Source organism: Urocampus carinirostris, chromosome 4, assembly GCF_059441175.1.
Source record: "Urocampus carinirostris isolate Australia breed hairy pipefish chromosome 4, RoL_Ucar_1.0, whole genome shotgun sequence".
NCBI classification, from domain to species: domain Eukaryota; kingdom Metazoa; phylum Chordata; class Actinopteri; order Syngnathiformes; family Syngnathidae; genus Urocampus; species Urocampus carinirostris.
Window position 1 is genome coordinate 20,665,592 of NC_142352.1, and position 125,627 is coordinate 20,791,218.

The following is a 125,627-nucleotide window of genomic DNA, read 5'->3' on the forward strand; positions in this document are numbered from 1 at the left end:
TTGAGCAAGTACAGCCTGGCAGTGCCCATCCCTCTGCAGACGGGTCTTTTGAAATAGGGGTTTGCTCCTGCACACCAAACGGATGGTTACCAGTAACAGTAGAAGCCTTCTGATCTGACTCGGATAGAGCTCTTACATCCTATGTGCGCTTTTCAGTGTAAAGCCATCATCCTGCTCATCTTTAAAATACATGACCTGGTCGTTTGGTTTCAAGTGACCCAATAATTTGGGTCCTATATTTAAAACACAAAACAAAAAAATGCAAAAATTAAGATGTTGTGTTTTTAACACTTATACCGAACACTCCGAAAAGGTAGTACAGTAATTCTTTTTTTACGAGAGCACTCAAAATATTTCAGCTCATATTGCCACATTGTTGCATGAGTACAGGCCTGGGCATTCTTAACTTGCAGGCATAGGTATCTGTTGCAGATTTTGCACAAGATCACATGAGAATGTTGTGGTTGCTTGGTATTTTCCACTGTGTTGCTTTACTGACTTTACGGATGTTACATAAGTTGTATGCGTGAGCGCGTGTGTCTAATTTGACTGCAAGAGGAAACTCCCTCTTTGTCAAACCTCTACCTTTTTTTTGTTTTTATGATATGCATAGAAACCCGTTGCCCTTTTTGTCTTCTGCAGTGAGCTATGATTCTCTTCTAGAGTGCCAAAGGGCGCCAGTGGAAAAAACCCAAATGATGAAACAAGTTTGAAATGCGACACTTCATGACGTTTGCGAGGTGCCAGCCAATCGAATGGGATGGGAGCAGATGGCATTGAGGAGGCAGCAAGAATTTCTTGTTGCGCTGATGAGGAGAATGCACATTCGCCCGCGAGTGCGGCTTATTGACGTTTGTCCGGGACGCTTGCACAAAGGCAAACATGGCTACCAGGTGGGGAATCTGCAGCGCTGGCAAGATCAGTCATGACTTCATGGTGGCAATGAAAACGCTTCCGGCTGAAGATCACAAGGTACGGCACACCTCAGGCACCTGCCGCCAAATGAGAGTTTGGCGTTATGCCTGATTGCTTGTTTAACACTAAGTGGAAGTTTATTGTCTCTGTGCAACATTCATAACTTTTAATATGCATTGGAGCAGTCTCAATTTTGCAGGATGGTTGTTTGAAGGCCTCCAACATAGTACCAAAGATTTAAAGGACTGTAAGTATTCTTTATCCCCGGGATGGCCAAGCTACGGCCCAGGGGGTCAACAAGAGGGAGCTGATATGAGTTTCCCCCAAAAACCAAAAACTTTGTGAAATGCTAGGCAAAAAAAAAAGAAAAATTGGGCGTTTTGGTCACATTGAGTCTCTGTAGTTTGTATCCTTGCTTGTTCTTTGTAGCACTTGTTACACTACACAGTGATATTTAGTGGTCATTTTTTACACTGTCTCTTAACAAAAACATTTTGTACCATGATTTTAGAGGAAAAACGATCTACCGTGATAAAGACAAAGCTTATTTTGGGTATACATTCTTATTTCACCAGAATTGTTTTTTTTATATTTTTGAATTGGGGAAAAAATACTCTTAGAATCTAAAAGTAATTCTCACGACCACTTAAAATGTTATTGTTCTTAGATTTTTCTTTTTTTTTTAATTCTTAAAAACAGTTCCGTCAGTGGTCATCTTCACCAAGTCACAGACTCACACCCATTTGTAAGCATGAGTCTGTACAGTTTATAAAATTATTTGATTCAAAGTATTGTTTTACTGATTGCGTCTTTAGGGTTGCAGAACACTATTTCATTTTTTACTGATGTCGAAACAGGCCGTCAGTTAAAAATGTCACCCCAAAAAACAAAACAAAAGTAAAATAAATTACTTGATGACAATACACACAAAAATAAAAGGTTATATTAATCAGTTGAGTCAGTCAGTGCTATTTGCTCAGGTTTGATTGTGGTAACGGGAAAACGAGATACTGTATACCCTATAAAACATTCAGTGCCAATCACGGGTATGGACGCCACACCATAATTTTGCTTCAAACTCAATTTACTTGGACTGCTGGAGCGAAGGTCTGGGTGAGATTGCGCTAAATTAGGTTTTTCACAAGAAAGGTCTGCTAAAAACATTCCACAATTCTTAAATATACATATATATTTAGGAAAAAAATCTACACAAATAAAATATAATTAGTCAGGACCAGAACGGAAACAGGATCCAATTGCATAATGTTCACCACAAGTTTTATTGAAGGAAAGAGGAAGGGCTGCGCCCACAATCCGGTGATCGCTGGACGTGGGAAGCAAGTCGCTCTCGTACTCTGATTGTGATCCGAACACTGAAGTGGATCTTCCATTGTGAGCGATGGCGGTGTCGGGGATGGATAAACTGGTCGGTAGCTGGGACTGGGAGAGCAAGGCGTGGTCAGGGTCGGAAACTAGTCGTAAGGCAGGGCGGAAGAGTAGACGTAGTCTGGAACAAAAATGGGTCGTAAGCTGGGACGGGAGCGCAGACGTGGTCGGGATCAAAACAGGTCATGGCCGGAGACAAACGGGAGCAAAAACGAGACAGGTTGGAGTCAGGATCGAAAGAGGCTTGCCTTGTATACACAGAGGTTCACAGACGGACTGACAACAGGGGATAGATAGGACTGGGTTTGAATAGGGAATGGGAGCCAATCAGAGCCCGCCGCGGTTGGCGCCAATATAGCAGGCACAGGTGATTCACATCGGTAATCATGACATAATTATCAATTGATAATAAATGAATGTAAAGATTCGCGTTTTACATTTATTCCCAACTTTCATAAAAAGGCGGGGGCCTCAAACTATCATTAAGACCCCAACTTACCCCAATGAAGGGACAGCTTATATTATTTGACTTCTAGATGTCACTGTGTTGAGTAGTGCAACTGCAAACGTGTGTTAAAAAACACAAGAAAGAATTCAAACTATGAGCCTCAAATGGACCAAACCGCATCAGTTTTCTTCATTGTTTTGCTGTGAAGCTCCATGCAGGAGGGGCGTTTGACATTAGGGACCTTTTTTCACAGAATCAAGTGCAATTTCACAGAGAGAGTGTTTTGTTAGCCTCTATATAGCATATAACACAGACAAGAGCATTCAGTATGAGGTGTTGACACGGAGTAGAGCAGACCCTCATGTGACCCCTGGAAAAAATATTTAACACGGACGAGGAGACCGGAGAAGAGAGACTGGGGTGAAGAGACAAACAAACGTTTTCTCCCAAACTTGAAAGCTAGGACGAGGAAAGATGCCGAAGTGCACATAGGCTTCCCTGCAAGGAGGCGGGGTGCTTGCTATGTTATGTGCTATGTGCTTGCTATGTTATAAATGCATGAAGCCAAATAAATTAAGCTGTCACACGTGACAGAAAATAATTGAGAAGCACTGCTTTAAAAGAACATGTGTTTAATAAATCACCTTTTAGTCATTAAAAAAACAATATTGATTTAAATAATAAGCAAAAATAAGAGGACTATTAAACACGCAATATTTAAAAGAATGAAAGTCAAAAAAATGTGTATTTATTTTATACAACATGAGTCTCACCTGGAATGGGCTGACATTATAGACCCTTTCATAGCCTACATCACAGTTCGAAAGCTGTAGGCACAAGAATACTCTGTGCTAGTCAACACACTGAAGAAACCACGCTTTCGGTTTTGCTAGATATCTCAGATCATTTCTGGGGCCTATTTGTTACTGTTACGACAATCCTTGGCCAGGATAGAGCGCACATTTTCAGTAATATGGACCTAAAACTTGAGTAATGTCTGAAAGGTCAGACTGAAATCACATCACTGTTTTGATAGTTTGCTTATTGTGGTCACGTAATGTTGCCACAGGTAAATAAGTGAATTGATGAAAAAGAAAATTAATAAATGTTACATGATCTTTTAAGTTCAAACATATAAAATCAAAGTTAAATAAGGCCTTATTTTTAGAATAATGAATTTGATGCCTTTTTAAGAACTTTCAAGGATCCGGGGGAACCCTGAATATCCGCCTGTTTTGGAGCTGGTTGACATGTTGTGTTAACGGGATTTACCATTTGGAAAGTCTTGTGTTCCTTCAATGACATCACAGCTTTAGAGGAAATGAGCCATTTGGCTCAGATTCGAGGAGCATTACACAATCTGTGGCTAATTGGAAATAAAAATAAATAACTATGTTTACGAATACCTTTAAAGACCTTTTGAACTTTACCGACAGGCTGTAGCTGTGGCCGCCCGCAGCTTAACTGACGCCAAAAAGTTCGCCAAGACACACAACATCCCTCAAGCTTACGGCAGCTACGAGGAACTGGCCAAAGATCCCAACATCGGTCAGCGTCCGAACCGTCTAGTCTATTTCGTGGTTAGCTTGCATGCTATCCAATGACTCGTCTGTGTTTGCAGATGTGGTGTACATCGGCACCATCCAGACCAACCACCTGAGCTCCTGTTTGCTTTTCCTGAACGCCAAGAAGCCCGTCCTTTGTGAAAAGTCTTTGGGTATGACAACGAAGGAGGTGAAGGAGATCCTAGCTTGTGCTAAGAAGAACAATGTCTTCTTCATGGAGGTAATTGTAAAGCAAGGGATCATAGAAAAGTGCATTTTTTAAATAAATACATGTAGGTTGAGAAATTTGCATCTAAGTGTATCCAAAAACAAAAAAACTGACTTTTTTGCGCCCATTTTTTGATGTACTCCCTTAGGTTTTTTCCCCACCTTTTTTCTTTTTGTCTCCCCCATTTTTCCTTTACATCACTTTTCTTTTTTTTCAATTTTTTTTCTTTTTTCTATTTTTCTTATTTCTCCGAAAAAAGGCTAGGTAAAAAAGTGAGAATAAAAATGCTTTGTTTTGGATAATGTGAGTCTCCGTAGTTTATATTCTTCCGTGTGTTTTCTAGCACTTACAGTAAGTTACATTACAAAATACCCCTTTAAGCATCCTAATATCAAATATGTCGACAAATATTTGCAGGGTCCCTCTACTGGTAAATTAAATAATTACTGAATTAAATGTTCAAAATATATGTTGCTGTTTCTTTAAAGCCCTAATGTGTAATACTTGACTGCTAAAGGACACTGTATTGTCTAACGCGAACAAAAAGCAGTGCCACAGAACACAGCATAGTAGCAAGTTGCCAGACATACATGGCGGAAACCTTAGGTAGGGATTCCACTATGTAAGAGAAATACAAATTGATCGACCCATGATTTTTGTTTTGTTTTTATAAAAACCAAGCTCAATAGCCCGGCGTCGCCAGGCATGGCGTTGCCAGGCTTTTTACTGGAACGAGGTTGTTAGGGCAGTGGTTTGTTGAGATATAGGCAGGGAGCCACCAGGGAGTGCCGAAGAGCAGAATGACCGCATGCAGCTCCGGACCGCTTGTACATGAGAACAAATGTTTATCAATTTTGTAGGTATTTGATGGGGTGTTTGATACTAAACCTCGCCTAAGACACTTCCCGAGGCAAGAAGTACTACTGCCTAAATTTTCACAAAAATCGGTTCAGCTGTGTCGAAGCCTACAAGCCACATATGAACACAAATACACAGGCAGAATTTAGTCTTATAACATTGGTATCATGGTTAAGGTATTTTTGCCTAGTATTCAAATCAACGTTTTTTTTATTAATGAAGAAAAGTGTTTTCATACCTCGAGGAGGCACTAAATATTACAACCTGTACATTTAAATCCAAAGAAAATATTGAAAATTTATAGTATATCCACTTTTAAATATTAAACACAACAGTGTTTTGAGGATCTTGTGTTCAGCCTTCTATTTAAATTATTTTTTTCCCACTTGAATCTGCCCTTCATTAAAAAAATGACTTGAATCACTACTGCCACGTGTGGAGGTAAAGTAAAACTGCATGCTTGCTTTTGGCACTGGATGGCAACAATGACAGTGTGGAAAGTTTCAAATGAAATTTACTGTGAAACAACAGCCACAGGCTGGTAACTCGTGAACAACTATGATCTCACGCTTATGATTAGGAACAATTTAAAATGCTAACCGACCTAAAGTGACTTTTAGTTTCCCTACTTTTTCAGTAGAAGTTATCAAATATATTATTTAGCAGATTACACTATTGCATGTGTTTTTTTTCTTCAGGAAAGAACAGTGCTTCACAAATTTTATTTGTTTTCAGTGATTAAACTATTTGAAATTCATTGGCTCATTAGCAGTGCCAGTAAAGGAAATACAAGTTAATCTTCCATTTTTCATCTCAAACGAAACTGAGTACTATTTATTATTTAGTGGTAAAAGAACACAACTTCATTCACAACATTAGTTTGAATATAAAGCAAAAACCCCTAAACTATCGTATAAAGATGACTCTATTTCTAAAATACTTGTATGTCGAAAAATGTGTATTTATTCTTACACAACCATACCCAAGATCTGAAGCCCTTACCTAAATATAAAATCTTGAGGTCAGTGCGGCCCACTTCTACTGATTGATTTATTCTCGTTTTAATGCTAATTTTTGGGAAAAACATGTAATTAATTACTTACTTATTCGCCGAATGATTATTGTATTTTTTTATTAAAGAGTTATTTTTTTCTTGCTATTTCTAATACTGCTTATCTTTTAAACTTTATTTTAATTAGTGGAAAAAAAGGATATTTGGAAGCAGTGGAATGCTTTTATATTTTCTCTTGGAAAACCCGATTGGCTCAACCTCACCAAGACCCTAGCTCCGACGGCCCCCTAGAAAGTAAACTGTGAGACCCCTGACCTAGATGGAGCTGACATGATTGCTGCCACCGTGTATCCCCAAAAAACAAAAACCCTTGTGAACGGCTGTGCGAAAAATGAGTAGAAAATGATGCTGTTTGGTCACATTGAGTCTCTGTAGTTTGCATGCTTTCTCATACTTTGCAGCACTCATTTTAGTTGACCTACACAATGCAGCGACCTGTAGTGGTCAAATACTACACAGAGGCCCCATAAAATAGGTTAGGAGTGAATTAGTATCCAAAAAGTACACATACTGTACTTGTATAAATCCTGTAACTCCATGCATCCTATCCAGGCTATTTGGGCCCGGTTCTTCCCGGCCTACCGAGAGCTCCGAAAGCTGATCGCCCAGGGAGCAATCGGCGATGTGAGGATGGTCCGGTCCGAGTTTGGCCTTTCCGTGCTGCCTCTGCCTAGGCTGGAGCACAAGGAACTCGGAGGAGGAGCGTTGCTGGACATTGGCATCTACCCGCTGCAGTTCTCCATCATGGTGTACGGAGAGAGGCCAGAGAGCATCACAACCCAGGGAGTCATCCTGGATACTGGTAATAATATATATATACACGATAAATAAGAGACTACAAGCCGCTACTTTACTTTGCCGTTTACAAAACTATGCGGCTGGTTGCGAGGATGTCGGTGGCGATCTGGATTCGTGCCGGGCCTTTACCGCGGAACGGTGCCCATCTGGGCCCTCAGCAGGTTCCTAGCAGCTGGCTTAGAACTGGTGCAGACCAGGGAAACAGACTATTAAATCAAAACAAAAATTGGCAAGGGACCTCGAGGGTGATGAAACGATGTGATTTCTACCCCACTCTCTGCTCTGAATTTAAAAGTAAAATAGTTCAATGAAGCGTGGGTAAAAAGTGATTTGCCTCATTATCTAATTTTCATAGATGAATGGACGAAATTCCCACTGTCCCTTTGGAGTAAGCTGCGATCTGGCAAAATCTGCGGGGAAATGTCTAGTACAGAAAAGTAGCACATTATTAAATATATGTTAACGATAACCAACCAAGTTCAAAGAGCCCTTATGCTTTATTTCCACTCCGCCTGTCTGCTTTGATTTTACATTTAGCAGAGCTGTTAAGGTTGGAACACATTAGGTTTGAGGAATGGGGTTTAGGGGCAGTTCTGGAGTGTCAAAATAATTGTTTTTATTGATAGTGCAGCATGAAAACGTAAAAAGTAAGGAGGCCTTATTCAAGTACAGTCCAAACGCCAAACCAAACCAAGAAAGATGAAGAGTGTTTCACCACGTTGAAGAAATGCACAAACTTGCATCATGAATGAGCCAAGGCTGCAATCACAACTTTAAACCAGGAGATGGCGGCAGAGATTAACAAAGTTCCAAATTCTGTACCATTCCGTCAATCAAATAGCGCAGAAGTCAATATTACTTACCTATATTCTCACAATTATGTTGTGATTGTACAGGCTACTGAATTTTAGTCGGTCCATCAAATTTAGTTTTGAGAGTTTTATCGCAGTCTTGCGTATGTAATTTTCAAATTTACACGGCAAGGCGAATGGGTGGTTAGCACGCAGCCCCACAGTGCAGAAGTTCAGGGTTCAAGTCCAGCTACCACAGCCTCCCTGTGTGGAGTTTGCATGTTCTCCTCCAGGCACTCTGGTTTCCTCCCATATTCCAAAAACATGCATGTCAGGTTAATTGGCCGGTGTGAATGAGCGAGTGAGTTTCCTTGCTACTGACTAGCAAGCAGTTCAGGGTGTCCCCTGCCCACTGCCCGAAGATAGCTGGGATGGGCTCCAGGAACCCCGTGACCCTACTGAGGATAAGCGGTGCAGATGATGGATGGATGCCTGCTGCGCTAGTTGATCAAGATTGACAGCTGTGGACACATTCCAAAAACAAGTGCCTTAACTGTGGCACAGTGTGTTACATTTCTGAACCAGACATTTCCCTGCTGATTTTTTTCTTTTTTTTTTATGTAAAAATGGACGTGAATGAGTTCACTTTTATGGCCGTCTAATCCTGTGGCTTAATCTCTCTTGCGGTTCGTACAAAATTAAAGTTGAGGTCCTTCCTTATATTTGTGCATGAGGCTTTTAGGTGTGCTGCGTAGTTTTATTATATTACATTTTAAAGTATCTCCTTTACAAATGCAAATGTACTTTTCAGGAGTGGATGAGACCTTGATTGTAACGCTCAAGTTCTCCAAAAACAGGATGGCCGTGTTCATCAGCTCTTCTGGCGTGCATCTTGAAAATAGTGCCATCGTCGTAGGCACCAAGGGATCAATCCGGGTAATACAACAAAGACTGGCCTTGTGACAATATGCCCGCAAGTCCTCCCTCAGGGCTCTTTTCATTCCTCATATGCCAAACGAGGCCATGTTGTACTTCAGGAAATAATTACGTTAAACAGGTTTTGTAATCTTTTTTTTTTTTTTACTTTCTTGTGATTCGGCTTCCTCACACTCGTTTGCCCAGTTCCCGACACACATGTGGTGTCCTGAAGTCATGGTGGTCAACGGCAACGAGACCAAATACCCTCTCCCGGAGCCTCCCCTGCCCCTCAACTTTGTGCACAGCACGGGCTTGCGTTACGAGGCTGAGGAAGTCCGACAGTGTTTGCTTAAAGGTACTGCTGCAGCGACATTGAGTTCTGTGCTCTTGCTCGAAAGAAGTTTCATTTTCATTGTTCTGCATCGCTCATCATAAATGTCCATAATTCTTTTGTAATCATTGCACAGATACACATTTCATTGTGCCCTGTTTAAGCGTACCATGCACCTGTCCACTTGGGTGCAACCCATAGGAGACGATAACGCTTCACAAGACAGTACAAACCAATGCCAGCTTCGGTTAATCACGAAGGAGGAAGAAATGCTAGGGAAAATTGAAGCCATCAGAGAGCGTGTCAGTGTCTTGTTGTGAAACATGGAAACAATTTCAAGATCTTTAACCAAATTTAAGCACTTTTCAAACATTGAAAACACAACATTCAAATTCAAGCATTTTCAAGGATTTCAAGCTCTCGTACAAACCCTGCAAATTGCTGCGAGCGAGTGCCTAGTAAAGGCTTTTTATGCCATTCTGTCGACCAAAACTGAACTACACTTTGTGTGGCAGAGAGCCATTATCTCTATTTGAATATTAGTTTGAGCAAGGACCAACAGATCACACTTTTGTTGGGCTCCCTTTTTCATCACTGCCTTATATTATCCCCAAATCATAGCCATGATCCATTATCCCCATTTAGATAGATAGATAGATATAGATAGATAGATAGATAGATACTTTATTCATCCCCTAAGGGAAATTCACATTTCCAGCAGCATCCCTGAGCTGAGAACAGTACAATAATAAAGCCAAAAGAATACAATATACAAATACCCAGTGTGACGTGCAAATGCCCACTTTAGCATTTTTTCTTCCTGGAAAAAATAATTCTTTCAAATCCCATATTGCTGCAAGCAGGTACCTCCAGAAGGCAATATTTTGGGAGGCTCTGTTCTGGCGTGCCATTTTTTGCACACATAAAATTAATTGCACTTTTTTGGCCACGATCCATTATCTCTAGGCAACGTTTTCTGAGAACGGGGGCCAAGAAAGAAAATATTGGTGGCGGCGCTTTTTATGATGTACTTCCCTAATATTCTTAAGAGTACGCTACACTCTGCAAAAAAAAATAAATTCTTGCTCGTTCGGCAGATTCATTTGCTCATAATGTAATATTTACCAACATTTGACTTTACTAAACTGTATATAAAATTAGGTAGATAATAAAAATTAAAAACATATTTTAATGTTGCTCACTTTTACATATAGTTTTCTTTCTTGAAAATAAATGCTTAAAACAAGAATATTCAAAATGGTAGTAAAATGATAAAATACTACTTAAAATGAGTAGAATTATATGAAATAAACTAAGGTGAATATTTTGGCCATTTTCAATATTCATGTTTTAAGAATTTAGTATTTTTAAGGAAAGAAATGTACTAATCTTGCTAAGATGAGTAAACTTCCTCCCTGAAAAACAATCTTAAAACAAGCATGTTAAGAAAAGAATAATTCTTAAAGCAATAATATTTAAAAAAGGCCAACATTATAGACCTTAGTGTATTTAATATGATTTGCCTTTAAGTATTATTTTATTTTTACAGTGGGTGGATCCCTAAACCTCTAGGGTGTTCGGGGCACCATTTCCTGTGGTGTGTCTTGGGAAAGTACAGCCTGGTGGCGCCCATCCCACTCCAGGTCAACAAACGTTTTCACCCGGTCTTGAACCGGGGACTAGCTAAATAATGTGCCTGTAGAACAAGACAATTTCCCCTTTTAGATATTAATTTACTACATATTTTTTTAACTTTCTAAGAGGACCCTTGTCATGTAGCATTAAAAACTGAAGTGAATACAAGGCCTTTCTCTCCTGGTGCCAACTAGAAGAGCTGAGACCAGATGACACAATTGCTAAAAAAACAAAACAAAACAAAAAAAACATAACACAATGCATTGCGCAACGTAACTGCAATCCCTGTCATTCCAGAAGAACTACATACACCAACTCATTGAGCACATTTTTTCTTCTTTTTAAATTGAAAAAATGCTTAATAGAGAACAGTTGTTGCATCAGTCAATTAGAAAAAAAAATCTTTAAGGTTGGGGTGTGTCATTTTAGGTGTCTAAAAAAGTCGGATATTTTCTCTATTAAGCATGTGTTCACAACAGGGTTCATTCACCTTTTTCAATGGCTAAATTCCAGCACTTTTAAGAACTTTCTAGGCATTTTTTTCTATCTGTCCGTTAAAAGAAGACCCAGAAAGGTAAAAAAAAAAAAAAAAAAAAGGGTTTATTTGAGCGTGTCTAAATAATAGACGTACTTGCACATGCATCATGAACCAGCTAAGGCTGCAATAATGACTTTAAACCAGGAATGGCAGCAGAGAGTTAAAATGTTAAATATTCCATACAAGTCCTTAAAAACAATGTTTTTTGTTTGTGACTGAAACTTTTTGCCGATTGGACACTCTTATCCGCATGTGCGTCAATATCGCTATTCACCTTTAGCCATGTGACATATGTCTTTTCTCCTCTGCAGGGATGAAGGAGTGCCCAATCATGTCTCACGCAGACTCTCTGATGCTGGCTGAAGTCAAGGAAGAAATTCTAAAACAAGTCGGAGTTGTGTATGACTGACATTTCACAATTTGTAAAGCTTTATTTTTTGGGGTGTAAATGTCTTACTTTTAAGATCAACTGTGCCTTGATTTTTTTTCTTTGTTACCTCTGAAAAGAAAGGGTTAAAATAAAGCACAAACAAAAATATGAGTTAAGGTACTACTAGCCTTTTTATTGATGAAATCCAGTCTGGTGACAACAACCAGCTACACATGACCTGATCTAGCATGTATACAACGGCGACCAAAACAAAAAAAGGTATCAAAGATTCTCACTTTTGTTCCATGTCATCTGACGAGGCTGATGTCACGATCCCGCTCAAAGTGCCATTTCCATTTTTTAAGTGACATCTTAGATATCAACTACACGTGAAAGGTTACACGACACACCCAACTTAAATACAGTAAAACGGCTCCCACAAGGGACATCTATATTCTCTATAATGAGATAAACTAGGATTATGATATCCCAAATAAATCAGTATACATAATAGTCAAGTACAGGGACACCAACAGTGGGGCGTAAGATAAGGAGTGATACACAGTGCGCTGCAAAATAATTGAAAAATACAAGTTAATCTGCAAAACAAATAGAATCTTACCCCATTGGGATACATGTTTGCTTATTTTAGGTATATTTCTGTTGAGTTGTTTTTCCTCAAAACAAGAATATTGAAAGATCATCCTAAAAACAAGCAGTCCTGCTTATTTTAATTGAATATTTATTCTACCGGAACAAGTTTTGATGTTTTTAAACGAGAAAGATTACCTTTAAACTAAGTACATTTTTTAAGTAAAGGCAGCTTGCAGAAATTTGTGCAAATTTTACTGTTTTTCTTCTAGATTTAAAGGCATTTCAGCTCGTTTCTTGGGTAAAATATAAAGTATTAAACTTGAAAAGTGAAATGTTGTCTTCTTTTGCCTATTCTAAATATTTTCTTATTTTGGTTGAAGAAAAAAACCTAAAGATGAGCGCAAATATCGAGTGTAGTTTTTGACATTCTTTAAGAAACTACATAAAATATCTTAAAATTGGAAAAAAATAGACTTTCTATGAGTTAAATGTCCTGCCATTGGCTTACATTATAAAAAATAAATTCTTATCCCATTGGCAGACAGATTTCTTTCTATGCATAACTTTTCTTGATTTAATCCATTTGGTCTTTTTGGGTGTGGCCAAAAGTATGCAAATGTCTTCCTCATCAAATGTTGGATATTTTTTGCACAGTTTACAATTTTTTTCCAACCAAAATTAAAAACATATTTGAAATGAGCTTTGCTTTTTTTTAAAGTATACATTCTCAAATGCTACTTAAAAAATGGTTGTATAATCCCTAAACAAGCAAACTATTCTAGCAATAGGGTAGTATTTCATATTTTGCATTGCACAAATGTATTTTTTTTCGCAGTGTGAAAGCAAAGACGACACTTCGTCTGCACAGCAATAACACAACGATCTGTTTTGGGTGGCGCTTCTTTGTTCGCTTAATCAGCTGCGGAGTTTCTCATTTGCTTGTGTTGCCGCGGCGGTGCCCAAACAAGAATTGCAACGCGCATGCAGAGATCCGCCGATCAAATAACAGGATTGCTTTTATAACAAGCATCTCGAGAGAATAAATACAGCAGCTTGTGGCATGTGATTTTACGCCTGAAAACTGGTTTCTTTGCATGAAAGGAATGGACGCCGTGGGTGCAAATTCAATAATCGGGCCCCAAAGGAATCATCATTATGCAGTTTTGGTCTTTTGATTGTATAGCCAATAATTCTTAGTAGTTTGTGGAACGGGTGCAGTGAAAGAACAGTGGAGTGTTATACGAAGAACAGGAAGCGATGGAGTGGACTTGGTGGTCTTTTGGTTGCTCAGGCAACCAGAACCACACGCATGGTGTTGGTGTAACCGGAGCCAGGACGCCAGCCGGTCAGGACGATGACCACGTCGCCCTCCTTGAAGAAACCTCTCACTTTGCCTGTAGGGGAAACGGAAACAAAAACAGAAAATGAGAGACTTCTTGTGACTGCGTTAGAACTTTGGCAAGGGCGCCGCGTGCTGATAGTTTTGGGTACTGCATGTCAACAACTAAAATTTGTGCATCTTGAGCGGTCCGTTTGGCGAGTTTACAATTCTGAAGGACACGAGCGTCGAAGGACAGTGAAACTTAATAAGGTTGAGAAAAAAATAGATTATAAAACCGAAAAAATTGCCCGTTTCTATGTTGGACTGTCTGCCCAATACTACAGAAAATGCACATTGCAAAAAAGAAATTGTTCCCCAGTAAACAAAACATTAAAAAAAAATTTTTTTATCTAAAATACACTTCAAACAATACATCAATAAAATGAGCTAAATTAGCTTATCTGGTGGTTACAAGATTGTTCTACTCCTTGCTTTTTTCCCTTAACGAAGTAGAAAATATATTTAATCCAACAAAATGATCATCTGCTAAATAAAGTAATGTAGCTTGTTTTAAGATGTTCTCTTTAATCGGAGAAACAAAATATGACGTAACAAAAACTCTACTTCAAATAAGCAATGGCATAAGTTTTTTTGCAGTACATGCTTCCCAACTTTCATTACACTGAAAAGAAAATAGAAATCGTAGCCGATTTCCAGTATTCTGTTCATCTTTGAGTACAATGTTTCCTAAATTCAAACATGTTATCCTGTTTCCTGAATAAAATAAGGTCATTCATGAAATAAGTTAAATGGTTTGTAGATCATTTTGCTTATTTTATAAAATGCGTAGAATAGAACACATTATTTTTAGATATTTATCCCTCTAAAAAATAATGTTCACCGTTCATGTATCCCTCAACCACCTGGGTTTTATAGGGGTAGCACTTATTGTGGTGCGTCCTGGGCAAGTACAGCCTGGGGGCGTCCATCCCGCTCCAGGAATGTATACTAAATAAAGGCAAAAACAAGCTTCCATCTTTTAGAAACAAGTTTTTCCTTATTTTCATAAAATTCCTGAACTTAGATTTTCAAACAAAAAAAGCAAAATCTAGGGTCAAAGGGTAAAAATGTAATTTTTGGAGTGTATTTTATATTTGTTGGAGATAATTATTTTCACATTTAACGTCAATTTATGTTCAACTTCTATACCCACAAATCCTTTAGAATTAGAATGAATATTGTTGCTTTAAAAAAAAAGGACCAATATCCAATTTTGGGAATTTTAACTTTCCTGTCTTTTTAAAATATTAATGTAAATTGGGTCATGTTGTACAAAACATGGTTGATAACGGGTTATTTAATTTAAAACAATGAAGTCTTTCAGCTCAAAACCCCCAAAATGGATTCGTAAACTTTCCACAAAAGGAAAAAAAGAAATGACAAAAAAATGTGGTTCATTTTTTTCAAATGACAGCAACAATGTTACATCTTACGTGGCTGTAGGAGAACAAAATAACCTTTAAACAGAAAATAAATGAATGTGAAGTTTTACCCATATCCATGGCAAAGTTAACACGCATGTCGACATCCTCGGCCCAGACGTCATGAGCAGGAGTTGTGTAAAGGACGGGAAAGATCCCGCGGTACAAGTGAGCTTGGCGAGCGGTTTGAGCGTTACGGGTCACGGCCAAGATGGGGGCGCGGGGCCTGTATCTGGAGATAAGGTGAGCAGACCTGGGGTAGAAGAAAAATAAATACAAAAAATTAGCTGTGTGGAATTGTACACTGGATTTTTGACTCTTGTATTTTAATCATCACACCTTGCAGAGGTCGCGTTTACCTGACGCTAGCATGTAATTCTGTTTTAATTTGTGGATCTATGGTTATTGTTACAGTCGTATACTCAGTCCAGAAGGACAGAAACTCGAGATAAGTTTGCATGTCACTTTAAATTCTCTCCAAAGCCCAGAAAATGCACTTTTCTTGCGAAACCGAAAACCGCATCTAAATTGCAATACCTATCAAAAAAAAAAAAAAAAAATCTGAATTATTTTTTTGCACCCAAAGTCGTGCAACCCTAAGGTGTACTCACTTTTGTGACGTTATGTGGATTACAAGCTTTCTGAATTTACCTGATGTGTTTTTATATTCAATTTCATAATGTTTCCAAGATTTTGGAATACCCTGTATTTTCAGTACCAATCCACTGGCTACTCTGGTGGTTTAAGGATGTGCTCAACGTTGGAGACCCCTGGTGTGGTGCAACCAGAAATTGAGTGCATGAAAGCAAAAGGAAGATGACAAACTACGGCGACTGATTTTTCTACCAGCCTTTCACGTAGTTTTTAGAGGTACTCTTTGCAGCAAGAGGACGAACAATCATGTCAGCTCTCTCTAGGTGAGCCTCATTTGAAAAAAAATACATTCTTAACCTTCTAGTGTTTTAATTTAAAAATAATGTGATAGGTCATGCATTTTGGCTCATTATTCACATCAATATATACAAATTTAAGCAATTTTTTTCCACTAGGAAGTGCTATATAATGCACAATGTCTCTTTGAAGGGGTTCGTTGCTACATTTTCATTGAACGGCAGAGCCTCAGTTTTCATGCTACCTGGCGGTTCAGTTTCAGATTCACTTTGAAGTGGATTTTTAGGTTGGAAGATTTCAGATTAGGAATTTAAACCAAAATCATGTTCCATATTCTTTAACATCTAGCATGTTGAGCAAGGAGTAGTAACGTTGGAGGGCAAAACTGGAAAAATAAATGAACTAATTAGTTAGTCAACTTCTGTGTTGAAGCAATTAATTAATTGCAGTTGGTCTGGTAATGTATCATTAATATAAAAATGAGACAGTGATGCCCAAAATGAGGAACAGCAAGTCTCACTGGCTGCTCTGGGTGAATATTTGAAACACAAGCTTCATTCCCATGACACATTAAGTACATGAACAGATATGAGAAAGAACTTTAGTGTCATACATTCAAAATAATACAAAATCATGCTAAGCTGATAACAACAACCGTGCAATGGAAAAGTTGCATTTAATAGTACAAGAGGATTACAGTGGTACCTCTTCATACGAGTTTATTTCGTTCTGAATCGTGCTCGTAGCTTGATATTTTTCCACATATGGAATAATTAAAAACTAATTTGACCATTCCCAACCTACCAAAAGCATCAAAGTGAACCCAAAGTAGTCTTCCCGATCTTTAAAAACACATTCAGATAGTTACTAAACGATATAAATACAGTAATAAGATAAAAAAAATATATGAACAGAATAAAATCCGAGTTTATTATGGGCTCTTACCCATGGAGGCAGTCACCAAGGTTTAGAATAGAAGAATAGAATAGAATATACCTTTATTGTCATTGTTACAAAATGGGTTAGCATATTGTGACAACGAAATTGGGCAAATTGCGTGTGGTACGGAGGAATAGACTAAAAGAGATTGCATAACCGTCAACTTATTTGTGTTACCCAGATTTAATGTTTTTTTTTTTTTTAATCATTTAAAATTGTAAATGGCGCATTAAATTTTTTTTATAAAAAAAAAAAAAAAAAAACACAAAAAAAGACCGATCTCGTCTTGCCCATTTCTGTTCTAATCCAGATAGTCTCGGCCACTTTAAGCAGACGACAATGCTGTCATAGATTGCTTATATTTTTGCGATATTGTACATCATCAGTCTTACTGTGAGTAAATAGGTACCACGTTATGTCAGTTTTGTTTTTGATTAATAAAGAGGATTTGCAATCATTAATACTGGGAGCAATTGGCTGAGGTTGACTAGGTATAAGCTTGAGAGACTGTTGATCGAAAGCACTTATTGTACACTTAAAGTTACTGTAAACGGATGTACACACAAACTCAGCTCTGTGGCCTTGGGGGTAGGGCGCATAGATGGATACATACATGAAAAACTTAAAGCACTACTTTCTTTTTGCCTCTTTGCATGCGCACACAAGCTGATGTTGGTGGTAAGCAGATACGGGCGATGCGTGGTCTCTAGTGGTAGCCTCTGGGACTGCTCGAGAAAGATTTTTTTTTTGTATAGCGAGCAAGATTTTTGGTGCGAATAATACTTGTGTTTACAAGTGCAGGTATAAAAAAGTACCACTGTATATGTCACAAATAATCCAAAGTGAAATTGTTAATTGCTGTCTTTTCTTGCCTACATCACCATGCATTTAAAAATCACCTTATTTCTCTCTCACACGCGCACACACACATACACACAACACACGATATAAACAGAAAGCCCACTACTTACTTACCCTATCAGACAAATTGCACCCTTATGTCTTACCTCCCGGTCTTGGTGAGAACAATAATGGCGCTAGCACAGCATTTGAAAGATGACTCCACGGCTCCAACAGCCGCCACCTCGGACGGGTCCCTGGTCAAGTTTGAGTGACGTCTCAATTCCTCAAAAAGCTGCCTGTGGAAAGTGGCTGCCTCGGCCTCGCGGGCGATCTAAGCCAGCATCATGGCGGAAGGGGGACGAATTGGGGAAGGATTCGGGGTTACATTCTATCACACACGCTACATCACTCGCACAACGGGGAAAGGCTTGAAATCACAACACTGTTGGCTGATGTTCTCTTAGTTGTGTTTGAAAAGATCTTTTTGTAAAAAAAAAAAAAAGGGGGGGGGGGGCATTCGAGGCGTTCTTAAAAAGTTGAAAGTGAAAGATTGTTGATATTATGTACAGTCTTTTTGCCCCCTGCCCGAATTCTGTTACTTTTGCATACTTTTTACTCACAAAAGGTTTCAGATCAAACCAATTTTGAAATCATGCAGAGACAACCCAAGGAAATAAAAAATGCTGTATTGAAATGTTGATTTCATTTAGTAAGTGTAAAAGAAAATCTGGGCGTATCTGGCCCTATAAGAAAATATAATTGCTCTCATTGTTAAATAACAAAGTAGCTGTGACTAACCACAGTTTTGGGAGCTGTTAGTTCAATTCTATAGGCCACACCGAACATTCATTGCCACCACCTGGGTTGAAATCACTAAAATCGAATCTTTTAGACAAAGTGAAGTAGTCTACAAAATCTCAGGGACACAATTCACATGCCACGATTCAAAGACATTCAGGAAGTAATTAGAAAAAAAAAAAAAAAGAAGTGTATTAGTATGGACAAAGTATCAAAGCCATTTCCGAGGCTGTAAGGCTCCAGCGAACCACTGTCAAGCCATTATCCAAAACTAGATATAACTGGGAATTGTGGCAAACCATCCTAGAAGTGGTCTCACCAACTAAGATTACTCCAAAAATGTGAGGGCGGCACACCCAGGGGGTTAAAAAGGAACCTCGAAAAACATCCAAAGAATTGCAGGCCTCACCGTCCTCAGAAAAGGTCAGCATTCATGACTCCGCATAAGAAAAACACTGGCCAAAAATGGCCTTGATGTAAGAGTTCCCAGGTGAGAACCACAGCTGTCATTATCTACATTCACCAGCTATCTTAGATGAAAACTTCCTCATCCCTGTTTGGACTTCTTGAATAACTTTACTTATTTCCGATGTGGAATGTTGACTATGTTTTGTGTATTGTTACCCAAAGCAACATCTTTTGCAGCTTGGTCATCTTGGAAGGGGGATTACCCCTTACCTCTTATGTGGCCTAATCTCAAAGTTTGATAATTTCCTTGTGTTGAGTTTTTCCTTCCCTGCATGCGGGTTTAGGATCAGGGGATGTTGTTATTGTGGATTGTGCAGTACTTTGAGACATTTTGTGATTAAGGGCAGCACAAATAAAGGTGACTGGACTACAAAAAGAAATTCGCCTAAACTATTAGGACGAGGAAAAGACAAGTCAGTTGGCCATTACTTCTTATTTTATGATAACTATGTCAGAATTTCCAGTTTATTCATATCTAATAAAAAACAAATGTAAATCATCAGCAGTGTTTAATTTCCCCTACACATTTTCTCCCAACTGATTAAAAATAAACAGCAAATGAGTCCTGATTCAAACAAATGCTTCAGCTCGATTTGTCCAATAATAACATCATTAGCTTGTGGAAAGTGGAAGTAGACTTAACATTGCGAAAAGGGATGTCAATATGGAAAAACAGCCAACAGATTTGCAAATGTGATTGCCAGCTTCTCCCAGGTTTTCATCAGTCCCTTTCTGGCCCTACACTTTCCTCTCAAGCCGACATGAACGCCGCAAGATACGGGGCGGGGGGGACAACGGCCCTACCTTCCGGAACCCGTCAGCACAATGATAGCTGAGGCTAAGCTCTTAAAGGAGGCCTCCACTGCACCAATGGCGATTGCCTCAGCGGGGTCTTTGCAGTGCGGTGTGGACCGGCGCAGATCCTCAAACACCTGACGGTGAAACATGGCTGCCTCGGCTTCGCGTGCAATCTGGCGAGCCGTTGAGTGTGCGATGTGGCAAGCGAAATGAAAACCACCACCGTACACAGTAAGGATGATGAGGGATAGAGGAATTTAAAAAAAATAGAAAACAAACAAATGGAAATGAGTACAGTTAGGGGGAGAGAGACGGTAGACAATTATTAAAACAAAATGCTTGGACCACAACCTTGACTTTTTACCAAAGAAATTAATAAAATATCTTACCCCATTGGCAGAAAAACGTTGCTTTTTTGAGTGCCTTTTAAAAAAAAAAAAAAAATCAAGATACCTTGACTTTTCCTCCTTGGTTTAATGTAAAAGCCGACTTAAAATGGACACTGGGTAATATTTGACATCTAGATGTTACTGCATTGTTTAGTGCAACTGATAAAGCACAAGAAATAATACAAACTACGGCATCAAAAGTGTCCAAACTGCACAATTTTTCTTGTTATAATTCTACTCCCGGCCAAGGTTTTTGCATTAAGATGGCGGATACATTTCTCAACATACGTGTATTTAAAACTGCATGTTTATATGCTGGTTAATGTATTTTTGCTTATTATTAAAACCAGTGGCTTTTTTTACCACTAGAGGGCACTAAATAATACACAATTAGCCATTACAATAGGCTAGTCTCATTTCTTATAAATTAAGGAAAGTATCTACTATCTGATAGATAAAATAAAGAATTAAGATGTAATACCATAAAAGTATGCTTAAAATAAGCAAAACTTTCTTCCAATGGGTTAAGAATTTATCGTTATAGGATTTTTCCAAAGTATAGATGCACACAAGCAGAACTTGCGAGAAACATTTCAAAGGCAGAAAAAAAGACCACAGCTTGAAAGCTGACCAACTTTTAAAAAGGCATGCACAATAAAAGAAAATGCTGCACCAGAATTAAAATGATAAATGGTTCAGTCATTAATCCTGACTGGCATTTGTCCAGAAATCTACAAGTGCGAGTATTTCAAGCAATTGATTTGAAAGCAGTAAGAGTGCATGCAAGGAAGTAAAGCCAATGCAATGTGCTTTACAAAGTGCTCACAGAAATCAGAGGCGAAGCAATTGTCTTTGTTATCACAATTGATTTGGGACAGACTCGCCGAGTATTTGCGATTTTGAACTGTGGGAGAAAGCTGAAATATCTCAGAGAAAAGCCAATTATGGCAGAGAAAATGAAAACCCAGGTCACAGCTGAGAACTGGACTGAGAACCAAAGAGTTGAGAAGTAGAGAGGGCAACCAGTTTTCCACTGGCCAGTATTAATGTTAATATAGTATATCTTGGATGCAAATTCACATGCAAGCAGAGTTTTAATCAGCTTCTTAAAGCAAAGAAACCCTCAATTCCGAATAAATTTGGTCAAGTTTAAAATTGAGTAGACTAACCAAAATAGGTCGTAGATTTAAAACAAGTTCCAATTAGTAAATGCTAATTCACCCTTTTGAATTCAATTTTAAAGCTCATACTCCACTGACGTTTTGTTTCAAATCCATTGTCAATCATGTGATTAAACATGCTAAATAACGACTATGCCTTTCCCTATTGTTGACACAATCATGCGAGAGTCAATTCGAATTAGTACAAGGAGTTAATTGTTAATACAAAGGGATTGTCTGAGTGCAATTCTTAACGGTTGAAACTGACCATGTGTTGCGTGCGCACAGCCTCCAGAGGGTAATCCCCTTTCGCAGTCTCGCCGCTCAGCATAATGCAGTCAGCTCCATCCAGTACGGCATTGGCCACGTCGCTGCCCTCAGCACGGGTGGGTCGAGGCTTCTTGATCATGCTCTCCAGCATCTGAACACAGATCATTAAAACATGTTAACATATTGAAAATAAGGGTTGCTGATTAGTCGACAAAAAAATGCTAATAGAAGTAGTCGACAACTGTCGCCGGGCATATGTTTCCAGCAAAGTGAGGACTCGTCTGATTCCAGTCTCAACTGAGAGTTGCTCATGAAAAAAAAGCATCTGTCTCGTATAGTATACAGAATAGACAGCATCAACATCAAGTATGCGCACCAAGTTTGGGAGCATTTAAGCCTGGACACGGCAAATAAAAAGACTAGTTGATAAGTTTGCAAAGCAGACCTTGCCGATCATGGCGGTTCTTGTTGATGCACGAACATTTAAAGAGAACAGTGGGACAGTTGGGTTGAACAGTGTCTGACTCGGCTTGGTCAGATTCAAGCCAATACAGTTTTGATGAAATGGATTGTACATTTTATGCATGTAATGAGTCTTTGACAATGTGATTATCAACATTTTGGAATTAAAATAAATTTCCTAGTTATTTAGAATATAGTATCAGCATTGTCACACTTACACCACTGCACATCATTGCTGCGGTCTGGCTCATCCCTGAAGTGCGGGACAACACTGTACACCAAAAAACAGCAACCAGCTACTATGCTGTATTTGAGTCAGATCAGGAAGCTTCTCTTGCTACTGATAACCATGAAAAACCAGTGCTATCTGTTTCATGCAGGGGGGAAAAACCCTTCCCCCCAAAAAGACCCGGAGAGGGATGGGCACCACCAGGCCGTACTTGCCGAAGACATACTACAGGAGGTGGTGCCCCGACGACCCTAACGGTTAAGAGATCCATAAACCGTGATATCGCGCCATAAAATAGCTTTTATGGACAGTGGATGACAAACATTCAAAATAAATGATTCAGTCCGAAGAACAAACATCAGTTGTTGAGACCGTTTGATTTCAAACTGTTGAGAATCCTTAGGTTATTTTGTTGAAGACTTTGCAGTTGACCACTGAACTAGTTACATTTGTTTGATTTTCTACTATTAATGAGCCCGTTCTTGGTTTACAGGGTTAACAAAAGATTACTTAATTTCTTATTAATTATTTATTTGCCTGCCCATAAAAAATGAACAGAGATTTATGGATTTATGTCTCTAAGGACTTGAGTGTGTGCCCAATTGATTTTAAACAGTTATTTTTGTACGAATCAGAGGTATGTTCAATAAATGCTAAATGGACTGCCATGTATGCATGGCTGCCTATCAAGGGCATTAGGGGGTTAGTGTCTTGCCCTGGTACACTTTGACATTTAAGTCAGAGGAGCCAGCGATCGAACCTGCAAACTCTTGGTCCCAATATGTCCGCTCTACCTCCTTTCATTATCATTGTGTTTAATATCAGTTGCCACATAATGAAATCAACTTCATGCTAAATTAAAAAAAAAATACATCTATCTGATAATTTGATCAATCGTTACAACTTACAATCATTAGTGACGAGCGCACTATTAAATAGTTGTTAGTTGTGCCACTTGAGAAAATAATGTATTGTTACAGCTAAGAACAATCGTACTTAATAGCAGAACTAAACCGAAAACCACTCTGCCGAAAAAGTGAAACATCTCCAGAAGACACACAAAAAAGGCAAATTTGAAGTACATTTCTTATTATGTTAAAGTATTTAAATAAAGAACATAAAAAAGTCCTCAATGGTAAATTTAAATGTAATCGAGCAAATTTGAGACAGTTTTCATCTAGATAGTAAAAAATACTCAAAATATGCAAATAAATGATCTCGTGTAAAATCAGATGGATTTCAAACTTTCTTAATCTAAGTATAATATATTTTTTACGAAAAATTGAAAATGTCTTTAAATGAGACACATCATAATTAGCAAATGTTGTGCCAATGAGGTAAGATTGTTTTTTTTTTTGCGGTACAATATTTACTCAATAAATAAATACACAAATAAGAATAAATAGTTGTGGCCTTTTTTTGGAAATTGTCTAGACACAGCTAATCCACGTTGAGGAGATTCCGACTGAACATCACACACAACGCGTTAATGAATTGAAGTGTTAGCATACAAATATTAGCCAAAAGTGGCTTCCAAAAAAGGGACACACAGAGAAAATGTCTGTTTGGTAGAAGTTTTTCATAGCTCACAGTTTTATGGCGCTCGTCTTCCTTCCCTTGTGTGCGAAATGAAAAACAAGCAACCGTGTAGTGTACAAAAAAAAATCCAGCTATGAAAGAATCATGTGAAAGACATAGCAGTTTTTGCGTCATCAACAAATCTTTTTTCGGTTTTATTTCCCTTTCATTGGAAACCCAAAATGCGAAAGCATTCAATGCATATTGATTGAACTGGTATTAAAGCCAGACCTGAGTGGCGCAGGTGATCGGCTTGCCAGCTCTGTTGCATCGGCCAATCATCATCTTTTGGGCGACGAATACTTTTTCGGTGGGGATCTCAATACCAAGGTCACCACGGGCAACCATGATGCCATCGCTAGCTTCCATAATCTCATCAAATCTACAGAGAAATAAAAGGTAGTTACACAAAGATGTCAGCAGGTGACATAGTCTTTCCTGGATGCAGTGTCGGGTGAAGCCACAAGGATGCAATACAGTGCCGTGAAGAGTATTTGCCCCCTTTCTGATGCCAGTGTTTTTTGCATATTCAGCATAAACAAAGGTTTTAGATCATCAAACCAATTTTAATATCACTGAGAGACATCCCAAGGAAATTTAAGATGTAGTTTGGAAATGTTGATTCCATCTTTTAAGGCACAAAAAAAAAAAAAAAAAATCAAAACCAATCTATCCCTACGTGGAAAGTAATTGCCCCCTGGAACTAACACAGGGTGACTACAGCTTGAGACAGGCTAACTTCAAGACTTTAATGCCCTTTGAAATCAATTTTAAGACCAAATCGACCCAAAAAAATAAATAAATAAATAAAATAAGAAAGTACAATTTAAACAAACAAAACAATAAAAATTCTTGCACAAAATATCATTGTGCCTGGTATACATTACCTGGCACAGCTTTGAGCCATGGTTAAAAATGTTAATCGGACAGCCAATTCTCAAAGGTTTTCCACTTTCCCATGGTCCAAAATAAATGTCTCTATCCGAAGTTGCTATTGTGTATTGTGGAGAGACCAAAGACCTGCGCCTGCTCTGAAAGGCTCGACTGAAACCAAATCACCATTTTGATAGTTCCGTTATTCTGGTCTTGCGACGTTGCCACAAAAGTTAATTAGTGAATTATCAAAAACACAATTGACAAGATCGTTTTTGTTCAATTAAGATTTAAGACATTGTAATGCCAACTAAGGCCTTAATTTGGGAGTAATTAATTCAAAGCCTTTTCACACTTTATAGGTCCAAGGGAACCCTATAATAGCAAGTTGGGCCACCCTTTGGCAGCGATAACTGAAATAAAACCTTGAGGATAATTAGTAATGAGTCGTTCACAACGCTGTGGAGGAATGTCTGCCTTCCTTTAAATCAGCCATATTGGAAGGTTTACTAGCATGAACTGCCCAGTTAAGACCACACCACAGCATTTCAATCGGATTTAAATCTGGACTTTACTTGGCCACTCCAGAACCTTCATTTTTTTGAGCCATTCAGAGGTGGACTTGCTGGTGTGTTATGGATAGTTGTCCTGCTCCATGAACAGAGAGCGCTTGAGTTTGAGGGCACGAACTGGATGATCTCCTTCAGGATCTTCTGGTAAACACCAGAATTCCTCATTCCATCAACTACAGCAAGTTGTCCTGGCCTTGAGTCAACAAAGTAGCCCTAGACCATCACATCTTATCTTATCTTATTTTTTTCGTCAAATACTATGCCATTTTCACACCAGATGCGGGCTGCACACCTTCAAAAAAAGGTGCATTTCAGACTCAACAGTCAACACAATTATTTCCCCTAAAGTTTTGAGGATAATAAAGATGCTTTTGGGCAAAAGAGAGACAACCCTTTGTGTTCTTTTTGTGACAGCAGTGTTTTTCACCTGGGAATTGTGAGGGTCAAATAGAGTTCCCGATTGTTTGATCTTACATTACACAGTCCAGCGTTTTTCCGTCCTACATGCTCACATTTCTTGTGTAAATATTGTGTAAATTATAACCTTATCTTCTTTATCCTCACCCGATAAATGTGACACTGGAGTGCCACGCCCAATTTCATTGTCACAATATGTTCAACCAATTTTGTAACAATGATAATAAAGGTATATTCGATTCTATTCTTTTCTAACAGATCAAAATCAAGTGACATCTTGCTTCAAAAACAGGTGGTGGAATTCAAGCTTGGGTGTCGTCTGTAGAATTGATCTCAGCTTTCCCAAAACTGTGGTTGGTCACATTTACTTTTTGATTTACCAAGGTTGGAGGATTTTTCACATAGGGCCAAAAAGGCACAGATGTCTACCTTAATACATGGAATCAACATGTGAATTTCCCTGCGGGGATGAATAAGGTATCTATCTATCTATTTCAAAACTGCATTTTGTATTTCCTTGAGTTGGGTGTTTGATGGTCTGAAACTTCCAAGTGACAAATATGCAAAAAACAGAATTCAGAAAGGGGGCTAATACTTGTTCACGGCACTGTATGTCCACGACGTGCTCATCCGATTTAACATCTCTGTATTTATAAACACAGCCATGCCGCAACATAAGCCACACACCTGCGCACACCCTCGTGGTTCTCCAGCTTGCTGATTATTTTGATGTTCTTGCCCTTCTCGCCCAGCACAGCCCTGACTGCGTTCACGTCGGCGGCCTTTCGGATGAAGGAGGCAAAAACCATGTCGACACCCTGCTCTAAGCCAAACATCAGGTCCTGGATATCCTTTTCAGAAACGGCCGGGAGGTCTACAGCAGCCCCTGGCAGGTTGACGCCCTTCTTGCTGCCAAGGGTGCCTCCGTTCTCGATCTCGCACATGAGAAAGTCAGGCCCTGCACCACAAACAATATGCTGTATTGAACAAAGGGTGATAAAAGATAGCCGTCTAAGAGCTAAATGTATCATGATATAAAAAGGTTATCCTAACCACACAGACATCTTGTATAATTTGGCATCTCTTAGTGGCCCAAAAAATTTCCAAACTATAAGCTCCAAATGACTATGAGTCGCACCCAATACCTTTTTTAAACGGAATAAAAAAATATTTTGCACACAGATAAAAAAAATTGCTGCAATAGGTAAAAATACATGATCATATAAACATGCATTTTTTTTTTTAAATCCACGTAGGGCAATAAATATATTTTACATAACATGAGGCTCATCTTGCTGCTAAGGCTACCCATACAAACCAAGAACCTTGTAAAAGACAGGGAAAAAATAAAAATAAAATTAGTATGGTTTGGTCATTTTTTTCTTCTTGTGCTCTGTAGCACTACACTATTCATCAACATCTATAATTCAAATATTACAGTGTCCCTTTAAATAAGTGTTATAGGGTCAGTTAGCAATTTGTAGTCCAAGCAAAAAGTGAATCACATGAAGATGTAAAAACAGAAAAAAAAAAAAAAAAAAAAACGGTAGGTGCGCCCATATTTTAAGCCAGCATTAGTATTCAGAACTTTTCCGGATATTAGCGTAAGCTAATTCCTTGTTGACATTTTGATCAATTACAAGAAAATTCCGAACAGGGTTTGTACACCTTTTTATGGCCAAATTCAAGCACCTTTTCAAAAAAGTTTCTAAGCTCACCCAGGACCATTAGAAGAAATCCGGTGTAAATCATGTTTCTTGCGGAGCCAAATATATATCTGCGATTTACATTTGCGATTTTAAATCTTGCTTGTGCATCTATTATAATTTATTTGTTTTTGAGACAAATTTCTCCCCATATAGGTGTTTTATTACAAATAGAAGTTATTTCTGTTACAATATACCACCAGGAAACAATACAGTTCTATTATTGGTACACAAGACTTGCACTAACACACATTTCATAGTGTCATGTTTAGTTGTAGCGTGCACCTGTACTCTTGGGCCCCAACCGTGAGGGGCGATTAAGCTTCATAAGACAATACCATACAAATAAATGCCAGCTGTTGTTGATCACGGGAAAGAAGTAATGGAATGGCGAAGTATAGCTACCAGAGAGCCGTGTTGGCTTCAATTTTAAGCAGACTTGTTGTGACACATGGCAACATGTCAAGCATTTACAAGCACTTTTTAATCCTTAAAATTAAACATAAAATCCAAGCATTTTCAAGGATATCATGCACCCATACGAACCCTATACGAATTTGACATATTTTATTTCATACATTTTTTCTAAACCGATATGCTACTGCTTTTTTCTTTGTACTTGTTGACTATTCTTACTAGTTTGAAAATTGAGCTTGAACATCATTAATTAAATAACATAATTAAAAAAAAAAAAGAATATAAATATTCAAGATTATTTGAGTTTATCAATTATTTAAGGTCAAAGACCTCAGGCCTATTATGTACTGGAGTGTTTAGATATATATTGACATTATTTCCACTCAAACATTTTCAGTTTACAATTGAACAAATCTTACCGATCTCCTTAACCTGCAGCGATATGAGTCCGTCGTCAATGTAAATGTTGCTGCCGGGTTCGACTACTTTGGTGATGTTCTTGTAGTCAAGCCACAAGATCTCTTCGCTGCATTTCTCCATGTAGCCGTCATCCAAAGTGATCTTGATCATGTTGCCCTTCTTCAGCTCCACTTCAGCTGTGCCACTCTATTGAACCACACATGCACCTTTATGCCACTTCCAGTTAAATTCCATAAAAACATGGTAAGGGGGCGATGTACTCACTCCCTGAATGAGGCCAGTTCTGATCTCTGGTCCCTTGGTATCCAGTGCAATTCCAATTGGTCGGTATTGGATGCTACCTGGCTCAAAACTCTCGCATGCTTCACGTACGTTCTTGATGGTCTGAGCATGATACTATGGTGAAAGAATAAAATAAAAATTCAACCCCCAAAAAATTTAATGTCTCGAAAAATAATTATTTAATATGCAGACAAAGAATCAGCAATCTAAAAAATATTGCATGAGTAATTACCCTGCCACAATGCAGTCAATTACCTTTTTCTACCACACCCAAACGACTGCAGGAAAAAAAGGGCTTAATCTTTTGTATATGACAACTGCCTAGCTGGTTTCTGGGGACTGTTAATGCTGAATGAATACTAGCCAACACCTAGTAAGGCTTAGAACATTTTTTTGGTTGCTTATATAATCAATAATACAAAAGGTAAAAATCATCCAATAGAAGGGGTTATTAGGGTAAAACCTAGATACATTTTTCTATAAAAAAAGAGAACAGCATCATGTGCAACAGTGTAATAACCTCAATTACGTTTTTGTAGCATGCCTAAAACGCAAATGTGTCCACAAACTTGTCTAACAACCAGGTCACAAAATTATAATATGGGTCCAAAACAAAGTTAAATAATTATTTTTAATTTGACACACCCTTGGCACAATACTTTGCCTAAAAAAATATCAAGAATTAGTAGAGTAAACAGTTTCCAGTTCTAATGCATAACAATTACCGGTAAATATGTATATTTAATAACAATTAAAGAACTTAAAAATCTTAATTTCTGTTCATTTCGGTCAACTAATATCTATTAAGGTGTTATTTCTAAAATATTAAATGGCACTAGACTGACAACCATGCTCTGATTATGTGTGGTTCACAATCAATGATAATGCATTTAAATTTCCCCAATGCTTTTAAAAAAGCACTTGTGCAAAACAAACATTAACAACGGTTTGTATATTCCAAAAGTGACTCTTACCCAAAATGTTACGATTCAGCAAATTTTTAATATGTTGATTTTTAAAATGACAAATCCATCATTTTCATTCATTTAAATGAAGTGCCCTGGTTGAGACGGTTTAACTTATGGCCTCTAATGTACGACCCTTTATCTTTTGAGGTTGTTGACAATTTTCAGGTGCAGCTGTGACCTTGCAAAAGAACTGGTCTATGCACATTTACCAAACACAGCTTTCATTACTAAGATATTGAAAAGCCCTGAGATACTGAAAAACCATGACGGTTCATAAGCAAAAAATGCTAATAATGCAAAAAGCAAATATTGCAAAAGAAAAAGGCACACTCAAGCAATAAGGATCTACCAAGGTTTAACGAGACAGTTTTTGCGGAAGTTGGCCTCCCCCCTTGCTGGTTTCAAACATATTAAAGAGGAAGTCACAAAACGGCTCACCTCGTGTGTGCCGTGCGAAAAGTTCAAGCGGGCAATATTCATTCCAGACTTGATCATTTCCTTCAGTATGTCCACCGAGCGGGAGGCTGGCCCTGTAGACAAAAAAAAAAAGGATTCAAGTCCCGGTAAATGAAGTAACAAAAACAAAATGATGGTTATAAATGAGCACAAAAAAAGGATTTTTGTACAAGCTGCTTGTTACTCAACCCCTTTTATAAAGTAATAGATCGCCAACATGGACCGACCGATGGTGCAGATGATGCCTGTGTTGCGAGCCGTGGTGGGTTTTGAGTCGATGTCCAGCAGGCACATGTGTTCCAGGAAGGTGTCAGCCATGGCAGCGTTGAGCTGCTGCGTCTGGATGAAGGCAGAGCCCATGTCGACAATCTTTGGCTGAGGCATGGCGATTATTTGGGAGTCTGGACAGACACTGGAGGAAAAAAACAATTACAATTCAAACACCGAGCTTTTAATTTGCAAAATGATGCTGCAAATCTCAAAAGAAAAAAAAAACATTACGAACGAAAATGTTTCATAAATTATATGTCAGTCACTTAATACACTATTAAATTACGTGCCATTATCATACCATAACCCAGTCAGTTTTTAAAACTAGATAAGAGAAACGAGGAATGAATCATTCCATTCATACGGAATCTCACGACACACCATTCTTGAAAAATACCAGTGTACTCTGAAAAGTTGCCTGCCCCATTTTTCTCACTTTGAAACACAATAAGACAACTCATCGCAAAAAAACCCACTGCTGCAAAGTACTAAGGATTAAAAAACAGAATATATAACAGAACAACATTTTAAAATTAGGTTAATTATAAATCTACTTACGTTTATTGCATGTATATGACATCGCTGTTTTGCATCTGCAATCAGTATGTACCTGTATTTCATTCAAGCAATCTTTGCGTTGCGTCATCTGCTACAGGCCACGTGAACTCCACTTTTCGCGTTGCTTTTAATGTACGTTTCAGTTTTGTAACGTCATAAATGTTGTTAGCTTCTTTTGAATCTTTCTTCTGGGGCTGGGGTTTTGGCTTGATTACTAAACACGTATTCATTTTTCTTGTGTTCTGTGCGTCTACTTTGGAAAATGATATACAAATGCACGACCTTTTGACGCTCGGGAAAGCCAGGAAGCACAAAGTTATTCGATGCAGTCTTCTGATCGGCTGCAGAGTATGCAAATTGATGAACAAACCGAAATTCCAAAATTTCCAAACCGATTTCGAAGATTTCGAAATCAGAATAAGGCAAACGTTTGTTTTGAAAAAAAAAAATCTTTGACTTTTTTTTTTTCCCCCCCTTGAAAAAGTTGTCGGCCACCTGGGCGGAGACGTTTTGTTAGTTGTATGACCGACGTAAAAGATGCACGCCCCGGGCAGACGTTATTTCAGACACTGATAAGACAATATATATTTTTTTTTTAATCAATATAGCAAAAGTAATTATTGCAAATAAAAACAAAAGTAAAATTCACTGTGCGACTGCACATCGTTTTTTTTTTTTTTTTTTTTTTTTAAGATCAGTGGCTTGCATTAAACCGTTAAGGAAACCGAGTCATTTGAAAATATCCAAGACGAGAACAAACAAAAAAACAAATGCATGTTTCCGTAAACTGTGACAAACCAAAGATTAAGAATGGGGTAGAAATGTGAATCATTCATTGTATTTAAAAAGAGGTTCAAAAGTTTATTATTACAAAAGAGACAAAACATGGTTTCCTGATGAAATGAACTGGGATTAGTCCGTTCCGAGGCCTCCAAATGCGACCAAACCCCCATTAAATCAACTGCCCTGTTGGTACACTGGTCTTGATTCAATGTTCATAAATATAAACACATAATCTAAATAATACAAAAATAAGAAATGCAACTTATGAAGTTACTGAACAGTGAACAGCTTTATTAACCAACAAGAGTTCAAACAACAACCACAACAGCCGGATAAAATGATAAAATGTAAAAAGTCAGTGAAAATGTAATCCACTTGGCATGCTTTTCCACTCACTATGCCGCTGGACGCATTAAATAGCGATCCAGCGATTGTCGAGTCTGTCTGGAACGCAGAATGTTTTAAAAATGTCTGAAACCTTTTTTCATTAAATTGTTCCATTGCCTATCTGGCCTTATCAGGATGTCTTTGTTATTTTAAGAAAAACTGCAGTTTTCCCCAGGAAGTGAACGCATCCTTAATTTCTTCCAGTGGATAACGGCTCCTCTCCATCAAGAGGCCAAGTTCACACTGCAGGGTTTTTTTTAAACCGTTTTTGCACAAATGTATCCGATTTGTTACAGTCCGTCTGAAAGGCACAGGTCAGATTTTTTACACAGCGGACCCAGGCCACTTTCATATGCAGACCTAAATATTTGATCTTTTGGAATGCGACTGCTGTGAGAACATTTGAATGCATTCGTGCGACCTGCACTGCGACTGCCACCTGTTTTTCAGGGCCGACCTTGCGGCCACCGTTTCACAAAACGCCACAGGCAAAATCCTGATTCTCTTCTTAAAATGATTAAGTTGTACATTTGCCATTTCTGTTAATACAATAACTTTAAAATAGCTAGATACACTACACCGTTAACATCCAGGAGTACTTCCGCTAACACTGTGTGTATTGCGCGTGACATCATGTGTCCTCTTCTGCCGATGAAGGACATCCATGGTGTTTACACATGAGATCACATACAAGTCACATTTAGTTTGAAATAAACCATCTCGAAAAAACATCTGATTTTAACCCAACAAAAAAATCGGAATAGAGTGTTAAACTTTGCAGCGTGAACCTAGCCTGAGTGCAGCTTATGCAGCACCTCTGAGTGCTTCATTAATTGACTAAACCATTTGGCAATTTAATGCAATGGGGTTAAGGGTCTCATCTAATTCATGAAGCACGCAGGACACTGTTGGTAAGTACCTGCACGGACCTTAACGTCACGGACTTCGAAATACTGGAAAACTCCTCGTATAACAAGGAAGATTTTAGTCGGATGTGAACTTCAGATACTGAAACATTCGTAAGATGGGGGCGATCGTAAGCAGAGGTACCACTGTATTTGTTCAATAAACCAATATTTGGACTGCCTAACCAATCTGAAAATAAATGTTCATATCATGAAATGCATGAAATCTGGTTCCAGGGTTGCTATTTGTAAGAGTCTTTGCCCATTCACCCACAAAAGAGGTTGTACAATCTACAGCCTCTTGAGTAAAGAAATGATGCTCTGTTGCAACATCTTGAAAGTATGACTAAAGCTTTAAAGCAATCTACTAAAAAAGTCAGCATGGACGTTGGGAAATCAGGCAAAACTGCAAATTAAGTAGACTAAAAATGGTCTTGCCATTTATGTCAAATGTCAATAAATGCTCTCACACTTGGCCTGCTTTTGCTAGTGAGATGCCATGATTTTTATTTCAAATTCTCAGTAGTGGTACAGCATGACAAAAAAACTGAAAAGATCAGTAGCAAGGATATCATAAATGGCATTTTCTTTTTAAATATTTCAAATTATGTTAGACAAGTAGCTCACTATCATGCCCAGTTACACATTGTATAAGCAATTTAGATCAGAGGTGGGCAAGTATTTGGAGTTGCGGACCGAAATTTGGTTAAAAAATTCTTTTGAAATTTATAAATAAATAGACATGTTATATTACTTCATATATATATACATATTATATTGATCAAATTGTTTTTATATACGCACAATTAATAATCATCTAAAATAATACATGCATGGAGTGGGCACACATTTTCAAGATCCACTATAGACCAGACTCTACGTTTATGATGCACTCTACTCTGTTCACCAACAGGAACCCCTCACTGTGTTGCCAATGGCAACATTTCACTATGAACCCATTGACCGGGCTGAGATCACAAAGCTTTCCACAGGCAGATTATTTAAAAAGGTTTCAACTGATGCTCAATACATGCAAAATACACAAAGGGGATAATTAATAACCAATTTAATGCCCTCAACAGCACTGAACTTTTTTTTAAAAAATGGATTATCGTTCCCTTTTTTTAAATGTTCAGGTTACATAATATATAATGGGACTAAGCAGTTTGACTACATCTGATTTCGAAAAACATCCTGGTGGGGATTCCATGGTGCTATACGATCACCCTCCATCGTGCATGCTGAACTGATGATGTAACAGTGGCGTGAATGGACTATAGAGTGGTTGAGGGGAGTTGTACGTGCTTGCAGTCACATCCTGCTTCTCTGCAGCAGTGGAAGAAGGCAGCGGCAGAAGAAGCTGAATCACAGGGAACCCCCGTAATGCCCATTTTTCATAGCGTTTTATTGTATGCACGTCGACGACAACCTGTATGCCATCAAAAACACCCCCTGCTGGCAACAACAACTAATGGAATAAATAATGACTCATAAATCATAAAACTAAATTGCTTACTATTTCTATTACTAGTTAATCGTCAGATACCTTTCAGTTCAGAAAGACTCCAAATGCTTAAAATTTCTGATTCTCAACAAAAAATGTTCGCCCAATTTCTAAAGAAGCCAATTTAGCCTCGTGCTAAATCAAAAGCTTTGCTTAAGTTGGCAAAAAGGTTATCAACACAGCCCAGAAAAACATCGGTTGCCTTCTGCCAAGTCTGAAGGTCAGTGTCGGCTCGTGATATCACGAAAAAGCCAATTACATTAAGGAATCTCTCCCCCCGGCCACCACCTTTATGGCAAACGATTAATGGTCCTTACAAGTAGAGGTTCATAAACAATTATTTCCCCTGGGCCATTTCTACCCTAAACATGACCAAAGACTGAAAAAATAAAAATAAAAACATTATTATATTTTATATATATATATATATATATATATATATATATATAGGGTTAGAAGAAAATAATAAACCAAGAAAAGGGAAGTTAAAAGCTCGGGAAAAAAAAAAGAATAAAAAGGAAAAATAGGAATAAGCAAGAAATAAAATAAATCTAACAAAAAAGGGAAAATGAAAAAGAAACAAAAATTAAAGAAAAAATAATAATTTAAAAGCTGGAAGAAACAAAAATGCGGGAAAAAAAGTAAAAAACAAAAGAAAAATGCAAAATTTCTATATTCAAAAAAGTAAAGGAAAAAAAGACATGTTTTGAGGGTCCCTTTGTTCAGTGTAACTAATCATACAAACAAAATAAATTAATACTTTTTGAAAAATACATTATTTTGCCAAATAACATTTTTTGTCACACAGACAAAGTTTAAACTCATTAATTTTTTTTAGTACAAAGAAACTTGAAAATGGAACCTCTGTGTGACACAACAAAATGTCTCTTAAACATTTTGCCTTCTCAGTGCAAAAACAAAGAAACTACAAAATACAATAATGAACTTTACATTTTTAAATACGTTTATTGTGAAAAACATCACAGAAAAACACTGGTGAGCAATACATTTTGGGGGGGTAATAATGGTTGTGCCACAGCATGCATTTAATATATACCCACTCATTGACCAGTTTTGGAATCTCTTTAAGAGATTATTTGGGGGATCCATGTTTGCTCTACTTTGTAAAACAAAGATTAACAATTTTGCTTGTCTTTTATGATTAATAATGAACAAACCTATTAACTTTGATTAAATATCACGTATTTAGGTCTTCTCCAATCCGGTTAAATCATTGTTCTAATTTGAAATAAGTTGAAATTGAAATGAAAAGATGTTATTTCATCCGATTAATGGATACAATAAACAAGATAGAACAATTTATTCAATATTAGTTTGGTGCAGCCCTAATCCAAACATTTAGATTTGATTAATCTCTACAAGACTATGTTTTGCCACTGTGGCGTGTGTCAAAGCCTGTTACAGAACAAACAATCTGCAGCTGGAATTCTTATGAGTAAGCATATGCCATTCAATAGAAACGGCACACTGCACATATCCCTGAACTGTGAGGTCAGGTGCACCAACAGCAGTTTTTGGAGCTGATTAAAACATACGACAAAATGACAAATGGCCCTGTAAGTGTTATAGGAATAAAAAAACTTTACATATATGATGGAAATAGATAGCCCTATGTGGGAGTCATGTCAGTTCCCAACCTCTCCTTCACTTACAGTTAGCAGTCACCCTGACACAGATGAGTCTAATTTAAGACCCGGCTGCTAATAATCCCTCGGAATCCTTTTCTAACCAGCTCCAACTAGCACCAAACTCGCTCTTTTAAAAGTTCTCGGTCAAATGACCTTCTCTTTTTCCAAACACGCACTGCTTTATCAATTTCCTGATAACTGCTGAAGTACAATCACATGCAGCAATACTGCAAACAGGGCATCGTGACATTTTAAACAGTGACACAATTGCGACACATCCAAGAGGGCTGCAATCATCCACTCCATTCACCACATACCCCCAGGTGACTTTTCTCCTCTTGGGAAGGTAAAAGCACGCCACTGCTGCTGACCTCCAAAGGAACCCAAATGTGTTGGTAACTCCACTACACGACGATAGCAACCTACACCATGCAGAAGTAGGCTTGACGTGATCCCTGCACAACACTTGGAGGAGCTCAAGAGAAACTAATCCTTTCGATGATGATGAGGAGGATGACGGGTAGAGAGAGCGCCAGCATTGGACGGGAAATCGCCATGATGCCACGCTAAAGCCATACATGAGATGTCTGCCACGCGAGTGCAGTAGTTACAATGTCACCAGCAGTCTTGGTCATGCAACACCCGGGGCCTAAAAACAGGCCATGCTAATAATAACATGCAGCGCAGAGAGTGTTTACAAATCTAGGGCTGCAACTTCGGGGAAAAAAAAAAACAATTAAATTATTAAAAGCATTGGCAACTCATTACATCATCAATTCATCGTGTCCCGCGATTTACGTGTCACTCATATAATCAAATGCAAATAAGAGTGGAGATGTAGGGACAAACTTGTAATACCACTTTGGTCCGGCAGAAGGCTCCATGAGTCTGTTTATAAAAAGATTATTTTACATGTTTCAAGGTTGTAGCATACATTTCTATACATTCTGGTTTATTGTTGAGCTTTTTGATAAATATTTTGATTTATCGTTTTACACTATAGAATATATCGTATTTTCGGCACTATAAGGCGCACCTAAAAGCCTTTATTTTTTTCCAAAAACTGACCATGCGCCTTATAATACAGTGCACCTTATATATGGATCAATATTAAGTCGCAAAGTCTTGCAACTAAGGCAAGCAGCTGCCGACTAGATTTTCCCCCGAAGGCGAAGTCGTCCACGGTGTATGCTGGCGTTTCATTTCCCAGCCAATGTGTCAATCATCATTTGAATCGATCACTATTGGCTAAAGTTATTCGGAGGTAAAGGAGGCAGATCCTTTTTATCATTTACAGGCTCGCATAGGCTAAAGGGGCAAAACAAAGCCTGCAATTGGCCGAAAAAGATGAATGTGAATAGCATGTTTGGTTGTCTACGGCATAAAGAGAACATGTATTACTATTCTGTATTTGTAAATATTTTACTCTCCTGGATTTACTACACTCACGGATATAAGAGGACCATGGTTGCACATTATTATTGAACGCAACGACTTCGGTGAGGTACTCCGGCTATATATTTTCCCAGTATCTTGTTTCAGAGTGATCTCGATGTTTCTGTGATGGGTCTTTGTTTAAATTAAACTCAATTCCAAGTGTTTATTGTCATATGCACGGTAAAGTTGCGAGCGAAAAAGAAAATAGAAACTAAGGAATGGTTGGCATTTCTTGAATCCCAAGACTCTAACCTTCCGAATTATATTTGGAACGATGCATTTGAGTGACATCGTACGGACACTGTTTCCGTATGTGTCTGAGACACGTATTGGCTTCTTTGCAAGCTTTCGGAATGTTAAGGGGGTAATAAGTTTGGCTGAACTATCTGACTGTTTTGTCGACGTTCCCATTGTAGCGCCTTATAATCCGGTGCGCCTTATGTAAAGAAGATATAGGACCAAAAAACTATTTTTTGGGGGTGCGCCCTATAACCCGGTGCGCCCTATAGTGCGGAAGATACGGTACTGTTGTTCTGTGAACCTTTTTTCTACCTGTCCAAAACTTTAAAATTTAAATGAGGAAATTAAATGTCATTTTTTTTTTTTTAAAAACCCTTCTCGTGTTAGTGTTCAGGAAACACCCCCTATGTTAGTGGGTTGGTTGCAAGTCTTAAATCAGCTGTAAAATAAAAACTTTTTTCCCATATTTCTTAATTACCGGACCATAAGTCGCTACTTTTCCCCCAAACTTTCAACCCTGCGGCTTATTCAGAGAGGCGGCCAATTTATGTAATTTTTCTAACGTCCGCCAGTGGCGCTCGAGTACAAAAGGTAAGATTTAGACCGGTGGAATATATGCGCTGAGGAAGACTGCAACTTCTTGGCTTGACTAGCAGCGAGAAATCTTTCACTAAAACTGGCTGCATGCGAAAGGCAACTTTTTCGCAAGTCTGCCAGTGGATCCTGACAGCATCAAAAAAATCCACCATCACCAACGGGTTCCGAAAAGGCAGTCTGCTGTGCGTGACGGAGAGGAGGGCACAGAATCAGGAGTGGATGAAAGTTCCAACGACAGTGACGGCGCGAGTCCGGCTGCGGGAGCGTGGGACGACGTTTATATGACAAAGTTTCTTTCCGACACTGAGGAAGACGACTTTGATGGGTTCAGTACTAAGGAGGAAGATGAGAACGGTTTACCGTGATTTTTACAAGTACGGTATGTTTTTTTAACAGACCCGTTTACTGTGTTGCGAGTGTGTTGCTACCATTAACTGGCTGGATGAAAGTTATATTATTATTATTAAAGCTTTGAAAACTCTCTCGGTGTACCGTCTTTCTTTGTAAAAATGTGTAAGCATGTATATATAATAATATATATTTGCAACAGTATATTTTTGTAATGTATTTATTTGTATTTATTTTGGACACTTATTCTGATTTGTTTATTAAAAAGAAGGAGCGTAACAAACGCGGGCTGACGGGAAGTGGGGACCGGTGAAGGTGAATGTTTGTGGACACCGCGGGCAATAGTGGATATATATTTTTCCCACCCATACCTTTGGAAAAATACACTTTTTTCTTTGGATTACTTTCAACAGGACCCGGACTCTGCCGGTCTGCATCAAACCTTAAGTACCGGTATCATTTTCCGTTCAGTTTGCCGGCTGTGATTTTTGGACTGTGTAGTTTAATGAAGGATAATCAGTTACAATCGCAGGACTTAAAGTCGGGTCTGGGTTAATTTTGTGTTTGTGTTACATTTTTTTAATGTGGGCGCATGCGGCTTATATACAGGTGCGGCTTGTGTAAGTACAAAATCGGTTTTCCTCTTGAAATGTGGTGGGTGCGGCTTATGATCAGGTGCGCTCTATAGTCCGGAATTTACAGTACCTCACCCATGACAATATGTTTTTCCCATTTTTGTTGAGGTCTCCGGCCTATTGCATTGCCATTTTACCCCTCAATTTCCATTTTGAACCCATTTAAAATGAACCTCAAAAGAATTATATAAATAAATTATAATGTTATTTTGTTACCTGACTATTATTTAAGGGTATTACAAGACAACAGCTAAAATATATTTTTTCAATATTAATATAAATCATTAAAAAAAAAAATCTCGAGTATTGGGTTCTGTTTCGACCAACAGATATTACTTCAGAACAAGGGGAAAATTTCTTTTTTTCCAGCAATAGAACTTTAATACAAATATTAAAAGGAAAAGCACACCTAGTCAAAACACAAAATATTAATTTGCAGGACAAATAAAACAGCAGCCAAGAAAGACCAAGATTGATTCCTTTTCACCTCCCAAGAAATTAATAAAAATAGAACAAATGTCTCTGTGTGCAATTTGTATGTGACAAGATGCATGTCTGGGTTAAAAAAAAATGGGACATTTTTAGTAGTATCAGATAAATTACTTGCAATTTATGCACAATATGTCTAGTACACTTATTATTTCAGTTTTGGCGGTAAGTATAATCTTATTTTTATAGCTGGGTTGAAACCCACCCTAACAATACAAATCTAACGATTTCCATTAGAGCACTTTTATATTGTAGTGATTTTTTAATAAATTGATTTAGTTAAAATAAACACTCCTGAAAAAGATAAGAAGCATTTATGCAATAAACAAATTTATGTGGATATTAAATGCTTTTAAAATCCATAACAGGTCGGTGGCAAACCTAACACAAGAGGGTTAAAATCTAATACAGCAATTATTCTGAAAAAAATTAAATAGATAATAGACTGATTCATCAGTTATCAAAATATCTGTTAGTTGCAGCCCTTTATAAATCCATTTACGCAAGTTTGGCACAAACTACATGAAACTATATTTTACTTGAGTGTTAAAATTATTTCAAATCATTTATTTCTGTCTACCCTTACGATACCAACGATATTACGATAACACTGTACGTAACATCCCACATGCCGACATTTCTTGTGTAAATACCATGTAAATTATAACTATAGCCTTATCCCCCTTGTTTTATAACCTTATCTTCTCTGTTCCTTTATCTTCTTGGCTCATACCTCACTGTGAATGTGTAAAACTGGAGTGTCATGCCCAATTTCGTTGTCACAATATGTTAACCCATTTTGTAACAATGACAATAAAGGTATATTCTATTCTAAATCTTTGCAACAATATTTTTATGTATGCAATAAACCGTTTATAAAATAAGTATGCTCGGTAGGTATTATAATTAAAAAAAATTGAAGCTTCCAGATTAAAATGAGATGTGATGTTTTTGCCACATTGCTCAGCCCCATTCCAGGTTAGCATTGACATTCTTAATTCTAGTCATACGCATCATACATTTGAGATATCAATAGTAAAAGCTAAACCTTTCTGAAGAATATTTGTTGCAGTCATTTAATCTCAGAATGATAAATATGGTTTCTGTTCGTTTCAGGAATAGACCGAGCACCTAGATTGAAATTGAAATAAAACAAAGCCTCCTTACAACAAAGACAGTTAGTTCTTTGTTCCTTTATCTCTTTGTTTCCTTAAAATTTTGTTGTCACAGCATATCCCGTGTTGTAACAATGACAATAAAGGCATATTCTATTCTATATTCAGACAGAAATAAAATTAATTATTGGTTGGGAGTTTCGTTTGGACCCAGTGACCTATGTATTAGGAATTTTGCCAGAAGAATTATTGACTGGTCAACATAAATATGCACTAAAGGTTATGCTCCTGGTAGCAAAGGAAATGATCACAGTTTCCTGGTTGAAACCAAAATCTTCTGACATAAAACAATGGAGAGACAAATTAAAGCAAATGTACATTATGGAGAAAAAAAAAATCACTGCAAGACTTCAACTGAAACGACTAGATCAATTTTTACTTGATGACGCGTTAACTTTTATTTTATGTCTTTTATTAATGTTTTTTCTTTTGTCATTTATGGGTACGTCAATTGTATACATTTTTTGTTTTTGTTGCTGTATGATGGATGACCCAACCCTCTGTCAAAGTGTGTGTGAGAAATATAAAGTTAGATATCTGAAATTTTGGAATAAATCGGAATACTGTATTTGTGTGGCTGGTATTAAACAAAGATTGGATATCCATATTAGATATGAACACTGTTATTAAAAGTAACTTTTTAAAATCCATATTCCTTGACACAGTGAAGTCCGCAAGGGTCTATTGGCTCAGAGTCTGGTTAGTTCGCCCTCGTTAGCAAATTGGAAAAGTTGCAAATGTATTTAACTAGTCTGCAAAAGGCCGTAAATTAGCAGTTGAACACCACAAAACTAAAACTGAAGGAAGCCAGGCCGAAGGAAGTAGAGCCTTTATCTAAAGTCAGCCAGAAAAAAGCTCTACTTCCTTCGTCAACTCAAATCATTCCGTCAATCCATTCTAGTCAATTTTTATCGTGCCATCATTGAATCCGTTTTAACTAGGTCAATCACAGTTTGGTTTGGTCGCGTCAATCAGAAAGAATTGTTAAAGATGGAATCAGTAGTGAGGACGGCAGAGGAAATAATGGGTACTGGCCTCCCATCCCTTCAACGTATCTACATCGAGCGAACTAGAAAACGGACAGTAAAAATTATAGACGATCCCAGTCACCCTGCTCGCAGGTACTTTGATTACCTGCCGTCAGGTCACGGTCTTCGCTCCATTGCAAGCAAGACTACACGTCTTAAAGAGAGTTTTTACCCTTCTGCTATTCGTATGTTGAAAGGGAATTGATTTAGGTTATTATGTATAGTATTATTATTATGCCAACGGCGTTCCTCCGACCTATTCTACTCTAGTCTTGTTTTTTTTTTTTATATATTCTTACTTTTTAAACTATTCCATATAATTATCTTGTATTATACACTACAATATCTTTTTTAATCTATTCTTTTAATCTATTATACAGTATTATCATTATTGAGAGTTTGCGTGTCAAATGATTTCTTGTATGTATCATGTTTATGGTTTATACTGGCTGAATAAATAAATACACTACAATACAATAAACCAGAAAACGCAGTTGCAGCTGGACAAGTTGGTTGGATAAACAATTTGCTGTTGGGACAAGTGAAATGTCCTGGGCCAATTTTGGTGTCTGTGTTCTTCGTATTTTGACACATGTTGCAAGTAAAAACTTCAGGCAGAGGAATTTTATAGGTGACGAACACAAAAAAAAAAATAGAGCCGACAACATTGAATACAATTCACTGCAGTCTGTAAGCAGTACTGCTTCAATTAAGATAAAGAATTGTAGTTTAATTAATTCTCAGGGAATTAACAGTCATTCTCATGACTACTGTTGACAAGTTGTCAAACTTAAAATAGATTTGGGGAAGGGATACTTCCTCTTAAAAAAACAGGTTAGTTTTGACAGCACGTGTTCCAACAAAATAATTACCTCATTAATGAAATAAGAAATTCAACAGACCTCATACATTATATGTATATAGTAAATAATTTTAAATAACTATTAAAGGTATACCTTTCAAAATGAAACTATTCCCTTAAGAACTTCTCCCACATTTTTTGTAATCATGCCACTGTCTGATTGAAATAGTAGCTCTTATTTGTCCAGGAGACTAGATAGAGATAGATAGATACTTTATTCATCCCCGAAGGGAAATTCACATTTCCAGCAGCATCCCTGAGCTGAGAACAATACTAGACAACACCAAGTCTCCCTTCTGAATACTAACCCTGTTATATTTTTATTGATATAGTGCTTTGAAGCATGCACAATTGACACAATACTAACAAACTATGATAATTGCTTTGAACTGGTTAGAGAGAATGTAGTAGATTGTGTCTTGTCCACATAGATGAGAATTTTAGAACATTTGAACGGGAAATATTATCTTGCAATTTGTATTATAAGGCTACCATTAAAAAAAAAAAAAACACGGGTGGGAATTCCCCCCCCCCAAAAAAAGGGGTTCTTGGGTTACTAAGAGTTAAAATTCTAAAAAAAATCCCATAGATGGTGGTTGTGGGTGTTTTCTGTAAAAAAAAAAAAAAGGCAACTTTTCTTTGACTGTGTGGTTTTATGTCTGTGATGATCTTGACTGAATATACTGGGAATAAACTACAGTTTAGAGACCACACATGACGGATGTATTCTTTTACAGTGATCAAGACATGAGGAGCCGTTAAACAGTTTTTATAAGGGTAATTTAAAATTAGACTATTCAATGGCAACAAGCTCCTATCAGCTTTACCCAACATGTTATTAGATGTGAAATGATATATCCTATATATTTGCATTGACCATAAAGGCCCCCCATGTTTTTCAGACACTATTTACTGTCAACAAAAATGCCTTTCCTATGTAGTTGCTGAATCATTTTCACAGAACCTCTGTGCTTTAAAAAGTACATAAAAGCTACATATTGAAGACCTTACGTTGGGTGCACTTCAGCACAAAGACCTTCCTCCACTATTGCGCTGCAGTCTTGGCCGTCCTCAGGAGACATTTTTGAGCGAATTGAAATCAGTTTAACTTTAAACTGAAATAAGAGCAAGGGTGGTTATCTAGGATAATACTGCATGTGAGAAAACTCAGTGCCGGATGGACAAAAGGTTACTAACGCACATTTGATGCATCAAAACTCAAGTTCGCATGACTGCGTCATATTGTCTCTTTACGCAGGACTTGGCAGTAAACCAACCAACCAGAGATCGAGATACACTGAGGCCGCGCCTACTCCAGGAAGCATCAGCAAGCCAGACTCCAACAGGAAGAATGCTGCATACAAACTGGCGGTTCGTTTTCTTGATGAATTTTACATCGTCTGAAACACCTTTTGTAAGAATAGAGATAGCTTGTGTAGCACCCAACTCGGTATCTTCTTGTCAAAAATCTAAAGACAGTACGACACGCAGCAATGTCAAGATGGCTGAAAAGTTCCTCACGCTCGTTCACTTCAACACGAACTGCAATGAGAATCTGTTAAAATACGCCATTCAAAAACGCATATTTTAACCGCCTGAATTGGTATTTCCCACACACATTTGGACGGGTCACAGGGAGAAGCAACCGCGATGCAGTATAGGCACAACGTGAAGAAAATTCAGTGGCAAAAAGCAATCAAAGGCTAAAATGAAGTAGGCAAATTACGGAGAGTCACTTGAACGCACCTTTTCTCGTGATGTGAAGCTTGTAGTGACGTAACAGTACACCTAAATGCAGCTCAAGGTGATCTCTGCGCTCTTTCCTCAGCGGGTGAACTATTTCGCCGTGATGCTGTGTTTATATCCCTCCGAGGCTTAAAACGCTCACAGCCCACATAAACGAACACCCATAAAGTATTCCACTACATTCATCGTTTCACTAAACATGTATAGTCGATCCTTTTCGCATATGTGTCGCTTGTCAGGTTAATCACCAGGAAATCAAAAATAAGACGTATCAATTGTAGCACGCGGAAGGATACAGTGGCAGATGGCTGCAAAGAGACTCTTGAGTGGTGTTTAGCCAATCAGAACACGGCATTTAACCAGCATACAGAAGCAGCACCCGGGTCTAAACATGTGAGTCATTGTGGCGAGTAGGAGCAAGTTCCCAGAGAATAGGCTGTCTTACTTATTTTGGTGAAGTATTTATTGTGGAGAAACAAGCCAACGATAATGGTGGTTTTCTTTTTTTTAAATATGTACACGACTTGATGACACAAATACGCCTTGTTCAGGGAAGGTTATACAAGAAAGCAGCGAGATTTGTTTCAATAACCTGGTGCAATGGCGTCATCTAGTGTTTGAAATTTTGACTTGCAGGTACGATATCCACCGATCATTCAAAATGAGTGCTTTATGAAACCAGTTGTCGTCACCATTTAAATTGTAATCACTAAAACCATTGATTATCAGAAACTGTAATACATCCATTTTTCCATCCATTATATGTACGGCTTATCTCCAGTCGGGTCGTGGGGGTGCTGGAGCCCATCCCTGCTATATTCAGGCAGTGGACAGGGGACTCAGGGACAGACAACTCACTCGCTCATTCAGACCCTAGGGACAATTCAGACCGGACAAATAACCTGACATGCATGTTTATTGGAAAGTGGACGGAAACCAGAGTGCACAGAGGAAACCAACGTAAGCACGGGGAGAACATGCAAACTCCACATAGGAAGGCCTGTAGCTGGATTTGAACCCATGACCTTAGAACTCAGCTGCGGTGCAACCAAACATGTTCCCAATGCAGATTAAATTATTTCAATATACACACACACACACACACACATATATATATATATATATATATATATATATATATATATGTATTTTTTTATTGCATTAAACGTGATTGAAAATGTAAATTACAATGCTTAAAATAACATAAATTCACTTTTTAACATGCTTGGATAGAGGCCGGACTGTCAAGACCAGAACAGAGACAGAATGCACTTGCGTTGCGTTTCTCACAAGTTTTATTGGAAGAAAGAGAAACGGTTACGCCCACGATCCGGTGGTTGCTTGACGCGGGAAGCAGGTCGCTCTGAACGCAGAAGTGGATCTTCCGTGGTGAGCAGTGTCGGGAACGCAGAAGTGGATCTTCCGTGGTGAGCGGTGTCGGCAACGGAAAAACGGGTCAGTAGCCGGGACAGGAGAGCCAAACGTGGTCAGAGTCGTAATTATAACGTTTTTTTTTTTGGTTTGTTTGTTTCATCCATCCATTATCTACACCGCTTATCGTCAGTAGGGTCGCGGGGGTGCTTGAGCCCATCCCAGCTATCTTCAGGCAGTGGGCAGGGACACCCTGAACCGGTTTCCAGCCAGTCGCAGGGCACACAGAGACAGACAACTCACTCGCTCATTCACACCTAGGGATAATTTGGCCTGGCCAAATAACCTGGCATGCATGTGTTTTAGACTGTGGGACAAAACCGGAGTGCCAGGAGAAACGTACACAAGCACGGGGAGAACGTGCAAATCCCGCACAGGAAGTTTGGCAGCTGGGTTCGATCCCATGACCTCAGAACTGTGCTGCAGATGAGCTAACCACTCTCACGCCGTGCCGCCCGGCAATAAACAATACCTAACCATAGTAATCCATCTAAAGCAGGGGTCTCCAACGCAGGGCCTGCGGGTACTAGGTATCCCCTTAAAAACACCTGAGTAGCTCACAGACAGGTTCCAAAGTAGCTCACCAGTGATGGATCATTGAGATTTTTCCAAGATATTTGATTTTGAAGTGAGATGTTTTAGTGGTTGACTTAACTTCTAGTAATTACAACTTGGTGAAAACATAATAACCAAAGAGTAATAATATACATTGTTATTTTAGTGGATCATTGCGATTTTTCCAAGATATTTGATTTTGAAGTGAGATGTTTTAGTAGTTGACTTAACTTCTAGTAATTACAACTTGGTGAAAACATAATAACCAAAGAGTAATAATATACATTGTCATTTTAGAAATGTATTAAAAATGGTAGCTCTTTTTAGTAACAAAGACAACCCAGCTTCAAAAAGCTGAGTGACCCCTGATCTGAAGTGTGACTGAAATGTAAAACAACGTGTTGAGATTTACATGAAAATTGTAATTGTTTAAAGAGATTGCTTCTTAATGAAAGCATACAAAATATGAAATATTGTGTAAACAGGCCATTTACTCAGCAGTCATTACAGTAAAATACTGTACACCACATCATTTGGGAGTTGCGGTTTGCAATTTATCTTTTCAATACAGCAGACAACTCTCAAATTTAATCCCTTCAGTGTTGGTGTGAGTCTACAACAGACACTACAAAATAACAAGGGTAAAGACAGATGATCCCAAAAGCCTTTTTGCCTTTGTTTACAATATATACAGTGGGTCAGTGCAACCTTGATTGTTCATGATCATCATTTCAATGGTGTTGTCTGAATGCATTTGGAGGAAACAAATTAAGAAAAGCGGTTTTTGTTTGAATTTTACGTAATAAAAAATTAAAATAAACGTTGCTAGTAATAACTTTTTTTCTTTAATTCTTTTACAATAATTTTTCCAAATGTGATACTCTGTGAGATGTAGGTGAAGTTTATACAAATGAATACAATTGTAATTTCTTAAAATCTTTTTTGTACACAATACATTTAGACTTTGAGGACACTTAATACATCTGTGATTGAAAATGGAAATGTATCGAAAAAAATATATATCAAGTGTCATCAACTTTTTTGAAGCTCATAGCTGCTATTTGTTACTGTTTGGTACAGTGGCTACCGTTTAGATGACATATTACTCAGCTATTATTAAGTTCTTACCATGTTATTACCAGGTTGTTATTATAAGAAGTGAAGTCAACCACTAAGACATCATATCAGTTAGAAATCACATTTACTAAAAAACCGCAATGACTCATTACTGATGAGCTATTTTTAAGAACCTGTCGGCAGGCTTCTCAGGTGTTCTTATGGGGGCTACCTGGTGCCACTTTGGAGACCCCTGAGATAAATGAACAATTTTCGTATTAAAAAAAGGATAGACAGTAGGGTATTACTGTTTTTTACAACACGAGCAGTAATAGTAATAAGTCCTTTCTCAAGGTTTCTCCTTTTTCCTCACGCTGAGGTTTTTGAGTTGTTCCCTGCCCGGTTTAAGATCAGGTAATTGTGCAATTGTGTAATTGTAATCCTGTGCAGTCCTTTGAGACATTTTTTGTGATTATGGGCTATATAAATAAATGTGACTTGACTTGACTTAATAAAGAAACACAAAGTTAAATAACAGATTCTTATTGATTTCTATTACGAAAAATATTAAAATGTCTCATTCATCACTTGGTTAATGGTTGAGATAATCACCAAAATAAACCCTTTCTGTTTTTTGATTAAATAACTAATTCAACAGAACCTATATATAACATATATTTATATATATTTAATAATTTGACAGGGTGTATCGGTATCTGTTCATTCTTTTAACAAAGATTCAGCTTTCAAGTTATTCCAAAACAGATTCATTTTTCAATCAGGCACATAATGTGTAGTGTTCCTCCCGACAATTTTACAAATATGTTGCAAAATATTCCGTGTGCTGGGGGACTTAAGAAATTTAGTCTCAAAGTAGACCTCATTGGCTTATTTTCTCAAGAGAAGTGACGTCATTGAAGGAACACAACACGTTCAACATGGCGTATGCCATTAACACAACACGTGAGGCAGCTCTGAAACTGACAGTGATTGTAAGGAACAGCCATTGCGCACTGACCATTTCTTCTAGGAGAAATTTTAACTTTGCTCACCCTGTTGCTGGGTGCCTTGTGGCTATTTTTTCAGAGTCGCATGCTTCGACCTTCAAAAGCTGAGTAGGTTAAGGTTACCTGCTGTCCTTACAGCGTGCGTTTCTTATTTGCCTTCTCCTTTTAGGTAGGTGATAGTGGCTTTTCATTTGTGTTGTTCGCCATGTGTGTCACGGTTGGTATGATTTTGCTCGGCAAGCTCCCCATTGACGTTGGGGCTGCCAAAGGCTTTCCTGTTTTGTTGGCTCTTTGTTGGTGCTCGTTGGTTGCTCACTGTGTGTTGTTTGGCCGGCAAGTCTAGTGTTAGCTTCTGTTTTGATGGGTCCCTTGGATTATTCCTCGGTGGCTTCGTCTTAATCGCCGCAGCCCTTGCCATTGCCCTGGTTGCAGATTTCCGTGTGTTATGTTTGCCAGTTAGCCCCTTTTTGTCTTCTTGCTCTTTGTTGTACCATTACTGCATCCACATGCAATACAACGCCTAGGCATTCTCCACAAAAACTACCAAAACTTAATTTTAAACACTCTTATCCTTTGACTGATTAAGAAATAAATCAATATGGCGACTGGCTTGCAGCGGTGCTGCTGTTCCTCCAAAGACGTCACAGCTAAGGAGGACAAGGACAAGAATACTGTCTTTAAAATACATTTTCTCGGAAAATAATTGGAAATTACTATTGTAGTATATCAAGATTTAGTGCAAAACATGTACTCATTTCTCACATTTTGCATGTCTAAGAATTTGTGATTACCTTTAAGGACTGAGCCAACAGCAGAAGCTATTGGATAGTTGCCTGCCCTTTTGATGCAACCTCCTGCATATGTTTCACAAAGCCTTGACTTCCATCTTTGATCAATCCTGGTCTTCTTGCACTTTGCATGCCTTGAATTTGTTTTGTGTTTCAGATTTTTTTCATATTTGTACCTAATATTTACAAATATTGTGACAAAAAATTCCATCCACAAAATAAGCCCTTCAAACCTTATTGGCAGAACATATTTTGCATTTTGAGAATTTGGGAATACCTTAAATACATATCCAATGTTTATTAACAAAGGAAGGTAAACAGCATTACATTAGGGCTCCACACTGCAGATTCATCATAGTGCATGCTAACTACTTCATTAATGTTTATGGATGACATAAATGCCCTCAACGGCATCGACATGATTACTCATCAGCAGACAGTGACTAATGACATGCGCACAAGCATCACCTCACCATCTTCTACCTTAAAGAGAGAGAGAAAGAAAGCGAAAGAGAGCACCCTCCCTTCCGTGCAGCAGCAGTGCAGTCAGCTGCAGGTCACATGACTTGGCTGTCTGCTCTCACTGAGCATGCTCCAAACCCTTTAGTGTTGTCAGGCAAAATACACGAGACGGCAGTCAGATAGGTGAGAGCTGCGCTTGATAAAATAGATGAGTTGTTTCATGTGAGCTTATTGTCGTCTGTGCTTACAGGCGGAAGAGGCTGAGGCGAGGACAGCATCCTGCGTCTCCATCCTCTCTGAAGGTAAACATGGAGGAGAGGGAGGGAACGTACAAGGCATGTAGAGGGGGGAGGGGGTAATGCGCTTGACTGAATTTTGTGCTAAATAATCATCGCAAGGAGAAATGAGGATCGATGGTGCTCTGTTGGTATGTGGCACCGAGAAGTCTATAGAAATGGAGGTGCGGATGCGGGGGTAGCGTGGCAGGATGCTGTGTGCATTTGAAAGAGTGGAAGAGATTATTTCACATTCAGGACATGGCAAGGTAGAATTCTGTTTTGAGGAAGTGAGGTAGCGGACAAAGACAAAGCCTGTGGATTGATGCCATCATATGGGCTTCGTATTTTTTATTGTGATGCCCTGCATATGCCGAGTGCAACACTAAATCCCTCTGTGTTTTTTTTTTTGTGAATTATTAAACTGCTTTTGGGTTGCTGTGAACAGGGTATGTTAAGGTAGCATTTATTTTTGAACTCAGTGAACCCGAAAACATAATTCATGGCTGTTTTGTTGTCAGTACATGTCAGCTTTGTCATTAGAGCGGAACCTTTACCAACATAATTTGATGGATAATTTTTATCTGATTGATTTCCAAAACAGCAGACATAGGACAACAGTAATTATTAGTTTTAATTTGAAAATGTCACCTTCAGAAAAATACTCGGGGTAAAATAGTGTCGGTTTAGATTTATTTTTAATGTTTTAAACTATTTTATCTAGTTTTTCTTGTAGAATAAAAACATTGATACTCCAAATAATTAAACAGGTGTTATCCAGCAGATGGTGGATCATTTTTTTAAATTTTCAGTATTTTCTTCTAATTTAATTAGAATTGATTTTCTAAAATGAGCAAAATTATCACCTGGTGTATTAGACTATTTTGCCTGTATTAAGACTCTGGTTGGCTGTTATAGGCCTGCTTTTTTAATGATTTTTAGATAAGTGAGTCAATGAAGATATTTAAAATAAGATAAAACAACAAAGATTATACTTAAAATAAGCATTTGTATGCATTTTCAGGAAAAATCTTTTATTCATTAAGGTGGTGATCAACTATCTGTTAAAGAATTCATTTTTGCTAATTTTAGGATTACGTGTTTAGGAGAAAAACAAGATAAAATATCCTGAAATAAATAATAATAATTAAAATTACGTAAGCTAAAGTTACTGCCAATTGCGTAAGAACACATTCATGAAAAGGCACTTTTTAATTGTCTGTTTTTGTACTGTTTTATAGTTATGAGTATTTTTTACATACTTCTCTACGATACTGTGATTTTTTATATATCTAGGTTTTTCATTTTTACTGTCATGCTGTGATCTGCCCCTAAAACTGTGCACAACTCTTGATATTTATCATCCTTTCTCACATCTGTTCTTTGTGGCTCGTATGCCTAGCAAGGATGTGACAGCAAAAACTAACTTTAAGTTCATTTTTTATCTCAATTCAGTTATGCATGTCTTTATTTTCTAATGGAATTAACATTAATAATAACCATGATGTAATAGTATCAGAATTGTCTTTGTTGTGATTGATAATGTAGTGAACATTGTATACAACAAGATTGGAGGTGGCACTCCAGGATAAACGTGATAAAATACCTGAAAATGAAACATACTATTAAAATCATGCTAGGATGAAGAGGCAAATATTTACAAGGTAGTACTTGTAGACTTGCCTAAGTTCTAAGTGCATCAGATCAATAGTGTAATGACATTAGCAGCAACATATTTCCAAAATAAATGTCTATCGATAAAATATGAATACACATTTTTCTATACATAGGCTTATGATTATTTGATTGTTCTTAACTCCTGTTCAGAGCAACAAGAGTTAATAATCATATCTGCTTGCATGCCTTTTACTGCGAGAATTCAAAAGCAATAATCAAGAATCAATTGCGGGCAACACAACAAAGCGATGAATAGATGAATAATTATGCACATACTGAAACATTGCATTGATAAACATCCATGCCGGCATATAGAGAAATGCCTATGTTTACCGATGGGCTGACAGAAGCACAACTATTTTTACAACAAGTCTATTAAGACCATCCTGAATATTTTTGTTGTTTGTCCTGCGGATAGACACAATGTAGTACAAAGCCAACCAGAGTGCTGAACATCCAGCACTATTCTCCCACGCACACTCTCCACAGTGATTAATGCCACTCTGAAAAGGAGGCAGAGATGGCTGTTGCTAGGAGACAGCAGCAAGGTGGAGCGCAGACAGTTTAAAGGAGAGTTTGCTGACAAAGTGTGTAATCTTGGGAGGTGGCCTATTTGAGTTTCCATGGACATTGTGTTATGGATTTGTCCTACCTCTGTCTGTCTGTTTGTTGTAGCAAGGTGTGCAAGACAAACTGGCTTCCTTCCGTCCCAGCTGCAATGTTTGGCTCTTGGCCTGAACTGTCTGAGTGAGCCCTGAGATTAGCCGAACTGATGGTAAGCTAGTTAGCACCTTTTTTGATAGCATTATCTGCTTGGCCAAATTTGCTTCTTCTGTGTGTCAGGTCATAAGCACGTTGAGTTGACCAGGGGTGCTCATTAAGTAAGTTGCGATCTACTAGTTGATGGCAGAGGTAGTAGTGGTACTGTAAATCGCGAGAGAGCGTACTCAGTGTATTGTATTTGTGGAAAACACTGTAATCTAATAGTCAAATGCAGCATGTAAGCATGAACGTTAACTTTGCTCACGCTGCAGTAACAAATTGGAGAACACATTTTGTCGATGAAAGGTGTAATTCATTACAATTGCAAATGTTTTTAAAACGGTATTGATTTATTAATTATGATTTAATAAGTATTTAAGGATTAAGAGTTCAAATGAAATGTAATATTAATGTATTGTAAAATTATTATCAAACTGCCCTACAAATCAAAGGAAAAGTGGTAATTTACTATTTAAGTACATGTAGCAATTTTGATTATGAACCAAAAATGTAAGCATTGTATTTGCCTAGTTTGAATACATGCTATTTTATCTTTTCCGATTAATTGACATGCGCTAGAGCAGTAGTGTTACTTATTTCTTGCAAGAGTATCATGTGAGAAAAACATTGTCAACAAAAAAAAGACTAATTAAGTCGCTGAGTTGCCACTTATTACAATTTGACTATTGTATTACACATTTTTAAATTTTGATTCAACACATTTTGTGAGCGTTCAATTCCTCTAAATGGGACGTTTTTTTTCCAAATGCAATTTTTTTTGAAGTATGAAGAACATTTTGACACGGTCATTTTGAAAGTAGCTCGCATGCTGAAAAAGTATGAGTACCCCTGGGATAAACTATTTATAAAACTAGAGCTCAGAAGATTTTTTGGGGATTCTGATAACAAAAGAACAGTTATTTTTATCTACTTTGTGAAATATTTTCTGTTAACTAGGTTGTCTAAGAATACAGCCATGTTTCAAAGCTTGGAAGCAGATAAATAGTGAAGTGTGATGAAAGGGCGCAGTAGCCAACGTTTGCCGTTTGAATTCACACAAGCGTTTCTCTACAATACCCACAGGACATCAAAGGCCAGTGTTGGACCGACGAGGAATCCGACGGGGAGAACGAGCCGGAGCAGTTCCTGTACGGAATCCAGGTACGGAGGCGGGTGTTCAGTCTTTAACGATGCTTTTGGGACGTATTTAACCTTGTCGTGCCAAATGGAACGTTTTGTGAAGAGGTTTGTTGTATAAATCTGTGCAAGAGAGAGTCCTTAGATAAAGTTTTGTGAAGGTGTAAGCAGTAAAAAGGGGAAGGTAATTAGAACAGCATTTTATGGGATATCTGGGTTATAAAGTACAGATTCTTGCCGAAGATCGAGTTAGAAAGAACTTTTTTGTCATTGAGGTGAAATGTTATTTTTTCCCAGTAGTAATAAAATTGTTACACCCATCTCAATTGAGGGTCATTCATTAGATAAACCCGTTTTAAAAAAAAAACGCAGTCACTGTGCGTGCTGAGAAAGCACTTTCTCACTTGAGGTGTACTGACGATATTGCACACTATTTACATCCTACTATATGCGTATCTTATATTTTTGAAAAATCACACATGTTTTTTTTCATAGCCTGCTAAAACTCTCAGTTCTTCTCAGGCAATGAACAAAGCAAACAATGGGATACCTTTTTTAGATGTACGATGGTGTGGCTCACATTGAAGGGAACAGTTACAGTTTGGGGCTTAAGTACATATTTTTAAGAAAGTACAATAACTTTTTTTAATAGGTGATGTAACTAGTCTACGGTGACAATGATGAGCTTCAACCTTTAATCTAAATGATTATTTTAATATTTTGGGATGGGAAACATGAGTTTTTGCCATAATTAGCAATATCAAAACGTAAAAGACTTGCAATAATTCAGTTGATTTGTAATGAATACAGAATGCATGAAACATCTGTTTGTTTTTTTAATTGCAGTAGAGAAAATAAAGAACTTTATCAGAATATCCCAATTTTCTGAGAGTGTCCTGTATATGTGTTTTCGTACTGTTTTATGTGCACAAAACAAGTGATCAGATATATCGCCCCAATTTTACCAGAGTTTTGATATAAGAAAACAACAACATTTCAGAAGAGGATAGTTTGTCTGAGCTCAGATATACTGATATGGTTTGTGTGTTTTTCTTTTTAAATATTCTTCGTTCAGCATTAACTTTTGGAAGTAAATATTAAATGATACTGGCTATTATCTGTGCAGGGTTTTTTAGCTGTCACCTGTGGACACAAAGCATTTTCCCATTCCTCAGTATCCATATTTCACTGGAACTTTGTGATCCCAATCTGTGTTATCATCCAAGACCTGTAATTGAAATGTAAATCCAGTCCTGGAGCTGAAAACAAGTTTGCCGAGAACATAAAAGTAGAGGGTAGAAGATAAGGATGAAGGACTGCAAAATGTCATCGCAAGCTGAGGTGATCAAGAGTCTAACTACCTGTCTACCTTGCGAGAAATGCTGACTTTTATCTCTGTTTTTTCAAAGCCCAAAGAACTAGAATTTTATGGAAGATAACCATACTCTTGAAGTATTTTTAGCACTTCAAACCTTGACAAAAGTGGACTGCTTAGAGTCATGCAGTGTCATTGTACGTATGTACTTGAGCCTTGTTAGAAAATAATAGGTAACTAGGAACCAGAACAAATGGCCATAGTTGCAGCCACACATGAGCCATTTTTAGGGATAAAGTGGGGCCGATAAGAGGCTGCGCCTCTGACAGGAATGAAAAAAATGATTTGCTGTACTGTCTTGCCCATGCCTGGCTAGATATGCGCCGTGGGACAAACACTCCCTGCCCACTCTGGCAAAGCCTGCCACCATTACAAGAGCCTTACATGCATTGTTCCCTTGTTAATTGCTCACATTGCCTGTAGCAAAAACTGTCCTTGCTTTACCCGTTCATTTTTTCAAGTATACATATAATGACACTTCTCCCATGTTTATTTGCTGCATAACTGATGACAAAGTAAATGTTTGTGACAGGGGAGTTGCGCCGCAGACCTCTACCGCCATCCTCAACTTGATGCAGACATTGAGGCAGTAAAAGACATCTATACTGACAGTGCTGTCTTCGTCAGGTACTCGCATGGCAGCACACACAAACTGCTAAAAAATTGGCCACAAAACAGAAAACACTGCCAAAACAATGGTTATGCCTGCTTGATGAAATATAAATGTCAATGTAAATGGTCTGCATTTTTATAGAGCTTTTCAAGTCACTGAAGGCCTCCCAAAGCGCTTTACAATGTGCTTTGCACTTACCCATTCACACACACTCACACACCGATAGCAGCGTCAGCCATGCAAGGCAACTAACTGCTTATTGGAGGCATTACGGATCCAGTGTCTTGTCCATGGACACTTCGACATATAACACGGACGAACTGGGAATAGAACCTGCATTGGAATTTAAATCACAATAAAGACTAAGCCTTTCATTGGCAGCCATTTAACTTACTCGAAAATTATAAACAGTGAATTAAAAATAAATGTTTTCTTTCCTATCCCTTCATATAAGAGGTAAGATTGCGCCTAATAAATACAGCCCGACCCGACCCCGCCCGCAAGTATTAAAACCCAATCCTACCCTAAACCCAACTTATTAACTTGATTAACAGGACCGCGCCTGAAGCAAACCCCAAATTTAATATTTTTGTCGGGCAGCTGTGAGACCAATTAACTTGATTTTGTAGGACCAGCCCGAAAAAGACTGAAATTGCACATTTTATTTGGAGGACGTTTCAAAACTTTCCGTCAAGTTTTAGCATCACTTCATCCCATTGTATTTTGGGCAGAAAAAAAACATAAGATTTCTCGTGGTTAAAATAATGAATAATGAAATTGCTATTTCCACACTCCGAAAATGAAAACTCTAAGGAAATGATCGAAGAGCAAAAGCACAAACTAGATAATAAATAAAGAATACAATTCTTTATTTTAATGATTTGTATCGAAACACACACAAAAACAACCTGCTTTAAGAAGCGTTGAAACAAAATTAATTAGAACCTGTTCAGGAACATCCATTATCCTCAGTAGGGCAACGGGGTACCTGAGCCCATCCCAGCTGTCTTCAGGCAGTGGGCAGGGGACACCTTGAACTAGATGTTAGCCAGTCGCAGGGTTAACCTGACATGCATGTCCTTGGAATTTGAGAGGAAACCGGAGGAAACCCCACGCAAGCACGGGGAGAACATGCAAACTCCGCACAGAAAGGCTGGTAGTTAGATTTGAACCCATGACCTCAGAACTCTGCCACAGACGCGCCAACCACTTAGCTGTCATGCCGCCCTTTCAGGAATGTGTTTTAAGAATAAAACAAATCACACTAACAAAGTACAAGCCTGCTCTAAAGAGTAATTTAACATAAAAATCAAACAAAGAAGATAGATAGAAAACCACATGACTAATTTAAATAAATAAGAACAAAAATATCGTGACCACTATTAAAAAGTGTAATTTTATGTAAAAAATCAACAAAAAGCTAAATAGAATACAACGTTACTCATTTAAATAAAAAAGAACAAAAATAACGTGTTAAGACCTCTAATCTTGCTAACCTTTTTAGGAGGTGATACATAATTTTAAGTTCTTCTTTTTCAATTCTTTGTAAGAAACTAAATTTATATTTAATTTTTTTGCAGCGTATGTTACAAAATTATACATTTTACCCCCATTTATAACTCTTATTCTTGTTTTAAGTGCATTTTTTTAATTTTTGGCAAAATTTGATTGATACTTTTTGGTTTTCAATGTTTATCTATCGTAGAAAAATAAACTTAAAACAAGTAAAACTAGCTCTCATCTGCAAGATTAAAAACATGAGCTTATTTTAAACTAAAAATCGTTCCTTTTTTTTTAGAAGAAAAACAGTGAAATATTTTGATATTGTAAAATGTAGAAATTTGAGCAACATTTTTGTCAGTAGGGTAAGGTGTTTTGTTTTTCAGAGTACAAAATTAAATACATAATTGAAAATAAAACACATGAGCAAAAATACCATCTACTAGATAAGAATATTTTGTTTGGTTTAGGAAATACAAGTTTCATATCTTAAATTGAGAAATTGATACCTAAAATAAGCAAATGATTCTACAACATGTTTTTATTTATGTGTCATTCATCAGGGAGTATGGCATCATTGACGACGTCGAAATCGATCTTCACATTAATATTGGCTTCCTCGATGTGAGTAATCCTTTTGCATTGCTACCACTCTTGTGCACCTCAAGTGAACCTAATATATGATGCACCTTATAGTCCCAGTTTATACATGTGAAGAGCAGTGCCCTAATTAGCAGACTAATCTTGTGTATATGTGCATGTGCGTGTGTGTTCGACTCAGGAGGAGGTTGCGACAGCTTGGAAAGTAATCAGAACAGAGCCCATTATTCTGAGACTCCGCTTTTCTCTTTCCCAGTACCTCGATGGGCCCGGTGAGTAGGGATGTTGATGTTGACACTTTTTAGCAATTTGTGCCATACGCTGAGCAAAGGAGGTGAGTAGTACGCGTGCAGCATGAGGAGTCAGTGGATGCTTTGAAAAAAATCTCTGTGAGTGCCCTCTGTCATAATGGTCGTCATCTTCTTGCAGAGCCAACTGTCGATGTGTTCCAGCCTTCCAATAAAGAAGGATTCAGCCTTGGCTTGCAACTCAAAAAGTGATTTTTCTTTGTACTTGTATTTTCACATAATATATTACTTTGTATTATTGCAAAATATATTGCTACCAGAACTATAATCAAATTGAAATGTAATGGAAAATATTTATTCCTGCCAGTTAATCGCATGTTCAAAACCCTTGGGGGCCTTTTTGTTTTTAATTGACAGAATCCTCAGCACATTTACGTCTCAGCAGTGGAAGCAGCTCAGTAATGAGTTTCTCAAGGCCCAGCAGGAGAAGAGGCACAGCTGGTTCAAAGCGGGCGGAACCATCAAAAAGTTCCGCGCCGGGCTCAGCATCTTCTCCCCAATCCCAAAGTAATTATCTGCTACCTCTAGAATAAGATTTTTGCATTTTAGGCTCTTGAGTGATCCAGTGTTTCAAAGTCATGACTGAGGGGATTTCCTTTAATGATAATTTTAATGCACTTTGATTGCATGAGCTGTAAGCTTCAGGATGTTCCGAATTAACATAATAAATATATATCCATACCTACCTACCTACCTACCTACACTGTTATATAATTCACGATTGCGTATATGGCTGATAGGCCTCTGGAAGTGTCTTTAACTAGGTTTTGTGTCAAGGCACCCCCAATAAATACCAACAGAATCTATAAAAATTTGCTTTCGACACCAAGCGGCTCTGGAGCTTCATGCTGCGACGTAGCTTTTCGTCACGCTCTAGTGTCTACCTGGCTCTTTTTGTAAGATTTTGTTGTACACTATAATATTTTTTGAGCAGGCCCCCGGAATTTCCATGCAACAACTACTGTAGCATTGTTTTCTAGAAGTAAACAAAAATCTCTATAAAGGATATTTTTTTTCTTGTGATCAAGGTCTCCTAGCTTCCCCTTGATTCAAGACACAGTCCTAAAAGGGAAGCTGAGCGTCCCTGAACTCCGTGTGACCCGCCTCATGAATCGTTCCATCTCATGCACCATGAAGAACCCAAAAGGGGAGCTCTTCAGCTATCCACCAAACAGCCAAGTGAGTGTGTGAACTCTTGCATTCTCCATTTGTCATCGTCGGTATCATATAATTGATTGTAGAAAGGCTTTTATTTGCATGGCGAGGGGAGAGTGTGGAGCAAAATTTTTCTCAAGATTATATAAAATTCCACAACTATGTGTGATGCTTGGATGTCTATGAATTGCTTTCAGTTGAATTTAGAAATGAAAAAAAAAAAGTTAATATTTAACCCCAGAACAACATATGGTTCTCTGAAGCTTGAAAATAATAATTTAATAAATATTTTCAAGATTTTATTTTTAAAATAAAAAGTACACTATCTTTGTACATTTAATTCAAACCCAGCGTTCATTGTTCTCTTATTTTATATATCACAGATGTTCTTTATCCTATCCTCAAAGTGACTGCTGACTCGTACTGTTACCCATAATGCTACCCATAATGTTATTTCTTCACTTCATCAGACCGTGGCAGTCCCAGCAGCCAGGGCCCCAGCGCAAATCACCACGAGGCAGCTGATTGAATTGTTTTTCTCGTCCCAGGCTGGCGGACACTGCAAGACCATTCCCACACTGGAATATGGCTTCTTAGTGCAGGTGCCATACAAACTCCTCACATCCTAGAAGTTGTATGGTCAAAAATAACCTATTTAAGATTAAGCGCGGACTGACTTGGTTTAATCTGACCTAACTTTCTCGGTTGTTTTGAAGAAAATAAAGTTGGTTGGAAAAAAAAACCCCAATACAAAAACCTATTTCTTGACAAATAAAACTGTTTTATTGAAAAAAACAAAACAAAAAAACAAACAAAAAAATAAATATATATATATATATATATATATATATATATATATATATATATATATATATATATATATTAGTCAAAATTGTAGAAAACAACTTCCAAAATGGAAACATTTTATTCAAAGATGTGAAAAACAGTTGATCGTGTTGTAAAAAAAAACAACCCAAAATGTTTTATGTTGTCTAGAAAAACTCAAATAATGGAATCCTTCCATACAAAACAACCTATAGTGTTGGATTAAATTTATCCGAATAAGAATTCGGTCCAATTTTTAACCCATTTTGAATTCATTTTACTTATAGGTTTTCATAATTGAACAAGTAGTTACTCTACTACCTGTCTAACGCTCAGTGACATATTGATATCTTAACTCTAAATTAGGGAGTATTGAGCAAAAAGACAATCTCTTTTCGCTTGTGTGTGCTTGTTTGTGTTCTCTCGACCCCAGATCATGAAATACTCCGAGCAGAGGATTCCCACGCTCAATGAATACTGTGTGGTCTGTGACGAGCAGCATGTCTTTCAAAATGGATCAATGCTTAAGGTATCAAAATACACTCTCACAAGATACCTACAAACTTTCTTTTAATCATCTGCTAGCGTTAGACGCTAGATTTTTTATTTAAAGTCCACCAACAGGGGATGGAAGCCATGATTCTGGAAAGGAAAAGCTGTTTCTTTCGTGATGGTTTTGTCACCATATAGTTCTTTGTTTTATGACAGTTTAAAATGATACAGCAGAAAAGAAGATATTTTGCTGTGTCATGATGCAGACTTTTACTTTAAGTTTTCTAAAAGCTGTGTAGTTCTGGCAACCTAACCTGAAAATGTCAGAGTAAAATGACATTGACAAAGTGACTGTAAAGATCAGGACCTGGATAACATTGATAAATCACCCCCCTCAACATCAATAACATCTGAATTCCTTCCCATCAACTCCAGCAAACCGCATTCACGATGAGGGTAAGAGACTCCCAACACTTAGAAAAGCGTAGAATTGGGTTAGGGCCACAATCAGGTCGGGAGCGCCCAAGTAACGTTTTCTGTCCTATATTGACCAACTGGAAGCAATTATGAAAGTGAATGAACCAATTATGTTTAATTTGTTGCTGTGGAGCATACATTTCAAAAGAGGGCGATGCAGGACAGAGGCAGAAAATGGGGTTGAGGGAAAGATGAGGAACAATGAACAGGAATGAAACACAGTACTCATTGGCATACTTGTTTCTTTCCATTTAAATAAACATGCAGTTGAAACACTGCAGTTTCCTGTTGTAAGTCGTTCCAATGTCACTATTCTTAAGTGAATCAGATAAAAAAAAGTAAAAAAAAAACGAAAAAGAAATGAACAACTGCAGGATATTTAATGTCACTAAAGGTTCCCAATTTGTAGTAGTATAATTGTCTTGCCCTCACTAAAGTGGAAGGAGGAGGAGAAAGATAAATTCGTTGGACCTTAAATGGACCTTAAATTCAACACAATCCTCTAACCGGAAAAAAAAAACTATGATGATTTTCGTGAACCTTGGTTCTTCTATAGGCAAGACCACACAAATTTAACTGAAATTAAGAAAAAGAAAAACAAGCCTAAAGGATGTGAGTGGTACAATGGAGGACCTGAAGCACTAGGTTATTAGCTATGTTATTAAGTTATCAGTTACTCCGGGGTAGAAAGCTTGGTGTGCAGTGTAGATATGCCAAGACAAAATTTTAAGTGCCACACTGTAATGTCTCTTTAAATGCATGAGTGGACTAACATGAATAAATCACACATTGAGTGTAAGGAGCGAATCGAACTTAATAGTTTTAACATGCTTTGTCATTTTCAAGACTTGTCTTGTAACTGTGATAAACAAATGCCCTCTGTTATGATTTTGTTTGTAGCCGGCTGTGTGCACAAGGGAGCTGTGTGTCTTCTCCTTCTCCACACTGGGTGTGATGTCAGGGGCTGCAGATGAAGTGGCCACCGGAGCAGAGGTTATGAGAGCACATAGTTATTTCCTATTCGTGGATGTTTATACGACACAGAGCTAAGGAATTATTTGTGGATGCTGTTTTTACCCGAAGTTCTGCATCCTCCATGTGAAATTGAGAAAAAAAATGCATACAGGATTTGATCTAAGCATAGATGTTAACGTCCAAGAGAATAACAGTAATGATATTACCTTTTCATTTCCTCCAGGTAGTAGATCTCCTGGTGGCAATGTGCCGAGCTGCACTCGAGTCCCCACGCAAGAGTATAATCTTTGAGCCCTATCCCTCCGTCGTGGACCCCAATGATCCCAAGACTTTGGCTTTCAACCCAAAGGTCAGCATCCCTTTTAGTGCTTTTAAATAAATACTACATTTCAAATACATACATTTCCAAGAGCGCGATAAACAATTCATAAATCAAAAGATTTGATGCTCTCCTGAAATTTTCTTGACAACGTTTTTTTTTTCATATTGTGATAAGCAGATAATGTATTGATTGCTGATGTTTGCATCTTTTCCCCCTTTTTCAAACATGCAAATTCTTCTGGGCTTCACCAATGAATACAGAAGAAAAATTATGAGAGGCTGCAAAAAGCATTGGACAGCGTCATGTCTATACGGGAAATGACGCAGGTACATGAAGCAGATGACTGCATAATGTCAAAAACGATTAAAATAAGCCCTTTGATACATTACGGCTCTTGCAATTGCTTCTATTTTCGGTGTAGAGTTTAATTGCTGAACACAAGGCAATGCGTGCTTTTTCCAGGGCTCGTATTTGGAAATCAAGAAGCAGATGGACAAACTGGACCCTCTGGCCCATCCCTTGCTACAATGGTGGGTAGAGAGAATATTTTATGATTATTAGAAGCATTTTCCCTCACCAGTTAAAAAGCTTTTGAGTTTGCTTGGGAACATTGCAGACGGACACATTAAATGAATGGAAACCCAAAACATTTTTAGATACTGTGTGTTTAACAGTAGAACATAAAATTTGCCGTGCCATAACTAAATATTTAAACAACAACTGAATATTATAAAAAATATTGACAACTGTATTTATAATTGATTAATTGTTGAGATAGTGTTTAAATTATGAAAATGTTTACAGCTTCTTTTTTTTGGGAAAACACAATTTTGTTTTTTCTTTTACTTTGGGAATAATGTTCAACTTTTTCCACTTTGACACAGAGCTGGCCGGATCAGTAAATGAATAATACTTATCATAAATCTATTTTTACTATATTAGTATATTGATTTTTTTTTCTGTTTTATACCATGTAGATTGAATAGAATTCTTTTGTTTAGCCAAATATTTAACAAGAGTAATTGTTGCAACCCTACAGTCAACAAAGATACAGAACAAATATATAATAAGACAAAAAAAAAGCATAAAATGACAAGAAATAACTGCAGATTGTGCCATCAGATTCTCATAACAAAGATCTGTCGCATGGAATATATACGCAACACTTCATTGCATGGTAGTAAAACAGTACATTGACATTGATCGTCCTGCATTGATTGTTTTCCTTGTTTTTTTTTTTTTTGCAGGATTATTTCCAGTAACAGATCCCACATTGTCAAGTTGCCTCTTACTAGGGTAGAAAATCTAAAACACCCCCCTATTCTCTATTATTAAACACATTTGATCTTGTGTTCTCAAGGTTTTAACATTTTTTTTTAATCCCCTTGGCTTCCTCTTTCATACGTCGACGTCGTCATGCTAGCAACTGAAATTCATGCACACCTCCCACCAGTTCCTGCTGCTAAGCAGTCCTCCAGCCAAGGAGGCTCGTTTCCGCACTGCCAAAAAGCTTTATGGCAGCACCTTTGCCTTTCAGTGAGTCTTTGTGTTGCTGTACGATCAGTGACATCCTGTGCAACCATTTGTGTAGTATTACGTAACAACATTATGACATGCCAGTAGGCCATAGTCTACTCTAGTAAGATTTGGATGGAATCATAATGAAAGCTACAATTCAGCAGGAGAAATGTTTTGTGGATGTTTAAATGAAAGAAAGAGTCATGGTAAGATTAAAATTTGAAGCACAGTATTTGACAGTTAGTGTTTCCCTCATTCTACGCCTTCACACTAAACCAATATAGTGTTTTCCCTAAAACTCCTTATTTGATAAACACCCCTGAACTTTTTACACATGTGTCTTTACATCACAAACAGTTGTTTAACATCCAGTTTTGTGGTATACTAAAAAGAAAACTATAGAGCACAAATCAAAACACCTTTTAAATATATTCCCACTATTGTCCAAAGAGTTGAACAAAATGCATTCCTCCGACAGATAGGTTTAAAAAAAAAAAACACGGTGTGTGCTTCCTCCAACTCATAGCTTACAATCAATACTCTCCGCATTTAATTACTTACTAAACTCAATATGGCTCCAACAACACCCACAACACAGTATTAAAGTAAGCTGATCTAAATATAAAGCTAGTCATATGCATATGCTTGCATGTGACAATCAACCAATCTGATTGCATCCCCTATCTATTTTTAATAATAATACAAATATAAAGATTTCTTTACAGTAAGGGTCTACAATTTTTTTTATTTTTTCGTTAAGGGCCGATTTTCAGTTGAATAACAAATCAATAGATGAATACTAGGAAGGATAGAATTTATGCAGTCACTGTAAAACGGGCAAAGAAAATCCTTTTGCACAACATCAACATACCGGAGCTGGGCCTGAAATTTAACATCTACTGAGTTAAGTATTTCTACACATAGCGCAAGGTGTCTTTATTTGCTCAACTTTTGAAAGCACCATTATCCATTAGTAGTTATTTTTCTACAAATACTGTACAGCTAAATAATAATGAATTATACACAACTTTAAGGAGTCTTTCACTAAAAGGATGCATGTGGTCACCGATTCTATATGGAATAGTGCTACTTATTTTATATTATTTTTTCTAGAAATCTGCACAAACTGTTATAAACTAGTTACCACCTAGTTTAAGGTTATTGTTTCTTCCAAGTAGCACCTAAAATAAGTGTAAAAAGTGAAATAAATGACTTGCATTTGAATTTCATACATTTCCTGTTTTCTGTCATCCCCCATCACTTGCTCTAGTGGTTCCCACATAGAGAACTGGCATTCTGTTCTGAGAAATGGACTAGTTAACGCCTCTTACACCAAACTGCAGGTATGTCAAACCTTGCAGATTGTCCCCTCGGACCTTTAGCCTGCTTTGTGAAAGAGCAGGCTATCTGTCCGGCTGATTCATTTTTGCAGTTGATAGATGCCAGCTTCCCTTTATTGGCTGTTTGCCGCTTACATTTCAGCCAGCAGTGTGTACTGACAGAGTATCCTCCAAAGCTGTGATGTGCTTCAGCGAATGCCACCATTTTTGTGGCATTCGATGATGCCAGCTAGGAGGCTGTCTGTGCACGCTCTTGGGGTGAACCACTTAGAGCATGGTGTTGGTTAGGTCTGACGTTTTCCAGATGGAACGGATAACTGGACCGGTAGTGAGTAAAGAATTTTCATTGAGCTTCCATCAGAGGAGGTCAGTGACTAAAACCCAAAGTAAATGATTCAACAAAACACAAAAAGTATGTTTTCCGATTCAGCTTACTGATTCAGATTTCTTGTGTGTGTGTGTTTTCTGTAATATAAGAGCAATATCACTACGTGCATCGTTGAATCCAATGGCAACAAATATGTGTACTTTTTTGATTGAACTCATTTCACTGACTTAAGAGATGAATTCTGCAGTGCATAAAAAGCTGCTCCAAAAAATGGGACGTGCTTCAAAGTCATCTCCAGAGGATTAGTTATAAACCTAAATGTGTTTTACTTTTTCACATACCGTAAATTCCGGACTACAAGCCGCTACTTTTTTCCCCATCCCTGCGGCTTATTCAGTGATGCGGCCAATTTATGTAATTTTTCCAACAGCCGCCAGCGGCTCTCGAGTTCAAAGCACATGACACAGCTTACAAGCTAAGCGCAATCGAGCAGTCCGATAAAGAAGGAAACAGAGCTACTGCACGCAAACTTTACCTTGCGAGCGTGTTGCTAGCGTGTTTTTGAATAAGGGAGCGTGGGACGAAGTCTATATGACAGTCTCTTTCCCATACTAAAGGAGGAGAACTTTGATGACGTCAGTTATAGGGAGGAAGATGAGAACAGTTTACCGTGATTTCTACATGTAAGGTATGTTTTTTTAACAGACCCGTTAACTGTATTGCGAGCGTGTTGTTAGTAGCGTTTTGCTACCCTTGGGATAGAAGTTATAATACTATTATAAAGCTTTGAAAACTCTCTCGGTGTACGGTCTTTCTTTGTAAATATGTGTAACCATCTATAACTTGTTTTTGCAACTGTATATCTTTGTAATGTATTTATTTGTATTAATTTTGGACACTTATTCTGATAAGTCTTGCACTGACCAATTAAAAAGAAGGGGCGTAACAGACGCGGGGGATGACGGGAAGTGGGGACCGGTAAAGGTGAGTGTTTGTGGACATGGCAGTGGATATATAGTTTTCCCACCCTTACCTTTGAAAATATACACTTTTTTTTTCCTTGGATTACTTTTAACGGGACCCGGACTCTGCAGGTCTGCATCAAATATTAACTACCCGTATCATTTTCCGTTATTTTACGGCTGTGGTTTTTAAACTGCATACTTTATGTTTAGTTAAAAATGCGGGACTCAAAGTAGGGTTTGGGTTAATTTTGTGGTTGTATTACATGTTTTAATGTGGGCGCATGCGGCTTATATACATGTGCGGCTTGTGTAAGTACAAATGCAGTTATCCTCTTAAAATGTGGTGGGTGCGGCTTATAATCAGGTGCGCTCTATAGTCCGGAATTTACGGTACATTAAATGGTCACATTGCCACTGTATTTACAGTATGTGGCTTGTGACGAAATTCGAAATTGTTTGAGCTCAAGGATTTCTATATTGGTTCTTTGCTTATAAATGTATCTTTCCCTCTCACTGCTCTTTCCAAACCAAGCTGCATGGTGCAGCATATGGCAAGGGAATCTATCTCAGTCCCATCTCCAGCATATCCTTTGGTTATTCAGGTAAGGAATGACTCAATGTAATTATGTTACCTTTTATGTCATGACCTGTTCAACGGACGCCAAATCTAACCTTGAGCTCGAAATTGAGATACTCTAAGATGGAAAACAATGAGATCTTATTCCTAGTACTACAGATTTGAGTTAGTTAAATTAAATTGGTATAATTTTACTTGGCTCATCTGCGCTCAAAAAATACAGCGTTAATGAAGGCCTGATTTGTGAAGTCACAATGGCTATAGGGAAGGCTTTTAATATGACCGTGTTTTATATGGTACACTATGGCAAATTTGGTCACATGACTGGATGAATGAGGAAATGAAATATTGCATTGGGCTAAAAAGGGATAGAGTAACAACTTGGAAGTTTGTTGACTTAGACCTGTAATAAAGCAGGTTTGTTTCATATACAATGTTACTTCGGTAACTCCGAGGTCTCAAGTTACGTCTCTTTGTGGAAGTTACCCATCTCTCTCTGGTTTGAGTTACCTCTGCTCAGTGACTCAGCATTCCCCACATTTCAGGTTTAACATACTCAAGGTTTTCATGAAACTTGCTTTCTGAAAAGGATCCCTAAGCTTTGGATTGACAACATAGTCCTCTGGTTTTGTGTTGACATCTTGCCTTCTTGTGTATTTGTAATTTTCTAAATAGCATTGGCTTTTGTAACAAAGCATGCACAACACCATTAAAGTAAAGGTCATGTTTTGTTTTCAGGAATGGGGAAGGGCCAACACCGCATGCCCACTAAAAACGAACTGGTGCAGCGCTACAACCGCATGAATACAATACCACAGGTAAGAGATTGAGTTTTACTAAAAATAATCACAACACTGTTCAATATGTCACTCCTTTGCCATTTCAAGCAAAGTCGTCCGATCCAATCGAGATTCCTGCAAAGTCGAAATTTGAACTGCATTGCACTTTGTGAAGGTAAACCCAAAAATAATGACACAGGAGGGTTGACTATGGTTCATGTTTCACATTCTTTTTCTTCTTAAACAGTGATTACATCCAAGGATCTGCAGAAGCACGGCAACATTTGGGTGTGTCCTGTATCGGACCACGTCTGTACTCGCTTCTTTTTCGTGTGAGTCACGATTCCAGCAGCCTCAGAGTCAATTTTCAGGCACAGTCCAAAGAAAGTTGATTCAGGGCTATGCAACACATTTAATTATTCTATTGTTTCAGTATTCCCCCCAAAAAATCAACATTTTGAAAATAATTGCTAAACCGTAAAGCCGACGGGAAGGGATATTCAAGTTTTATTTAAAAGACTTAATGCTAGTGCTAAATATTAACAATACATATTATGCGGGATAGGAATCTAATAAAACTAATTGAATTCAGCAATTATTGTTTTAAAAAAATTGCACTAGATGTATTTTTTTCAATAACAAAACCTATTTAAATAAAAGTGGGTCTGAGTAGGGTTTATTTTTTGAAATCGATTACAATTGTAATCATCCCGACGAAGTTATAACATTGAGATTTTATTTTGAGAAAGTAGCAAGCGATTAAAAAAATAAATTAATTTGGATTAACAGTGGACTGGTCCACAACTTAGATTTTTTTGACTCAACTGCATATTTTTACCGCTACCCAAAAAAAACATTTTTTTTAGTACAAAATTGGGTTTACTTGTAAGAAAAAGGGCATTCTTTTAAAACAGCCCCCTTAAAACTGGTTTGTTCAATCAGGTCAAGTCAAGTCATGTTTATTAGTATAGCCCTTAATTACTAAGAGTCTCAAAGGGCTGCACAGACCACAGATTATTGCAAACCACAGACTATTATGACACCATCCCCTGATCTAAAACCTACATGAGGGCAAGGAAAAACTCAAAAACCTCAACATGAGGAAAATGAAGAAACCTTGAAGGGACCGCACATGAGGTAATCCCTCTTCCAGGATAACCAGGCTGCAATGGATGTTGCAATAACATATAATACACATCTATTGTCAACATAAAATATAGGTTATTCATATGCTATATAATATAAGTGTGTTTTAAGCCTAGATTCAAACAGTTCCTTTGAGGTTGCAGATCCAATCTCAGGGGGATGAGCACTTTGGCCCGGATGGAGAACGCTCTCCAACAGGCGGATCTCCTCTTGGCTCTTGGGATCACTAGTAGACCAGCATTTTCAGAGCAAAGGCTCCGGACCGGAACATAAGGCGAAATTAAATTTGAAAGAAATGAGGGAGCAAGTCCATGCATGATTTTGTATACTACCAACAGAACCTTAAAATCACATCTTAAGCTAACAGGCAGCCAATGCAGGTTAGCTAAAATAGAGGGTAATGTGATCAGACTTTCTTGTTTTAGTTAAAAGCCTTGCTGTAGCATTTTGTACCAGCTGAAGGCTCTTGATTTTGGACTTCAGGAGACGGGAGAGTAGTGCATTACAGTAATCGAGACGGAAGGTGACAAACGCGTGAATTATAATCTCCGCATCCAACTGAGACAGCATAGGGCAAATTTTAGTAATGTTACGAAGATGGAAAAAAGCGGTTCTAGTAATATTCTTAACTTGTGTTTGAAAGGACAGATTGGGGTCAAATATGACACCTAAATTTTTGACTCAGTCACTCTGGGTGATATTACTTTTGTCAATGTTCAAAACAGTTTTTGAGAACAAGTCACGGCATTTAGATGGACCAATAACTAACATTTAGGTCTTTTGTCCTAAAAAAAAACGAAATTACGTCATTACGCACAAATTATGTAATCGTGTTTAAAAGCAACAAAAAACACGTTTTTTTTTTTTAACATAACAACAACCCCCCCAGAATGCAAATAAAAAATACCCAACTTCCACTTATATGATGCTTTTTTTCTATTTGTTAACAATTATTTTCTTTGGAACCGGCTGAAACATTGGTTCAGATCATGAAGCAAAAACATTATTGAATTAAATGGATCGATCTATTTTAAACACGATTTTTTAAATTTGTTTTCCTGTCCCTTAATTTATTTCCCTGGGAATAAATGTTTTGTTTTTTGGTGTTGTTCTTGTTTTTTTTGTGTTTTCAGGTACGAAGATGGCCAGGTTGGAGACGCCAACATCAACACACAAGAGCCCAAGGTGCAAAAGGAAATCATGCGCGTGATCGGGACCTAGATCTGCGTCTCCAGGCACTTGATGTAAAGTAGAAGCAAGCAGAAATAAAACATAAACAAAACAAGCAAGTGAATGTTTTCAAGGAGGCGAGTTAAACTTCGAGGGACATTGTTTGTGTTTGTTTCCGTCAGACGAGCTTGCTCTCTTGCCGGGACACTTTTAACTGTAAACATGCTTACTGTATGGAATACTAAGTTGCCAGCATGGATTTTCCACAGTTACAGCTTATTCTCCTTTGCTGTTTATGTACTTCATCCCACCAATATGTTTTCATTTTATATCCACGGTTATATGTATAATGATTACTACATTTGTTGTTGGGTCATCTGAAAAGGATGTAAATGGACATTGGAGTTTATCCCCTTGTGGTTCCTATGATGCAAAACATTTAATATTATACATGAGTTTTGACGTTTTATAATTGATATATTTTCAGAACGCCACATCAGGCACTTAATCGGAAATAGTGGGTTCTTATGAAACTTGGAAAAATGATCATCTTTTTCGGGGGGCGGGGATTGATCGTTTGAGTAATGGCATCTATTACGTCTGTACAATTGTTATCTAAAGGGCAAGCACAGTTCCATCATTTTGTCCAAGGACAATGGAATTCATTTGGCAGAATTAAATGAAGGTGGCTCTGAAATATTCACTAAAAGCACTTTGACGAAATGAGATTTATTGATAGTGTTATTATTTTGCCATAATAAATCCTTACCGCCAAACATTCACTGCAAGGGAAATGTCCTCAATACGAAAGTGAATAAGAAGTTTCTCTTCCAGATTTGTTTTTCTCAGCTACTTGGCATTGGAGTTTTTTTTTTTTTTTTCTAAAGCAGATAAATCAAAATATACATTTATATGAGGGTGTACCAATTGCAATTTTCTGGCCATTCACGGGTACCAAGAAAAAACAGACATGCCAATTCGCTGTTTTGGACAATTTAAATAACATCCATCCATCCATCCATTATCTGCACCGCTTATCCTCAGTAGGGTCGCGGGGGTGCTGGAGCTCATCCCAGCTATCCTCGGGCAGGTGACACCCTGACCTGGTTGCCAGCCAGTCACAGGGCACACAGAGATAGACAACTCACTTGCTCATTCACACCCAGGGACAATTTGGACCGGCCAATTAACCTGACATGCATGTTTTTGGAATGTGGGAGGAAACCAGAGTCCCCGGAGGAAACCCACACAAGCACGGGGAGAACATGCAAACTCCACACAGGAGGTTCGATCTCATGACCTCAGAACTGTGCCGCACACACGCTAACCACTGCGCCGCCTTGCTGCCCCAATTTAAATAACATGACCCGCCCAAATCCACATTCTACAAGCCGATTGACTATAAAATGAACTATTTCTGAAGACATAATTGTTTTAGTGGTAAACATAGTCAAGTCATGTTTATTTGTATAGCCCTTAATCACAAGGAGTCTCAAAGGGCTGCACAGACTACTGCAAACTACAGACTATTATTACACCATCCCCTGATCTAAAACCTACATGAGGGCAAGGAAAAACTCAAAAACCTCAACATGAGGAAAATGAAGAAATCTTGAGAACCGTACATGAGATAATCCCCCTTCCAAAATCCTTTTAATCATCTCTACAGACGAAGACAGTGTGTGACCCAAGGACATTAATAAGAAGGATGAGATTGGCATTTTTATTATTCAAATCTTCTTTTTTATAAGGTATCAGCCAATCTTGATCCCTCCAAAATTGAGGAAATCCGGGCCAACACATAAGCTTACCAATGAATTGCTTTATTTTATGTTTTGTAGACCCGCCAACCTTTTACAAAACAATTGTTTCACCAACATTATGTCTTTTCAGGACTCTAAAAACCTTTTTAGTCAAAGGAAATTTCTGCTAACTGTTACAAGTTTTTTTTTACAGGAAAAAAAGACCAGATTTTGAACCAGAACAGCACCTTAGAATAAACCTCCCCCAAAATTGAGGAAATCAAGGCCTATAATGGATAAATCGGTTCACTTTCATTGATTGTATGTTTTTATAGACTTTCCTTTATTTTACAGAATACATTAGTTTCACCATATGATGTCTTTTCAGGACTCGAACAATATTTATTGTTTAAGTAAATGTCTGCTAATTGTTACAAGATTTTTTTTCAGGAAAAAACAGAATGACCAGATTTTTAACCAGAACAGGACTTTAAAATTAACTTATACGTGTTAAACCCCCTGACATAAGAGTACCTGGGACACATATCAGTGATATAGGACCTGATGTAGATATTCTGAGATATCAATTATCAATGTATTCTCGTCATCGTATGGGATACTGCACTTAACCAGTGGTCTTGCCTCAAAACGGAGTCAAAAGGAAATATAAATGCATTTGGAGACTGTATTATTCTCAACTTTTTAGAGAAGGGCTGTGAATATGGACGGAATAGCGATGAACTGATGTCAGTTTTTATTTATCTGGTCTGGCTGGGGGGCAAATTTGAACATTTTCTCTTGTCTTTGGTGTAAAAAACAAGGTGTTCAAAAAGATTAAAGTCAGTCATGTAAAGTGGCATTAAAAAAAATAAAACCTTGATTTTGCACAATTTTTATAAACTCCTGTTATTTTGTTTGCATAGCATGGTTGGTTGGTTGGTTGGCTGGCTGGATCCCTTAACTAATAGGGTCGTACGGGGACCTCATCCTGTGGTGTGTCTTGGGCAAGTAAAGCCCGGGGGCGCCCATTCATCTCCAGGCTAACAAAGGTTGCCAGCGCAGTACAAAAGCATAACCGACATAGAGCATATTTCAGCAGCAGGGGGCGCTCCACCAGCATAGGAAAACAAACGAAACTGCTTACCTGTTGGCGTGAACTTTATTGAAGGAGCGTGTGTTTTTCATTTGTTTATTCTTTAAAATGGTAAAATGTTAAATGGTCTGCATTTGTAAGCTAAGAATACAAGGAATTGCTGGAGAACTGGATATTTCAACCTGTGTGGTTGTAGGACGACATAACTGACGAGCCTGCGTTTTTGAGTTACGCTGTCTTTTCCTTCAGCACTCCAAGATGGCGCCATAACACAAGATCAAGGTAGTGATATATCTTAAACTGAGTGTAAAATATTTGTATTTTGGGGATGGGATTAAATCGACCTTCTTCGTGAGTGATATGATAAGGGATGAGTGGGGATGCATGTTTTCAAATGAAATAATCATTAATTATTCTTTGAAGATAAATGTAAGATAAAAAATACGACCCCCATTGCTTGTCATTAATATTTCGCGAAATAGTTTGTATAATAATTTATAGTGCAATGACAGGTTGAATTGTTTACATTTTTGAAGTGGGTACAATTGCATTGGTAACACTATAACAAGTACACGTATTTTACCAATAATTATACATAACAAGGACAATTGTATCACAGACTCTTTGATAAATATAAGAATTATACAGTGCATCCGGAAAGTATTCACAGCGCTTCACTTTTTCCACATTTTGTTATGTTACAGCCTCATTCCAAATTGTATTAATTTAATCTCTTATCTCAAATTCTACACAAAATGATCCATTATGACAATGTGAAAACTTTTTTTTTTTTTTTTTTTTTACTTTTTTTGAATTTATTAAAAATAGAAAACTAAGAAATCACATTTACATAAGTATTCACAGCCTTCGCCATGAAGCTCAAAATTGAGCTCAGGTGCATCTTTTTTCCACTGATCATCCTTGAGATCTTTCTACAGCTTAATTGGAGTCCACCTGCAGTAAATTCAGTTGATTGGACATGATTTGGAAAGGCACACACCTGTCTATATAAGGTCCCACGGTTGAGTGTGCATGTCAGAGCACAAACACCAAGCATGAAGTCAAAAGAACTATCTGTAGACCTGCGAGACAGGATTGTCTTGAGGCACAGATCTGGGGAAGGATACAGAAACAATTCTGCTGCTTTGAAGGTCCCAATGAGCACAGTGGCCTCCATTATTCGTAAATGGAAGACATTTGGACCCACCAGGACTCTTCCTAGAGCTGGCCGGCCTTCTAAACTGAGCGATCGGTGAAGAAGGGCCTTAGTCAGGGAGGTGACCAAGAACCCGATGGTCACTCTGTCAGAGCTCCAGCGTTCCTCTGTGGAGAGAGGAGAGCCTTCCAGAAGGACAACCATCTCTGCAGCAATCCACCAATCAGGCCTGTATGGTAGAGTGGCCAGACGAAAGCCACTCCTTAGTAAAAGGAACATGGAAGCCTGTCTGGAATTTGCCAAAAAGCACCTGAATGACTCTCAGACCATGAGAAAAAAATTCTCTGGTCTGATGAGACAAAGATTGAATACTTTGGTGTGAATGCCAGGCGCCAAGTTTGGAGGAAACCAGGCACCGCTCATCACCAGGCCAATACCATCCCTATAGTGAAGTATGGTGGTGGCAGCAACATGCTGTGGGGATGTTTTTCAGGAGCAGGAACTGGCAGACTAGTCAGGATAGAAGGAAAAATTAATACAGCAATATATAGAGATATCCTGGATAAAAACCTGCTCCAGAGCGCTCTTGACCTCAGGCTGGGGCGAAGGTTCATTTTTCAGCAGGACAACGACCCGAAGCACACAGCCAAGATCTCAAAAGATTGGCTTCAGAACCACTCCGTGAATGTCCTGGAGTGGCCCAGCCAGAGTCCAGACTTGAATCTGATCGAACATCTCTGGAGAGATCTGAAAATGCTTGCTTGCTTGCTTATTGCTCCAGCGAAGGTCGGGGGGTCCCGTCCCTGTGCGTTGAGCCGACCAGATGAACCAGGTTTTTCCAATGCTGGCGGTCTTGTGCCAGCTGTTCTGCATCCTCTACGGCAACTCCGTGTTGTTGGAGGTCGCCCGCAACGACGTCGAGCCATCGAGTGCGGGGTTTCCCTCGTGGTCGTCTCCAGCCTGCGGCCTTTGGGTCAAACTGGAGAATGGCTCGTGTCGGATGGTCTGGTGGTAGACGAAGGACATGGCCAAACCAGCGGGTGCGGCGTTGTGCGACCAAGGAAGATGCTTGGGGCTGGCACGTGCGGGCTCTGAGCTCTTTATTGGAGACTCGCTGGGGCCACCTGATGTTCTCGATGGTTCTGAGAGCTCTGCTATCAAAACCATCGATTCTTGTGGCCAGGGTGTCGTTCAGGGGCCATGTTTCTGAGCCATAAAGCAGGATAGGGAGTACGGCGAGGTTGTAAATGCGGAGCTTCGTCTTGCGTGCGATGGTCTGGTGCCGCCAGAGTGGTTTCCAGAGAGACTGCAGAGCAGATGCTGCCAGGGCTCTTCTGCGGAGAATCTCTGGTTTTAGGTCCCCATTGTCTGTCACCATGGACCCCAGATATACAAAGCTCTTGACAGGCTCTACGATGTCGCTACCAATTTGGATGGGAGGTGGATCTGGTCCATCACCGACATACATGAACTTGGTTTTCGTCCAACTCACTTGCAGGCCAAGCCGCGCTGCCTCTTCTGAAAATGGCTGTGCACAAACGTCTCCCATCCAACCCGATTGAGCTTGAGACTTATTGCAAAGAAGAATGGGCAAAACTGCCTAAAGATAGGTGTGCTAAACTTGTGGGATCATATTCAAAAAGACTTGAGGCTGTATTTGCTGCCAAAGGTGGATCAACAAAGTATTAAGCAAAGGCCGTGAATACTTATGTAAATGTGATTTCTTAGTTTTCTATTTTTAATAAATTCCCAAAAAGTAAAAAATAAACGTTTTCACATTGTCATGATGGAGTATTTTGTGTAGAATTTTGAGATAAGAGATTAAATTAATACAATTTGGAATGAGGCTGTAACATAACAAAATGTGGAAAAAGTGAAGCGCTGTGAATACTTTCCGGATGCACTGTATATAACTTATAAAGCAACAAAAAGGGCAGATTGGTTCAATACAACAGTACAACAAGGGAATAATGCTTGTCAATGATTAAAAAACAAATTAGTCAATCCAAGTCATAACACCACCATTAGTCTTAGAAAATATATCTGCAATGTACACCAGGAGGCACCAACGTCGTGCCCATGAGCCCTCTATCTATAGCAGGGGTAGGGAACCTATGGCTCGGGAGCCATATATGGCTCTTTTCATGAGTACGTATGGCTCCGAAATAAAATGTAAATATTGCAGATCTCTCTGTGGCGTTCCAAAGTCAAGTGATTTCATCCCGATTTTGGTCCATATAAAGCGAAGCAACTTAATCCAGAAGTTTGATAAGAAACCATTTAAACTGATAAATAATAACGCTGGCAAACGACTGTGATTGGGTGAGCAGTACAGGTGGGCGGATCCCTGCACACTGCGCAAGGCACTTCCTTCTCCCTCTCTCTCACTCAGTGCAGTCTACACCGAAAGTGAATATGACGATATGCTTATCGTTTGCAGTAATTTGTGACATTTTTACAAAAGAACTTTGCATGCACATTGTTTTGAAACCGTTATTAAGGACAAATTTCATGAAAAACAATTGCCTCAAAACTCTTAACTGAAAGTGGAAGAAAAATTGTAAATGGCATATTTACATTGATTTGGGACACAGGATTTGGCATTATTATCATTTCATACATTTGATTAAATCATCAAATAACACCCAGTGAAATAAAATGAAAAGTATTAGCTTTTGTCTAGAGAGTGTGTTTGGCAGTTTTTTCAATTTTGTCTGAAAATATATGATGTGGCTCTTTCAATTTCTATTTAAAACATTTTTTGCTTTTATGGCTCTTTGGGTCAAAAAGGTTCCTGACCCCTGATCTATAGGAACACCTGAGTTGCACAGGACTAGTTCTGAAAATAGATCGCAAGCAGTCGTGGATTGTCAGGGCTTAAAGGCCTTCTTCATAAATCATGTGGTGTTATATGAATTTTGCCCATCAATACTTATTTAATAATTCAAAATGACTGTCAGTTTCATTTTATTGCATCTCTATGGCTGCACTGCTTCAAGTCTTCAGTTGTTGGTAGGCTCAGAAATCTACTTGGAGGCCTTCACAAAAAATCCTTGAAGGCCGCGTACCGTAACATAAGTATTCGAGAAAGCTGTTGGAAAAGCCAATCAGAATTTGTGTTGGCGCCTGAGCGCCTGCTCGCGGGCGTCTGGAAACGTCAACAATTTTACAAACTATGATTGGTTCGGGGGCAGTAATTTACCAAAGCAATAGAACCAACAGCCGTTAAACCTGAAGTTGCTCAAGTAATTATTTTGATGTGATGTTACCGGACCACCCTGAAGCGAGCAAACCTATCGCCAGCGGGAAAAAGTTTTGTCCTCGAGATAAAATCTTAAGCTGGAGCCCGAACCGATCTGAATTCTGTGTTGGGCCTAATATGTCATTCATTATGTTCGGGTCTGGCAAAGCTTCACTCTCGCTAACCCTTTTTTTCCTCTTTATTTAAATATCCACCCATCATTGTTTTTCTTTGTCTCTGTTAATACATTCTTTATACAGTTGATAAAACACCGTCTTTACGTGTTGCCTGTCTAAGACAAAAATGTAACTCTCATCTTCAAAAAGGCTTGGGGAACCTGGTGTACACCAATGCTTCCACATTTAACTAATGTGTAGCGCTCAGCCTAACAGTTAAATCAATAATTGTATTGTTATTCAAACGACATAAAGTTAAGGCGAGGAACCATTTTGATAATTTATGGAGGTATGTGTCTATTTATTTAGCATGTAGTTAATAAACAGATGGTCAAAAGGAGGGAAAAAAGCACACAAAAAACTAACAAGAAAAAACCTTCAGCACTTAGTTTTTCCGGGTACCTGTAAAATAGCAAGATGGTGGAGAATCATGTCAGCTCCTACCAGCTGAGCCTTATGTAAAATAAATTCAAATTTCTTGAAATAAATGCATGAGTGTATTTATATGGCTTATTATTTCAAGAATTTGTGTTTTTTTAACAAGTGAATTATTAACAGTAGGTACTAAGTAATAAACAATACAAATTGTCTCTTTAAGTGAAGCTCATGCGGATTGTGGATTTATTCATTGACTGTTTTTTATATTCATATCTTATTTTGTATAGAGTTCTATTTAGGGACGGTGTAATGCTAACCAACATTTTTTTTTGTAGAAAACTTCATTTAGCCCAAACACACCCAGACTCTCCTTCAAGTCCTAACCCAAGTCAATTGAGCTCATGTTCTAAAGCCTACGTTCCCAACCCGTGGACCTGGCTCTGGACCCGGACCGTATCGCCATATCATTGTTAAAATATTTTTAATTTTGACAGGCGCATCTATTTCATGCCGTAACATTATTTTTCTCTGTCAGAGCACTGCACTGAGCAAACATTGGGAGCTACCAACTAATCGTGTTCGAGTCATACTACCCATGTGATTTTAACTAGCCAATCAAATCGCCAACTTAAATCCAGACAAGCTGCGGCGAGTATGGTAGTGAGACAGTCAGTCAGAAAGCGAAGGTGAAAAGCGAGCATCGAGATTGAAGTGTATGAAACACAGGGAGATTATACTGGAAGAGAGGGCGTGAATTAGTTGTTAGAGAAGTAACAACTATGGCGCTGTCAAAGACTGGAAAAGATTGAAATCGAGCTTTCAATGCGGGATGGACTTACGTGTACATATTCATTCTTCCGCCCACGAGCACGAAACCAGTTTGTCCTACATGCTCCGAAATGGAGGCACTTATTAAAAGTGGCAACGTCAAGCGTAACTATGAGACTTAGCACAAAGTATTTTAACAATCATATCAACTGAAGTCTGAACTCTGGTCGCAGAAAATTCATACTCTCATTTCCCAATACTATCAGTCCACCAGGGTATGAAGCTGTTCTTTCAGCGCACAACAACATGCTCATGACTGTTCCTGCCGAGTACCGTGGGTTTTAGAAGTGTCTCAAACTCATGACAAAAAGTTACCGGTCAACAGGGCAGACAACTCTGAAAAGTTGCCAGCCCAGCCGTAAAGTTGCCTGCCCCATTTTTCACAACTTGAAACACAATAAGACGACTACCGTAAATTCCGGACTATAAGCCGCTACTTTTTTCCCTAATTTTCAACCCTGCGATGCGGCCAATTTATATAATGCGGCCAATTTATATAATTTTTCTAACGGCCGCTAGCGGCGCCCGAGTGTTGCTACCATTAACTGCCCTGTCAAAGCTATATTATTATTATTAAAGGTTTGAAAACTCTCTCGGTGTACCGTCTTTCTTTGAAAATATGTATAACCCATGTATTATATATATTTGCAACTGTATATTTTTGTAATGTATTTATTTGTATTTATTTTAGACACTTATTCTGATATGTTTTGCACGGATGAACGAAAAATGAGGGGTGGAACAAATGCGGTTTGCCGAGTTTAAGTGGGGACCGCTAAAGGTGAGGGACAGACAAGGAAAGAAGAGGGGGTAAAAAGTTGGTTAAAGAAAAAGGAGTTGCATGAGTAAATGTGTTCATCTGATATATGTTTCCCACCCTCAACTTTGGATATATACACTTTTTTCCTTGGATTACTTATAACTGGACCTGGACTCTGCAGGTCTGCATCAAACCTTAAGTACCGGTATCATTTTCCGTTCATTTTGCCGGCTGTGATTATTGGACCGTGGACTTTAATGAAGGACATTTAGTTTCAATCGCGGGACTTGAAGTCGGGTTTGGGTTAATTTTGTGTTTGTGTTACATGTTTAAATGTGGGCGCATGCGGCTCATATACAGGTGCGGCTTGTGTATGTACAAAATTGGTTTTCCTCTTAAAATGTGGTGGGTGCGGCTTATAATCAGGTGCGCTCTATAGTCCGGAATTTACGGTAATCGCAAATAAAAACATTTTGCAAAGTATTAAGGATTGATAATAAGAATATATAACAGAACAACACTTTAAAATTAAGTTTATTATAAATCTACTCCTAATATTCAATGCATGTATATGACTATGACATCGCTGTTTTCCATCTGAATTCAGTATTTACGTGTATTTACTCATCTTAATCAATGCTATGTTTGCGTTGCGTCGTCTGTTACAAGCCACATGAACTCCTCTTTCCACGATGCTTTTAATGCATGTTTATGTTTTGTAGCGTCATCAACTTTGTTAGCTTCTTTTGAATATTTCTTCTGTGGCTGAGGTTTTGGCTTCATTCCTAACCACTTATCCATTTTTCTTCCGTTCTCTGTGCATCTACTTGGAAAATGATATGCAAATGCACGACCTTGTAACGCTTGGGAAAGTCTGGAAGCAGGAAGTTGTTCGACGCAGGCTTCTGATTGGCTGTCGAGTATGCAAATTGCCTAATGAACCGAAATTCCTAAATTTCCAAACCGAACGAAGATTTTGAAATTGAATTGAGCAAACGTTTGATTTAAAAAAAAAAACGTTTTTGTTGTTTTTTTTCTTGAAAAAGTTGTCGGGCACCTTGGCGGAGACATTTTGTAAGTTGTACGCCCGACGTAAAAGATGCACGCAGATGTTATTTCAGACACTGGTCTTAGGCAGACACAAAAAGCCTTTTACAGATGCAAGTGTTGTAAAAGAGTACATGACTGAAATAACAGAAGCATTAATTGATGGTAAACAAAAAGAGGTGCTATGTGACAAAATATAGCAAATACCCCTGTCAAACAACACATCCACAGGACACAGCGAAATCCTAACTGAGGATGTACTGTCCCAGCTGGAAGAAGCTATATGTAAGGCACCATGTGTATGCTTGCTGTGGATGAATCGACTGATGTATCTGACAATGCTCAGCTATTGGTTTACATAAGATTGTTAAACAGGGATGAAAATGAGTTCTGTGAAGACCCTTCTTTGCAGACTACTACCAGAGGAGAAGACATTTACCTGGCAATTAAGGAAATGTTATTAAAGAGAGGAATAGAGTCAAAACAAAAGGTATACATAACTACTGATTGAGCCCCTGCCATGATGGGAAGAGAAAAATGGGCTGTGGTTAGGATGAAAAAAGACAATGCTGAGCTGATCTCTTACCACTGCATTATTCATCAGACTGTCCTTTGCTCCACCTTGTGAGATGACTATACTGAGGTGATGAAGACAGTGATGAAAATCATCAACTTTCTCAGGGCATCTTCTTCTCAGCATTGCATGCTCAGGGAATTCCTCATAGAGCTTGATGCAAACTCTTTGCTCCACAACAACGTGAGATGGCTCAGCAAAGGCAGGGTGCCAGAGTGATTATGCCAATTAGACTCAAGGTAAAAGCTTTCTTGGAAGAGCTGAAAAGTCAGAAAAACATCCAACTTTACTGTTTTTCTAAATCACGAGAAAAACATGGATATCGTAGTTTTTTTTAGCTGATATCATGTCACACTTGAATGGGCTTAATATGCAGCTGCAGGGAACAAACAAGAACAATTTTATTTGTGAGCTAAAGACCAGTGTCCGCTAATTTCAGCGAAAACTTGAGGTGTTCAAAGAAGATCTTCAAGGAGACTACACACACTTCCCAAAAGTAAAAGAACAGGTGCAGGGACAGAGATGCCTCTTCTATTGTTTACAATCTTGACAAGTTGATTGAAAACTTCAGCAAATGTTTTGAAAGCTTCAGAATTGGAGAGCAGCTCACACTGTTCATACAATATCCTTTTCCCATCACTGATGTGAGAGCATTCTCAAATGATGTCACGCATCACTTCAAGTGGGCAAATGCTGGGCCCCTCCAGATGCAAATGGTTGACCTCCCGGCAGATGTGGCCCTGACGGAAGCAGTTTGGAAGAACTGACTCTGCCACCTTCTGGCTTCAGATGGTATCTCAGACAGCTTTCCCATATCTGAAGAAAGTGGTCCTGTTTATCTTGACCATGTTCGGCTTCACATACAGCTGTGAGACAGAGTTCTCTACAATTAACATAATAAAAACAAAATATTGTTCCAAGCTCACTGATGAGCATCTGCACTTGTGCGCGAGAATTGCATTGACCTCGTTCCAGCCCAGATTTAAAATCTTGTCAGGGTAAAGCTCAATTCTCACACTGAAAAAAACTAGGGAGTTGGGGGTAGTTTTTCTGTAGCCCAAAAGAAAAGAAACAGTTAAGATGTTATAACAATGTTTTGTTGAAGACAACATTAACATTATTCAGTCAACAGGAAACTGAAACTGCAATCTTTTTTTCTTAAGCACTTTCTTTGTTTTTGAATACACAATTTAGTTCTTTTTATTTAAACTGCAGCCATGTAATGTAAGCCCATGTTTTCATGTCAATTGTGTTTATTTTCCCCCTTCGTCTGTTAATTTTCTCAGGTATCAGTCATACCGCAAATATAATGTTCCAGACCTCAGCTTGAGGATATTTATTTCAACTGAACTTTTTCAATTTTTACTTGAATACCCCTGCTCTAAAGCATTTCCAACTCTATTTTGACAGTGCAATGCAATTTCAAAATTGGCCACAAGAAGGAGCTCTGGTTTTACACTTATCGCTCTGTTCCAAAGGTGACAAAACTCAAAACAAGTAGCGTCTACCAAAAGGGTCGGCGGGCTCGACCCGTGTTATGTTCAAGGACCTACGACAGTTCGATTCCCGCACAAAAGGAGCAATTACCGGGAGGGTTGTGTTAATCAAGCGTGCTTTCATCGAGCTCGGGGGCGCAACCCGGGCCCTGTGGGGTGATGTGGGGGAGGGCAGTACTGCGGGTTAGGGGGGTCGGGCAGCTCACCCCTGCAGTGTATTAAATGAGACGTGAATGTTGTGCCTGGCAATTAATGCAGGCACATGGACTGAACACTTTGAGCGGCGTGCAGCCGGTTAGGCCGAAACTCCCCCAGGAAGAAAGTTTGTTGATGATTTCTCAAGAAGTACCGTATTTTACTGACTATAAGGCACACCTAAAAAGACCCACTTTGCCAGAAATATGAAAGTGTGCCTTATAACCCGGGGGGGGCCTTGTATACCGCAGATTAATTTGAAAACGTGTACAGTATTTATCAATGACTACACAAGGCTTCACGGTATAGTACCATATTTGAGTATTGATTGGATTATTTGACACTAGCTCAAAAATACAATACATTATATACCTCGGGAATCAAACCTGGCACCAACACTTTATCACTAAAGCACCAGTGGTACAAATGACAAATAAAAAAGCATTAGGCCTTATCTCATATTTTCACTATTTTTACAGTTTTCGAAACATTATGCTTTATTTTTCAATCCTATCCTATCTGTTTTTATCTTACTTATACTAGAGCTGTTCAGGGCACACATTAGGTCATAGGGGGCTGGGGGAGTGCTACTAAGTGACATCATAATGGCCCCAGCAGTTTTTTTTCTATTTGTATTTGTCAGTGTAGCAGGAAAATGTTGAAAGTAAGAAATTGCCTGCTTTTAGTAGAATCCAAAGCCCAAACCCAACCCCCAAAAAGAAGCATGTCCAAGAAATGTGCGTTCACACAAGTGCCTTATAAATGAGCTGACTGAGGCAGCCATCATGACTTTAATCCAGGATATGGCAGAATGTAACAAAGATCCAAATTCTGTACAGTTCCTTTAAACAGTCTCTCCACTTCTTCACCTTTTCGTCAATAAAGTTGCAAAAGACAGAAACAGAAACAGAAAGTATTTTGACAAAATACTAAACAAGCTCTTTTACGTGCATATACATATTGAACCGCAACATTATTGATGCACAGCTGAACAAGTGGAGAGACTGTGTCAGAATTCAGAACAGGATGCACTATGCAAATCAGTGTTTCTGGCACCGGGAGTGAAAATAGTTGAGCAGTTGTTAGCGCGTGTGCAGCACAGTTCTGAGGTCATGAGATCGAACCTCCTGTGTGGAGTTTGCATCTTCTCCCCGTGCTTGCGTGGATTTCCTCCGGGCACTCTGGCCTCCTCCTACATTCCAAAAACATGCATGTTAGGTTAATTGGACGGTCAAATTGTCCCTAGGTGGGAATGAGCGAGTGAATTGTCTGTCCCTGTGTGCCCTGTGAGTGGCTGGCAACCAGTTCAGGGTGTCCCCTGCCCAATGCCCGAGATAGCTGGGATGGCTCCAGTACCATCGCGGCCCTACTGAGGATAAGCGGTGCAGATAATAGATGGCTGGATGGAGATAAGATCTAATGGTTTTTGGCACATCGTCTTTGCCATTAGTGGTCTGGTGGTAAGACGTATGTGCCCATGCTGTGATCTGCGTTTGATTCCCGTTGCAAGCATTGTTTTGTGGTTGTAATCAGTGATACTTATTGTCATTTACAAAGTGAAGTGTATTAAGTCCCCAACAATTAGCAGCCCTTTTTAGGGGTGGGCGTTACAGGGAAATTTTAAATCAATCCAATTCAAGTAAATACATGGTAGTATTGAGCAATACCAATCTGATACCGTTACTATTTGTTTGAATATCATTGAATAATTGAAAAATGCATAGTTAGTTTATAATAACGATCAACACAACAAACTTTAACAGTATAATATACACACATATAAATAAATAAATATATATATATATATATATATATATATATATATATATATATATATATATATATATATATATATATATATATATATATATATATATATATATATATATATATATATTCGCAACAAAAGTCAAGAAAGTCAAACCATAAAAAGCAATGCAATGAAAATACAAGACTATAACAATGCCAACTAGTCCACTAAAATAACCCTCATTGCACAATATTTAGAAAACAAAGTCAATATTGCAAAAAGTGTCAGGTGTCTAGTATTGGCTCTGTTGCCATCGTGACAACAGATTCACTAGTTTTTGTTCAGGAACAGTAACGTGTTTACATTCTTGGTTGCAGCTTGTTGCTCTCTGCCAAGTGTGTTTTTCATGTGTCCATGTACATTGGTGGTGTTGCCAGAGTCGCATACCACTTTACCACACAAATTACACTTGCCATTGCCATTTTCTCTCCACACCATACTGCACTTCCTGTTTGCCATCTTAAAGAGCAGCAGAGGGCGCTGGGTGAGAGAGAAAAGGACTAAGGCATCTATATATACTGTAGAAGCGACACTTTGAGGAAACCGGTGGAAGACTGTAATATCAAACGTACGAGAGTAGTATCGATCTGATCCGAACAATTGCTTACTATCAATTATATCTATATTTGGATATATCTGCCCATCTCTAGACCTTAATCTCAATTTCATGCTCCTTTTAGTCTGGTTTGCCCTGTGTATGAAAAATATATGACTAAACCCTATTTCTGAAGGTGCACTTTATAATCTGCTATGTCTCAGAGTGCTGAAAATGCAGTAGATGTTTGACATGAGACAAACACAAACGGTGGTTAGGGGTGATTAGCGCGCAAGGCGGCTCTCGGTCTAGCTTGAGCATACAAAACACGTGTCGGGCTGGTAGCGGGCAAAAACAACAAGATTCCGCTTCCCTGCTTTACAGTCCGGCCTTGAGCTTCGGTAATCCCACAAAAACACAGCCCGACTCTTTGTGTGGGCGTGCGTGTACTTTATATTGTGTGAAATCCAGCAGATGGCTGCTGTTTTTCTTTTTGATATGACTTTCATATAGTTTCCTGTCTCGTGACGAATGAACAAAATGAGAGGACAGGAAAACTATTTCATGGGAGGATAGGGACTATGCCCTACTGGCTTTGCCCCACAAATGTTTATTATTGGCCATCAAATCAAGCCCATGTTTTATTTATCCTTATATTTCTTTGCAGGCGTCTCTGAACATGACCTATTCGGATTAATACCACGTCTATGGATATAAGTCAGGAAGCAAAATATACCCGTTTTTTCCCCATCCTTAGTAGGGTGGGTGATACTGGGGATTTTATTATCGATCCGATCCAATACATGGTAATATCGATTATTACTGATCCAATACTGATAATTTTTTCTTGAAAATGTCTTGATCAATAAATAATGGAACCCTTCCCTCATAGTTAATTTACTGTGTGTTCATGACAAACAAAGCACAAATATTTAAATCACTGAAATGTTTCTTTTAATTACATATCTATAATTTATACTTTATCAGTAAAAAATGAAATATTACTACTATACCTGTTTTTGAACAAAAACAAGAGAGTAAAAAAAAAAGCAGCAATGTAACAAATTACAAATCAAATCAACCAAAAATTAACACTTTTAATTGTGTATATAATAATATACTATGTATATAATATTGTGTGCTCTTTAGCAACTCCTAGGGGTAACAAATAATAATTTAAAAATAACAGACAGTTAGTTCCCCTATAGTGCTTACTTCGTGTTTATTTATTGCTTTCTTTTTACAACATTCTGTGACATTCGTTGCTTTTTCACATGTCATCTGTATCACTATTCGTCTAATGATTAAGAATTGAGGCTCTTTCACAGAGGCAACCCGAGTTCTATTCCTGTTGCCTACACTAATTGCGATTTTGGTCGGTGATGTATATTGACCGATCAATCATTGCACTAAAATATGCCGTATGCAAGTTATACACAAAAAAATCAAGGCTCTTGCTGTAGTTATCATCCCTTTATAGTCAGGTGTGCCTTATATATGAAAAATATATGACCAAAGACTATTTTTGAGGAGACTCATTTCTAAATTCTTACATTACTATTCATGTTTCCTTTCATTTTCTCTGTGAGATTCTCACGTTCATTTATAGCCAAAAATTAAATTGACCTCATTATCAGTTCCAAAAACAAATGGTCGAGAATGGAGAAAACAAAGTCTTCAAAACGGGCCTTTCCCTCATCGTGCTTACTTTGTGAGTATTTATAGCTTTCACAAGGTTTTTCTTTTTTCAGCATTCTGTGACATTAGTTTCTGGCACTGTATAGATAGTGTGATAATGAGACAAAATCGAATGCCTTTTCACGTGTCATTTGTATCACTAGAAGAATTCATGCGCTTTCACAGCCGCAACCCGAATTCTATTCCTGTTACTTACACTATTTGCGATTTTGGTCATCGATGTATATTGACCGATCATCTATCCATCCATCCATTATCTGCACCGCTTATCCTCAGTGGGGTTGCGGGGCCGCTGGAGCCCATCCTAGCTATCTTTGGGCACTGGGCAGGGGACACCCTGATCAACTTGCCAGCCAGTCACAGGGCACAGAGACCTGAAATGCATATTTTTGGAATGTGGGAGAAACCCAGGGTGCCCGGAGGAAACCCACGCAAGCACGGGGAGAACATGCAAACTCCACACAGGAAGGTTTAATCCCATAACCTCAGAACTGACCCACGATAGCACTAACCACTCAGCCGCCGTGCAGCCCTATCGACTGATCAATCATTGCTAAAAATAAATTTTAAATCGATCTGATTCAAGTAAATACGTGGTAGTATTCATCAATACCAATCTGATACCATTAGTACTTGAATATCATTTAATAACTGGACAATCAAGAGTTAGTTTATAATTATGATCAACACAGCATAAAGATTTTTGACACTAAACGTGTTCCATTTTTAATTAAATAACCACATTACAAACATTAAGAGTATAAAAGAATCAATAAAATATTTCTATTACAACTGTTTCCGAACAAAAGTCAAGAAAGTTAAACCGTAAAAAGCGGTAATGTAATGAAAATACAAGACTGTATAAAAATGCCAACTAGTCAACTAAAATAGCCTCCATTGCACAATATTTTGAAAACAAAGTCAGTATTGCAAATAGTGTCAAGTGTCTCTTATTGGCTTTGTTGCCACAGTGACAACAGATTTACAAGTTTTTGTTCAGGAACAGTAACGTGTTTACATTCTTGGTTGCAGCTTGTTGCTCTCTGCCAAGTGAGCTTTTCATGTGTCCATGTACATTTGTGGTGTTGCCACAGTCGCATACCACTTTACCACACAAATTACACTTGCCATTGTCATTTTCTGTCCACACCAAACTGCACTTTCTGTTTGCCGTTTTAGACAGTAGCAGAGGGTGCTGGGTGAGAGAGAGAAGGACTAAGCCATCTAAATATACTGTAGAAGCGGCACTTTAAGGAAACCGGTGGAAGACTGAAGTATCGATTGTAGGAGAGTAGTATTGATCCGATCTGAACACTTGCTAACTATCAATTATATGTATATTTGAATAGATCTGCCCACCTCTAGCCCTTAATCTCAATTTCATGCGCCTTTTAGTCTGGTTTGCCTTGTGTATGAAAAATATATGACTAAACCCTATTTCTGAAGGTGCACTTTGCTATTTCTTATAGTGCTGAAAATGCATTAGATGTTTGACGTGAGGCCATATGCAAAGGTTATACACAAATGAATATGTAGCTCTTACTTACATGCGCCTTATATATGTAAAAAATATGGCCATAAACTATTTTTGAGGAGAATGATTTCAAAATTCTTTGATTAATATTCATGTTCACACGTTTTTATGCGTGTGACCCTCACATTCCTTTATAGCCAACCAATAACTTCCGTCATTCTTTCTCTTTTCTTTTTCACATCAAGCGGTTTCTCTCGGCTACCCTGAACTGCCAATTTTCTTGGCGTGAAGCGTCGAAAGCGAATGAGGCGTCGCGGGCATCATAAGACGTCGGGGCTAACGCCGCTTTGACACCATGCCGGCAGCTGCGTGGCTAATGTTTTGTGACACCGATTCCTTCTGTTTTTCAGAGAGCGACACGGGAGACGCCGTGTTCCATCTCCAACAAATGCCTTTGCCGCTCTGTCATTCACCCCCTGAGTCTTAATTGTCACAGTTTTTTTTCCTCAGCACATCAGATCTTTGTGCAGGCCGTATTATTCCGCAGCGAAACCGGCGTGTGGCATTTATGACAGTGGCCTCCACGAGCCTTTCCCCAAAGGGGCGATGCGAAAACGTGGCGCAATCTGGCAGCAACAGTCGCATTCCTCTTTCTCAATCTGTCTTCTGTTCCTGTGCGCTGTTTTCCCTTTTGTTATTAATTTTTATAGCACGCACAAACCAAACCGCCCCCTATCTGCCTTCAAGCGAAGGAAAAGGAAATAGCTGATGTTGATTTTTTCTTCCCCTTTGTCTAACACCCCCCTTCTCAACTCCCTACCAATTTTTTTCCCTCTCCCTCCCTTCATAATTCATTTTGGGGATTAATTCCTCCCTTCGTCTTTGGAGACAATCCTAATGCTTTATTATTTCCACTTCACAGGCTTGATGACATCCATGTATCGACGTATCATATTCAGGGGCAACTTTATACCCGGCGGACCTTTGACTTTAATTCCTTGTGATACTTTGCGCAACTATGTTAGGAAGAAATATACTTTATAACTTATTTTACAGAGTTGCCAGTGGTGGGCGATACTGTAAATGTTAGCATTGATCTGATGCGAGTAAATTTATGGTAGTATCGATCAATACCAATCCAATTCAGACTTTTTACTTGGAAACGTCATTATCACTGAACCCTTCCCCAAGAGTTAGTTTATATTTACGATTAACGCAGTACAAAGATTTTAGGCTGTCCAAAACCGGGATGTTTCGCACACAAGCTTTTATTTTACAGGAAATGGGGCAGTCATGCACGTTAACCCAAACGCCAGTGATTCGGTGATTGTTGGGTGGAAGACGTAAGGCAGCAGTCTGGCGTGCAATGACAGGAAGCCAGAGGCCGACGAGATCAATACCAATTGCACGAGCAGATATCAGACAGATGGGATCGATACCGGACAGCACGGGACAGATAGGATTGATAAATACAGGAGATCGAAATTAAACAGGACAAACTAGACGAGAACGAAACTGGAGATCGATATCAAACAGGACAAAATAGATGGGAACATTACCGGACAGGAAACAAGCAGGAAACCGGACAGAGTTAAAACCCACGTCTTGCGGGTGCAGAGGTTCATTGACAAAAGGCGAGTGAGAGCACTGAGCTTAAATAGACGGAAAGCCAATCTGTCAACGAGCCGCAGCTGGCGCAACACGGGCGGGGCCAATTGGGCGCCATGGCAACCGTGACATAGGCTCTACAAATGTTTTATTTTTTATAGGATAACTACAATTCAAACTTTAACATGGTACAAAATAAATATAAATAAAACTATTTCAGAACAAAAGCCAAGAAAGTCAAATAAAAAACAGCAATGTAACAAAAATACAAACATAACAATAACGTCAACATGTCGACTATGCCTTCTTTAAACTTATCATTGAATTCCAAACATAGTATAGTTTTGGTGTGGAGAGCATTTAATTGGTTAGGATTTTAAAGTAAGGTTTTGAAATTAATTTAAGACAGCATTTGTGATTTCAACTATGATATCAAGCCAAAGATTCTATGTCAAAGAAGATTCGGGTTTTACGATTTTAAATTATGTGATTGAGTTTTAAGGTCTGGTGTCAAGTCATGTTCACTGTTTAGAGTGTCAAAATAAAACCATGTTTCCAGTTTAGAATTAGTGCCTGACACCAACTTTTGAATTCAAAGTTAAATATTCGAAGATATTTATCAATGGATTCTTTCAAACTTTCGTTGGGGATACTTGTGTGTTTGGGATTTAAAGGGGTAGTGTATCGTACTACATTCAAGGATGAGGTATCCTGAACATAATGGTTTCAAATTGAATTTTTATGATAGGGTTTCAATTCACAGTTATAGGTTTTAGCATTTTAAATTAAGGTTTCAAGGCGATCATAGGTTACAAATTTTGATTCCAACAAGGCTAAGATTTCAAGTTTCTAAACATTTATTATACAGTGAGAATTAAACCTGGGTTGTGACTGCAAACACGAATAATGGTTCAAATTGGGTTTCAAGCCAAAATTAAGGTTTCAAATTGAAGATAAGGTTAGGATGATGTCTGATTCAGGACTTTGTTAAAAGGTTTCAGGCAAAAATTATAGTAAGTACTTTAAATCAAGAGTTGTAAAATTTTAAATTGTAGGTAGGGTTTATTGTTAGTCTTTAAACCCGAGTTTAGATTCCAAAAAAATGGTTACTTCCACAGTATAAGGCTTTTAGTTATTCTGCTTCAGGTACAAAGTAGAGGATTCAAACCGGTTCCAAATTCAGGGTTCTGGACCTGGTTAACAATCTCAGCAAGATTTAAGGTTGAAAGTCCTTTAAACAAGGGTGAAGAATAATGATTGTGGTTTAAAATATTTTTTTATTCCACCACTGTCAAAGATAAGTTTAGGGTTTCAAAATTAGGCAGTTGGGGTTTGAAATACGTTTTTTTTTGTCCCCTATGTTTCTTCTTTCTTTTCTTGCTCTCGCTTTTCCTTTTTGTTCAAATGTTCCTGTCCACCATTTCCATCACACTTCCCAATCTACTGTCTTCCATTCTTCTCCTCTCGCTGTCAACCGTATGAGCCCTCCCTCCCCATTTTTCTACTTTTCTGTCAATCTTTTATTTCCATCATTCTTTTGTGACTCGCCTCTTTTTGTGCTTTTCCTGTCAGCCACTTTCTCAAATCGCCACATTTTTAGGGACCCTTTTCACTTGCCAAGGGCGCTCCGTCTCCCTTTTTTCCAGGCAACTGGCGAAAAAACGACCGCACACAAACACGCACACAAAACGGCCCATCTCCAATTCACTATTAAGTGGGACCCTGAATTTCCCCTGAGCTCTGTTATGGCGACGTTCGTCTCGAGAGTCCGGCTGTGCGAGATGTGTCGCCTGCTCCTCTACCATTCAATTACATGGCTGTAATCTGACAGGCTCCGCATGGCCAATGTGTCTGTGTATTGGTCATTTTGCGTAGGTGTGTCCTGCCTCTATGCATTTGACCTCATATCAGCCGATTCTGCATTTGCATTTGAGGTTGGTTAGAACTGGGGTGGGTGATACCAGGATTTTAGGTATTGACGTCATGCAGGTAAATACAAGGCAGCACCGATCTGTACTGATTCGACACTTTTGCGCGGCAATAAATGAGTTTATATCACGAAAAAAAAAGCACAAACATTCAATACAATATTTTTTTAAATTATGCAACTACCATGAAAACTTTACCAGTATAAGGAATGTTTTTTTGTGTAAACTGGTAGTTTTCTTTTATTCTAGGATGAAAATGGTGAAAGTAAGAAAATGCAAACCCAAACCCCAAAACAGAGGAAAAGGGTGGAGTTTATTAGAACGCGTCTAAAATACTCACACAAAATTGCACGTGAAAAATGAAATGAAATGAAATGATTTGCATTTATATAGCGCTTTTCAAGTCAACGACTTCCCAAAGCGCTTTACAATGTGCTCCACATTTCCCAATAGCGGCCTTGCAGCCATGTAAGGCGCTAACCTGCTTATTGGGGGTATTAGGGGTTCAGTGTCTTACCCAAGGACACTTCGACATGTAACACGGACGAGCCGGGATTCGAACTGGGATCCTTTGATCCCAAGACGAGCGCTCTACCTCCTGAGCTACTGCCGCTACTGCAACAATGTATGTATATATATATATATATGTATATGTATATGTATATATATATATATATATATATATATATATATATATATATGTATATATATGTATATGTATATATATATATATATATATATATATATATATATATATGTATATATATATATATATATATATATATATATATATATATATATATATATATATATATATATATATATATATATATATGTATATATAATGTTCATGCAAAGTCTCTATAGCTTTTCATCTTCTTTTCATTACTCCACACTGTACAAGGTCCAAGCCATTTTTGTCTTATCAGTCCATCAAGTTCTTCCTTCATCAGTGTCGTTGTGTTCTCTCTTTTATCTTCATTGACTGCACTGTCTCTTCTGCCGTCCTCTCTCTCTCTGTGTCACGGCGCCCATGCGAGGCAGGCTTGCTCTCTCTCTCTCTCTCTTTGGCTGGCTTGCTAGCTCGCTGGCAGCATTGACCTGAGAAGGGCTGACATTCAGGGGCCGGTCCCCCGCCTGCAGCACTGACATTTCTGCCAGACTTTGATGGCGCCTTTGAAAAAAAGATGTGTGGTTGGGAAGAGCTGCCACGTCTCCCATCCGCCAGAGCTTAGACAACTCCGGCAATGGGTGACGATAGCAGCACTCATTCTGAGAAGAAAATGACAAATGGTCATTACTCATGACAGGTTAGAGCAACTTTCGCTCTTCTATTTAATTCGAAAGTGGGGGTCAAAATGGCTTTTTTTTTTGTTAACTTTTGTCTGTGAAAATATTTACATACTCTATTATTCGGCCTATAAGTTTTAGTTTTTTTTTCATAGTTTGGCTGGTCGTGCTACTTATACTCTGGTGTGACTTATGTGTGAAATCATTAACACATTATTACATCATTTCACATGCTATTTTAACAATAAACTTTGTTTTACATGTGAAATTCTTCACACATTATGATATCATTTCACATTTGTTTTCACACAAAACTGTGAGAGGGCGCTCTAGGCCTGTGTTGATTATTTCAAAATTACTAGTAAATTATAAAAACAAATGAGAATGGCTGAACAAAAATGCACCGAAACGAAAATCATATTCTGCTGATTACAAGCTGCAAATAGTAAAGCATGCAGCCAAAACGGGTAACTGAACAGCAGAAAGAAAGTTTAGAGTAAGTGAAAAAACTAAGGGACTGGCGAAAACCAGAGGTGACCATGAGTCTGACACAAGCCACGTAGAAAAGGAAGTGGAGAATCATCTGAGTTGGGGGAGTTTTAAAGTGATACCGAAGATGAAGATTTCACTGGATTTAGTGATTTTGAATGAAACTGACGGTCTGGTAAACCTGTTCACGTTTTTTTCTGCTAGAATTAACTGATTAACTCTTATTGTGTTATGTCGTTACTGTCATGATTAACGATATGCCTCACCTGTGCCCGCTCGTTTGGCGCCAACTGCCTTGGACTCTAATTGGCTCTCTATCCCTATTTAAACCCTCTCCTATCTGTCCCCTGCGGTCAGTCCGTCTGCGAACCTCAGTTTACACTAGGCAAGCCTTTTCTTTTGACCATGACTCCAACTCGTATTTGTGCTCCTGTCTGTCCCTGGGCTTCGACCCATTTTTGATTCTCATCACGTCTACTCTCCCGTCCCGGCTTTCGACCTTTTTTGTCTCCCGACCACGTCTACTCTCCTTTCTTGGCCTACGACTCGCTTCTGACCTCGACCATGTTTTTGCTCTCCTGTCCCGGCTACTGACCCGTTTTTCCGTTCCTGACACCGCCATGGCTCGCTACGGAAGTCCCACTTCCGCATTCAGAGCGTCCTGCTTCCCGCGCCTAGCGATCAGCAGATCGTGGAGCAACCCTTTCCTTTCTTCCAATAAAACTGAAAGAAACGTAACGCAAGTGGGTCCTGTCTCCCTACTGGTCTTGACAGTTACGACATTACAAGGTATGTCAGTCATCTAATGTTAGTAAACTGTACACTCTTTCAGCTTGTTGTTTTTTTCTTTATGACATGTATATTTTTGTGTTATACTATATCAAATCAATTCCCCCCCAAAATCCGATTTATACTCCATTGTGATTTATACATGTTTTTTTCTTCTTAATTATGCCTTTTTTGGCCAGTATGAGTTATAATTGGGAGTGATTTATAGTCTAACAAACATAGTTAATAAAACTATTATGAATTAACTACTATGAATTAATAAAAGGTAAACACAGAACTCGATCTGTAAAAAAACATCTAGTTATCCTCAAAGCTCTTCATTTTCCCTGTACCCTCTGAATACAATGCTTTTTTTTAACTATGTCATGCTTGAGCTCCGCACCCAATCCTTTTCGGCTTCACTCCACATATTGAAATCAAAGTTTGTAGTGTTTTGTGGACACAAATATGTTTTAGATCATTTGCTCCCGGGCAGCACGGCGGCACAGTGGTTAGCGCAGGTGCGGCACAGTTCTGAGGTCATGAGAACCAACCTCCTGTGTGGAGTTTGCATGTTCCCCTCATGCTTGCGTGGGTTTCCTTCGGCCACTCCGGTTTCCTCCCACATTCCAAAAACATGCGTGTTAGGTTAATTGGCAGGTCCCTAGGTGGGAATGAGCGAGCGAATTGTCTGTCCCTGTGTGCCCTGCGACTCTTTGGCAACCAATTCAGGGTGTCCCCTGCCCACTGCCTGAAGATAGCTGGGATTGGCTCCAGCACCCCCGCGACCCTACTGAGCATAAGCGGCAGTGTTCTCGTTTGCCCGCGTCCCCGTGTCCCAGACGCATTATTTTTGCTGGGGACGCATCGTGTCAAATCAACGTGCGTCCCCGGGACGCAACTTATTTGACACGAAATTGTCATTATCATTTTTTAACAAAGATTTACCGCACTCCAAACTTTTCGTGAGACAGATCCGCCATTGTTGTTTTGGTCTCGCGGTTCGAGTTTTCGTCTGCACGCCGATCTCCAGATCGAGTTGTGTAGTGAAAGTCCGTTTCTTTTTAGAGAACCGGCTTTTTCGGCTCAACTCATTAAAGAGAGCCGGCCTTTCAAATGGCTCACTTGCTTTGATGCATTATATTACGAATGATTATGTTGTATAAAGAAGTTAAGAAAAAAAGGAAGTATAAAAGGAGAAAATGAAAAAAGACAGGTTTGTGGTGATCCCTTTTAATCAGTATATCACCAACAATAATTTAATGCAGAAAATGAATTAATAATTTGAATAAGAAAATGTATTATTCTACTTAATTATATTTGCATGTATTTTTTCCTTCTACAGTGAACGTCCAAGCGACTTCATTTTTGAACTTTTTTTTATAATAAACCTCATTCTTGTCGAGCAACTCAGTGTCTCACAACAAAATGTTCATTAACAATATCTATGATATAAGGAAACACATTTACAATATAACATGTTAAACTACATAAATAAACATGTTTGAAATATATATTTTTTATGTATTTTGTAAGGGAAAATACGACAGTTTGTAAGGGCATGGAGCACACAAAATTTTGGGGACCCATAGATTTCTGTTGGGACCCATAGATTTCTGAGCATGCGAGTCCCCGGGACCCATCACTTTTCAGAGGTAAAATGAACACTGGTGCAGATAATGGATGGATGGATTATTTGCTCCCCTCACATTCTAATCCCCATTTCTGGTGATAAATAATTATCCTTATGGATCTCCTTTGATAGTTATTATACTGTACATGTATAAGTGTTGCTATATACAATAGAAAACACAGTGTGTTATAAAGAATGAAGTGATTTATGGCCCAGAATGTGTTTTGCCTTGCCCAAGTACTGACATGCTTCTTGACCGTTTGTTCTGTACATGTTCTGAGTGAGATTTTAATTTTAATTTTTTTTATTTGTTATCTATTATGACAGCAAGAACCTTATTTTACTGAACTATTTCTATGGTCAGCTCTTCTTCTTGCATGTGCACTACAGTATGCCTACAACAATTACCAAATACAATGACATGGTTACTGGTTCCTCTCAAACCACCTCTTTAATTTGCATATTTCAGCAGTGATTGAACCCAGTAGTTCAATAATTTATCCACATACCACATCTCAACCAAGCTTTATCTTTCTATTTAAATAGTTTAATTCATACCAGTCTAGTTCAAAATTAATCTCTTAGTTAGCCGTGATCCACATTTCTTATGTGGCAACTATTTGTAATGGATTAGTGAAGTGACTTACATATACTTTGCTTTTATTAATATCCTGAGGTGTCGGAAAGACCCAAACGCGGGGCACAAGGGATGTGTTTTTTCAAAACAGCAAAAACAAAATACTTTTTCCTAGCAAGAAGAAGGTGTGGGACTGGGATAGCAGAGGAAGAGTACTTGAGAGGGAGGCTTGCGAGGGAAATTTGGAGATTTGGAGCTACCTTTAGGGAGGATGGCTTGGGTGGACGGTCTTAGGGCTATGTGGGAACTGGATTCTGAGAGGGTTTGGCGTGTCTTAGAATGGCAAAACTGGAACGTGGAGGGAATTGAAGATTGAGGTTGTGGGAGGCAAGGTGTGTTGTTTTGGTGCGTGAGAGGCTTAAGGAATCAAAAAGGTTAAGCAAAGTGAGGAAGGAGCTGGGGAAATGGGAAAAAGCTGCCATTTTTTGGGGAAATCAGGGACTGCAGGCACCAAACCATGACAATTGAAGTTTGTATACAGACTCCAGGTAGTGAAATTGAAAATCGACAGTTTGCTATCTGATTTAATGGTCGATCAAGTCCTATCAATTATGATGAGTATATTGAGTATTTTTTCTCAATTCTGGTTAATCATATAATTGTGGAGTTTTGTTTAATACTCGTAGGTCAAGAAATCATATTTATTTTACATAGCATGAGGCCATCTTGGTGCAACAGGTACCCGCCAAAATCGTCTTTAAAGGCTGGGCAGTTGTGTTACTTTGAGTCTCTAGTTATTTTTCTTCTTCGTTTTTGGATGTGTTACTCAATCCAGCGACATGTAGTCGTCAAATATTACTCAGTGTCTCATTGCTAGCGTTTAAATTCTAACTGATGCATTCAAATCAGCTTGGTTGTAGGTAGTCAACAGATTTTTGTCAACCGTTTGCTGTTTTACTGAGTGATTTACTGTTGTTTGGCCATATCTTATGTGACCCACAAAAAAAGAAATCAAGTATTCCCACAGAGGGAGCCCTTCAAAGGCCCATTTTTACTTTTCAATCTGAGGCAGGAGGCCACCAAGGTATGTTTTCTGAAGGCCCTCTTCACCTGACCACACCCCCCTGCTGTGTTGCCTTCAAAGACCGTTGTGTCACCTCGTTCGGCCTCACAATTTTTTTTTTTTTGCACTTGGGTTTTGTTTGCCTGGAGAAAAAAGGAGGGGCTGCTGAACAAAAGAAACATGAGAACAGCTTGCTTGACATGCGTTATTCCACTGACAATCATTGCAGCATGATGGCGTTAGAAAAAAATACCGTTGTACTGTAGAGGCAAGCAGAATTCCGCGCACTCTGCTGCCATTAAAGATTTTTTTTCCCTTTTTCTTTTTTCAAACGACTCGGCTATCTTCGACAGGGCGGACAGGAATCGAAACACTTCAGTTTGTTTCCCTCCGAGGAGTTGCAGAATGGACACGAAGAACAATTCCGAGAGCCAGTTGATTGCGATTCTCCAGCAAAGCGTTAAATAATTCCGCACTTCCACATCCAAACAGAGCGTCAGATGAATTTAACTCGATTGCTGATGGCTTTTAATGACGAAGACTTGACAAAAATCCTGTTTCCATTTCTTCCAATTATCTTTATATCTGTCACCAAGCTGTCTTTGTAATGCAGCAAGCTTTCATGTTCCTCTTGAATCAATTGGCATTCTCTTCTTTAAAAAAAAAAAAAAAAGGAAAAAAGAAAGAGAAAACATGAGGGAAGAACATTTCAATGCATGTCAAACGTCAGAATTCAATACAGACTGTTTAATGAATGCCTGAATTGTTTATTTTTCAACCGGTAAACTGGATTTAAAAAAAAAAAGACCATTTAAAATTAAAAACTGCTTACAAAGGATTTTTCTTCACGCTTTTCACAATTTAAAACAATCACAAAGATTTTAATTAGTTGAACTTTTTCCCCAACAGATTCGAAGCAATTTGCGATAATGAGCCAAGGCGACGTTTTACCATCAAATGTCTTGTACCGGAAAAAAAAACCCATGCTTATGACACGGAATTTCAGAACAGGCGCTAATTAGTTTCCAACACTCTTTATTTGCAGCCTTTAACTAGTTTGTTTTCCAAAAGAAATCCAGGTTATGATTATTTGGTCTCTTTTGTCTTTGCTAATGAAAAAAATGAAATGATTGAATACATGATACATATGTTTGCAGCGACGGTTAAGGGTGGGTGAATTCGGGAATTTTAGTATGATCCAGTCCAAGTAAATAAATTGTAGTATCGATTCATACTGTCACGGTTGTCATGGCGCCCAATTGGCCCCGCCCGTGTGGCGCTAGCTGCGGCTCGTCGACAGATTGGCTTTCTGTCTATTTAAGCTCAGTGCTCTCACTCTTCATTTGTCAGTCCATCAACGAACCTCTTCCCCGTAAGACGTGGGTTTTGACTCGGTCCTGTTTCCTGTTGGTATTTCCGGTCCGTTATTGTTCCCGTTTATTTGGTCCTGTTTAACATCGGTTTCCAGTTTCATTCCCATCTAGTTTGTCCTGTTTGATTTCGATATCCCGTTTTGATATCAATCCTGTCTGTCCCTTTGTTTAATATCGGTTTCCAGTTTCGTTCCCGTCTAGTTAGTCCCGTTTATTTTCAATATCCTGTTTTGATATCTATCCCGTCTGTCTCGTCCTGTCCGGTATCGACCCCATCTGTCCGATATCTGCTCGGGCAATTGGTATCGATCTTGTCAGCCTCTGGCTTCCTATCATTCCACGCCAGACTGCTGCCTAACCTGCATGACTCCCCATTTCCCGTAAAATAAAAAGCTTGTGTGAAAAACGTCACGCATTTGGGTCCTGATCCTGTTTTGGTTCTTGACAGATACTTATTGCTTGGAAATGCCAAAATCATTGAATAATGGAACCCTCACTCTTATGTTCATATTTACAATAAACACAGCATAAATATATCAGGTACTAAAATGTTTCATTGTTTTTAATTTATATAACTACGAACTAAAAAAAACAAAAAAAACAATAGAGATATTTATATTCAAACCTTTTTTTTATCTGACTCTCTTTTCTCAATGGCAAAGAGAGTCAGATAAAAAAAGCGGCGATGTAACAAATATACAAAAATAACAATGTCAAATTCATCAAATGTATATAATAATAATAATAATAATTTCCTTGTATTGTCATTCTGTGTAACAATGTACACAGAACGAAATGTCGATTGCACCTGACCCGTTGTAGCGAGCCGATGCAGCCGCAGCCATATGTCATACGTGTCAACTACACCTTTCATTGCACGCTGTATTAAAATTAAAGTCAGAGAGTGCAAATAGTGTAGACAAAACAGAATAAAAAACTTTAACAGCATAATAAATAAAATGGTTCTACTCCAACAAACTGTTACAGAGCAAAACCCAAGAGAGTCAAACAAGCCCAAAAAGTTCTCTTTTGGTCTCATCTGACCAGAGCACCTTGTTGCACATGTTATTTGTGACTCCAATGTGGTTTTTTGCAACCACCAAATTAGCCTTTTTATGGTATTCTCTCAGAAAAGGCTTTCTTCTTGCCAGTCTTCCATAAATGGCAGATTGATACAGAGTATGACTGATAGCTGTCTTATGTCCCACCTCAGCTATGTATGCCTGCAGGTCATACAATTTGATCAAACAACTCTTGGTTGCTTCTCTGATTAGTTTTCTCCTTGTTTGGGTTGAAGGTTTAGGGGGACAGCCAGGCTTTTTGTAGGTTTGCAGTTATCTATGCTCTCTCTATCTTGATACTTTGGGTCACAGGTGCTCAGGGAAATTTGTATATGTTTCAAAATCTTCTTGTGTCCCATTCCTGCTTTGAACTTTTCCAGAATTTTATCCCGGATCTGCTAGGTGTGCTCTTTGGTCTTAACTATTATGTCGAAATGCCTCATAATGCTGTCTGTTTAGGTGCATTTAAACTGAGACTTGGTGACAGACATGTACACTTTTCAGTCATTTAGGTTGACCTTGGATAATTCAGAAGTCATCTGGAAAGTTCTGGAGTCATTTAGCTTAGCTGAGGGAACAGGGGGCGAATTATTTTGCAACACCTACCTTTCAGTTATTTCGTTGGAAATATTATATAGGTTGAAAAAAATTGGTTTCACCTCATGATGGTCTTTCAAATGTTGTTGATTCTTACAAAACCTTTTCAGTGTTTTAACTTTAATAGTGAACTCAGACAGTATGACAAAAATTCTTGCAGGGCCAATACTTTCATTAAGCACTGTACAAAACGGATAAATGGGAGAAAAACTACCCTTTACAATATTGCATGAAAAACAGGGACCCTTCCCCCCTTCCCCTTCTTTTTGAATGTCCAGATTCTGCCTTGGCTATTGATCGGGAACTGGGCTGCAGCTCACCTGCTAATTGAATGCCGATAAGGGTGGAGGGGCCCTGGGGGGCCTGGGGCCGACCAGTAAAACAGGCTCTGCGTGGCTTTAAAAGCTGAAGGCTGACGGCCGACTTTAAATCCAGCGCTGATAATAGCGCCGCTGTGTGTACATGCACGTAGCGCGCTGAGGTGTTTGTTTTACTTTATGTGCGCATGTTAAGCACGTGTGTGATATATGTGCTTCTATCTGAAATGCGCTCAGCTTGTCCCCAGTGACCTGTAAGTAACTCGTGACTTCTTTAGACAGCAAACGAGAAGGAATCGATCGAGTATCTGATAGTTGTAGCCGAGTAGTGCTCGCTTCATTTTGCCTCAATTGCTTCCACAACCAGTTTCAAACAAATTAAAGAATATACGTGAGCGATTTAGCACTCTCCCCATTCTGACTCTTTTGCCACAAATACATAATCTTCAAAGACTTCACCTAACCATTAGAATGTATTATTTTACTTGAAGTATATATATAATATGCATATGGAGGAGCAGAGTGGTTTCAGGAAAGGAAGAGGATGTGTGGATCAGGTGTTTGCAGTACGACAGGTGTGTGAGAAATATTTTGCAAGAGATAAGGACGTTTATTTGGCTTTCATGGACTTGAAAAAAAGGCATATGACAGAGTTGATTGAGAGGTGTTGTGGCAGGTGATGGTAATGTATGGAGTGGGTGGAAAGTTGTAGGAAGCATTGAAGAGTTTTTATGTGAACAGCAGAGCATGTGTAAGAGTAGGGAGTGAGACAAGTGAGTGGTTCCCTGGGTTGACTGGTGTGATGTCACCATGGCTGTTTAATGTGTACATGGATGGTGTGGTGAGAGAGGTGAATGCAAGAGTATGTGGCAGAGGTGTAGAGATGATGGATAACAGTGGAACGGTGTGGTAGGTAAGTCAGATGTTGTTTGCAGATGACTTGTGGCTGATTCTGAGGGAAACATTGAAAAGGTTTGTAATGGAGTTTGGAAGAGTGTGTGATAGGCGTAAGTTATGTGTGAATGTTGGCAAGAGTAGTAGTCAAATTTGAGCAAGCGTGTGGGTCTGAGAGGCCGCGAATGACGTGGATGGATGGTGGTATGAGTGCACTGCAGGATAAAGGTCTAAATATAACAGAAGCTAGAGCTCCTGTTGGTGATAGGAATGAGTGGAGAGGTGTTGTGAAAGGATAGTGGGATGTTTGGACGAGTTCTAAGGGATAGGCAGGGCACCCGTATAATGCGGCAGCGGTAAACCAGTAAAAGCTGTCGGGCCCTGCTGTTGAACAGAAGAGTGTTATGTGTTTGTCTTGCTGTTGGTCACTCCGCTCGAGGGATATGACCAGGATATATGTATATATTAAAACATATATATATAACACTTTTATTTGTGCCTGTAAAACTAGTTTGTTCTTTACTTTCATTGTATAATATAATGAATTTGATTGTATAATAATTACTTCTTGGATTTTGCCTAGCACGGTTTCATTTTGGAACTCACAGTCACGCACGTGGTATTAAAGGAAGTGTTTTTCTCACTCAAATCAACGTACACGTAAGGATGGAAGCTTAATCAAAAGTGCCTCCAGTCAGATCCTATCACGCAACTCTAGACTCCCGCCAATGAGCCTGGATTGCTAAATTTACATTTAATCTTTTTTGGGGGGCAAGTTAGCGGAGGGTAGAAGACAATTTTCTGCGTATGGGGTCCATCCCGTGAACATTGTTGGGGGTAACAAGTTGCAAAGGAACACATTCTTGGAATGTAATTACTTTTCTTGTTGAAGGGATACCCAAACTCTAAAACATACACAATGTGAGAAAATAATACGTTTTTGCACAATATCTCTATACTTTCCTGTCTTTTTTCGACTGTCTGGCTGGTGGTGATACGAGGGAGAAGGACGATTAGAGATGAGTCAGCAGACCAGCATCTGGACCTGAAGCATGTCAACGCCTGCATCAACCAGCCGGCAGAGATGGGAGGCTGCGTCATGCACAAATTTCAATATATTACATATTGTTTTCTTTTATTGATGTTCACTATGTTTTGTGTACTGTTACACGATGCAAAATCTATTGCACCCTGGTCATCCTGAAAGGGGAGTACCACTTTTGAGGCCCCTTCTCATGGCTTCTTATTCTCCTCGTGCTGAGGTTTTGAGTTTTTCCTCCATGTTGGTTTAAGATCAGGGTATGGTGTAATTGTAATCCTGTCCTGTCCTTTGAGACGACTTGTGATTAAGGGCTATACTCAGAAATTTGACTTGACTTGACGATATATGTAATTGGTATATTCCAATTATTTCCAAAGATAATGCATTTTCAGGATAGTGCATCTCGTCTTTGACTTCCCGAGCTCTGACGTCATGTGAAGCACACCGGCACCCTAGCAAGCCATTTTGGTTTACATGTTGAGTAGTCAAAAAGGTTTTGAGTGTTTTAAGCCAAGTTTTGGGAATTTTTCTGGATAATAGAATAGAATAGAATAGAATAGAATATACCTTTATTGTCATTGTTTCAACATGGGTTGAATATATTGTGACAACAAAATTGGACGTGGCACTCCAGTGCCACATTTTATAGTGAGGATAAAAAAAACAAAGAGATAAAGGAACAAAGAAGATGTTTGTACTGTCCTTGTTGCATAGGCTTTGTTTTCCTCCGGAGGGGGGTGTATGAGGGGGTGAGGGACAGACAGAGATGGCCGGATCCAATTAGATGTTTGATCTTACTGTACTCACGGTCCAGTGTTTTTTCCCTGTTTGCTCCGTCCACTTATTGAATTAATTTGGGAAGTGCAGTCCTTAAGCATGCCTGATTAAAGTCACCGGCGACGATAAAAGCTCCATCGGGGTGTGCAAGCTGCTGTTTATTGATAGCAGCGGGCTGGAGATTTAGCGCTATGCTAACGTTAGCATCCAGTGGAACGTAAACAGCAACCACAATGACCACAGTTAGCTCTCTCTGTAGATAGAAGGATCTACACGATACTGCTAGAAACTCTATATCGCGTGAGCAGTGTGTGTGAATGATTCGGCTGTTATTGTAGCGCATAGCCCCCCAACCCCTGTTTTTACCGGAGTCTCCGTCTCGTTCGTGCCGGTGAAGCATGCGCCTGCTAGTTGGACTGCGGCGTCGGGGAAGCCAAGACTCCGTGATGACAAAAATACTCAAATTTCTTCGAATAATAATGCCTAGGCGTTGTGTCGCAGATGGGTGCAGCAATGGTACAACAAATGGCGAGTAGCCAAAATGAGGCAAACTGGCGAAAATAACACACAGAGAGCTAACCGCGGCTAAACCAACAAGTACATGGAAGGCTACCAGTCAACAAACACAAACCTAGCCAGGAGAAAAAAACAATGAGTACGGCAGGCAAGCCAGCTAGCCGACTGCTGACGGGGCTGACCTAGACCAAACAAAACTGAAAGACTTCGGTAGCCCGCACGCTAACGGGAAGCTATCAGGACAATATTGAATTGATGGCAAGACACAGGTGAAACACACTAAAATATAAGTCACAATCACATACCTAAAAGGAGGGACAGGCTAAAAAAATAACGCACGATGTATGAGACGGCAGGTAAATATACCACATGAAGATTGAGATAATCAAAGCGGTGACACGGTAAGCAAATTTCCAATTACTCACAACTAAAATGAGCACTATGCATTCGCTGGTTCTTACAATCTCTGTCATTTTTCAACAGGACACGCCATTGTTTTGCTTCTCGTTGTCATCCGGTGACGTCACAGCTCTAGGGGATATGAGATCAAACTGTCTACTTTGAAAATTAAATCCTCGAGGTCCATGGCGTGTGAAATATTTTGAAACATCGCTGCATGATTGTGGGTAGCAGCACTACACGTTCTGTGCCTAGTTAAACATAAATGGGTATTTTGTAATCGTTTTAACAAGTACTGTAAGATGTTGTTGATCAAATTTAGTGAATTACCTCTCGTTACAACATAGTGCATTACTCCGCTACCTTTTGAAAGCAGATCATAAATTACAACGTCGACTACAATTTGGGTTCCTTACCTTCACTCTCTAAATCATATATAACTCTCCCCTGCCAGCAAGACAATGCACAAATGATCAAGGCCTGGATGGTTATATCTATCAATTGAATATAGTTACGGTGTGGCTGTCTTAAGCACAGAGTAAGGGGTCACATAATTTACCCCAACTGATATTTTGATATTCTTTTTACCATATATACTCACATCTAAGGCATTATTTATATTTATATTTTTAAGAGGGTCAGTTTATATGTACATACAATACATATTTGGTTGTGTGTCACCAGTGGCGAATAGTAGGGGGATCAGTAATCTGGGGGGGTAATGTAATTAGTTTTTAAACAGAATCTGCCTAACCCTGCCAGTGAAACCCTTCTTATTCCGAAATGTCATACCCTGTTGAGATATCCTACTGTGGGTTTTCCTGACAGCATCAATTTTGAAAGCTTTTTTTGTTTTTGCTAGAAAGCTACCACGTAAAAACATGCCAGTCTTTAATGCTACGTCTTAAAAACAGTATTTTGAAGCAGTGAAGAGTGAAATATGACTAAATAAAAATGAAAATTTGAAGTATTCACCACTTTGATAGATATGTATGAGGCTGTTTCAAATGCTGTACAGCTCCCTTAAATCCTTTACTATTTTAGATTTATTTCAATATTTTTTATGGAAAATAAAAACTAACGTAAACATGATTTTTTTAATGTAATGTAAATAAATTATACATTTACTCACATGCATGTTTCATCACTCGAAATTAATACAACTGTCTGAAAACGAAGCAAAGTTAAAATTATGATAAAACTCGAACAATTTACATTAAAATGAGCTAAATCGTCCAGAAGTAAGATACAAAGATATTTTGATCGTATATATACATACATACATATACATACATACATACATACATACATACATACATACATATAAGCTTAGACATCGGAGCAGCACGTCGCTGGTAAATTCCCTGGACCACGGCTAGTGATGGTAAAATGAAGCCCCATAAAGCAGTAAAACCCTTTAAGGGAATTGCTCTACACACACATAGGGGCTTCATTACCTCAACTACTCTTTCATGTAGACAGAAAAATGTATACATGCTTGTGTAAAATACGCTCTATATCTAAAAAGTATATATTTGAACAGTGTATTAAGAGAGTAACTGAATAAGAGTGTATCATGTATTTCTCTGTGTTATTTGAATAAAAGAGGTAAAATAAAATGTTATTAGTTTTTATTTAAAGACAATGTTTTTTCCAAAGATTTTTGGACCCTTGCAGTTTCTTTTTTTGCAGAAAATGTCACTTGCTTTTGAAAAAAAGGGATTATTTTACTGACTAATGTCATAAAAAAAGGAAAACAAATAAAAAACGCAGATTTCAAGATACAGATGAAGCAGGCGTGCGTTGATCTGTGATAGCAAGTTTGTAAAGAGTTGGAAGTGCATATTTCTGTGATTTCTAGAGGACTTTTGTCTCTTGGGGCGTTTCTTTTGCTACTATTATTTCAAACCACACTGAAAGCTAGCGAATCATTTCCTGAATCAGTCACGTGGTAAATACTTTTAACATCACTTTTTAGGCCATCAACACACACCTCGACTCGCGGTTCATGAACAACTCATCTAACTTGGGACACACTTCAGGGGATTCAAGCCGAGGAGCACATCACTACTGCTAACTGTCATACTGGTTTCCGCTCCCTCCCTCCGCTACCCAGCAAAATCTACCTGGACCAGAACTGGCCCACATGTGCTGAAAGGTTCAGTCCGGATCAGGAAAACACATCCGCACAAGTGATTTTAAAATTTTTTTTATTGCGCTTTGGGGCTGCAGGGTCTGCCCATAGCAGCCCCGAACCAATCATTTAGACTGTTAGACCGATGGTCCGGACCACAACTGGTACACGTGTGCGGATCTGACAACTTGTGGATGGATCCGGCAGAGTGTCAGCTGCTATCTGAGTACCTTCTTATGACAAACTATGCAAAACTGCTTCCGTCTCACGTCTCGGCTTTCGGGGTCCAGCCATTTACAAAACATAACAAGTAGCAAGTCCCAATAGATGGGGAGGACTTTCAGAACACCCTTCCCCGTACTTCCCAGGCACACTCCTGACAAATAAGTGAGAGAAAATAGAGAAGATGACAGCAGGGGAAATATTTGCTGTTGTCTTTGGAACGCTCCTCGCTTGCAAAGAATGTGGGTCGAAATATTTGCGCAGCTGCCTTCAAGTGTTTGAGCACGTGCCCGCTGGAGTCTATTTGTTTGTCAAATTCAGCGTGCCTGCGTTCTTCGAGATATTTGTGCCTTTTGCTTGTGTATTAATCCTTCCCATTCACGCGTAATTCTTTTTCCTGTATATACAGTAGGTTTGCACAGTGGTACATTTGTGTGTACAGGCACACCAAGACGTGAGCAAGCACGCATGATGGGATATATATCTAGGGAGAAGCAAATCCATCTGTCTTTCTTGGATACCGGCACCAGAGACAAGGATGACAGAGAGGTTCTGGCGCTTGTAGCTTCCTTATCACTGCTCGCCCACCACATGTTCACCAGCTTTCCAGCTTCCATTTTGCAAAGGGGGGATGGGTTTGTCGAGCCTCTGGAGAAAGCTTTTACAGCAAATGCAAATCAGAGACTATCTCCACTAAGCATAAAAGTGTGACTACTAAAGGTATTGTAAGATCGCCGTCTCTGTATTGGTATGGAAAAAAGGAATAACGGGAAAAAGAATGAAAAGTTTAGGAATGAGCAGAACATAAAAAGAAGTCCCTATTATCACAACAAACATTTAAGTAATTGGCTGATCATAATTTGAGTAATATATATTTATGTTAGTTTAATACAGTATATGTTAAAGGTGCTGTCTGGAATTTTTTAATTTTCAACTCACTGCTGCCATCTTCTGGTCTAAGACATCTTTGCAGCTTCTGTCAAGCTGCTTGTGCGGTGCATGCAAGTACATGCATTTCTTTTATTGGCTTAATCCAGCTCTTTTTTTTAAACGTTTTTGGGGGTTTTGTTTATGGTTCAGACTGAATTTGAAACAGTCCTCTTCTTACTTTCACCATTTTCATGATACACAAACAAAACCACAAGGACAATCACTCTCAGACTTCCCTCTCCCCTTCCTTGCTTCCTTATGTGTCGCGAGAGCTGAGCAACTCTGATAAAAGCAACATAAAAGAGAGTATCCTGACCAGCTGTATCTCTGTGTGGTGTGGAGGCTGCAGCGCTACCGACTGGGGTAGTGTGAGGAGGGTAACGAGGACAGCAGAGAAAATAATCGGGACTACACTTCCCTCCATTCAGGACATTGGCCAGAAGCGCTTTCTATCCCATGCTAAGAACATTATCGGGGACCCCTCTCACCCCCATCATGGACTGTTCACTCTGCTAGCCTCTGGGAAGAGGTACTGCAGTGTGCGGTGCAGGACCACCAGGTTCCGCAGTAGTCTAGTCCCCCTGGCCATTAGACTGTTAAATGGTCAATCTAACATAAGGGTTAACCTAAATCTAAACGGCTGCTAATCTGACTTTTTGCACTACTGGCAGTTCTTTATAGCTTGCCACTCCTTGCACATTTGCTCTCTGCACTTTTACTTATATCTGTACATTCAAGGAAACTGTGCGGGTCAGATGTATCGACATTTCGTTCGGTATACACGTGTACTAGAATGACAATAAAGTAGATCTGAATCTGAATCTGAATAAAAGCAGATAGGCACAGTGAAAACAAATTATAAAGACTCTTTGAACTCAGTTGGTCATTGTCAGCATATCCTTAATAGAGAAAATATTATACTTTCAACTTTTTAAGGTCACCTCAAACGATGCATTCCACCTTTACATATGTTTATAACTCATACTCGAGAAAAAAGGGTGATCAAAATAAGGATAGGGGCGGCAGTAGCTCAGGAGGTAGAGCGATTGTTTTAGGATTAAGGGATCTCAGTTCGAATCCCGGCTTGTCCGTGTTACATGCCGAAGTGTCCTTGGGTAAGACACTGAATCCCCAATACCCCCAATAAGCAGGTTAGCGCCTTACATGGCTGCACAGATCACGGCCGCTATTGGGAAATGTGAAGCACAATGTAAAGCGGTTTGGGAAGTCATTGACTTGAAAAGCGCTATATAAATGCAGATCATTTCATTTCATTTCATGATAACTTAATGTATAATAACAAAGGTAGGTAACAAACAACAAACATGGTCTGGGGCTACTTTGCTGAACAACTTGTTCTGGGACGGACTAATAAACTCTGGTGTTTACCAGAAGATCCTGAAGGAGAACGTCCGGCCATCATTTCGTGCCCTCAAGCGATCTTGGATCATGCAGCAGGACAACAATCTGAAACACACCAGCAGGTCCGCCTCTGATTGTCTCAAAACAAAAACAAATAGAAGGTTCTAGAGTGGGCAGCACGCCGGCGCAATGGTTAGCGAGTGTGCGGCACAGTTCTGAGGTCATGAGATCCAACCATCCTGTGTGGAGTTTGCATGTTCTCCCCGTGCTTGTGTGGGTTTCCTCTGAGCAGTCCCACATTCCAAAAACATGCATTTCAGGTTAATTGGCTGGTCCAAATTGTCCCTAGGTGTGAATGAGTGAGTGACTTGTCTGTCTCTGCCTGCCCTGTGACTGGCTGGCTACCAGTTCAGGGTGTCCCCGGCCCACTGCCCGAAGATGGCTGGGATGGGCTCCAGCATCCCGGCGACCCTACTGAGGAAAAGCGGTGCAGATAATGGATGGACGGGTTCTAGTGTGGCCAAGTCAAAGCCCGGATTCAAATCCAACTGAAATGCTGTGGTGTGACATTAAGTAGGAAGGTCCTATCAGAAAACCCTCCAACACAAAATAATTTTGCAAAGAAGAGTGTGCCAAAATTCCTCCACAGCGTTGTGAAAGACTCATTACCAATTATTGTAAACATTTGATTTTTGTCATTGCTCCCAGAGGTGACCAAACTTGTTCAGGGGACAATTATTTTTTCAAATAGAGCCAGATTTTGTGGCTTAAAAATTTGAAGCAATATTTCAAAACTGCCTTTTGTATTTCTTTGAGTTGTCTCTGTATGATATTAAAATTGGTTCGATGATATGAAACCCTTTTAGAGTGATACATATACCAAAACACAGAAATCAGGAAGGGGACAAATACTTTTTCACATCACTGTACAACCTTGTGATTTGTGCAAAAAAGAGGAACAATGGCACAGCGTTGCATTTATTAAAATGTTCTGCTTGGCCTCGGATTTCCTCTTGATTGTGCATGAAGGTTTTGCAGTTCATTACATTTGAGAGGCGCATATTTTGTACTATAATGCCATCTCGTGCATAACTATTATGCGGAGACTCATTGCGAATAACCCCCCAAAAACAACCAAAACAAAGAAACAAAGGAAAATCTAACCCAAAAGCAACGTCTCATGAAAGTGATCTTAGAGGGCGACGCATGAATGAGTGTTCTCGTGAAGAATGTAATGACTGCGTTTTTACATTATGTGATGGAATCCTGTTTTTTGGGCAGAATAAAATGCGCATTATCGAGCAACAAATTCCCCTCTTGCAGAACTACACATTTTTTATCCTTGCAAATGTGTAAGATAGAAAAACGTAGAAAAAAAAACATCAATCATGTCAAACACATTCCTTGGTAAATCCATTTGCAAACGCTTTTCCTTCGGCTATAGCAGCTGCTTCTTACATTGTTCCTCGATCAGTATGTCCTGTTTCTCTTATTATAAGTTGTCAATTAAAACATGTGTGTATAATTGCTATGACAAGGTGTCTAATGCCGGGCTGTGGACTTGACAAATGGAAAGTGACAGTGAGAAGAAGACTTTCAATACAGTCAGAGTGCTCTGTCCTTAGTGTTTGCAATTACTGTCATGTTTCTACTCATAAGAGATGCACAAGAATTATTACATTATTTTATACCAGTGGTAATCAAGCTTCTTTTGATACAGAGAGCTACTTTTTGTTACTGATCAGCACAAAGTGTCACTGTCATGATTGCCGATGTGAATCACCTGTGCCCGCTTCTTTGGCGCCAACTGCCTCAGACTCTGATTGTCTCTCTGACCCTATTTAAACCCACTCCTATCTGTTCCTGTTTGTCAATCCGTCTGCGAACCTCAGTTAACTCTAGGCAAGCCTTTTTCAACCCTGACTCCCACCTGTTTTTTGCTCCCGTCTGTCCACCGGCTTCGACCCATTTTTGATACTGACCACGTCTACTCTTTCTCTCTACCTCTACTCTCCTTTCCTGGCTTACGACTCGCTTACGACCCCGACCACGTTTTTGCTCTCCTGTCCCGGCTACTGACCCATTGTTCCGTCCCCGACACCGCCATCGCTCGCCGCGGAAGATCTGCTTCCGCGTCCAGAGAGACCCGCTTCTCGCGCCTAGCGAACACCGGATTGTGGGAGCAGCCCTTCCTCTTTCCTTTAACAAAACTCGTGAGAAACGTAACGGAATTGGGTCCTGTTTCCATTCTGGTCCTGACAGTCACGGAGATGGACCCAAATACAGGGAATACTGAATAAAGGCAGGTGTGCTTAACCAAGGATGATATTTATAATAGAATAGGTCGTAAAACAACTAGCGTAATGTCCAAACCTGAAACAAGAACCAGACCTGACATGGTAACTGAAGACAGGATGGAAGTGCATGAAATTGGCAACCAGGATGAGAATGACCCAACAACCAAATGACTTAGATGGAAGATTCCATGCCCCTGTCCTGGTGGCAAGGAGAAAGTACCTCAGTCGAAATCTGGTTCCTGTCTCGGCAAAGACATGAAAGTTCCTCGGCCGCTTCTGGCCATGTTTCGGTGATGAGGGGCAACACGTCCGTTCCAGTGGAAAAGGTCTGTTTAGTGCAGCTTCTATTCTGGCTTCCCTGCGCTTGTGTTCACATTCAAAACATCACCCACATTTCTCCCAGTTCTATATATATCCTTAAAATAACTTATCATGTTATGGCTATGTTGTTACAATATTATGTTATTTCTAAGGTATCATCATGAGGATTAAGTTTCAAATTGACTCAGGAAACCATTAAAACATCTGCTCTGAAAGAGCACTAAGTGATTCACTCATATGAATTAAAGGCTAATTTTTGTAAAGAATTAATGAAGAATTGTTCATTGTTTTTAAGCAGTGCTTCTCAATTATTTTCTGTTGTACCCCCCCTCGGAAGAAGAAATCCTGTAGCCCCAGATCCCCTTCCCCTACCCCAGCCTTTTTACGCTCTCGTGGGCCACATACGATGATGTGGCGGGCCCCATTTGGCCCACGTGCTACGAGTTTAACAGGTTACCCTTCTCTATACAGTAAAAATATGTTTTTGCAAGAGCGGTAAATAACTTTTCCATCCTTATGAAGAAGTGGTCTTGAAAAGTCAAGGGCATGATGACAGACATTCATCATGTTCTCAACCTTGAAAAGAAAAAAAATACGCAGGATTTCAAAACAAATCCCAGGTTTCAAAACAAAACATGTGTGACATTTACCAGTACACCAACATCCACTTGTCTGACACTGAAGTCCTGACATTTTGTGCAAATGCACAAACGCACTAGCAACTTTGGATATTTGACAGCTTCTCTGTCACTTTCAGCTCTGAATTTAGCAGCTCTGCACCTCTGTTGTGGAGATTTTCTCAAGATCGATAGTTATTACTAGCTTGTTGCATAAAAAAGTAATTTGTTGAGTAATTACTCCCAGCAAGAAGAACTAGTTACATTTTACTTGGGTATTTGTTACCTTCATCGTCAAAGTAGATATAACCACTGCTATTAACGTCGTACAAAAATGGCAGTTATTATTAGTTGGTACTGGCTTCAACAGCACATAATAGTGTCACGTTAACAGTTACATAATAACAAGTCATCCATTCGTTAGCATCCACCATTCTCCCTTGGTTAAATTTCAAGTGGAACGGTGACCCACTTGGACCACCCCTGGAAACTTCTCTGGGTACCAATAGAAATGAATGGGCCAAAGCATTCCAGATGCGTCCATTTAAATTGAATGGGCCATTTATTTTAAATGGGCCCATTGAAAATGTTATTACACATTGTAATAACAATCTTACTATTATGTGGTTACTAAATATGTGTTTTTTTTTATACTTTTCCTGAATGTATTTCCTAATTGTTAACACTGACATGCTAACAACTTGATACTAACCACTTGATGCTACTGGTTTTCTGCTAACATCTTCTCACAATTGCCTCAGGAATTGTTTAGTTTCTATAAACATTCTGACTTCCATCATTTAACTGTTGGAATACAATATTAGTCTTAACTTTTTACATACCTAGTATGTAATAATGGACGAACTGAGGTACTGTAATGGTATAATCGCATAAAATATCGTTTTGAATTCCGATATTTTTTCGTTAATGTTTCTTACAAATTCATCAGCTATTATCACCAGTTATTGATTATTTTCACCAGTTTAAATATATTTAATCAACAAATCATCAATTAAACACTATGTAACATTTTCTAAAATAAAGTTTTTGGTCACGCGGTAAAATTTTTCTTATCGGATGTTGGTAAGGACCTTATCGCATAAACAATTGTAAACAGTCAGTCGGAAGCATGTTTTTATTAATTATTCTCTAATAAGCGATTGTTACAACAAAATAATTATGTGGGATCAATACTAATTCATTGGTGGTTTCCAAAAACATATCTGATTAAGTGCAGCTATTGTTTCATTGTTTCAGTTTTAACCTTTTTCTCAAAAAATAATTGAGATGTATTATTCCAAAGGAAAACAATAGAAAAAACTAAAAAAAATAGATATATTTCTTATTTATTTATCATAATGACAAAAAAAAAATAATAATACGGGCAGCACGGCGGCGCAGTGGTTAGCGCGTGTGCGGCACAGTTCTGAGGGCGTGGGAACCTCCTGCGTGGGTTCAAATCCAGCTCCCGGCCTTACTGTGCGGAGTTTGTATGTTCTCCCCGTGCTTGCGTGGGTTTCCTCCGGGCACTCCGGTTTCCTCCCACATTCCAAAGACATGCATTTCAGGTGAATTGGCCGGTCCAAATTGTCCCTAGGTGTGACTAAGCGAGTGAGTTGTCTGTCCCCGTGTGCCCTGTAATTGGCTGGCAACCAGTTCAGGGTGTCCCCTGCTCATTGCCCGATGATTGCTGGGATGGGCTTCAGCACCCCCGCGACCCTACTGAGGATAAGCGGTGCAGTTAATGAGATGAGTTAATGAGATGAAAAAATAATACAATTAGTTAAAAATAACAATATTTATCTCATTGATGAATGCTTGAATAGTATACTGTGGTTTAAGGTTAAAAAGTCATCTAAACAAACCTATATTTATTTAATTAATTTTTCGGTATCTGACATTGAACCGCCACAGAACTCCCAGGTGCAATTGCCTTGCAATGTACCGCTAAGTTTAAATGATTGAAATTTACAAGTATTCCACTGAGTGCCTTATAAAGGATTCAATTGGTGATTACAGCCTTCTGCTTTGAATGCAACGGCTGATAATAGACGCGTAGACCGTCTTTGGGACAGATGTTTGATGTCAACGCTGGTTTAATAACAAGCGTCTACCCAGGGGGGTCTTCTGTCCCATCCTTTAAAAATAGAAGCCCATAGAAGAAGAACAGAAGGTTTTTGTAGGGTTTCTTGGTAAACAGACTAACCTATGGGCAGATTGAATGCTACACATGGTTAGGATGCAAATAGTGAGCGAAGAATGATGTTTAGACAGCACCAGTGGACCGTGTCTCATTTGATGACATGATGTCCCTCACGTTGCTTACCGGGCCCTCGGGCCCTTTTCATCTGCCCCGTCGTTGACCCTCTGTTTCCCTCAGACGGCCCGGTCGTGACATCACCGCTCGAAATATACACCAATGCCCTGCAAACTCTCTCTCCAGCCCTCCGTTCTCTTCTTAAAACGCTTCAAATTCCCCATTCCTTGTTGTAACCCTCTATTTTTATCCCTACTCTTCTCTCTCTGGTGGAAGTCTGAAATTGTGTTTTTTTCTAAAGAAAATTTGGAAACGTGTAGATATAACTGTGTGGCCCTTACAGTAACTGTTGATTGTGTTTAAAATTTAATACAAGGCTAAACACTGATGTAAGTTCAAAAAGTTTAAGAAGTGTTCGACATAATTAGTTTGGGTTTTATTTCAACTAAAGTTGAAAAAAATAATAATAATATTAATTCCGAAAAACACTACTTCAGGTTTTCCGTGTCACTTTCTGTTCTTTAAATCTGTTTATTATCAGTAGTCTCACACATAGACAGATAGGACGGGTGTATGTTTTTATCCATATCCATCAATGTTAAAGAATCATCGAGGCAAAAGTGTATGCTTTTAAGTCTTTATATGATGTACAAAAAAATTAATTTCGCAATAGTTTAGACGGATGTAAAGTTAATGTTCTTTAATTTTGTTAATTTAGTGAATAGTGATCTCAATGTGTGTTAATGTACTTGCAGTCTTCACCATTCAGAAAGAATTTCAAGTTTCAGTTACTGGTCCACTGCGGTCACGTTCCTTCTTTGGTGGTTTAGCTATGGGTCATATTGATGACAGTATAAGAAGTGTTCAACACAAATATTTTAAGTTTGTTTGGATTTTATGTTGAAAAGTGTAGTGAAATAATACTATTTTCGGGTTTCCAGCGTCACTTCTAGTTCCCCAGCTCAACATAAACAAATACTCAGAGAATGGCTGACACGACTGGTCATGTCCAATCCATCCACATCCATGTTGAAGGATTAACAGGGCAATGCGTCAAGTTACTAAACGTGTTTATATGTTTAAGCATTTTATATACATATACATATATATATATATATAAATATATATATATATATATATATATATATATATATATATATATATATATATATATATATATATATATATATACGTATAATTCTTTACAATTAGTATAAAAATATTAAAATAAGCTGTATAATCACAACATTTTCAGTTCTTTGCGAGACTTTCCCCCCTAGTTTTATTTGAACAATAACTTTAAACATGCTCTAATGAAAAACAATTAAATATATTGTCACTTATCAATAAATGCTTGCTCTTTTTAACAATTTATTTTGTCTTTTCCCGGACTAATAAGTAAAAACATCTAAACATGTTAAGTCAGTTATGAAATAAGTTATAGATACAAAATATAGGTACTAAACTAATACACTATTATATAAAGAAATTCAAAATGTATAAATACAAGAAACATAATACATATATGGAGAAGAAAAGTGTTATTAATGTGTTTTTGTTTCGGTTACTACAACAGAAATAGGTTAAACAATGATGAATATATACATTTAAAACAGTTACTGTATTAATATGATGACTAGAACAAAAAAAATGTTGTAAAATATAGTTAAATTTTTTTTTACATGACCTGACAATTGAAAGCTTGTTTTCCGCAGTGCAGCTGAATTATTTAAAGGCAATGCCACCTTGACATACTTTATCAACAAGCTGCAGAATTCTAATGAACTGTATGTAAATGAATGTCGGGAGTTTTTGGTGCATGGAGTTGCCACATCACCAAACTCTGTACACTTTCTAACCTTCACTGTCGTAAGTCATACTAACCACTTGCATGCAGGCAGCGCAGGCACAATTCTGTATAATATATTAAATTCTAGCGGCTTCCTGTATTTCCAATGAATTTCCCAACCAAGTAAGTAAAGATCCCTTCAATCAAATTTCATGCTCGGCGGAAATAAGAAGGAGGTCAAGACCTGCATTTCTAGATGACATCTTAAAACAAGGGTGGCCGAATTTTCTGATGCATAGGCAACATTGGGTTCTAACATTTTACCAAGGGGTATAAGAGTATAAAATACAACAGTATTAAAAGCACATTAAAACCATAATTTTCCTTACACTTTTTTTAAGCACTTAATTTTTCAAATTGTGTGGAAAACTTAAAAGACAAAAAGGTAATGAAGTGCATTTTCTTTTTTACCCAACATTTAATTTTTGTAGCTGTTGTGTTTTTTTTTTTTTTTTGACAAAACAAATGTTAAAACATTGATACATTTGTAAAATACCGAAAAAATAACGGCCTAATCATAAAATCATTATAATGTGGCCTCAAGTGTAGTAAACTTTAATGTGCAGCTAAGATTCTGACAAATGGATTATATTTGGAATTTGAATGGAATTACAAATAATGTTTTTCATGGTGGGGTTCACAAGGGGACTCCTGGGACAAGAATGGCGACAAGGTCATTAATAGGATTTTAAAAATGCAACTAAGTGACTTCTTTCATCAACATATAAGCACAACTTTTTTTTTTTTTATGAGCTTGTGAATTTTCACCAATGAGGACCAAGCTATCCATCCATCCATCAATCCATTATCTGATGTGCTGGAGCCCATCCCAGCTATATTTGGGCAGTGGGCAAGGAACACCCTGAACTGGTTGCCAGCCAGTCGCAGGGAACACAGAGACAGACAACTCGCTCGCTCATTCACACCTAGGGACAATTTGGACCGGCCAATTAAGCTGACATACATGTTTTTGGAATGTGGAAGGAAACCAGAGTTCCCAAAAGAAACCCACGCGAGCACGCGGAGAACATGCAAACTCCACACAGGGAGGTTCGATCTGTTGACCTCAGAACTGTGCCGCACACACTCTAACCACTGCGCCGCCGTGCTGCGGGGACCAAGCTATCTGTCATCAAATAAATAGCATTTATTTAACACTTTGAAGGAACATCCATCGCAGCTGCTAATTACCATCATTCTAACACCTCTCCAATGTCGTCAGTGCACTGTCCATTTTTAATCTTTGCTTCACTCGTTTTTAATGAACGGCTTAAATGTTAGCCTGGAACGGATTGAAAACAAAATTTCAAAAAAGATTTTTAATGGTAATGCCAGTTCTATGCACAAAAATCTCGCCAATCGTGAAGTTTTGATCAAATGGTGTTCTTTCAACAAAGTTCCACATGATGTGAGTGAGCCGTCTTTTGGTTACAAGTGAGCATTGCAGCAAAGGGGAAACAATTATAAATACAGTCAACCCTCGTTTTTAGCGGGGGTTGCGTTCCAAAATGGACACACGATAGTCAAATCCCACGAGGTAGAAACATTATTTATTACTCTATTATACATTAAAACCAAGTCAAGTCAAGTCATTTTTATTTGTATAGCCCTTAATCACAAAGAGTCTCAAAACCAGAGAACAAACCCTATTTACAGGCTCAATCATGTGTGTAGCAAATCAAAATACTGTACTTTATTAACTCTTTAAAAAAAGAACTTCCTTAATGTCAAATTAAAAACAATCTTGCTGCTAGTACACGAATAAATACGGTATATACATCACCGGTTACCACGGCAACGTGAGGAAATGCTGTACTCGAGTGAGGGTCATTGCTGAGGGACTTCGGCTGTTTGTTTCTTTGTTTTCAAAGTGTCTACGTATGAGCGACTGGACGCCTCGTTTGACGCTGGTGCTAACTCGCCGGCTCACGGAATCGACAAAATCATTTTTTTACTCCGGATAATATTTCGTCACCATCTTGTGGACTTCATTGAAAAACAAAAATGAGGCATAAAAATTAAAATAAAATTGCAAAAAAATACTACAAGCATTGTTATTTGTAACATTTTTTTTTTACTGATTTCTGTGCTCTTGCATTGATTCAGGACAATATCACTTTTTTTTACGTCAAATGATCTCGTTTTGCTATTATGTGGGCGCAAAAATGTGGAAAAAATAAGATTTGACCTTCCTTTAACACAGACCTGGCTACTTTGGTCCTCAAAGGCTGTATGTCCTACATGGTTTTTGAGGTTTCTCTGCTCCAATACAGGTTATTCCAGTCAGCAGGATGAATAACAAGCTCCTGACATGTTTGCTAGGGAGCTGATTAACTGTGCTCCCAGAGTTGAAGAGGAAAACCCCCCAAAATATTGCAGGACATGTGGCCCTTGAGCACCGGAGTGCCCAGGTCTGCTTTAGCTTGTTGAAAGGTCCAACTTTGTTAGCAATATAAAGCATCTGCCTCTGACTTTTTTGTGCTTTTGTTGATCCAGAGCGCTTTGTTGACATGCTGGTGTTTGGAGAGTCTCAAAATTGAAAAAGATGTGCGCGTAAGTAATGAAGGTTCTTTAAGTAGTTTTGAGTACATGTACAACTTAGATCGCAATATTATCGATGAACAGGAAGACACAAGCATAAAAAGTGGCGGGGTGACTGTTTAGCTAATTGGAACGCAGAACACAATGGATGATTGAAATCCTTGAAGTAGCAAAAACGCTAAAAGTAACCAGAGATACAACGAGGGATTACTATAGTAGCCTTTAAAAATGACATTTTCACTATTTTCATTGGGCGGGCCACTTTCCAAAGGGTTGCAGCCCGCGGACTGGAGTTTTCACATGACTGTCGCAAACCTTTGTGTTTTCCACTCTTGAATTCTGCGCCATTACCGAATCAATTTACAGGAGGCAAGTGAAACATTCATTTGGGGAGGGTATTCTCGGCACGGGCTTTAGTCGGTTTCCCGGGCCACGTAGAGCTGAAATGCCCGGCGGGTTCCGAGATAATGGTCCCGTGCACATAAATTACGGCGAGTGCAGGATGGCATTTGACAAGCAGCGGTAACTTACTATTATTGCCTGCAAACCACAATGACAATTCCCGCACTAGCCAACAGGTCGGAGCGATGTAATATGCATAGGATTCATGCAAATGCTTCCAACACGTGTCAGAAATATAGCCGCCACTGGCTAAGAAGAATTGTATATTGGAAAAGGAGCCTTATTTTCATACTGACAACCATGTATCATCATTTGACTTTATGAATAGAACCCCCACCCCTTGAGATGGGGTGGGGTCACACAGCTGGCACCCCTATAAAGAACCACATAAACTTTGCCGAACAGGTAAACGGCTGGAAATTTCAAGAAGGGCTTACGAAGGTGCCCTGGAACAGCAGGGATCTAATCTCCTAAAGCCGGCATCCATGAATAGTCAACGGCATCATGATAAAAAAAAGAAAATGGTATCATTGCCTCTTAATGGAGACGTATCACTAGATTCCCTCCACAATAGGGACTCCTAACCTTGTGAGGAGAGTCCTTCTCTTCTGGTTATTTACATCCCTTTTTCTTCACGACAGGACACCACCCATATATTCCAACTAATGGTTTCATTTGGATTTAGAGGGAAACGTCATCGTTACCTCACGTGCAAAGAAGGCTTTTTCAACAACCACACAAAGTCAGTCAGTAAGCAGCAGCTATGAGGGTCACATTGTGAACGGACAAACTGTTTGCTTGATGTGTATACATGAATAGGGAACTGATGTTGACCGCTGTGCATGTAATTAGGCTGCGATTTGCATTTGGTGTTTATTCAAATGTATTTGCATGTATTCATACAATACGTTAACATGCAGAGCATACTTGGAATAAAAAGTGCTGCTATTTTGATTTTGCGAGGAAATATTAACACACAAAGAAATCTGAATATGCTCTTATCCGGACTGCTACTATACTGATTAAGACGGTTAGGTTACTCAACCCATAAGCGTAATACTCAATGATGTGAATCTGTTCAATTTACCTGATCCCTTTTGTGAATTAGATATTTCTTTATCTTTTATGTTTTTGTTCCTTGTTGGTGCTGTAAATAATTTTGGTCTTGTAGTACAGAAATTACTTATTCAAAGGTAGTAAATAACGTAATAACGTAAATAACTCAAAATAAGAAAAGAAGAAATCAATGAATTTTTAACTTGCACGGAGGACCGGGAGAAGAGCTCTCGGATAAGAAACATTCCTTCCCCTTCTAACAAGTACGAGACCTAGCAAATGAGTTCTGCCCCGTGGCACAACGAAATTCCTTAGCATGCTCCAACCCAGACGCAGAGTGGCTAACAGAATTGTTACCTCAACCTTTCCATGCAGCGATTGGAAGGTCCAGAAGATAGAGGTGAGGATAACATCTCACGCAACAGCAAAATTCTTTCCTCGGACCAATTTCCAAAGTTGTCCTACTCTTTTAAAAGGACAATTAGAAGTTTATACGAGACTCTTTCCGTTAGTGGCATCTGAAGATGAGGAGTTCTGCCATCTGCAATTTCTGTTCTGTAATGTTCTACAATTTATGTTTTTACCCTAGGTGGTAGCATGACCTTTTGTCTAGACCTTCAGATGTGCACCGGGAAGAAGGCAGACAAGGAAGTACTGTCTGAGTAGAATGTTTACATGTGTGCTGCGTCAGCATCTTTAATTATTGTTTGAAGCCTTCAGAAAGAAATGGCTTTTCACTCTCTGTAACAAATAACAAAGAAAAGAGGATGGATTTTGTGAAAAAATAAAAACGTTTTATTTTTGTGAGTAAAATGTGGCTATATTCCTGATTATGATCTTCATTTTATGAGGTTATTATGTTTTATAGCCATAAAATAGTTATTGAGCGTTGGATTGATTCGTAGCACTACCGAAGGCCCAGTTGTGAAATGCACGACCCAACACTGAGCTCTCACATATAGCAATGTTACCCTACAGATATACGGTAAGTATCCATGCACGGCATGTATTTATAGCAACACGGTTTTAAAGTTTGGCAAAGGTTCTGCTTGCAGTCCCTTGACACTCTTACTATTTACATTTAGCAGACTGCTGGAAAGCATTTATCAGCGCACGCTGGCCTAGACTCTAAAGCCTGCACTTCTACTTCCCATTTTAACTCCCTTCACTTCCTGTAAATTAGACGGACCCACTTGATTTGGGTCCAAGCCTTCGCTTTAGTTTTAATTGCGCTCTTCTAGCCATTGTACGCAAATCAAAACGCTGTGAAAAAGAACGTTATCTCGCGGGAACCCGGCCGCTACTCTCAGAAGAAAGACGCGGCAGCCAGCAGCCTGCTCGACACCACAACAACGGCGCTCTTAATTGTAGCGTCTCCAAAACATCATTTTAAGTCAATCTTATTGCCAATGTCGCTTTCGCCTTGGGTTACACATTAGCTCATCATTTCACCAAACACCCAGTGGAGCAATCGGTGTGTAATTTGCTGCCTTGGCAAGGTGCGAGGCGTTGAATTATAACCGTAATTTAGCAACACTCTGTCCACAAATGGAGTTCAATGATCTATTATAAAACTATATGTTTTGGCTTGGCTCCTTCCATCAGGCGTGAAAGATTTGAAAAGAAGTCGAATCAAAATTTCATAAAGAGGGAAATACAGAAAAGGAATGCATTTCTGTACCTCTGTTGGCGCATTTTAACAAGGAATCGGTTTGAAAGTGTGACAATCTTCGTGTGAAAAATACATCAACCTGACAATAAAAACACTTTAAAGGGACAGTGTGTATTATTTATTTAGCGATTAAAAAACTTCATTGAGCAAAGCTAATTAGTGTGATACACAAAAAATACATATACTATAATATGAACGAGGTTTTTCTTTCTAAATACTTGTAGGTTGATGGATTTCCGTTTGTGTTACATCACATGAAGCACAGCTAGAGGGAGCTGACAAAATTGCCGCCATCTTGCTGTTACACAAGGGTACACAAAAATCTAGCAAAAAGACTGACAAAAAGCCTTGAAGAAAAATGGCATGGTGTCGTAACTTTGAGTTTTATTTGCAAATAATGCACACTGTCCGTTTAAGCTTAAAGGTGGGCATCGTTTAGGATATCCCCAAAAAGTTGAATGTCGAACATTTGTCTTCACAATTTTAATGTGAGACATCCGTTGCGGCCCCCTAGCCAATCAAAGTTGGCCATTCCACCCCGAGAACGCCTGATCTCGGGAAGCTAAGCAGTTGGGCCTGGTTAGTGCTCGATGGGAGACCGCCTGGGAATACCAGATGCTGTAATATAGGTCATTTAGCACATGCTCTATGGCGACGAATTTCCCTAGGGGACCAAATAAGTGGAATCATCATTACATTTTGTGAAACCAATGTTGTTTTGCTTAGCCTGCTAAAAGGCCCAGGCTTCACCAAGTCAAAATCTGATTGGCTAAAGCAACAGCTTTATCGACACATATTATATGACCCAGGGCCTGCAGAACTGATTCTGAAGGCCTCCGGGTAGATCTTTGACCCTGGTAGCAAGTCATGGCTGATATGGGATTGGTTAAACGCTTAGACATGAAAGCACACATCTGGAAGTAGTGCAACCAGGTGAAAAGCAAAGAAAGGAAGCTGACAGATAATTTGGAATGATTCAAGAAGTATTCGTAGACAAAATATAATTCACATCACATTATTCAGATATAGCTTAGGCTAGCAAAGAATGCTGTCCACAATGGCCCCCCACTGTAAGAACAAGAGTTTTAACTAAAAATGAAAAATTGCAATTAATAGTCCACCTTATATTTTCATAAACAATTATTTGTTTGCATAATTTTGGAAACAAAAGTCCTCAAAATCCTCATAATGTTAGCTTCTCAACAGTCAATATTTGTCAATTTCTTATGGCCCCCAACATCGAAGTCTGTTTTCTTTTAAACTAAAAAACAAAGAGGTCAGAACCTATCCATGTAATATTGTTTTTTTTTCCAATTTAATTTGTTTAATTTTACTGACCAGTGCAAAGTACAAAATACATTTACAAAGTACTGTATTAAGACAAACCCTTTTGGGGGTCTCATAAAATTAAGTGGAAAATTTAAAATCATTTGTGTCAGTTTTTTAATGAAAAAGGGTATTTTTCACGACAAGTGTGCTACAGTTTAAACAATAACAGGATCCTGACCCACTGGTCCAGATACATATTTACAGTCCTTTGCAAAAGTTTGGGCACACCTGATCATTTTTAAGATTTTCCTTTATAAATTCCTGGTAGTTCGGATCAGCAATTTCAGTTAAATATATCAAATAGCAGACAAACACAGTGACATCTGAGAAGTGAAATGAAGTTCATAGGATTTTTCCAAGCCATTTCCTATTTTGGATAAGGGAGTCACAATTTAGCCAAACTAGCCAGTCCCAGAACAGCTTTTAGCATTGGTTTAACAGCTACTAACCATGGACCGCTCGGTGCTTCATTTAATAATCACCATTTCCATGGTTCAGATTTTTGTTTCTTATCATATTTTCTTGCGACCTCACTAGCTGTACGAGCTTTTAACCGCTATCCAATAATCTTAGTCACAAGGTTGCGGCCTATTGATTTCCGGTGGCCATTGTTGTTATTCAGTTTAATTTTGGAATGTTTCGATGCAATAAGCCTTTCACCGCTGGTCAACGAATAAAACATTGCTGAATTCCGTGATTCACGATCTCCATTTCACCATTTCTGTTTTTCTTTTGCATGTTTTTTGTTAGCTTTTGCATCTAGCTTCTCGTGTTAGCCATGTGAATGAAGCTTCTGGAGCTAATAGCTCTTTTTAGTAACTCCCCCCTTAAATTCAGCTTGCTCCATTTTTTATTGTTGCTCATGGGGATTCACACTGGCTTTATGTACTGTCGCCTGCTGAAATGCTGTGCTAGCGGAGAATGTTTGGAATTGTGTTCACGAATTTTGTGAAGTGGTATGTTTTTGGCTTTTGATGGAATATTGTAATATGTCACTGTATGTAATTTATAATTGGATGAGTTTTCCAGGACTTACCGTTTGATTATTTTTAATCATCTCATAATTGTCTTAATCAGTTGATTCTATTAGTAGTAATTGCTCCTTATAATTATCCATATATCAAGTATTTACCTCTTAGTGCGTTCAATCTGTTATTTGTTTTGCTAAGGGGTGGGGGCGTGCGTCTCGCCAGACAGCCTTGGAATTCCTATAAAGGGCAAGGAACAGATTTTCTGAATTTTCCACTATACTCAGTATTTGTCCTTGTCATGGCCTGTCCCTTTCTTAAGTTTCGTTCTTTTCTTCTGGAATATACAAAATATTGTCAGCCATGTTGTCGACGTCCTTGTGACAAGCACAACAGCTTGTTCTGCATTTCACAGGCCCAGAATATATGGTGTTTTCCGGACAATAAGGCGCACCTAAAAAAACAAAATGGCCAAAAATTTGTAAGTGCGCCGTATATACCTGGAAATACAGTGAATGAAATTGTCAATGCATAGTTACAATTAAATAATGCTGCATATGGATAGCTGTTCTTCCTCTAAGAAACATATAGAGTGGTCTTTGAGTGCCCTCTTTTGGTTAACATGTTATTCTTTGTTGCTAAAAGGAAACAAAAGAGCGGCGCAGAACTTGGATGACAGCTTAGACGCCAACTTTTGTTTTTCTTTTTTTTATTGTTTTGGACAATAATGGTCTGTACGTAC

General features: G+C 38.6%; 3 protein-coding genes across 6 annotated transcripts; 2 read left to right on the forward strand and 1 right to left on the reverse strand.

Moving 5' to 3' along the window:
• The first annotated feature begins 748 nt into the window (after positions 1–748).
• LOC148367089 (trans-1,2-dihydrobenzene-1,2-diol dehydrogenase-like) lies at positions 749–12,004 on the forward strand. Its single transcript, XM_088333898.1, has 7 exons — positions 749–972; positions 4,186–4,297; positions 4,371–4,534; positions 7,005–7,254; positions 8,853–8,977; positions 9,164–9,314; positions 11,775–12,004. Exons 1-7 carry the CDS (start codon positions 883–885, stop codon positions 11,870–11,872), a joined length of 990 nt encoding a protein of 329 aa, XP_088190024.1. The 5' UTR covers positions 749–882; the 3' UTR covers positions 11,873–12,004.
• A 1-nt stretch (position 12,005) lies between these two features.
• On the reverse strand, positions 12,006–45,058 carry pkma (pyruvate kinase M1/2a). 4 transcript variants are annotated; one of them, XM_088333896.1, is made up of 11 exons: positions 44,779–45,058; positions 30,393–30,577; positions 30,148–30,239; positions 28,724–28,855; positions 28,459–28,645; positions 26,604–26,874; positions 24,286–24,436; positions 21,784–21,936; positions 19,973–20,139; positions 15,301–15,482; positions 12,006–13,821 (listed from the first exon to the last, which is right to left on the reverse strand). In XM_088333896.1, exons 2-11 carry the CDS (start codon positions 30,547–30,549, stop codon positions 13,715–13,717), a joined length of 1,599 nt encoding a protein of 532 aa, XP_088190022.1. In that variant the 5' UTR covers positions 30,550–30,577; positions 44,779–45,058; the 3' UTR covers positions 12,006–13,714. The 4 variants fall into 4 exon arrangements, with proteins under 4 accessions (XP_088190022.1, XP_088190021.1, XP_088190020.1 ...); XM_088333895.1 differs by lacking the exons at positions 19,973–20,139; positions 44,779–45,058 and adding exons at positions 18,067–18,233; positions 44,044–44,213; XM_088333894.1 differs by lacking the exon at positions 44,779–45,058 and adding an exon at positions 44,044–44,211.
• Positions 45,059–50,120: 5,062 nt separating this feature from the next.
• On the forward strand, positions 50,121–73,027 carry LOC148367091 (protein mono-ADP-ribosyltransferase PARP6). The gene is made up of 24 exons (XM_088333893.1): positions 50,121–50,260; positions 50,328–50,379; positions 52,705–52,804; positions 53,875–53,952; positions 55,836–55,930; positions 57,980–58,040; positions 58,198–58,288; positions 58,446–58,512; positions 58,682–58,831; positions 59,353–59,503; positions 59,950–60,081; positions 60,738–60,833; positions 62,174–62,266; positions 62,472–62,597; positions 62,831–62,896; positions 63,033–63,100; positions 63,818–63,866; positions 63,994–64,106; positions 65,359–65,431; positions 67,254–67,323; positions 68,037–68,116; positions 68,186–68,252; positions 68,325–68,409; positions 70,357–73,027. The coding sequence occupies exons 3-24, from the start codon at positions 52,802–52,804 to the stop codon at positions 70,442–70,444; spliced, it is 1,902 nt and encodes a 633-aa protein (XP_088190019.1). The 5' UTR covers positions 50,121–50,260; positions 50,328–50,379; positions 52,705–52,801; the 3' UTR covers positions 70,445–73,027.
• The last annotated feature ends 52,600 nt before the right edge of the window (positions 73,028–125,627 follow it).

What these genes read in the sequence shown, in the direction of transcription:
- LOC148367089 (XM_088333898.1), top strand. Translation starts at nt 883, where the DNA reads ATGGCTACCAGGTGGGGAATCTGCAGCGCTGGCAAGATCAGTCATGAC. An exon ending in GGGAGTCATCCTGGATACTG is followed by an intron (nt 7,255 to 8,852) that starts GTAATAATATAT and finishes TGTACTTTTCAG; the next exon opens with GAGTGGATGAGACCTTGATT. An exon ending in CCGACAGTGTTTGCTTAAAG is followed by an intron (nt 9,315 to 11,774) that starts GTACTGCTGCAG and finishes TCTCCTCTGCAG; the next exon opens with GGATGAAGGAGTGCCCAATC.
- pkma (XM_088333895.1), bottom strand. Translation starts at nt 44,114, where the DNA reads ATGTCTCCTGAGGACGGCCAAGACTGCAGCGCAATAGTGGAGGAAGGT. An exon ending in AGGCATCATCTGCACCATCG is followed by an intron (nt 30,240 to 30,392) that starts GTCGGTCCATGT and finishes TTTTGTCTACAG; the next exon opens with GGCCAGCCTCCCGCTCGGTG. An exon ending in GAACTGGCCTCATTCAGGGA is followed by an intron (nt 28,646 to 28,723) that starts GTGAGTACATCG and finishes GTGGTTCAATAG; the next exon opens with AGTGGCACAGCTGAAGTGGA.
- LOC148367091 (XM_088333893.1), top strand. An exon ending in GCCCATCCCTTGCTACAATG is followed by an intron (nt 63,101 to 63,817) that starts GTGGGTAGAGAG and finishes TTTTTTTTGCAG; the next exon opens with GATTATTTCCAGTAACAGAT. An exon ending in TCAAGTTGCCTCTTACTAGG is followed by an intron (nt 63,867 to 63,993) that starts GTAGAAAATCTA and finishes TCGTCATGCTAG; the next exon opens with CAACTGAAATTCATGCACAC.